Below are 120000 nucleotides of genomic sequence, written 5' to 3'. Positions count from 1 at the left end.
AGAAGCGACGCAAACACAAAAAGGAGAAGAAAAGAAAACTGATCTGTGATGTGTTAACGGGAATTCCTGCTTCCAAGGCCACCGAGGGTTCAGAGGGCAAACTGAGGACCGGGGGTTCATTACCACCCACCCACCCATACACACACACACACACACACACACACACACACACACACACACACACACACACACACACACACACACACACACACACACACACACACACACACACACACAAATCAGCTGATAGACTAATATAATCCAGGTGGAGTGTTTGGATTAATACCTTAATACGCATGTGTCGGACACAAGGCCTGCGGGCCAGATGTGGCCCGCGGAGCATTTTTATGTGGCCCGCGAGATAAATATCAAAAATATATTAAAACTGACCCGCTGGTCGATTTTACCGCAAAGACTACAACTCCCATGATGCTTTGCGGCGTTAGTAAGGAGCTGAAGCGCTCCCTCCTTTGTGTTTTTTTCATCGTCTGCTGCCGGTGTCTGCAGCTCCGCTGTCTCGGACAAACTAAACACTCCTCTCACTCAGCGCCGAGTTTACTCAGCTATTCGCCGACATTGAAGCCCAGAAATGGAGATTTTAACCACTCAGTAATGTGTTCACGACTGAAAAAGAAAGTTTTGCAACTAACTTCCAGACAGAGCTGATATAACTCCGGAGAGCTGTGACACGTTCAAACCAGCATGACTCTGTGGCTGCTGTAGTTTTTATTTTTCCTCCCCGACACACAACAACGTGGTCAAGCTGCTCAGACATGTTCAGCAGCACAAACCTATGTGAGCACCTGTTGTAATCTAATCTTGTCATTATTATGATGAAGATAAACAAAACAACAGGAGTCTCCTCCTCAGCTCAGATCAACCCCATGCAGGTATCTGGCTGGAACAGGTGAGCATCACAGTAAACCAGTGGAGCAAACTGAGCTTTAAATTTGTTGGTTTTATGCTCTTTTTCTGCTCCAAAACATGAAAGTTAACAGGTGAGATATTGCATTTTCATTTAAGATAAAATGATATTTTTATTTTGTTGTTGACCCGTGAGAAAAGATTTAACCTACAGTAAAACAGGAAGTGGAAAGGCTGCAGATAGATGAATAGAAAAGAAAATCCCTTTATTGTTCCTCAGTGGGGAAAGCTAGATGTCACAGCAGCGATGACACTTATTACAGGAGAAAAAAAGAAGAATAAAAAATAAGAAAAATGAATAAACATCAATCCTGAATAGATTTTAAAAATGCTGAATATACCACAATTAATGAATACCACTGATGCGTTGTATTTAAAACTGACTTGCTCGTGTGTAATTTGGTTATTCCACATTCAGTGTTAATGCAAAAATAAGTTTGTTTACAAATTAAAATGTTCTAAATTGCATATATGTTGATAAAGAAAATGTGCAAATTTGCAGTCACTTTTTCAAAAAATATTAAGTTTGGCCCGCAACTTCGTCCCAGATTTTCATTCGCATAAGGAGACGTGGATGTGAGACCATGAACAGCTAACACAGAGTTTGCACATTGGATCGCGCATGCGACTGCATCATCGGAGAGGGGAGAGCGGGCAGCAGAGGGCGACAACGTCCTCCGCTGCCCACGGATAAACGGAGTAGGAAGTGACGCCACCATCAGCGTCAGCTCTGAAGATGTTTGCAGACGCAAACGAAATGTCAGCAAGGTAAAGAAAAACCTTATCTATGTTTAAAAAAGAACCAAAAATGGAATTTGAAGACAAACACAGCAAGAACGTACAAAAGATGTTTAAAGAAAAATCAGTGATTATTTGCTCAAAATGAATGCTGCTTTTTATGTTTCTGAGGCCCTACTAATCCAGAAAAGCTACTAAATTAAGGCCTTGAGAGGTTAACATTACATTATTAAATTATTATTGTTTGAATGCTGTTAAGCAGCTTTTTCGAGTTATTAAGCTTTTTCTGCGAAAATTTTCCCATTGAAATGAATGGGATTCGTCAATTTTCAGCAAATTCCTATCACTTTTTTGACCTAAAATTGTATTGGGTTCCTTTTAACTTAGAGACTTCATTCAAAGTTTAACAAACTCACAAACTTTCCTGTTTAACATATTAACGAGGCTTTTTGATATCTTTTACGGTTTTTCTAAAATCGCAGGTAAAAGTTGAGGTACGACTTGAAATTTTCAGAAAAATTCACAAAAGTTATAATGGGGAAAGATAGGAGCAGTGACCCTCCCTTGCTCCATTTCTGGCATTGTACCGAGAGAATAGTAGGTCCGATTGAAATGAGACACACACTGGCTTACAGCTAACAAATATACCTTTGTCTTGAGATATAATCCATGACTGTACCCCAAACATTGTGGTCATATGGTTCATTTGTTTGAGAAATTTCAAATAAAAAAAAATGTCTCTCACCACTCTAAACTGAAAATTCCGCACTCTAATTTTTGAACTTCACATCTTCTGTGAACAACTCTTTACTACCCCCAGACTGTTTGGACTACCAAAACAAATTATAACTCAAAAAGTAGGAATTTTTGTCAGCTTTTCAGAATGGATTTCATTTTATCTGTAAGTGTTACCGTTCTTTCGCTACAAGCCTCAGAAAGAGGAGAGACCCAGATTTTCCCTCATTGAAACCCATGTTAAAGGAACAGAGATTTTCTCCTCTGATCGGCTTCAGACAGCTAAAAGTTTCTCGTTAAAGCTTCTAGACAATTCATGGTAGGCACATAAAAATGGGCACAGATGACCAACAAAGACTTCTGCCGCTCACGCTTTTTGAAATTTTCAATTCGGTGCAGTACTTTTCGAATGGTGATGAGAAGTTTGACAGGTCCAATTTCACTTCTGAAGGACAGATTTAAAGGCTTCTCTCATTAACAGGAGTACAGCTGCAGGCCTCCAACAGCCAGGGGAAAAGGCGGGAAAACAGTGCTGTTCTCTGATTGGTTGAGAGTGTTCAACCATTTTCTGTCCAATCAGGATCCAGCACCCACTCATATGACACATCAAATCGACCAGTTTGGTCTCAGGAATCTTGTATTCAATTTTAAATGCATTATCTGTTACCATGGCAACACAAGGAACTACATATCACTTTAACCAAGTCTCATAGGAATGATTATTAAAAAACTGAATATTGAGCCAATAACAGACTCCTGTTTTTGATCTTTTTGAACTATCTGTACTTAAAACTAGGAACAAGTTCAATTTGATTGACCGTAAGAAGGTGGGAAAGTGCTCCGCTCCCACCCAGCCCCCTGATTGGTTGAGAGAGGTCAATCATCTTCTGGCTAAATGAAATTACACACCCACACATGTGAGACATCAAATCGATCAGCTAGGCCTAAGGAATCCATCCATCCATCCACCCAACCAACCATCCATCCATCCATCCAACCAACCAACCAACCAACCAGCTCTATACACTTAAAACTAGCAGCATAGCTGTCATTTTAACACTAGTCAGAAGGCAGGAACCACCCCCTCCTCCTTCGCTGCTCTCTCATTGGCTGAGAGTTTTCAATCATCTTCTGCCTAAAAGGAAATGTGCACCCACACATATGGTACATCAATTCAACCTGCTTGGTCCCAGGAGTGTTGTATTAACTTGATATTGTGTTCTGCGTTACCATGGCAACGTGCTTAGCAACAACATTTTAGACACAACTGTGTCAACATACTTTAATATAGAAATGTTATTCAAAGTTTAAAAGAGTCATGTGACATTGTACATTGTTTTGTTAATGCAGACTCCTGTCATCTGTTACCATGGCAACACAAGGAACTACATATAAATCCATACATGCTTCTATCCATCCATCCATCCATCCATCCATCCATCCATCCAATAAACCATCTAACATCCATCCAACAATCCATCCATTATTTCATTCATCCAACCATTCATTCATCCCATATCAAATCTGAACATATGTTAATCTATCAGTTTCAGATATCAGCAAATATTTCTAAATTCACAGTTCAGCCAATTGTAAAAATGTACCCGTTAAACTATTCTCATTCAAATGCCAGCTGTTTAACATTTCAAATTTCGAGTTTTTAATAAATGTTCAAAGATTAAAATTTTTCTGCTGTTTAGCATTTTTTATCCATTCTTCACTTATATTCTGAGCTTTATTACACTTGTTGGTGATTTTTGCTTCTAAATCTTTAAATTCATCAAGCTCATTTTGACAGTTTAGCTTAGTTTCACCTTCACTTCAGCTATTCAGCAGCTTCAGCAATCTGTTTCTGAATTCTGCTTATGCTACTCATTTCAAAGTTCAAATAAATATCAAAATTAAACTGTTAAACTAGTCCTACTCAAACAACAAGTGTTAAGACATTTTTGCTGTCCAGATTTTTAAATAATGTTCAGATTTCAGTTTTCTGCTGTTTAGGATTGTTTTCTCCGTTCTTCACTTTTTGTGCATTATTTACATTTTGGTGCTTTTTGCTTCTAAATCTTTCAAAACATTCAGCTCATTTTAACAGTTTTGCTTAGTTTCAGCTTCAGCAATTAGTTTCTGAATTCAGCATATGATGCTAATTTCACGGTTCAGCTAAATGTAAAAATTAAACTGTGAAACTAGTCCTACTGAAATAACAGGTGTTTAGACATTTTAGCTGTCCAATCTTTTAAAACAGTGTTCACAGATTTGAGTTTTCTGCTATTTAGGATTAGTTTTCTTGATTCTTCACTTACTTTATGTGCTTTTTTTACTTCTTGGTGCTTTTTGCTTTCACATCTTTCACTACATTCAGCTCATTTGACAGTTTAGCTTAGTTTCAGCTTACTTCAGCTATTCAACAACTTCAGCAACCAGTTACCAAATTTAGCATATACTGCTAATTTCACAGTTCAGCTAAATGTAAAGATTAAACTGTTAAACTTGGCAAACTGAAATAAGTGTTTAGACATTTTAGCTGTCCAGATTTTAATTTAATGTTCACAGATTTAAGTTTTTTTTTTTTTTTTTTTTTTTTTTGCTATTTAGCATTATTTTTCTCTATTCTTCACTTACTTTTTGTGCTTTATTTGCTTGTTGGTGCTTTCTGCTTCTACATCTTTCAAGACATTCAGCTCATTTTGACAGTTTTGTTAAAGAGCAAGTCACCCCCAAATCACTTTTTTTTCTGATAAACTATATAAAGGAGTGAATCATGCTACAGACACGTGTAATCAATAATTTGGCAGTTCAGTGCATCTTGGTTAAAATTCAAATATTCTGCCTAAAACTGTCAGTGTTGCGCTGTCGTCAGGGAAAAATTCTGCACTGTATTTGAATTTAAATCTGCCACCGCTATTGGCTAAGAGTTATGCTATGATGTCATCTGGTACATTATGATGTCATAATGCCATTGTGAGCCTGTGTGTGTGTGGATTTGTTAGCAGCTCCGCCCTCTCGGTCTGCCAAGCAACAGCATTTGTTGCATTTTTCAAACATGAAGTGGGAGTGAAGTAAGTTTCTTGTAGGGGGTGACTTGCTCTTTAGTTCAGCTGTTCAGCAGCTTCAGCTTACAGTTTCAGCTATCCAGCATTCAAACAGCATTTTTGCCATAAATGCAATTTTTCTAGTTATTTTCTGTCACACACACACACACACACACACACACACACACACGCACGCACGCACGCACGCACGCACGCACGCACGCACGCACGCACACACGCACGCACACACACACACACACATAAAGCAGATCATTGGCTAATGTATTCTCATCACACCAATTTTGCCATAAACCAGATTGAGTTTTATCCACAAACTTGTACAAATTCAACATAGTTAATTAAGTAATTCATTTATTTCTATGTTTGTTTCAGTTCTGAGACTGACACTGGCTTCCAAGCATTACCTCTCCTATGATGTGGTAGGTCAGGGTGTGCTTGAACATACTGACTTGTATACAGATTAGTCTGATGCACAATGTGATCAAGCAGCTCATCAGTCAGGAAGAGCTCTAGGAACTTAGCTGGCACATCACAGTCTAGGTCTGCAGCAGCATCTCTGGGTCCAGAGGTTGCAGTGAAGGGGAAGTTGTTGGGTTGCCAGCCGGCCTCATCCCAGTCCAAATCCTGCCCTCGACTTCTGCTTGATGCACGGCCTGTAATAATCGCGCACACACACACACACACACACACACACACACACACACACACACACACACACACACACACACACACACACACACACACACACACACACACACACACACACACACACACACACACACACACACACACAGACACACACACACACACACACACACACACACACACACACACACAAACACACACCCTAACCTCTTTTCTTTGCAGTATCCAAAGATGTGGTAGGGGGGAGCTTTTCTGGGTGCACTGCACGATCTGTAAATTGAAAATATCTTCAAATAATAATCCAAAGTCCAATCATTGCCATTATAAGTCTGTAAATACAAGCTGGAAACAAGTGTTGGGGAGATTGTGACATTAATGAAAGTAGGGGAGACGGGTAAGCAGGAAGAAAATAATGATGTGATCACTGCAATCAAATAACACAGCCATTAGCTGTTAGCTAGCTGTTACGTTACCTTCTTCATTTTTTCTATTGTGTCTGGTGAAGCATCTCTGCTGCTCCCGGTTGGTCCAGACGGCAACCAGCCACCTGACGAATCAGGATCAGGTTCGCTAAAATGACCTGAGTCCGAACTGTCTGCTGAAATCAACGTCTCTGGCTGAGACGAAACATGCTGTGACCTACGCCTTTCGCCTCTGCTTGGCCCAGGTTGGTTGTCGTCTTTTCTCTCGATAGGAGCACGATGCAAAGATTTGCTACCGCGACACAGACTTTGTTGAAGTGTGAGCTGCATAAGATTATCTGCTTTGCATCTCACCTTAGGCAAAGTGGCTTCCCAAATCTAGCTCCTATTTCATAGATCTTCCTGATCACGTGATGCGTCACTGTCACTCACACAGGTGAAAATCATTTTTAGAGGATTGGTGTTTACTCTCAGGGTGCGCAAACTTGTTCCCTACCACCGCCAGTTTAAAAATGTAAATGGCAGTGCACGAGTTAAGAGCAAGTCACCCCCAATCATCCCCAATCATCTTTTTTTGACGATAAAACTACATAAATGACGGTCTATTTATGCTGTAAACGTGTACAGTCAATAATTTGGCACTTTAGTGCATTTGTGTTAAAATTCAAATATTCTATAATAACAACTGTCATTGTTGTGCACAGAAATTAAATCTGCCACCGCAATTGGCTAAGAGGTATCCTATGATGTTAGCTGGTACATTATGATGTCACAATGCTGTTGTGAGCCTGTTTGTGTGTATTTTTTAGCAGCTCCGCCCTCTCGGTCTGCCGGGCAACAGCATTTCTTGCATTTTTCAAACAAGAAGTGGGAGTGGAGTAAGTTTCTTGTACAGGGTGACTTGCTCTTTAAATTCAGTCTCTTCATTTTGTTTGCTTATTAAATCTGTTCATGAGCCTGTGATGCAATCCTGCAACTGCATCACAGTACCTAATGTACCAGCTACTTCATTTTGGTATGTATGAGCAACACATGTTTGGCATGCCACAGCAGGAATTTTATTGTTTTCTTGTTTTTGTTTGTTTTGTCTGTCTTGTTTTAAGTTTAGCTCTCCTTGTGCTTTATGTCCTTGACTTGCCTTGTTTTTAGTCGGTATAAGGTAGGAGGACCCACTTGAAAACGAGGTGGTTCAACTGGTTTTATTTTTCTAAAACATAAGTGAAAAATAATGAATGAATGAATGAATGAATGAATGAATGAATGAACGAATGAACGAATGAATGAATGAAGGTCCTGGGTTCGTTTCCCTGCCTGGGATTTTTCTGCATGGAGTTTGCATGTTCTCCCTGTGCATGCGTGGGTTCTCTCCGGGTACTCCGGCTCCCTCCCACAGTCCACAAACATGACTGTTAGGTTGATTGGTCTGTCTAAATTGTCCTTAGGTGTGAGTGTGTGTGTGCATGGTTGTCCTGTGTGTCTCTGTGTTGCCCCTGTCCAGGGTGAACGCCGCCTGTTTGCCCATTGAATGCTGGAGATAGGCACCAGCCCCCTGCGACCCTACATGGACAAGCGGGTTCAGATAATGGCTGGATAGATAAATAAATAAATAAATAAATAAATAAATAAATAAATAAATAAATAAATAAAATGTGTGTTTATGTTTGTGTGTGCCTGTGTGCTATAAATATTTTCACTGGATTAGTTGCACGTCAGTTTATACGATCCACGGTCTGGACCGAAGCCACAAGTTTTCAGCTGATTCTCAAAGGCTGCTTCACCTTTCTTTGCACACACACACACGCACGCCTACACACACACATGCATGCACACACGCACACACCATGCATGCACACACACACACACATGCACGCACGCACGCGCACACACACACACACACACACACACACACACACACACACACACACACACACACACACGCACACGCACACTCAAAGCTTATCTGACAGCTCAACTCACCCCCACCCCACCTTCTGAAGCCTACACAGCCGGTCCCTTTCTGCTGACCAGCAGAAACTCAGAACGCTTCAACCCAAGGACAGTGTGTGTGTGTGTGTGTGTGTGTGTGTGTGTGTGTGTGTGTGTGTGTGTGTGTGTGTGCATGTGTGTGTGTGCGCACGGGCGCGTTTGGGGTTTCTCGGGGCACGGCTCACTCCTCCTCTCCTCCAGCCTGCTGGAATGCCAAAACCAGCCGGCAGGGTCAACTCAGGAGTCAAAACACTTCAGAAGAACGAGGAGAAGCCAGGCGGTGTTGTGCATTTTTATCATACGTTACACGATTCTGAACCACTGAATAAATCACACAGACCCTAGTCTGAAACCAGAAAGGAGCTCTAATGCGATCTCATGAGTAAGATCTGTTCCTAAAGGCGTTAAGAGGCAGCAATCAGGTGAAACCCAGACATGAAAACAGCCAACCCCAATTTCCTGTCAGCTTGTCATGAAACTGGTCTTTTCACATTTGATGTGAATAAATGAAAGCCTCACATTCTTTGGTTAAATCCCTGTCTTTTATAGCAAATGATGTAAATAAACAATGGTGTCAAAGTTTTGGTCAAGTATTGAAAATTTGCTCCTTTCACTGACGTTTGGCTCAGTGTTTGGAAACTCAACAGAGGTATCTTTGTTTTTGTGTTTGCTAAAGTTGTTCATCTGCGGAGGTCCTGTTATCCTTCTGCCTCTTAAGGACATTTGTCAATATTTATCACATTCCTGCTCCTTTTAGTCAAGCACATTGCTTTTGGAATGTCCATCAAAGGAGTTAGCATCAGAAAAAAGTGTGAAGCTGGTCAGTCATTTTGGTTGGGACAAGAAAATAGAACCAGATACCAAACTGACTAACATAAATTATTTAAATAACATAAGATTCTCATTCAATCAGTTTTTTGAAAATCATAGATTTAGAAGAAGAGAAAAAACACCTGAGAAAGATGTTCTCAAAATGTTTGCAAAATGCATATGTGTGTTTGCGTTTCTGAATGTGTGAGATTTGGGTGGTGCATCCACCACCCTGAGTCCTCTGCTGGGAAGGGCACAGCCCATTCCTCCTGTGTGCAGGTGTCATGGCTGGACCTCTGCATTTGCATACATTTGCATGGTGTCAAACGGAGCTGCTGCTGACAGCTTCCAGAGCCGACTGTCTTCCTGGACCACGGCCCAATCCTGTCGGCATGGTTACGCGGCACGGTAAAATGTGGTACGGTGGGCTCACGGCCAGGCAGATCAGCCTCAAAGAAAGCTGCAGTGACGTGCTGTTTAGTGGACAGACATCAAGTCCAATGACCTCCAAACGTCAGAGAGAACGCAGGACAAACAGGGTGTTTGCAGCCAGAGATGCAAACCACCAGCCTGAACTTTGGGGCACTTTCATCCAGTGCAGCTGTACTAACGACAGCAGCACTACCTGCATTTATTTGGTTTGGGACAATTATTTAACTAAACTTTCATAAGAGGTCAAAAACAAATAACGGATGTCCAACATTATTGTCAGGCAATGATTCCATTAAGATATAATTTGGGAAATTATCTATATCAGTTTTTACTTCTAATGGCACCATTTACTTACGATGCACTTATTTCCACATCCAACTCAGCCGAGGTTTAGTTTTTGAGATATTTCAGAGGATACATGTATGTATCAGTTTAAATCTGTATCAAAAATGAAGAATTAGACTGTAGGCTAATAGTAAATGGGATATAAAAGGACGTTGAGCATCCCTAAGTGGCCAGCTGACAGCCTTGCCCAGGCCTAAGGTGACCAGATGTCGTGCTCCAGCAAAATGAGACGCTGTCTCACATTATTGACAGTCTTCCGTTTTGAGTTTAAATCTTGCATAAACTGTGTGTAGAAAGCTGCCCGTTGCTGTCAATCAAAACTGGAGGCGGGACTTGTCCACAGGTCCGGAGCACGCGGAGCGAGCACATGAGCTACCACATCAAAAGGAAATGACAGGGTGAGCACGGAGGACATATGAGCTGATGGAACAAATGCTTTTAGAAAAAAGACTAGTGGGTTAAAGTTGTTCAGGGAGACTTTGTGAGGAGATCGATAAGAAACGGAGCAGAAAATCCGAGTCACAAAAACATGTTGATCAAAAGCAGGTTTCACAGTAATTAGACAGGTTCATGCTAAAACCCAAAGAAGAGTCTAACACAGTCATGATGCTGCAGTTGTGCTGATTCAGATACAAGTTGAATTATTTTAAAGCACATTTAATAAATAATGAGAGTTAAATAGAAGCCTTGATTACTCATTCTCAAAAATTTGAAGAAAAAGTAACTCAGGGACTCAACGATTAGATCAGAATTAGTTCAGAGATTGAAATCAGTGATGATTATTTTCTCTTCCCTACATTTCTGAGAGACTTGATCCACAAATATTACTGGTACTTTTACTTTCAGTCTGTTGTGGAAATTCAGTGGAAATATTCAATGAAAACTCTGAAAACCTGCTTATACCTGCTATTTTGTGGGCCTGTTTATATAATCAAAATGAGTTGATGGTTTAAAATCATTGTAGCTAAAGTCAGAGCCACTGTAGAAGGTCCAGCTGAGTTAAGTTGAGAGGAAGTGTGAAAAATGAAAGCTTTTTCTGTATGCTTGTTCAAGTTGAATAAAGATTAAATATATAGTATGAAATAATAATAATACTAATACTACTACTACTACTACTACTACTACTACTACTACTACTACTACTACTACTACTACTACTAATAATAATAATAATAATAATAATAATAATAATAATAATAATAATGGTAAATGGCCTGTATTTGATATAGCACCTTCTAGAGTCCTGGAACCCCCCAAGGCACTTTACAACACAACCAGTCATTCACCCATTCACACACACATTCACACACTGGTGGGGATGAGCTACAATGTAGCCACAGCTGCCCTGGAGCGCACTGACAGAGGCGAGGCTGCTTGAGCACTGGCGCCACCGGTCCCTCCGACCACCACCAGCAGGCAACGTGGGTTAAGTGTCTTGCCCAAGGACACAACGACAGCGACAGACTGAGCGGGGCTCAAACCTGCAACCTTCCTATTACGGGGCGAGCACTTAACTCATGTGCCACCATCGCCCCTGCATACACATAATAATAACACAAATGTTATGTTTTTTTTTTTATATATTTAACTGTGATGTTAGAGCTAAAAGACAGAATAGATTTTCATTTTTACTATTTCTTTTTTCATTGGAACTTCACGTTGTCCCACACTGAGTAGTCTCTTTGCCACATTTGGCAAGTTGGGATCTGCTCACCCTACCCAGGCCCATCTGATATTATCTGATAATATCAGATGGGCCTCCAAAAACTCCCTTTCCCTTGCTCTTCTGGCTCCCCTTCACCTCCCCAAATTTTTAAAGTGATAAAACGCTGATAATTTAGAGGTCTTTAGCTGCTTTTTTGAAGAAATAAACTCAATCAACACATCAACAGAAAGAAGAATGTATTGTCAAAATTAAGAAGAAAACAATGACCAAAAAATAACTAACTAGGGCCTAAAGAGAGAAACCCCATGAGGCAGGCCAGAGGCCACTGACTTCATGTGATTTACAAAAAAAAAAACATTTAACATCCTGTCAAAACAACTGTAATTATAAAAACTCAAATCTCTAAATGAAGGCTTATTATTAGTTCTGAGTGTCTTATCACTCCATCACAAGAACACACAGAGTGACAGATAAATGAAAGGGTAATTCCAGAAAAAGGTGCCCTGAAAACACGAAGACGTCAGCTCCTTTACCTCTGCTGTGCACTGACCAACATCCAACAAGTTTTATTCTTCCTTATTTCTACTCTGGTCAATTATCTCTTCTGTCCTTCTACTCCTTTCCTCCCCCATTTCTGCAGTACAACAACAAAGTAAAGGTGAATCAACTGTCCAGTCTCGCTCCAAAACAAGCTGCCCTTTACCCCCTGTCCTCCCACGTCCTCCCACGTCCTGCTGTCCCCACACACGCTTTTGGCAGTCGTGTCTGGACCTTTCAGAAAGATTTGTTTGGTCCCAGATTTCTGGACATTAGGTGCCAAGAGACACAGAAGCCAAAGAGTCAAAACGGGCTCTCTCTTTAGTTCCTCCCGCCCTCTCATCTCTGCCTCCTCGGCAGGTGTTTGTCATCCCCCGCTGAGCCAAACAGACGTGTGTTTACCAGTTTACTGTAGCTGGCCGGGGAGGCTTGTCGGTGCGCAGGCCAGCGCTTTGTCTCTCACACTGTGAAACACAACAGCAGTTAGACTTCTCCCTGACAGCATGCTAATCGTCTGATTTAACTCTCCCATGTTTAATCATGAGGGGAAACGAAGGGAGTGAGAGATTATGATAATTGCTTCAAAGTCTTTTCATGTTGGATCCCATCTGTACACTTTTAGAGTAAGGTGTCACTCTGTTTCTCCTCGGTGAATCAGCCTTCTAATGAGACTTTCTAGGAAATATTTGTACAACTGCAGAGACTGATATGTAGTAAAACGTCAACACTCGAGTTTTGGAATCAAAGAAGTTAAACGAATTCATGCAATCTTAACCTCAGTGACTTGTGTTATAGAGCTCAGCTTATTACTTCTGTTCTTCAATAGTGTGGTGTCTGCTGCAACAAGAAATTATTTTGACAATAATGAAAATCATGGAGAAAATGTTTTTCTTCATCAGAGATTAGAACGTTTGTGCTAAAAGTTCTCTGGTTAGCCCAGAGATAAATCATCCCTCCAGCGTTTCCTGGATCACACCTCCTACCAGCATGCTCAAAATGCCTCCTCTGAGAGGTGTCCAGAAGGTATTCTAACCAAAAGTCTCAGCTACTGCAGCAGACTTCTCTAGGAGAGCAGCAACTCCAAACTCATAATAGGTGCCTGAGCTCCTCATCCTATCTGAAGTTTAGTCCAGCAAAACCCCCGTTTGGCAGCATGTTCACAACCTCGTTCTCTGGGTTGTTACCCAACCTCATGACCATAGGCAGGGACGAAATTTTGATTTCAGAAGTGGGGGGGACACAGCAGGCTTGTGCGGATTTGGGGTGGGGGTGTTATGTAAAGACCCTTTGACACGTCACATGCCCATCTCAATAATTTTTCCATCCTCAATATATATATATATATATATATCAAAGTTAAAAAATGTACAACTCTATTATCATTAATATTTATTATCATTATTGAAGTGCAGTTTTGGCTGTTGACAATGGATAGGCCATTGTATTTATTGTTTTGGGTCTTTTTTTATTGTTTTTGGTGCAACATTTTCTAACAGGGAGTGAGATTCTTTTTTTTATTTAATTTTTGTTTGTTATTTTTATTCATTTAGAAGTTCTGGTTCTGGACATTTCAATGTTAAATGAAGGTTTATTTGTTGCATTTTAAAGGGTGTACTTGCATTATTATGATATATTAACATTATATTAGTGGTTATTTTGGTCTAGATAATGTTGACAATGATATCGTTTATCATCAACAATTTGTTGGACAAAATATCATCCAGCAAAATTTGTTACTTTCCCAGGCCTAGTCAAAAGTATAAAAAGTATTTATACATAAACGGTCCCTCCTGAGATCTGGCCGTTATTTCATTTGCTGTGTTAGAGGACATGCTGAACTAATGTTTTACACATGATCATCACCCTAACATTTGTCACAATGATCAATTTTATGTCTATCGTATCTTCATTATTTCAACCTCACCTGTGAGCCTCCAGCCTCTGCTCCATCTCCTCCAGGCTCTCGTCCTCCATCTCCTACAGCCTCTCCTGCTGTACCTTCACCGGTCTCTCCTCCTGCATCTCTGTCAGTCACCTGAAAAAAAGATGCATGAACTATAAACAGTGGGAGATTTTGGAATGGAACAAACAGAAATATTTACAGGATGGTTCTAGTATGATTCACAATTATTATTAATATAATGTGTAAATTATTCATTACCAATTTGAGTGTATAAAAACATATTAAATATGTTTTTTCCCTTAAACGTGTTTAAACAGTTGTTGCATTTCAACACACAAAAAATAAATGGAAAAAATAAGATAAATCTAATGAAAAGAGTACATCTTTGACATTAAGCTTAAAAAAATCTGTTGACGATGATACTGTTCATTTTTCAGAGCTTTTTAATGTGAACATATACATTGCAATAGATAAGTTTACAATAAAGTTAAATGATAAAAGTTTTGAAGTTACACTTCTACTACTACTAGTAATAATAATCATGATAATAGTAATAATAATAATAAATAATAATAATTATAATAATACGAATAAATTGTGTCTGAGGAGTCAGTTATGTGGAGGAGATGAGTTTGTAAAAGTTAGTTTTGAGTATGTTTGTGAAGGAGGAGGTGAGTCTGAGCTTAATGCAGCGGTGTCACATGTTCCAACTTACGTTTTGACTTTGAAAGAAGTCTCTTATATCCACTTTCGTTTCTTGACATGCTGCCTCCTGGCTGTGCCTAACTACCAAAGACTCACAAATGAACACTTATTCAAATGTTATGTAATGGAAGCTGAGCTGAGCTCTGATAGTACACAGCGTCTAGTTGACGATGTGACTCAGTACCGGTGTTCCCTAGCGGCTCCAAACTAGCAAAACAACGTGAGCACGTTCTGACTGTTTACAACTTGAGTGACAGCAGCAACAGCCAATAATACGTTAGCAAGTATCAGCAGAGCCAATAGATTAGCTTTTGGGTGGGTCTAATAGGAAACCGGTTTCCGTTTCGGTCCTAGTGCTCAATCAAATCCATTTAATGGAGCGTAATATTGTTTTTGGACGGAAAAAAGTGAAGGGGACCGAAACTGCCTTTTGAAAAAGTGGGGGGGACATGTCCCACCCGTCCCCCCCCAAAATTACGTCCCAGACCATAGGTGCAAGCTGGAGCGGAGATTGACCTGTAAAAAGAGAGTTTTGCTTTCTGGCTCAGTTTCTTCTTCAACATAACACACTGATTCAGCGTCTGCATCAATCTACTAGTCCACTTGCCACTCCCTCCATCGCTCACTGGTAACAAGACCCTGAGTTTCTCCACTTAATATGACCTCTCCCCCAACCTGGAATTGGCAATCTACCCTTTTGTTGTTGAGAGCCATGGCGACAAACGTATGTGCATGTCTTTATCCTTGCTGCTTGTCAATCAGCTGTGAACATCCCTAGCAAGAATTGAAGGTAACAAATTGATTGAGCTAAGAAGACCAAGGGTGTTTCTCAATGTCAAGGTGCCTCGCCATGTGAGGCGATGTCTTGCGAGGCCAGGCACCTTGCTTAAGAGGACACTCCTTTCCTGGTCAAAGAAAACGGTTAAATGGAACAGACTTACATCAATTCAATTCAATTCAATTCAAGTTTATTTATGTAGCGCCGAATCACAACAAGAGTCGTCTCAAGGCACTTCACCTAATAAACATTCCAATTCAGGTCAGTTCATTAAGCCAATCAGAAATATTGTTTCCTATATAAGGAACCCAGCAAATTGCATCAAGTCACGGACTAGTGTCAGTAGCTATACAGCAATCCTCATACTAAGCAAGCATTTAGCAACAGTGGAGAGGAAAACTCCCTTTTAACAGGAAGAAACCTCCAGAGAATCCTGGCTCAGTATAAGCAGCCATCCACCATGACTCACTGGGGATCGAGAAGACAGAGCAGGCACACACACACACACACACACACACACACACACACACACACACACACACACACACACACACACACACACACACACACACACACACACACACACACACACACACACACACACACACACAAAGACACATAATGTGTCTATAGTTATATTGTGATGTCTTAGTAAATATTCTATTTGGTGAGAGATAAACTTTATTGTATTTATCTTAGTGGATCTGTAATTAAACGGGTAAACTAGTAGTAGCACATCCAACGTCAAGGAAAGCAAAAAGTCTTTATCAGGAGAGGGATAATGTTTTAGTGGTTAGCAGCAGTGTGCTAGTCGATGGCCCCCTCCATGAGGCCACCACAGCTCAGCAGAACATCATTGTAGCTTCTTCTGGGGAGAAAAACACTTAGAGAAAAAATAAAGTTAACAGCCGAAATTGCAGAAAATAGTACAGTTAAAGAGCAGACTGTAGAAGAAAGCAGTAGAGTGTGAAAAGTGATCAGTGTATCCTCCAGCAGTCTAAGCCTATAGCAGCATAACTACAGAGATAACTCAGGATAATCTATCCTATTTAGATGGAGGCATGTTGGAGTCAGGGCAAGGGAGAGCCGTCTTTACCGACTGTACACTCCACCTCCCTCTACTCCCCCACTTGTCCAGATTTAGGCTAACATCAGATTTTAACCATAGACCCTATCAAATAAAAATGTTTTAAGCCTATTCTTAAAAGTAGACAAAGTGTCTGCCTCACGGACTAAAGCTGGGAGCTGGTTCCACAGGAGAGGAGCCTGATAACTAAAAGATCGGCCTCCCATCCTAATTTTAGATATTCTGGGAAACACCAGTAGACCTGCAGTCTGAGAGCAAAGTGCTCGGTTAGGAACATATGGAACAATCAGATCACTGATGTATGATGGAGCTTGATTATTAAGAGCTTTATATGTGAGAAGAAGGATCTTAAAATCTATTCTGAATTTAACAGGTAGCCAATGTAGGGAAGCTAAGACAGGAGAGATATGATCTCTCTTTTTAATTCTCATCAGAACTCTAACTGCAGCATTTCGGACAAGCTGAAGACTTTTAACTACATTCTGTGGACTTCCTGAGAGTAATGAATTACAGTAATCCAGTCTTGATGTAATAAATGCATGAACTAGTTTTTCAGCATCACTCCTGGAAAGGATGCTTCTAATCTTAGCAATATTCCAAAGGTGGAAAAAGGAAATCCTACAAACCTGTTTAACCTGGGATTTGAATGACATGTCCTGGTCAAAGATAACACCAAGGTTCCTTACTTTGTTCTCGGAGATTAATGTAATGCCATTCAGGTCAGGTGATTGGCTAAGCAATTTCCTTTTCTGGATTTCTGGTCCAAAGATGAGAACTTCCGTCTTGTCTTGATTTAAAAGCAAAAAGTTTAGAGTCATTCAATTTTTTATGTCCTCAAGACAAGCCTGCAATCTACCCAACCGATTAGATTCATCAGGGTTAATGGATAAATATAACTGAGTATCGTCAGCATAACAGTGGAAGTTTATCCCATGCTGTCTAATGATTTTACCAATTGGGAGCATATATACAGTATAGTAAAAATAATTGGTCCAAGCACTGAACCCTGTGGTACGTCGCAAGTAACCCTGGAGTATGAAGAAGATTTGTCATGTACATTTACAAAATGAAATCTATCAGACAGGTAGGATTTAAACCAGCCTAACGCTGTTCCTTTGATCCCTACAACATGTTCAAGTCTTTCTAAAAGAACATTGTGATCAACTGTGTCAAAGGCAGCACTGACATCTAACAAGACTAGAACAGACACAAGATTCTTATCTGAGGCCATGAGAATATCATTTGTAACTCTCACTAATGCAGTTTCAGTGCTGTGATACTCTCTAAAACCAGACTGAAATTCCTCAAACAGAGCATTAGTGTTTAAATACTCAAATACTTGGATGGCCACTATTTTCTCCAGGACTTGGGATAAAAATGGAAGGTTAGATATTGGTCTATAATTCATTGGGTCATCTGGATCCAGAGAAGGCTTCTTAAGTGAAGGTTTGATTACAGCAACCTTAAAATCTTGTGGTACATACCCATTTACTAAGGATAGATTGATTATATTTAGAATGGGGGCAGTAACCAAAGGAAATGCTTCTTTAAATAGTTGTGTTGGGATTGGATCCAAAATGCAAGTTGAAGTTTTAGATGAAGCTAATATTTTTGATAACTCTGAAAGCTCAACTGGATCAAAACGGTTCAAGCACAGATGAGGTTCTACAGTCACCTCTGATGCTGCCTCACTTACTGAGGAAGAAGAAATTGCATTAGGGAGGATGCTAAAGATTTTGTTTCTAATAAAATTAATTTTACTTGTAAAAAATCCCATGAAGTCATTGCTGCTGAGGGCTAGGGGAATAGATGGCTCAGAGCTATGATTCTGTGTAAGTTTAGCAACTGTACTGAAAAGAAATTTAGGATTATGCTTATTCTCCTCAATTAGTGCTGAGAAATAAGCAGTTCTAGTTTGTCGAAGCTTATTTTTATAAAGCACAAGACTATTTTTCCAGGATAGGTAGGCCTCCTCATGGTGCGTAGAGTGCCATGTTCTCTCCAATTTCCTAGAGTTTTGTTTTAAGGCTCGTAAATGAGAATCAAACCAGGGAGCAAACTTCACGTGACACGGGAGATATCATTATATTTTGTACGTATTAGTTTCAATATAAATATTTAGCGATTCTTTTACTTTTTAAATTGTGTATATGTTTATTAAATAAAAAATATAAGCGAGTTACTACCGCTAGCCACCAAAGCTGCAAATACTAAGCAACTAACCAAACCATAGATAACTTCTTTGGATCTAAAATAAACATTTCAAGTTAGTTGACTTACTTTTAAATTTGAAATTTGCCCCGGAAGTAGCTGCCGGCTTCTGATCCGCCATCCTTTTGAAAATACCGTGGTGTATTCTGGGTAATTTTTGACCAAGGCTAGGCTACATTACACCTTTCGTGTATCCTTGCTCAGCTAGCTAAACGGCTAACAAACAGAGAACACATGCCTCGGTAGAACAATAACATTGGAAAACGTCTTGGCGGCTCCTGATTATGTATCTCCTAGGCAACCGGGGCGGGACCAAGACATCAAGGCGAGGTTTGTTGACATTGAGAAACACCCCAAATCTTCATCAAAGAGCAGAGATGAGAACCTCCAGCCACAAACCTCTACACCACCACTTCACGGCTGCACCAACAACTTCTGCCCATAGTGGCAATGAACAGAAACAATGAATAAAGTCAGCCATGGCGAGTTTAACGTGTGTGTGTGTGTGTGTGTGTGTGTGTGTGTGTGTGTGTGTGTGTGTGTGTGTGTGTGTGTGTGTGTGTGTGTGTGTGTGTGTGTGTGTGTGTGTGTGTGTGTGAGACACAACGCATAAAAAAAGAAATGAAAACCTGTTGCTTCAGCAGACATCTCCCCCGGTGTCTGAGGCATCAGAATGTGTCTTTGTCTCGTTTTTGTTCTCCTAACTTTGATGGAGCACTTTTATAATTATCTTTAAAGTCAAATATTATAATAACTTAGGAGCTTGTGGTTTTTTAGTGTGAACAAGTGGTTATTCATGTATTCCTTCTATTTCTAAGGTCATAGGCCAAGAGAGTGTTTGATCGTTGGTGCATTAAGAGCTTCTTGTTCCATAGCTGAAGTTTAGTTTTGTTACAGGCATTTTAGAACATCGCTAAATTGATTCAAAGAGGAAAAGGGGAAACTAAATGAGTGAATGCAATATTTAGAGCGAAGTACAGCAGCTCTGATTAAGAAGTCTGTAGCGAGGACCAAAACTGCAGACTTTGGAGGTGAAGTTTGACAATTTTAGTAGCAGAAGTTAAATGAATTCATCCCATAGATTCCTAACATCTACATGTGCTTTGAAGCTGTTGATCTTCTGTTGTATTTGTCTCAAATCTTTATTTAAATACATAATTGACTTTTTAACAAGTTAACATTGAAATATTAGTTAAATGAATCTTCTGTCTTCAGAGAACATTTAGTAGAGTCAAAGAGACGCTGACTGCTTGTTCCAACTCCAAACACAAGCTGGTGTGTGCATGCATGCGTGTGTGTGTGTGTGTGTGTGTGTGTGTGTGTGTTTTATCCTCCTTCCATTTATCATATCAATACAAACACAATGCAGTCAGAGACCAAACACACACCTGCATCCAAACAAACAGAGGAGACCCTCATGCGACAGCCTGAATGGTGTCACTTCTTTCTTTCTTTATGTCTTTTTATTTGCTTTCTTTATTTCTGTCTGTGTTTCTAAGACCCCCAGCAACAGGCCGACCTCTATCACCAGCGTACCATCAGTGTTGCATGCACAGAGACGCCCCTGTTCTCTGAGTGTGAGACAGTTGGCGGTAACAGTGTAATTCACAGTGAGTGCTGTCACAGTGAGGGGAGCAGACACATTCACAGATGGCTCATACACGCTGCAGACTCTGAAAACCTTCCATTCTCACACTCAGATGTTTCAAGGAGCAGCAACTGTTTCAATGCTTGTTTGTTTTGCTCTGAAATGACAGAAAACACATTTACCAGCTGGAAAGTTACAGCTCTAAATCTTCCTGTTTGGTGAAAAACAATACTCCAGGGAGACAGATTTCAGACTCAGATTCAATCATTTCTGACAAAAATAAATGACGTCTTTAAGACAGATTTATTAGGTGTTATTAAATCTGATAGTTTCAGTTTGTTTAACATCCGCTTGCAAAAATGACTGCAGACAGATCAGGTTGGGGTAAAAAATATTACTATTTGAAGTATCTGTCCTCCTGCACCCTAAAGGGGAATACGAGAGACTAAAGTTCACGGAGTGATGTGAGGAGCGGCGCTGGGCTCTGTGTGAGCTGTGATGCTGGTCAAGGAGAAAACCAGCACATTCAAGCTGTGGTTGATGAGATTAATATGCTCATACGGACACTTAGATCACCCCCTTTAGCTCATTCATGAAAACACTTTATTATACTGTAAAATAAATGACTATCAGAAATAAACCAGCAGCTCTCACATGTTCAACTGGACACGCATTTGTATAAATAGCAAATTTTCATGTTTTACTCAAAGTGTGTTTGTCTGACTGAAAAAAATCATATGAACTAGGAATGCACCGATGCCAGATACTTTTCTGAGTATGAATACTTAACATATGAGTACTGGAAGTGCAGGGTCCTGACGGGGGGGTGGGGGGCTACTGCTGGATTGTAGGATGGACACCGCTGCCGTTCCTACACTAGAGGTATGAATCTTCACTTGTCTCCCGATTTGATTACGATTATTGGGTCAACAATTTAATTTGATTTGATATCCCAATGCATCACGATTATTTCATATGGATTTGTTTTATCAATAAATTGATAAACAGATAATTGTTTTTTTTAACCCTCTGGAGGCAGGCGTTGCAGATTTGCAACAGTTAAAATCTACCTACCTACCAAAGGCTTACGTCTCGGCCCGGCCGCTCCGGTCATCACAGGATCGTCGGCTAGCAGTGCCTACACCACGCTCAGGACAATCCAGACTCTTCTCATGCATCGTTCCACAAATGTGGAATGACCTTCCAAGCACTACCAGAACAGGGGCTTCCTTTTCAATTTTCAAGAAACTCCTGAAGACCCAGAGAGCATCTTCTTAACTAGCACCCTCCCTGCACCCGTCCCCCCTCTCTACTGTCCACTCCTTGTTCCCTCCTCTCCATGATTGATGTCAAGTTGTTGTTGTTATTGTTGTTGTTAGCCTCAAGGGCAACATGCCGATTATCACTTGTAAGTCGCTTTGGACAAAAGCGTCTGCTAAATACATAAACATAAACATAAACCTACCTGGTTACTCCACATACGTATTTCATGAGCATTTTCTAACTCAGAAGTACCCCTGAAGGACTTAGTTGTTTGTCATTTTATCAAAACTTATTTTGAGCCTGAGAGAGTTAAATCAAAAACGAGTCTGACACAACCCGCCATCCCAAAAGATCTCCATTCACAGCAGTCCTTAAGACAAAACATTTTAAACATTTAAGAAGATTTAACAAAGTAAAAAAAAACATGTTTCCCCAGTTAACAGCCACACCTCAGGCTGAGAAATACATGCTTTGCAAATAAAATCTGAAAAACTACTGAAAACCTTTAGGATACGTCCAATTCTTGCCTTTAATTAAAGTTGTAAAATCCATAATGGGTTCACATATTAGCGTTTATTGTCTTTGAGCAGCTTTAGAGTCACAGTTGAAGGGTGTCAGAAATAACACCAAATGAAATGTTTGACTTAGTTTGTTATTTTATTTGAACCCAGTGGTTCATTTCTGAAATGTTGGAGAATGAATCAAGTTCTGTTTGATGCAAAAAATAATAAAACATTTAAAAAAATCCTAAACTTCCAATAATATTTAAGATGTGTGTTTTATTCTTGCTGATAACACCAGCAGGAGGCTGTGGGCTGGATTAGGATTAAATTACCCATGGATCTCCTTCACTAACCAGCTACAAACCTTTCCACTAACCTGTCCTGTGTGGCCCTCACCATGCAACCCTCATGTCCATGCTGTCTCTGGGGGAGCAGACAGGAAACAAGACCTCCTGTAACTAAAAACGAACCAAAGCTTCCTCCCAGTTTCTCTTTAAGCTGAATTTAACATCTGTTTATGATCATGAAACAAAAGAATAAAGTGGAACAAGAACTGTTATCTTCTATTTCTCTCTCCTTTTAACTTCTCCGTGTCCCTAAATAAAGGAGATGGATGATCACGCTGCAGCCGATGTCACTGACCCTGCCCCCTCCCCAAGACCGGATCTCCTGACATTACAACACTCGGTCTGACTGAGCGCTTTCAGGAGAAATAATAATTAAATTCTGAAAATAATAATGTGTGTTTGGAGGAGCGTCCTCCGGTCCTCTCTCTTAGCAGACAAGGTGCCCCTCTCTCTCTGCGTGCGGGTTTGGGGACTACAAAGTGGGGGCTCGCAGGCTGCCTATTGAGTACCGCTGCACTACAGTGTATCATTCATCCATTCACACACACATTCACACACTATTGGTAATGAGCTACAGTGTAGCCACAGCTGCCCTGGGGCACACTGACAGCGGCTGGATTTGGCAAAACTCACTTTATTGGAAGTGCAGCTTCAACAGTAACAACAATGTGTCTCCTGAAATTCTGACTTGAATTTACACACTATTCCCAGAAAAAATCTGGGCATTCCTTTGGGTAATCCTGGGATAATCTGAGTTAGTTTGTATCAAAAGCTGAGCTACGCATGAAAGGGATGTATTTCTGCCACATGATGTAAGGTGATGGGAAATAAAACTGCTGACTCACTCCCAAAAGAATTCAAAAGAAACGTAAACTGGGTGTGATGCGTGAACGTGGAATGAACCGTGTCAGACTGGAGTTTCATAACGAGCTCCAGAAACGTGAAGCAGTAACTTTTAAAATGTCAGATTAAATCAAATTAAATGAATGCAGTAAAGTTTACCTGATCGTTTAATTGACAAATCAGCCCTTCTATAAAAATCACCCATTTATGGATATTGTTTCCCAATTAGGCAGAATAGTGGTCATTTCTGCAGCGACAGCTAGCAACATCTGAAACAGCAGCCAGCGGATTCAGCAATTAGCTACAGTGTGTCCCGATGGGAGTGGGAGGGTCCTGGCAGAGAGAGCAAACATCAGGGACAAACCTGGAGACCGAGCGGGGTAGAGACAACTAATTTCCCTCAGGAGAATGCAGATCAACACACAAGCGCAAATGCATGAATACAAAACACACACACACACACACACACACACACACACACACACACACACACACACACACACACACACACACACACACACACACACACACACACACACACACACACACCAGGTCTATCCATCTTTGATAAAACCCCGTGGGAGTTCCAGGTTGTAGCCAATCGCTGCAAACTGATTGTTGAGCGGTGTGTTGTGTTTTCACCGCGCCGTGTATCTCTTGTCTAATGAGGCGTTGCCAGCATCACCAGTTCATTTAACACAAGACACTAACTCACTGACTCGCACTGACATTTACAGGCAATTAAGACCTGAGAAAAGTATTTGTCTGATTGCATCTGTGTGCATGTGTGTGTGTGTGTGTGTGTGCTAAGTGCAGCAGTTAGGTCAACATTTTCATCAGCTGCTAATTTTGCTTGCACACAGATAATGGGGAGATATAATTTTAATTGCAGTGTGACTTGCAGTTGTTCATTCTAAGTATTTTACAAGACTTGTAACTAGTGCAGGATCGTGGGAGTCCGGTCGCCTTCTCAGACCTTCTCTCACCTTTAGGATTTTACTAGGAGGTTAAACAGTCACAGTTTATCAATGAATAGAATAAAGTCGTAATAACTGCAAAGGCAAATTATGAGAATCTCTTCTTGTGCCACAGGAAGTCACCATCAGGTTATTAACCAAAGGGGGAATGATTTGCTGTTACAGGTGTGTTGATGAAGCTTCTTCCATACATAAAGCAGCAATCCTGGGTTTTCCCACTTCCAGGAATCTTGCAGGATTTTTTTAGAAACCATAAAAGTGACAGTCTTACTCTGCACTGTGATATAATGTAAGTAATACGTCAATTATTTTTTGCAAAACCCGCCACCCGTTTTCATTGAGTGCTGCTCGGCGTTAGCCATTCGCTTTAAACATGAGCTTTGTTTGCCGGCCAGAGGTGTGCATCCATGAACAAGAGGTGCTGCTTTGTCATCACAAAGGTAGAGAAAAGGGCTTAAGGTGCAATGCACTTTTCTGCCTTGGTAGGAAGGCGGGACGTTGCTGCAGCTGTGTCAGCTCGATCCTGAGACGGGGGAATCTCTGAGAGGGTGGGTTGTGGATGTGGGGTGCCAAAGCCGGCCGGGAGCACTCTGGACATTCTGGAATCCTCCAAAACTCACAGATAGCCAATCCGCCCTGGATGGTGCCCTCTGAGAAAATCCTTGAAGGAAGGATCTAGTTCAGCACGTTTTAGTTTTAACTCTATTTTAACCGCCAGATTTCAATCAACAGGTGATTAACAGGCTTCTGCAGAGCCTGGTGAGCTGCTGCACAGGTGACTCAGCCACTGAATCAAGTGTTCTGGAGCAGAGGAACAGCTAAAATGTGGCCCTCCAGGCCTGGTATTGAATACCCTGGATTTATTTGGACAGGAATGTTTTTTTTTATTTCAGACAAAATAACTGTAGAATGTGAATTTGATGGCAAATTCAGGTCAATAAAAGGACATTTGCCTGAACCACATTCACCATTTGAGATAGAAGCAATGGCATTTGATTTGGGCTGGTCTTAGCTAGCCGTTAGCTTATCAGTCCCGTGGATCATAATTAATTATCTCCTAAACTTCATTTCTCTGAGTAGAGCGTGTTTAGGAAGCTGTGTTTTGATCCACACCATTTCCCCCCAGATGGAAAATACCATTTTTTTGTTCTCCTTCTCGGCTCCTCTCTCAACCCTCATCGACTCAGTTAAACCAAAACTACTAAAATAGTAAACCACATGGCGTTTTCCAAACAAGTTGCTCCTTTAACCTGCAGATACACAAGCCATGCTTCATTGAATTTGTGTTTCTGTTGTATTGAACCTATTTTGTTTGCCATTAATGTCTTAAATCTTGGTTTGTTGGGATCTTCTGGAAAAGGAAGTCTCTAATTGGTAAAATTTTCAATAAAACTGGAATATTCATTCATGGTATTTTTCTGTCACAGAGTTCTTTATGAACATCAACAAATATGTCATCAATTTCAACTGTGTTCTCTGGGGAAGACGCAGGAATGAAATAAAAGCTCCCCAAGACCTCACATGAACCCTCACCATCTCCTTCAGCCCATCAAAGGTCTCCAAACAAATCAGGGCGGCGCGACAGCAGTCGCCTGCACGACTCTTTGTGATGTAATGCTGCTTGCATCACACTGTACCCCCTCCCCCAGCTGATGACAGCCAGTTCTGTTTCCCCTGCCAGCACATCCCAGCTGCTATGAGGCAATGTAGTCTGCCAGGCACAATACGGCGTGTCAGCCCCCAACAATGGAGGAGCTGTGCTCCCTGGATGGCATCATTGTCACGGTCCTTCTAGGGGGAGGGGCTTGTTTTTGTTTTGTTTTTCCTGTGATTGTCTTTGGGCAAGCCAGGCTGAGAGGTAATCGTCAAAACTTTTAACAAATCCTGTTTAAAGGGTCATCTATGAGTTTTAGATTCAGTTTCTGGACCTCTGGTAGTTTTCTCTGTTCAGAGAAATAGATTTTCTGACATTTCTATGAAGTTTAGATCTGTTTTATTATGGCAGCAATCACTTTGATCTAGTTTGTGGTCAGACTAGCTGTTAGCATATCAATCCTGTTGTAAACCTGTTTTTAAAACACTGAGACTCCAGCATGACCGGATAATCCCGTTGCATCTGATATTTCCTGTTAGTTTGAGCATAATAATAATAATCCAAAAGGGTTCAGATGAAGGCAACTGGACTTCTCTGGTCCAGCTGCCTTCATCTGAACCCTGTCGGTTTACCATGACCTGGATGACTGAGAACCTTCACCAGCACATAATAATATTATTATCACCCAGATTTATGTTCATGACGATCCTGATATCGTGGCGATTTTTCAGGCGGAGTTCGGTGTTTGGTTTTCTATTAAATCAAAGAAATAACAGTGAGACTCTCAGATCTATCATTATGGTTAGGAGACAGAAATCTGGGTCCACCGCTAAATAACTTGACTGTTTGTTATGAAACACGTTTGAAGACGGTTCCTGGTCTGAACCTGCGTTATCTGTCAGGTGTCTCGGTCGCACCTGTTTTTAAACCTCACATGTATGTTGTGACACAGTAACTTTGACACCACCCCCACCACGCTCCCTTGATGTGGAGTTAAAGTCATAATCCACCCCGCCCACCCGGTCTCACCGGTTCCCTCGAGTTTTTCCCGTCCTCATTAGCGAGTATTTTTCACATGTTTGTTAATTGTGTCCTGCTTTTTGCACCACCTGCCCCTCCTCCCCTCTTCTCCTCCAACCCCAGCAATCCATACTCCCCCCCCCCCCCCCCCCCACCCACCCCCCCACCCCCGCTCATCTGTGCTTTCTAACAGGCACTAATTGTCATCATAAGGATGTGTTCGCTGTCACAACTGGAGAACAGACTGCAGACCGACAGTGTGCAGCCTGGCTCCTCTGGCCCCTGGAGGCCTCTGCGCTGGTGTCTGGGGGCCCCGAGGACCTCAGCAGGCAGGGACTCTCCCTCTGCAAGTGTAGCTAATAAAGACGGGGTGAGAATTTCACCCAACTGGTAGGAAAGCAATGAGCTCAGTGAGGGCAAACTGGGAAAAAGATGTCTTTAAAATGATAAAATGCTGTTTGCTATTGATCCAATTTTTAGAAACTGGGATTTTTATTAGATTTCAGTGACTCTTTAGAGACATTCTTTATTATTTTTAAACATTTGACCATTAAACAAATATTACAGGCTTTAAGAAAAGTTTATTAGTTAAATAAAGTTCTGTTTGCTATTTAATTTGATGTTTCTGTTGAGAAATTAAAGCAAATTTAAGGTTAATGCAGCCAAAAACATCTTTTTGGGGAGATGTTCTTTACGTTTGCAGATTTGATCGCAGCAGTTCAGTAGCAACAATGTGTAGCAAGACAAAGAAAAATATATAGTTGAAATATGAGCAGATGAGTTTTATCTGTTACATCAGGAGAGCCGTAGTGGCCGGTTGGCACTGGTTTTATTTACTGCACGAAGGTCAGCAGGAGGTGGTTGGCTCATCTTTAAAGCCCTCAGCTCCAACAACCCGTGTTTGGGTTTTTATGGACACAGCAAGACTAACGTTGTTAAAATAAGGATCTTAGTTGGTGTTTACATTCAAGATTTAGTCTTTTTATTTAGTTTAGTTTAGGAAAAAGCAATTTAAAAAGAAAATGCCACACTAATGTGTGATTTAGCTGAAGGTAAATAAAAATCCCTAAAACTTTGAAAAAATGTGGATCCAGTCTGAATGCTTCCTGGATGTTTTTATTACAATGTGGCCATATAGAAACACAACAGCATGGTTGTGTCAGGCGAGCATGTGTCTCATACATGCACATGTTAGTTTATGTTTGTGTGCAAGTGGGAATATCTGCTTTGTGGCATGTGTGCTCTCAGCATGGTGCCACGGCGGACCCTGTGCCGGCCAGCTGGAGCCTCAATCTGTTGAGGGGGTCCGCCGCTCAGTGGTGGGAGGTCGGCCGGACCCACAAAGATGCCCCGACCATTTGCCCCGGCCTCCCCTCTGACCGGGATGTGCCGCTTGGCAGGCTCAGCCAGGGACTGACAGCTCCACACAGCCCAATACACAGGACACAAGAGGGGGTGGAAGGTTAGACATGCAGGAGTGGGGGAGACGGGAGGAGTGACGGGAGAGGATGTAGAGGTGGTGGAAAGTTTTGGGAAGGAGGAAGTTCAACGAGCACAGCAACAAGATCTCTCTGCCAACAGCAGACTGAGACAAACAGGAGCCAAGAAGATGTTTCATGAAGTTTCACATAAAACTTGAGTCAGGAATTCCCTGAAAGAATGTTTTTCATCCTCCCTTTTCAGGGGCACCTCCAGAAAATGTTGATAGGGGTGGCCAGATGGAGCCAAAGAAATTTTTGGGGTGGCACACCAAACTGGTCCTTGTGGTAACTCTGGTAGAGTCTAACCTGTGGCGATGTAAAGCATTGCTCCTTTATCCGTTTTTCATTAAAAAAAACAGCATGTATCCAAAACATTTCACTTAAATTTTACAAACACAAATGTTTCAGAAAAATGCATTTCAGTTATCTGAAATGCATTTTCTAATTCTATTTAAAAACGCTTCTTTTTTTGTTTAATTCACCTGTTGCTGTGTCCACAAAAACATGGAGATAAAAAAGTTTTTAAAATGGTTAGCAGCAGAATCATGTGCATTTTTTAAATTCTGATAATTTCTTCGTCGTCGTTGTCTTCCTCCGCTTATCCGGGTCCGGGTCGTGGGGGCAGCATCCCAACTAGGGAGCTCCAGACTGTCCTCTCCCTGGCCTTCTCCACCAGCTCCTCCGGCAGGACCCCAAGGCGTTCCCGGACCAGATTGGAGATGTAACCTCTCCAACGTGTCCTGGGTCGACCCGGGGGCCCCCTGCCGGCAGGACATGCCCGAAACACCTCCCCAGGGAGGCGTCCAGGAGGCATCCTGACCAGATGCGCAAACCACCTCAACTGACTCCTTTCGATCCGGAGGAGCAGCGGTTCTACTCCGAGTCCCTCCCGAATGTCCGAGCTCCTCACCCTATCTCTAAGGCTGAGCCCGGCCACCCTACGGAGGAAACTCATTTCGGTCGCTTGTATCCGCAATCTCGTTCTTTCGGTCATTACCCAAAGCTCATGACTATAGGTGAGGATTGGGACGTAGATCGACCGGTAAATCGAGAACCTGCAATTTTCTAGGGGTGGCCATGGCCACCCCTGGCCACCCCTTGGGGGCACCATTGAAACTTTTATCACAGTTTTAAACTAAAATCGTCATTTCTTAAGTTGTGGGTTGGCTAAATCTTTAGGCACAATTTCAGGACTTCATGCAGTCTGATGGTGTTATTGGGAGTAACTCTCAGCCCAAACCACAAGATGTTTTAGCTCAAAATCTATAAAATTCACTGACTTTTAGCCACGCTTTGGTTCAGCGAGGGCCAAAGATTTTGTGCAGCAGGTATTGAAAGTATGATTTGTGAATGGCTCTCAGCTACTCGTAACTACAAAATGTTAGTCCAAAATCTGTGAAGTGGCATTCTTTGTAGCTGATATGTGTCTTGAGCGGTTTAATTTGTGAGCATTTGTAGTTAAAATATTTGGAAGGATTATATCTAAAGCTGAATTAACTTGACTGAAATATGAGTGCAAACACCTTCCTGTAAACTGGACAAGCAACTAAAGTTACATTAAAACTTAGACTGGAAACAAAGAAATACATACACAGGCATTAAAGCTTCCAAAGCTCAAACCTTGAGTTGAACTAAAAGTAACTTTTGTTGTTGAAGCCAAAGTTTAACAACAATAAGTAATTTTACATTTTAATGTAAAAATGGTGCAGCTAGCATGGTTGAATTCATCATTAAAATCAGGTTACAGGTCAGAAATCTGATAAAAACAATCATGTTTGTTTTTACTAAAGCTAAAGTAAACTAGCATACATTTAGGTCATGTTTTTTTTGTAATGCACACTTTATTGTTAACAACATTAAGTAAAAAGTTAATAATTTAGAGCAATACAGTCCTGAAACATTTAATTTTTTCCAGATTACAGATTTGATTTCTTGTCATTTTAACTGTTATCTGCATAAAGAAAATGATACACTCATGAGAACGTGCAAGCATGTTGATCTTTAAGTTGGCTTGATAATGCTTAGATGTATTTTCAGAATGCAACAAAATCTCACCAACGCAACGTCTTTTATTTTACATTCAGGTCTTTTTACATATTTTAGTTACTGAAAGTTTAAGCAGCTGGGAGCATAACCAGCCGGAGACATCATGGAGGATTTCTGTCTCTCTGAGGAGTTGAGAAGGGGAAGGGAGCTGATGTCTTCATTGTGCACATATGTCACTTTTCATGGTGACACCTCTCATCTCTGAGGTACAGTGAATGCAGGGTGAGCTGAAGTAAAAGGTAGACAAACAGAAAGATCAAGAGGATCTAAAACTGAAAAAAGGTTAAAACATGAAAGTTCTGATTCTAAAATTCATTAAAAAGCTTTAAAATGTCATTCAATCTAATAATGGACCTGTTTTATTTCTCTCTCTGTATGTGTGTGTGTGTGTGTGTGTGTGTGTGTGTGTGTGTGTGTGTGTGTGTGTGTGTGTGTGTGTGTGTGTGTGTGTTTACCAGACTGGTTTGCTAGTCTCTCTGACAGTTTGATGCAGGGCATCGGGGTTACATCTGAGGAAGTGTTTTTAGCGGTCACCAGTCTACAGAGAGGACGCTAGCTGGCACCATCTGGTCCTGAGATCCAACGTTTATCTGGCACAGTCTTGGCCAAAGTCCATACCTGCTTGTTCCATGCACACGTGCGCGCACATGCGCGCACACACACATGCACACACATTTTGAGGGGGTCAAGCTACCCTAAATGGCAGGCTGAGAGCAGATGTCCATCATCCCTCCCAGTCCAGTTAATTAAGCCTCACATCCAGCAAGGAGATGCACACACACACACACACACACACACACACACACACACACACACACACACACACACACACACACACACACACACACATGCATGCATGCACAAACATACTGTACCGGCCCTGGATTAAACAGCCCATTGGCTGTTGTTCGTGCTACTTAAGCCTGTCTGTAAGTGTGTGTGTGTGTGTGTGTGTGTGTGTGTGTGTGTGTGTGTGCGCGCGCGCATGTGGGTGTGTGTGTGAGCATGTTTGTGAGTGATGATATTTAATGTGTCACTGAGATGAATCAAAGCGATTCTCCGATCATAAACAAGGGAAACCGCTGTTGTCTGCATCATTTTCATTTTGGCAGCAGGTAATAATCCCTGCAGCGATGCATCTAACATCCAAAAGTGCACAAACATAAACACATCATCTGGATCTGTGACACTTTGGCAGCAGAAGCAGAGCTAACACACAAATGAACATGAAGCTAAACTGGTTTTCAAATTCAGTTTTCTTGTCATTTCTAATCTTACCAAGTAGTGGTACTTTATTTATATAATTAAAAAATATATATTTTTCATAACTTAGCGTTTATGTTAGCGTGTTCTTAGCTTAACTGGCTGGTTGTAGCATCATGTCAAGAATAGTGAAGAAACACTCTGTCTCTTCTTCTGTTGTAATCCCATCAGCCATTGGAGTGAAGTAAGGGATGATGTGATCTCATGAAGTATCCCGTTTGTAGAGAGGCTTCAGTCCGCTTCATGAAGCTGACATCATCCAATTGTCTCATTCAGACACTCCAAACTTAACACTGCCTTTCCCTTATTTGTTTTATACATACATACATACATATATATATATATATATATATATATATATATATATATGTGTGTGTGTGTGTGTGTGTGTGTGTGTGTGTGTGTGTGTGTGTGTGTGTTTTAATCTTCAAATGATGTAGGTATATTATGTTAAATTATATGTGGCAGCAGTGTTGTGTTATGTTATATTAATTATATTATATTATTTTATATCATATTATATTATATTTTAGAAAGATTAAGCTTACAAAGAAATGTCCCTGCACTGTGAACAGCTCAGGTCCCATTCTCTGTTTCAGCCTCACAAAAATAGGATCTCACAAACACACAGCTGCCCTGTTTGATTCAGAAAAAGCTCAGCTGTAGAGAGAGTGAACTAGAAGTTTCTTCATTAGATTCCTGAAATGGAACTGTTTCACCCTCTGCTGGTAAAGTATAGTTATAGCATGCAACTTCTAGGTAAAAATTGTGATGGTATTTCAAAGGAAACACTGTGATGTTGGTTGCTGCAGCTTTTTATTGACGACACTGTACAAAATCCAACGTCCTTGGTAGCATAAAGGACCACAAAGTGTTGGCAAGAAAACAGCATCCCTTCTAGGAGAAATAGCAGATGTTCAGGTTTACTTTTGAGGTAAGGCACAGAAGGGAAACCAGTTTTAAGGCAGAAAGTGGCCTCTAGACAGATGTCATCAGTGCTGTAGTTTGATCGTGTTGTTTGTGATGCTTTGCAGTAGCCATTCAGTCCTTTCAAAGTAGCTGCTTAGTGATCACAGCCAAACAGGTCCCGAGACACTTTGTGAGGCTGGGGCATGGCCCTGGAAGCGACGAACAGCATGGGACTTGCAAACTTGTAAAAGTGGCTCCCAACAATCACTTTAACTCCATCAGGACCGCACATGGCACTGTCAACTTTCTTAAAGACGGCGATTGGACGCTTGTTGGTTGCAACACGAGGAGTGACACTCAAGTCCACATCATAGATGTCTCTGCCTGTGGTGAGCAGGAAAGTATGTAAGCTCAGGTGTGAAACTCAAGACAATGAAATACTTTTTAAATAAATAAAATAATTAAATAAAAAAAATAAGTCTCCCACCTTTGACGATGTGAGCAATGTGATCGTCTTGGCAGACAAATGCGGCATCAATGGGGCCTTCGATGCCCAGCTCCTCCTTCACAGTCTTGGGGTAGCCAGCCAGAAGGGTGTGGGGCTCACCAACTTTGTAAACATACAGTTGTTTGTCCTGAAGGAGAAAGAGAAAGTGAGCAGAGGGGTCACACTGACAGGTTGCTCCTCTGTCTTTATGAGTTTGTTTTACCTTGATCATGTAGAGATGATTGTTATAGGAGAAGACAGCATCCACGTCGCTGTGCAACTCTTTGAAAGCACTCTCAATGGTGCCAGACGTCAGCGTATCGTTTTCAAATTCACGAATATAATGGTGACCTGCAAAATGAGGAGATCCCTTACACACACACACACACATTCGCACACTGGCTACAAGTAACCACAGCTGCCCTGGGGCGCTCTGACAGAAGTGAGGCGGTTGAACAGAGGCACCACCGGTCCCTCCGTCCACCACCAGCAAAATCTAGTCCAATATGTCAGTAAGTGAGTGAGTATTTCTGTGTTTCTCACCTCTGAAGGCGTAAATGTTTCCGGCATCGTCTGATGTGATGGCATCCAGGTGAACACGGCTGCAGCGTTCTCTTTCCAGATGGTCACTGTCAGCACCTGAACAGCAATGAAGGATTTTGAATTTCCACTTTGACTTTGCTCATCATGGCCACAAAAGCAACTGATACAGAAGTTTGCTCAACAACATTAAATAAATAAAAGCATGTCTGGGATACTGAGATTATTTAAGTAAAATAAATGTATATTTTTCCCTTCACTTACCAAACTTAGAGCACTTCATGAAGTAGCCACGTGCCTCTTTGGGGTATTTCCCATTAACCTCACCAGTCCTTGGGTTAAACTTGGAGAACTTGTGTCCACGGAAGCAGTAGAAGTGCTCCATGAAGCGGAATGTAGAAGTGCAGTTTAGCGTGAAGTCTTCCTTGTGCACAGTCTTGTTTTGTGGTATGTAGTGGTAGACATCCTTTCCTAAAGCAAGAGAATGAGTAAACACAAACGTAACAATTAGACAGTAACTTGGCTTTCCCATAGCAGCATTTTTAATCAGCTTGTCCTTGAGCATGTTCAATTTAAAACCAAAGGACCGAGCTCTATGCTCTTACCAGGCCTATGAAAATTGTTTTTTCTTTTATTTGTTTAAGTGTTCCTACTTCAATACATCTTAGTTTCAGTCGTCCACCACCACTCTCGCCCATGGTGTCCCACAAGGTTCTGAGCAGGGGCCTCTACTGTTCCTCCTTCATCTGCTCCCTCTTCAGCACATCCTGAGCTCATTTCAAAGAAATCTCCTACCATCTTTATGCAGATGACATCCAACTGTACATCTTCTTTAACCCCATGAGATGTCTAAGCTGCAGCTGTTACACACCTGCTAAGACTGGATTGAAACAAGATGGCTGGGAGCTATCTACAGCTGAGTGAAGATAAGACTGAGATCCTTATCTGTGCCCTGGGAAAACACGTCTCCTAAAGTCAGAGACTCTCTAGGTCAGCTTGCTTCTCACACAAACTGTCTGGAATCTTGGTGTGACCTTTGACCCAGCTCTCACTCTGGATTCTCATGTTAATTCTCTTGTTCACTCTTCCTTCTTCCATCTCAGGAACATTGCTAAGCTGAGTCCCATTCTGTCACGTTCTGAACTCTATCCACACCTTCATCTCCTCACATTTGGATAATTGCAACAAAACCTGCTTGGATGAATTACTGGTAGTTCAGATTGCCTGTGCTCATCTTCTGACCAGGTCCTCTAAAAAAAGTACAGGTCTCCTCCCCCAGCTTCTCTGGGTGCCAATAAACCACAGAGTTCATTTCAAGATGCTTGTTCTGATTTTCAGCACCATCATACATTGGTGATCTTCTCAGTCGTTACACCCCCAGCAGGGTCTTGAGGTCCAGAGACCAAAGCCTCCTGGTTGTGCAGCTCACCAGGCTAAAGACCAAACGTGACAGATCATTTGCTGCTGAGGCCCCACAGACTCTGGAACTATCTCCATCTGATCCTGAGATCAGTTGACTCAGTGGTCTGCTTTAAAAAGCAGCTGAAGACTCACTTGTTCAAGCTGGTTTTGGTGTGAACTCCTGTTGATCCGTCGGCTTTCCTGGTGGTTATTTTTTGTGATTGTGTCTGATCTCTCTGTATATCTCTCTCACCTCCTTGTTTGTGATTGTTACGCACCATATCATTTTTATCTTCAAAGGTGCTATATAAATAAACTTTTACTTTCTTACATATTTATCAAAATCTAATTATTTCACATTTCTGAGACAAACACTTTTTTATAATGAATAAAATAGGAATCATATCTATATATATCTATATATCTATATATCTATATATCTCTATATATATATATATTTCAAACTGGTTTCCAATCAGACAGCAGTCTAACAACAACTTTACCCTTGAAGAAGAGGACAGAGTCGATTGCACACTGTGGACTGGGACACTCTACAGCAGCATCTAGGTGGTCTGGGACTCCAGGGAAGACTTCAGAGATATTCTTGGGGTAGCCGCTCTCCAGCTTGTGTTGGTAGTAGGCAAATACTTTGTTGTCCTACATAAAATGAGCAGGAAATACCATATCAGAATATAAGCAATCACCATTGAACTCTTTACTCCAAGGGAAACATTTTTGTTCAGTCCTTTTTGTTCTGATTATTTGAGCTGATTGAGTCATGCTTTTTGAACATCTGGTCAACTAACAAGTAGTCATTTTATTGTCATTCGACTGTACCAAGAATAAGAAGATGCGGTCATGGTGGGTGGGCTCGTCCTCGTAGTGCATGAGGAAAGCAGCATCTACATGGCCGAGGTGATGATATTCATCCAACTCAGGAAAAGTCTCATTGGCCACCTCAGGTTTGCCATGGAAGCCCTTGAATAAAAAGTGACCTGATAGAACATGCATTAAAGTGGGTAAACAGGAAACAAGCATGTTTCTAGCTTATTTTGTCATAAATCAGTCAGTCAATTCTATTATTTATTATACATGTTGGTCACCTGATTAGTCACCTTTACAATGAGGCACAACTTGTAAGAATTGTTCATCTGTGTGATGATGCACACAGCACAGCATATAGGTAGCGATTTACCTAAACCCCCTGAAATAGTGTTCTGTTGGTATTTTCTCTTGTTCTGACCATCAGGTGTTGCCAGGTGTGTTCTACTCACAATATGACTGATACCTGCTTGACAACTATAGGACTGCTTGGTCATAGTGTTTGTGCCAGAGTTATAACACACACGATGGTTGACCTTCAAGAAGGGCCACTGCCTTCAACTCCTGGTTGAAAAATGTGATGTCATTCAACAGCTACATTTGACTAGACTAGTAACCAGCATGAGAAGGAGGAGCCAAATTGTTGTGGTTGCGTAGAGATCTTCCACATGCTACTGAGGATCTTGGCTAATATATGTTGTTGTTTTCCTCATTACTGTGGGAAATGATGATCATCTGGTCTAACAAGCCTCTTGAACAAAGTTGAATATCAACAGAAGAACACTGGCCAGGAATTTGAATTGAATTTTTAGCTGTGTTAATCTTCTAGAAGCACCATCCTTACAAATTGGTCCTTGCCCAAAAGGTGACAAATAAAACTTTCTAAAACCACAAAAAAGCACTGGTAGTTCTATTCCAGGGTATAAATGATTGAGTGAAATAACACAAATGCCCTTTACCTTTGAAAAAGTAAGGTACACCCTCTTCATTCTCAGTTGCAGCGTCCATCTCAAGGCCTTGACAACGGTCAGGACGAACTACACAATATTAAACCAGAATTAAAGATGTAAGATTTAGATAAAATTAGATTTGTCACCTCTGCCAAAATATTCACCCAATCCATGGTGGTTATTATGATGATTGCCGTGTCTGTGGTTGTCATTGCCACTTCCATGATTGTTATTGCCGTGTCTGTGGTTGTCATTGCCGCTTCCGTGCTTGTCATTGCCACTTCTGTGGTTGTCATTGCCGCTTCTGTGCTTGTCATTGCCACTTCTGTGGTTGTCATTGCCACTTCTGTGGTTGTCATTGCCACTTCTGTGGTTGTCATTGCCACTTCTGTGGTTGTCATTGCCACTTCTGTGGTTGTCATTGCCACTTCCATGGTTGTCATTGCCATGTCCGTGGTTGTCATTGCCATGTCCGTGGTTGTCATTGCCACTTCCGAGCTTGTCATTGCCATGTCCGTGGTTGTCATTGCCGCTTCCGTGCTTGTCATTGCCACTTCTGTGGTTGTCATTGCCGCTTCCGTGCTTGTCATTGCCACTTCTGTGGTTGTCATTGCCGCTTCCGTGCTTGTCATTGCCACTTCTGTGGTTGTCATTGCCGCTTCCGTGATTGTCATTGCCACTTCTGTGGTTGTCATTGCCGCTTCCGTGCTTGTCATTGCCACTTCTGTGGTTGTCATTGCCGCTTCCGTGCTTGTCATTGCCACTTCTGTGGTTGTCATTGCCGCTTCCGTGCTTGTCATTGCCACTTCCGTGGTTGTCATTGCCGCTTCCGTGCTTGTCATTGCCACTTCCGTGGTTGTCATTGCCGCTTCCGTGGTTGTCATTGCCATGTCCGTGCTCATCGTTGCCTTGTTCGTGATGATTCCCCCTGTTTGAACAGAGTCAGATAAAGGAGACCCAACACATCATGTTGTGTTCATTTTGCATGCCACTTTGCTGCAACCTCTCAATAGAATCGAGAGGAGTCAGTTAAGGTGGTTTGGGGACCTTGTTAGGATGTCTCCTGGACACCTCCCCAAGGAGGTGTTCCAGGCATGTCCTGCCGGCAGGAGACCCCATGGTCAACCCAGGACACATTGGAGAAAGTACATCTCCGAACTGGCCCAGGACTGCCTTGGGGTCCTATACCGGAGGAGCTTGTGGAGGTAGCTGGGTAGAGGACAGTCTGGAACTCCCTAGTTGGGATGCTGCCCCCGTGAGACCCGAGAGACTTTGCTGCAACGCGTTTACGACTTTAGAAGCAGTTAATAATGATGGAGAATTTGAACTTGTAGTCTTTTATGGTTTCAGTATAAAACTGTCTCTGTATGCATGAGTGCAGTTGATACATCATTATCAAACTTTTAAAAAACTGAGAAGAATATTTCAAAGATACAGTTGTTTCCCTGTCACATCAGATGTAAAATAGATGCAAGTTTAAATTTACTGTTTATTTTCTCCTGATCACATCTGAATTTATAGTTGGCTCCAGATTATCTTTATAGATATGCACTTTTGAGTGCATAAGCAAGCTTCAGTGATTTAATACCAAGCCCACTTCAATACAACAAAACGTATTTTATCATTAGCTCGAGATCTAGAGCATAATAAAGTTTTCAAACATTCACTTACAGAACCAATGCCAGAGAAAGGGCCAAGCAGAAACATAGAAACAGCTTCATGGTGAGGTGTCCTCTTGTCCAGGAGACTGAAGAGCTGGGCAGTAGGTACCGTAGCTGTTTCTGCACAATCTCTTTATATCCAAGTCCAGTTCCCGGGTGGGGGAGGGGTTTGCTTCACGTTTGGCTTCAAAAGCGGAGGGTGCGATGTGCAGAAGCTATGAGTTCATCAAAACACCCACATACATAATGTTCGTCAGAGCTTTGCCCCTAAAGTTTCAGCCTGAATCATGTTTCATCTTGATGCAACTGATTTCATAGAAGACTGTCTGATGTTGTGAGGATTTCAACTGTTGATATGAAACTATAATGTGATACAAGCAAATTTAGTCTCAAATCTGTCTCTTTTCAGGACTTTTAAAGCCTTTGCTGAATATACAGCCCACGTTTCTGCAGCACCTCTTTCCACAATGCTATTGTCACGTTTTAACAGCAGATCCTTTTGTTGAAGACCTTTGCATAAGTTCTGTCAAGAAGACATTTATTTGAAACTCTCACTTTTAAGCTGGCACTGTTTTATGCATTTGCTTGAAATAATAGCTCTGGAACAGTCCAGAACTGGTTCAACTCCTGCAGGTAACTAATCTATTTGTCCGCACAGAAAACAAATTGAAAGGGCTGATTGCTGCACTTTACCCTCCTTGCAACAATCATTACGCAACATTTGCACAGTGAACTTTAACTGAGACATTAACATAAACTAACTTAATTTACTCCTAAGGTTATATACGATTTAAAATCTTTATATCAATCAATTAATTCCTTTGACTTGAGAGTTAGGAGTCTATTGTAACACAACTTAGATTTCTAATTTAAGGTTATGTGGACATAAGTTACCAAAATGCTGGTGAAGGTCCTCAGTCATCCAGGTTATGGTAATCCAAATGGGTTCAAATGAAGGCAATGGGACTTCTTTGGTTCCGTGAAGACGTTTCGCTTCTTATATGAGGAACTTTGTAAATTAAGCGTGACTCTCCCATATTCCAGTCAAATTGACAAAGCACCTCGGATGAGAAGTAAAATGTCTTCAAGAAACCAAAAGAAGTCCAGTTGCCTTCATTTGAACCCTTTTGAATTTACCAAAAGCCTTCAACTGTCACAATCTGCTCCTGCCTCCCTGTCTGTGACTCTCCCCTGCCTCCTGATTAGTCTTTATTGTTCTCACCTGTTCTCACCTACGTCCCCGGCTCTCTAGGAGAGATGAGGAGGGGAGTAATAAAAGTGGTGTGTGGATTTAATAATAAACAGTGCTGTGTCGCTATAAAACAAGGGATTTATTACAAAAGGAATGGAATATTTACAAATAAGTAAAAAGCAATACTATATACAAAACCAAAGGAGCAATATTTAATAAGGAGAAACCACAAACGCCAACCCAGAAGGGGATGGGGGTAAACAACCGAGAATATACTATTTACACAAAAGGGGAGATCCAAAGCCTAAATCCAAATGCCGGTCCGAAGTCAAATTGCCAAAAAGTCTTATCCTTAATCCAAATCCGTAATCCAAGTATCCAAGTGAGAATAAACCAAAGTCTAGTGAGCGAACAGAGTTATATCAAAAGCGAACCGAGGAGAAGAGAGCACAATAAACTGTTGCCAGTCTATTCTACCCTTGGACCTTCTCCAGGAACTAATGGCTGTGGAGCAGCTTTTAACAGCTGTCCAGTAATTACCTCGGATTAAAGACAACTGGGCACCGGGAGACAGGCGAGGCAAAGGCCTCTGGGGCCATCTTGTGGCCGAAAAGGGGCATGGCACGTAAAACCTGCCCCTAATTAATCTGCCCATGTGTTCCTGAATGTTTCCCTGAGTATTTATACCTCCCATCTTGTTTGAGTCTTTGTTGGATCATTGTTTGTTGTCAGCGTTGTTTTGTTCTGTCATTCCCGCTCTGCCATTAAATCCACTTTTATTTTATCCGTGCCTGCATTCCTGCCTCCTGATCTGCTCCACCACAAATGGTCCACCTCCAACTACTCCGCAACGTGATAGAATGATCCGACCAACCTGGACCTGTGGTGAGCTCTAGTCATCTGCCTGGAGGATTATTTTTTGCTTTGTCTCCTTTTCAGCGGAGGGAGATTTTGACTTGAGGGGTTTTCTGCGCATCCTACCTGTTCTCGGGGTGGTCGAACCCATTGAGGGGTTTTGAGGCATCCTACCTGTTCTCGGGGTGGTCAAAATCATTCTCCTCTCCTGCTGTTTCGCCCCGTCCTGTTTTCCCATGGAAGCTGCGGATCCTGGAGTTTTGGTGAGGTAAAAACCCCCAACGCACGCCAACATTCTTAGGGGTGGTAGGGCTGGTCTTCCCGCTCCATTTCTGCTTCCCTTCACCCGAGCCTCCGCCTATGGACCCAGCTTGATCCTGATGTGCACCTGCTCTGACCATTTGTCGAGTACCTGCCGCCGATCCTGGTTTCCTCGCGTCGCTCCGGCTGTTCATCAACTTCCTGGTCCACGCCTGTGGGGCCTACGCCTGCAGGTCCTCCATGTTGCAGCCTCTTCAGAGTCCCGTCGCTGCAGCCTCTACAGGGTCCCCTGCTGCTGCAGCCTCTTCAGGGTCCCGCATCTGCTGCTGCAGCCTCTTCAGGGTCCCGCGCCTGCTGCTGCAGTGTTCCAGTTCGAGTCCATGTGTTCCAGTTCCTGAGTCCCCGTGTTCCAGTGTCCCGAGTCTCCCGAGTTATGGGGGTTTTGTGGGCATCAGGTATTCACTCCTTAAAGGGGGGTACTGTCACAATCTGCTCCTGCCTCCCTGTCTGTGACTCTCCCCTGCCTCCTGATTAGTCTTTATTGTTCTCACCTGCCCCTTGTTAATCTGCCCATGTGTTCCTGATTGTTTCCCTGAGTATTTATACCTCCCGTCTTGTTTGAGTCTTTGTCGGATCATTGTTTGTTGTCAGCGTTGTTTTGTTCTGTTGTTCCCGCTCTGCCATTAAATCCACTTTTATTTTATCCGTGCCTGCATTTCTGCCTCCTGATCTGCTCCACCACACATGGTCCGCCTCCAACTACTCCGCAACGTGACATCAGCATCCAGGCTTCATTCTCTCTATGTTGTTTACAACATCTTGTGTCATTTTGTTAAGTGCTGTCCTTTCAGATCTCACCACTGCACTCTGTATGAAAGTTTGTCCTGGCTTCCATTAACTGCTTGGCGTAATTGTCAGTGGTTATTCTTTATTTCAAAATATATATTAATGACTTTCCAACTGATTTTAAATGTATTTACAGTAGTTCCTTTTAGGTGACAGCTGGGGAAAATTATGTGTAAATAGTTCACACTGAATGTAGGCACACACAATTAGGCATAACTGACACATTAATGATAAATATACATATTGTAGCTTTTTTAACTTTTGATTGTTTTTTCCCTTCATGTCAGGGAGGGTGGTGCTGTAGAGGTGTCCTAGTACCCCCTATGGATGACCCACCACTGGCATTGACACACACTCTTAAATTTATGTATCCCAATCAAGGCCTTCTTCTTCCTGGCACTCGCAGAGTAGACGCTTCTCTTTTCGCTCCCTTATCTTTTTCCCCCTAGGCTCTTTGTCCTGTCTGCCCACAGAGCGCTTCTCTGCATTTCTTCTGAAAAACCCTATTTTTAACCATGGATTTGAATAAACTGGTCATTCAACGCGATTGATAAGATTTTTTCAACAATGAGAACGGAGCAGGGGGCTCCCACATGTCCACAGGGGACACACCCGGTGGGGTATAAGCGGGATTCCTGTCCATTGAGGATATCGAAGACGTGTGGATATTTGGCCTGATGATCACTGGATTTCTCCTGATTGGAGTGGGAGGATATCTGGTTTTCTGTAAATTTGGGAAGACGGGAGCGATTGGAGGGCGACCCGCACCCAGGGAAATCACCGTCCGTTTGGAGACTTCTCAGATTGGGAAGTTACTCGAGGTGAATCGTAAGCTGGACAATGTTCTAGCTGCGATACCGGTTCTTCTTCCGGCACTCACAGGGAACAGTCGCTTCTGCCTTTTGCTCCCTTATCTGTATTTTCCCAAGGCTCTTTTTTGACCCGTCTGCCTACAGAGCGCTTCTCTGCATTTCCTCTGCAATTACTATTTTTCAGCATGGATTTAATTAATTGGTCATTCAACGCGATCGATAAGATTTTTTCTACAATGAGGACGGAGGAGGGGGCTCGCGCTTGCCCTCAAGGGACACACGCAGCGGGATATATGTTCGATTCCTGGAAGAAGTGGAATAACATCTGTCTCTCTCAGCTGTCCATTGAGGATGTCGAAGATATGTGGATATTTGGCCTGATGATCGCTGGATTTCTTCTGATTGGAGTGGGAGGATATCTGGCTTTCCGTAAAATTGGGATGATGGGAGCGATTGGAGGGCGACCCGCAACCATGGACGGCACCGTCCGTGTTGATACCTCACAGACTGGGACGTTGCTCGAGGTGAATCGCAAGCTGGACAATGTCTTAGCTGCGTTACCGGTGTTAGTGCGCAAGATTGATATCATCTCGGAAAGGGTCACCGGACGGTGTGGAGATGTTTAATCACCGAATTGGCTTCACTGGAGGACTTGAATGATCAATACAGACTTTAAGGCAGAGAGGAAAAATTATCTCTGCCTGACCCAAACAAAGTTCTGTTATCGAATCTGACGCCATAAGCAGCCTTGGAGTTGCGTGCAATAACCCCCACGATGGAAGGAATGCAGACAAATGCTGTGAAACTCTATCCACCCACCCCCCCGCCTTCAGATTGTGGTCTCTAGCAAGGTCATTACGTTGAAGGAACTCTCTGCTCTCTGTGCTTCCCCATGACCTCCCTCCCACCTGTGGATTCAGCTGGTTGAGCGCCACACAGGCAGCCCCCGCTGAGGAAACCAGGATCCCAGCCCCTCCCTCCTACCTACCGGGTCTCATGTTGTGAACTGTGACGTTCATGCTTACATGTCGGGTGTTTTTTTTTTTTTGCATTAGAGTGCTACACCCTGCTGATGTAACCCTGTTAATGCCTTTTTTTCTCCCTCCCCTGAACTTTCCTCATGTATTCCCTCATTCATCTACAAAAGGAGCGCCGTCATGGCTGCTCCCATGGTCTGCCTGTATCTGTCCTGTCTATATGTGTGTGTGTAACCTTGGTCAGGTTGTACCATGGAGTCAAGTTCCTATGCTCTGATCTGGAGCGCTGGCAATAAAATTCATTCTGATTCTGATTCTGATTAGTGCACAAAATGGATGTCATCTCGGAGAGGGTCATCGGATGGTATGGACAAGTTAAAAAACCCAAAATTCGCTTCACTGAAGGACTGGAATGATCAGTTTAAAGACTGAAGGCAGAGAGGAAAATTATCAGCCTGACCCAAACAAATTCTTGTTATCCAAATCTGACGCCCTGGCAGCCTTGAGCGGCTACAAACCCCCACGAAGGAATGCAGACAGATGCTGTGAAAACCCGACCTTTTCTTTCTTTTCTTTTATTTATTTATTTTTTTAACTGCAGAACGCTTCTCACAGATAATTAGAATGCTGAGCATTCTATCACGCTAAAACATTATGAAAGGTTAAAAAAAAGTCGGGCTCGGGCCCAGGTCGGGCCAGAGAATCCTGAAAACCTTTTCGGACCGGGTCGGGCTGGGGCTCCACCTCCTCGGGCTGGGCCGGACACGGGCTCAGATTTTTGGCCCGTGCAGTGCTCTACCCCCCTCTGCTTTCCTATTGGAGTCTCATGCTGTGTTGTCTGAAGTCTGTTGCATATCTGTTGAGGTGTTTTTTTGCAGAGCAATGCTGCCCTCCTGGTGGAGGGTAGCTGTAAAGTGCCTTTTTTCCCTCCTCCCGAATCAATTCCTCATGTTACCCTCTTATCTCTATTAAGGTAAGCACAACTCAGGTTGTGAATGACCACAGTCACCAATTCTTTTCATGTGTCTTGCCCATGTATGTCTGATGTCTGAATTGTGTGTACTGAAACTCTAATTTCCCTCTGGGATTAATAAAGCATTGATTAATTGATTAATTAATTGATTGATTGATTGTTTGATTAAGTCCAAGGTTAACAACCCCTCCACACCGTCATGAGAGTGGGACTGTGAGGGTAGGGGCAGATGACACCCAACAAATTCTGGGATAATGTAGGTACAAGCTTACTGATCTAATCTAGGGCAAGCAAGCTCTTGCACTGACGGCTCATTGGAGACCTATTAATTAAAAATATACAAGCCTAATCATTCATAATTTCAAGGTTTAATTACATCTAAACTGAGTTACAAAAAATCCACTCCTTTCAAAGCTGTCATGATGGTACACTTGAGCTGTTGAACCTAAAATATTTATTTGTACCAGACTGTAAACATTTCTGCTGTGAAGATGGCATTTTTAACATAGGAGTCAATTGGTTCTTTCACATCTGAGCCAGCATGAACCCCCCTGGTTAGGTATATTGTGTTCACATCTGATGAAACTTGACAGGCCTAAACGTATTGTGAGGGTCTGCTGGGAACGTCTGGCGGAGTCTCCTGTCAGAAGAAGTTTCAATTCCTACCCCCAACAGAACCTCCAAAATGTTCCTGGGAAGATGGGGGACATTGAGTTTGTGTGGGCCACGTTATGTGCTTCCATGATGAAGGTGGCTGACCGGAGCTGCGGCTGCAGGAATGTCGATGCCTGTTGTGGTGGCTGGTGAATTACTTTTATGGCAGGGCACATTTTAAAGATATTGGCCAGAGGCAAAATTCCTTTGAATGGCATGTGTAAAAAGGCATTAAAACCTCAGATGAAAAAGGTTTTTGGATTTTCACGTCTGGAAGTTAAAGAAAATCTGAGTTTTTTTACTGACACGGGAAAAACAGACACTAACTTCCGGTCTAAGCCCTGGGCAGCTAGTGACGTTTCACAAGGAGATCTGCTGAAACAGCGCTAGTAAACAACTCCTGACTCTGGTGTTTCTGTGTTAGCGTTATAGCAGAGAACAATGTGTCATCAGTCAGATGTAGCTTCTGAAGCCTCTGCTAGTCGGTCAGATTTGGGTTTTTTTTCTCTGGGATATGGCGACAAGATCGGATATTGGATTACCGGAGAAATTCAACTGAACTCCGTGCCCTGCAGCTGGATATCAGAACCGGAGATGCAGACATGCTTTGGACCGTTTCACTCAGAAAACCCGCGGCCCGATTAAGACACCGGGGAGGATTCTGTTCGTCTTCAGAACCAAAATCGGTACAGTTTGTTAAATATTTCATGTCTGTGCTCCACTGGTAGCTTTCAGTTAAGTTCTCAGCTGATTAGCTCCATCATATTGTCCCAATATAGTTCAGTAATATACAGATGAGTAAAATAACGTGTTGCCAGCTTTACCACTGTGTGTATTTATTGATATAACATCGGAAAATATTTAACTGATTGCTTACCAGAATAAATCTTCCTGATGATAACTCGTTAGCTCTGATCATTGTTTTCTAATCCAGGATGGCACATAGGTTCTACCGGTCCTATAGGAGGATCTATTGTTAAAAAATGGGGATCATCTTTTAGATTATCTCGTGTGTGTGTGTGTGTGTGTGTGTGTGTGTGTGTGTGTGTGTGTGTGTGTGTGTGTGTGTGTGTGTGTGTGTGTGTGTGTGTGTGTGTGTGTGTGTGTGTGTGTGTGTGTGTGTGTCGTAGCTTTCACAAATTATTTGTTTATTCTTTACCAGAGCTAACACGGTTAGTGCTGCGGCAGTCATGCTAACAGGACTCGCCGGCTGGAGTCCAGAAGTACCGGTGCGGTTCTAAATGGATTTATAGTTGTATGTTTTTTTTTAATCAAACCTCTGTTAGTGAAAAATACGTGTAGGACACGGACACATGGCTCAGACCTTTAGCTGCAGCTGTAAATGCAATTTTCTGTTTTAATTAGGAACACGATAATAAACAAAATACAGTGATTTACCATGCTGGCAACAGCAGCTACCTAGTATCTCTGATGGCGTTTCCTTGCCTTACCTTACTTGGCTCATCTGGACTCAGCCAAATATAATTATTACTTGTGTGTGTGTGTGTGTGTGTGTGTGTGTGTGTGTGTGTGTGTGTGTGTGTGTGTGTGCGTGCCTGCGTGTGCGTGCGTGTGTGTGTGTGTGTGTGTGTGTGTGTGTGTGTGTGTGCTTGCATATGTCTGTTAATGTTTTTAACCTGTTATGGGAATCTGGGGTCATTTTGTAAAGCACTTTGAGTAGCACTTTGTTCGAAAAGCGCTTTATAAACAAATCTGATTGATTGATTGATTGATTGATTGATATGACGTGTGTGAGTGATGTATGCAAAACACAGTTCTTCACTGCCTGGAGGAGAGAATTTTGATTTTCCGTAATAATTTATGACTAAATTCCTCAACAAACCTGGCCTGGCGTGGTTCCATCGGCCCAGCCCAGCGCACCGAGCCTGACGTGGTTCTACCGGCCCGGCCCAGCGGTACCGGGCCTGACGCGGTTCCATCGGCCCAGCCCAGTTCCGCCGACGGGGCCTAACAACACCGACTCCGGCGGGGTCCTGCTGAGCCAGGCCCAACAACATTCATCGCGTTGCGGTGAGCACGGAACCAGAGGACGACGGTTGCAGGTGAGAGGAAGAGATGCCAGGAGGAAGAGCCGGTGGACGAGGTAAAGAAATGGCCACAGAAGACCTGGAGGAGATCAAACGATCTCTGAACTTTATGTCAGGTGAACTGTCAAAAGTAACATCGCAGCAGGATCGATTATTGAGACTGATGGAGGAGGTGAAGGAGCTTAAAATACTGTTAACTGAAAAAGATAAGAAGATTTCAGCCTTGGAGCAAAGAGTTGATGAACTTGAACAATATACAAGACGAGAGGATTTGGTGATAATGGGACTAGAAACCCGACACAGAAGCTACGCAAAAGCAGTAGCAAATCATGACTCAGCAGAAGAGGCTTCAGACAAAGAACTTGAGACACTAGAGCAGCAAGTTGTTACTTTTCTGCACAGCAAGGACATAACTATTCAAAGAGATGCTATTTCAATATGTCATGCACTGCCAAAAAAATTTGAGAAAGCTAAACCAACTATTATTGTAAGGTTCACCAGCAGAAAACAAAGAAACAGCATTCTGTTACAAGCAAACAAGCTTAGAGGCACCAATGTGTACATAAATGAACATTTAACCAAAAAAAATGGGACAATAGCTAGAGAGGCACGGATGCTAAAAAAGCAGAAAAAAATTGTAGCTACATGGACAAGGAACGGGAGTGTATGGATCAGAGAACAAGAAGGGTCACAGGCTAGGATAATAAAGGAGCTGGGAGAACTGGAAAAATTTAATTAACAGTGAAAGTTGGAAGAGGGATGTAGAATCAAGTAAAATCTCATATAGCATCACATAAATAAGATACAAGTAAACCACAACACAAGCATATGGACATAACAACAAATACTTATGAGGAACTAGAATACAAGATATATGACCCTGGAAAGGAACTAGAAAATAATTTGTACACACATATTAATAATAAATGTGAATATTTTAGTGAACAAGAACTAAGGGATTCAGTTTTGACAGAAGGAACACTCTCGATCATTCACTTCAATAGTAGAAGTTTGTATTGCAATTACTCTAAAATATTGGATTATTTAACACAAAATAAAAAACCATTTCAAATCATTGCTATAACAGAAACATGGTTAAAAGAAGGAGATGAGGAGGAGGTACAAATACAGGTGCTGGCCAGTAAATTAGAATATCATCAAAAGGTTGAAAATATTTCAGTAATTCCATTCAAAACGTGAAACTTGTACATTATATTCATGCAATGCACACTGACCAATGTATTTCCGATGTTTATTACGTTTAATTTTGATATTTATAGGTGACAACCAATGAAAACATCAAATCTGGTATCTCAGAAAATTAGAATATTCTAAAGGCCAATGAAAAAATGTTTGTTTCTCTAATATTGGCCAACTGAAAAGAATGAACATGAAAAGAATGTGCATGTATAGCACTCAATACTTAGTCGGGGCTCCTTTTGCCTCAATAACTGCAGTAATGCGGCGTGGCATGGACTCGATCAGTCTGTGGCACTGCTCAGGTGTTATGAGAGCCCAGGTTGCTCTGATAGTCGTCTTCAGCTCCTCTGCATTGTTGGGTCTAGCGTATTGCATCCTCCGCTTCACAATACCCCATAGATTTTCTATGGGGTTAAGGTCAGGCAAGTTTGCTGGCCAATCAAGGACAGGGATACCATGGTCCTTGAACCAGGTGCTGGTGGTTTTGGCACTGTGTGCAGGTGCCAAGTCCTGTTGAAAGGTGAAGTCTGCATCCCCATAAAGTTGGTCAGCAGCAGGAAGCATGAAGTGCTCTAAAACTTCCTGGTAGACGGCTGCATTGACCCTGGACCTCAGGAAACAGAGTGGGCCAACACCGGCAGATGACATGGCACCCCACACCATCACTGACGGTGGAAACTTTACACTGGACCTCATGCAACGTGGATTCTGTGCTTCTCCGCTCTTCCTCCAGACTCTGGGTCCTTGATTTCCAAAGGAAATGCAGAACTTGCTTTCATCAGAAAACATAACTTTGGACCACTCAGCATCAGTCCAGTCCTTTTTGTCCTTGGCCCAGGCGAGACGCTTCTTGCGCTGTTTCTTGTTCAAGAGTGGCTTGACACACGGAATGCGACACCTGAATCCCATGTCTTTCATGAGTCTCCTCGTGGTGGTTCTTGAAGCGCTGACTCCAGCTGCAGTCCACTCTTTGTGGATCTCCCCCACATTTTTGAATGGGTTTGTCGTCACAATTCTCTGCAGGGTGCGGTTATCCCTAGAGCTTGTACACTTTTTTCTACCACATTTTATCCGTCCCTTCGCCTGTCTGTTAATGTGCTTGGACACAGAGCTCTGCGAACAGCCAGCTTCTTTAGCAATCACCTTTTGTGTCTTGCCCTCCTTGTGCAAGGTGTCAATGATTGTCTTTTGGACAGCTGTTAAGTCAGAAGTCTTCCCCATGATTGTGGTGCCTTCAAAACAAGACTGAGGGACCTTTTAAAGGCCTTTGCAGGTGTTTTGAGTAAATCAGCTGATTAGAGTGGCAGCAGGTGTCTTCTATATTCAGCCTTTTCAGAATATTCTAATTTTTTGAGATACCAAATTTGGAGTTTTCATTAGTTGTCACTTATGAATATCTAATTTAAATGTAATGAACATTGGAAATACATTGGTCTGTGTGCATTGCATGAATATAATGTACAAGTTTCACGTTTTGAATGGAATTACTGAAATATTTTCAACTTTTTGATGATATTCTAATTTACTGGCCAGCACCTGTAGAGGGGTATGAAATGTACTTTATGAATCGGAATAATAAAAGAGGAGGTGGTGTTGCACTGTATGTATGTCACAATTTAAAAAGTAAAGTCATTCATAACATGTCAACAGCCATCCAAGATGTCATGGAAATGATCACTATTGAAATAATCTCTGAAAAGACAAAAAACATAATAATAAGTTGTATCTATAGAGCACCTGGATCTTGTGTAGAAACATGTACAAATACAATTACTGAGATGTTGAGTGGAATCTGTAACAAGGATGTATTTCTCTGTGGGGACTTTAATGTTGACCTGGAAAATGTAAACAATTCAAAGACAGCAAACGACTTCATAAATTCAATGTATCTACTGGGTCTGTTTCCACTGATAACCAAACCAACAAGAATTGACGCGCATAGCTCAACAATTATAGATAATATATTTACTAATGCTTCAGAAGGGATAGAGAGAAGTGGAATAGTGATGACTGATATCAGTGATCATCTGCCAATTTTCACAGTCTATAAAAATCACCAGATCAAAAATCAACAAAAAATGGAAAAACTTATAAGGGACAGGTCACAAAACACTATAGACGCACTAAAAAGAGATCTGGAACAACAAAACTGGGAAGAAGTATATGTTGATGATGTAAACATGGCTTACAATTCTTTTATAACAATATTATGTAGTCAATATGACAAAAACTGTAAAACAAAAACTCAAACACCAAGAGGGAGGATGAACAAACCATGGATGACAAAAGGGCTGCTGAACGCCTGTAAGAAAAAAAATACATTATATAGATGTTTTTTAAAACTAAGAACAAGTGAAGCAGAAAGGAAATACAAAAAATATAAGAATAAATTAGTTTCTATAATCAAAAGACAAAAAAAGGAATATTATAGCAATTTATTAGAAGAAAACAAAAATAATATTAGAGCAACTTGGGGAATAATAAATAATGTCATAAAAAGAAATCAAATAGCTTCAACTGTTCCAAATTATTTTGAAAACGGACAGTCTGAAATTAGTGAAACCAGTAAAATAGTAAATGAATTTAACAATTTTTTTACTAATGTGGGACCTGACCTGGCAAAAAACATTCCAAAAAGAACAAATTATAGTATAGGTGAGAATATCAAAAGCAATGAAAACAGTATATATTTAAGTCCAGTAACTAGTGATGAAATAAGAAATATTATCAATAAATGCATCAATAAAAGAAGTACTGACTGTGACGGTTTAGACATAACATTAATAAAAAATATAATAGAAAGTATTATTCATCCATTGACTTACATATGTAATTTATCTTTTGCAACAGGGACATTTCCTAACAGGATGAAAATTGCAAAAGTCATACCACTTCATAAAAGTGGAGACAAACATATCTTTTCCAACTACAGACCAATATCTTTATTGTCACAATTCTCAAAAATATTAGAAAAATTATATATTGCCAGGTTGGACCGATTCCTGATCAATGAAGAGATATTAAATGACAGTCAGTATGGTTTTAGAACAAATCATTCAACATCCATGGCATTAATGGAATTAACAGAAGAAATATCGGAAGCCCTTGACAAAAAAAATCATCTCATAAGTATCTTTATTGATTTAAAAAAAGCATTCGATACAGTGGATCATACAATTCTTATTAAAAAACTTTGTAAATATGGCATCAAAGGGATGGCCCTAAAATGGATAACTAGTTATCTTACCGATAGGCAGCAATATGTTCAAATAAACAACACAAAATCACATATAAATAACATTACTTGTGGTGTACCACAAGGGTCGGTATTGGGCCCTAAACTATTTATCATTTATATAAATGACATTGTTGAGGCATCCAATATATTAAAATGCACCTTATTTGCAGATGATACAACTTTTTACTATTCAGGAGATAATGTTGAGCAGATGATAGAAGTGATACAAGCAGAGATGAAAAAAATTAAACTATGGTTTGATGGAAACAAACTATCATTAAACAGTGATAAATCCTGTTTTATGATATTTAGTAATACAAATTCAAATGATGAAATTTAATTAAATATAGATGAGATTAATATTAAAAGAGTTCAAGAAGTCAAGTATCTGGGAGTCATCATTGATGAAAAACTGTCATGGAAACTACATATAAACAGTGTCAAAACTAAAATATCTAAAACGATTGCACTGTTACATAGAGCAAAAGGGTTGCTTGATAATAATTCATTATATTTGTTATATAACTCACTGATCGTACCATACCTGAACTACTGCATTGAAATCTGGGGAACAACATATAAAACTTACACAAATTCCATTTACATCTTACAGAAAAATCAATAAGAATAATCACAAGGAGCAACTACAGAGATCCGTCCAATCCATTATTTATTAAATTAAAAACACTAAAATTCTATGATCTGGTGGACTACAATATTTTAAAATTTATGTATAATGCAAACAAAAGGAACGTACCTGCAGGATTAATTAAACGATTTTCAAAAAGACATAGCAAATATGATTTAAAGGGACATGAATTATTTAATATACCTAGACATCGGATACTCGTAAAGGAACATTGTGTCTCCATATATGGAGTTAAATTGTGGAATAAATTGAATACTGAACTCAAGAATGCAAAAACAATATTGACTTTCAAAAAAGAGATAAAAAATAAAACGATTAACTTATATAGATCCGTTACATAAATGTGTGAGGGGAGGAGGGTGGGGGGGATTAAAGGAACAAAATATTAACCTAGTATGTGCTTGTATGTGTATATATGTATGTATATAGATCTGTAACTTAATGCTTCTTTCTGTGTAACTTGTTTTCTTTTTCTATTTTTTTCTCAAATTCATGGGTTGAGATTTTGTCGACCAACAAGTCCAGGAACTATATTGTTCAATTTCCTTAAGAGTCATATGATTATTTCATTTATATTAATGCTATTTTAGTTAAAAGGGGCAGACAACATAAGTTTTTCTTCTTTCTGTCCCCTTTTTCATTTTGGCTTGCAGCAATTTAGTTCTGATTGTATTTTTATTTTAATGTCAATAAATGAAAATAAAAGATTAAAAAAAAAAACTGAACTCAGTTTATATTTATATAGATGGTAAAGTGTAGTTGTACTGTATCTCTACAATTTTAACGCTGAGTCTGGCCACTACCTTTAACAGATGTTGTGCTGAGAGATTTGCATGCCCTAGGTGCACATGAGTAACAAGCATGGCCAACTTTTGAATATTAGCGGCTGCCATGCCGACATGATAGGGAGAGCAAAATGCTAACAGCTACTACCCAACAAGAGCAGGGACACAGAAACTTGCGATCACAGTGAACTTTGAAACTGAACAGCAGAACGGCACCGTGGTCCCATTCCTTAAAATGGAACTGCTACTCATGGTGCTAAATTAACAACAAAACATTTCACCATCAGAACATTAAACAAGAGACTAACTACAACCAACACATCCCTAGTAATAGTTCCTGAAAACACACCAAAATAGAAAAAAACTATTGAAAACCGGCTACCCACAATGCACTTTTCCACTGCCTGGTCCACAGTGGACAGGATCACTACACAATGAGAAAAATGCCTTCTCCATGTCAGGGATGAGGTCCTGCCTCAATTGAAAGAGTTAAAAGTTTCTCGCTGTCCTGTTCACGAGTGACGGAAAAACAGAGAGTGAGCTTGATGGGCGGATTGGTGCTGCATCTACAGTACTGCGGGCGCTGTACCGGTCTGCCGTGGTGGAGTGCTGAGACTAAATTAATTTTCTTCGCAGGGCAGCTGGTCTCTCTCTTAGAGATAGGGTGAAAAGCTTGGTCATCAGGGAGGGGCTTGGAGTAGATCCACTGCTTCTCCACATCGAGAGGATACTTGAGGTGGCTCGGGCATCTGGTCAGGATGCTTCTTCACCACAACCAACTGAGGGACTATGTCTCTTGACTGTCCAGGGGATTCCACTGGAAGAGCTGGCCCAAGTAGCTGGGGAGAGGGACATCTGGGCCTCCCTGCTTAGGTTGCTGCCCCGTGACCCAACTCTGAATAAGTGGCTTGAAATGCATGGATGAATGGATCTGGGTAATCTGTGCATTTTTTGTGCTCAGCTGACCAGTTTTGGGGATCTGCTCTCTGGCGGTCCTCTTTGTGCGGAGCTGACCCAAAACACCCACTGACTGATTGCCTCGCTGAACTTCACGTCTACCTATAGAGGGAACCTCTGAATTGTGGGTAGAATTAGCTTTCCATATGCGCCCGCATTATCAGTCTGGACGCAGTGGAGTAAACATCTTCTCTGTCTGTTGCTCGGACCTGCTGCTCCAGCCTCGGCAGAGCGAGTACAAACTCCTGTGAGGAGCACACAGCAATTTTCAGTGAGAGCAGGAAGCTGTGCTTCATATCAGAGTCTCCAAAAACAACGCTGCTCACGGCCATTTTTGTGTACTAACCTAAGGAGGACAACACAAACGTCTCCCCGTGTCTTTTGTCCCACCCACATGCTCGGAGACATCCTTGTTCCTGAGAAGGATTTGTGAACATAATCTGGCCGATCAGGTCAACGCTTCCTAGATCTGACTGGGCCAGTGCAGATGTGAAAACGCCAAACGGGAACCTGCTTCTTTACGATGCCAACCCCTAGTGGATGAGAGGGGAACTGCAATTTTTGTCACTTCCATGTGGGTTTCACTTTGGGCAGTCGGAGATCGCCCCTTGAATCCAACCCACTTCAAAGTCTGCAGTATATAAATGTTGGTGCTGGCAATACTAACCGCAGAACAACACTGCCTTGTCAGAACAGATGAAAACATCAAAGACGAATGTCAGAAAACACATAAACTTCCAGAATTTACTGGGAATATCCAGATTTAGAAAAAGAGCTAGCTTATTGAGGTATCTGGACGTGGCGCACAGCTGTGTATAAAATTATTACCCATTATTGGCCAATCAGCATGCAGCTCGTTTAAGTGAGTGGTGAAAAGCAACCTTTCCATTGTAGGAATTTATCATGAGGTTGTGGTTGACCATTTATTAGAGCTCCTGGGCCATTTTGAGCTCCAACAAATTTTGCACATGAATAATTTATTTAATCTTCACAGGATAGTTTTCATGATTTCCTCACTCTGTTCCACAATTTTCCTTTCACCCATTTCCAAAATCACTCCAAACCCATGTGCAGAGAGACAAAACTATGCAAACAAGGTTGAAGTAGAACAATATTGCTCCATGGAGGTCTGTGCATACATTAGTGTTGGGGTTGGAGTCCCAACCTTGAATGAGGGAAACAAAGCTCAGAGTCTGTCACGTCGTTCATGTACCATTGGCAGCAGGGTTTGTCTGTGCTCTGTCCACGAGATCAAGACCTGTTTCTGTTATCATTCAGAATCGTAAAACTGTGTTATGGTGGGTGTCCTATTTTCACATATGTGTATAATTTCAAATGGATAAAAAAAGAAACTCTTATTCTTGTTTTAATTCTCTTTCAGAAAAATCATGACACACCATATCTTGAATGGAAGATTTTTGTCCTCAGAGGAAGGAAATAATCAATAACCAGAGATCCTGAGGACAGAGTTTACCAGCAAAGCAAGTATGGGTGTAATGAACAATCAAATATTTGCATCTCTAGGACACCAATGATCAAACTGAGCTCCTAGAAATTTTGATATCTTTATTTTGTATCTTGCAGAATCTGTGTGGGCTGATGTTGATCTTTCAGGCACAGAATAGTGCTTGCAAAGTTCAGAAGTTTTGAAGCCAAAGTCTTACAAACCCAATAAACCCAAGAAAATAAAACTGAAAGCATTGAAAACTTAGCCTGACAAACCATCCTATATATGTGAATATCTAGTCTAGCCATGGATGTCAGTCCTTGGGTGAAACCTACAGTTGTATTTTAAACTGTTTCTGCATGCTATTTGGACAGCAAGCAATGTGACATACTCACTGCTATGGACGTCAGTCAACGGGACAGTCCACCATACAAGAGCATTTCATTTTCATTTATTCGTTTATAGAGCACCTTCCGCAACCGTTAGCAGAAGCCCAAGGTGATGAACACAATAAAATTAATCATACTAACAAATACAATAAAAGATAAACACACAATAAAAACAGCATAAATACAGATAAAAGAAAAATCTAATTAAATCAAGGCAAAGTTGCACCCCAATGGTGAAAACACCTGAAGATGACAACGGGCCTTCAGACGGGACTTAAACATCTGGAGGGAAGGCACCTGCCTAACAGTCAAAGGGAGACCGTTCCACAGAGTTGGAGCCAATACTGCAAACGCGCAATCGCCGCTAGATCTGCACCTGGAGCAAGGGACCAATAAACCCTGGTCAGCTGAGCGAAGAGTGCGGGTGAGGACATGCTTTTGTAGCAGGGCACCAAATTATTACAAATTTGACACATTTATTTTCTAACATTTCTGCTTCTAGTGGGCAAAAAAAAAAATGCTGAAACAAAAGTTCCTCTAGAAAAATTATGTAATAAAAGTTCAGTTTTTACATGAATTTCATTCTTAGCTTCTGCCCTCAAAAATTTAATAAAATATTAGTGTGTTTCTGAGATATGCCAGGATTATGATCAAAACCAGAACTATGATAAAAATCAATACATTTTTTGTGTGTTATGTCCAGAGGACCTGTTTTGGGGGTGAATTGTAGCTGTGTCACAAATAAACATAAAAATATGTTTTGCTCACTTCGTAGTTTTGTAGTTAGTTTTGTGTAATGTCTTATTTTCATGAAAATTTTTTTAAAGTAATGATTTTTGTCTTAGTGCACAAAAAATGCTGAAACAATACTTCCTCATTTAAAAGTTTAAAAGTCCCAATTTGTTTTACATCAATTTCATCCTTGGCTTCAGTCCTCACAAAAATAATAAAATATTTGTATATTTCTGAGTTTTAACCACTTCATTTCCCCTTTATTCCCAGGTGTGTAATCAAAACCAGAATTGTAAACAAATTAAAAACGTAATCATTTTTGTGTGTTATGTAGAGATGATTTGTTTTAAGGGTGAATTTTCAACACATTGGAGTGTCATAAATGAGGTGGATTTGCTGGTGTGTTTTGGGTCATTGTCCTGCTGCAGCACCCAAGATCGCTTCAGCTTTAGTTGACGAACAGATGGCCGGACATTCTCCTTCAGGATGTTTTGGTACAGTAGAATTCATGGTCCCATCTATCACAGCAAACCTTCCAGGTCCTGAAGCAGCAAAATAATCCCAGACCACCACACTACCACCACCGTATTAAACTGTTAGTATGATGTTCTTTGTCTGAAATGCTGTGTTACTTCTACGCCATAAGTGCACACTATTAAGCATTAGTTAATCATCAGTAAAGCATTGGTTAATGGTTATTTAATAATTTGTAAAGCATCTACAAAAACATGATCATAATTACTTAACAGCTTACAAGCACCACTATTAAGGCTTTATTCATGATGAAGAAGCTACTGTGTCACACTTTATTCAGGATGTTTCATGATCTATAAGTCATTGATTAATCATTTATAAACTCTGCTCTCCATCATTTACAAACCAGTCCTTTCATGATGTAAAACAGCATACAACCCCATTGGTAAAGGGTAAGTAAATGGTTAACATACCCTATATAATACTATAAACTAAACATTTACTACATTTACTAGAGTCTCACTAGATGTTTTCTAAACACTGAATCTCATGACTACATCAGTCAGCTACTAAATGTTAACAGATGTCTTACAATACATTTACAATTGTCACTTAACGGCTTCCAAAGATGCAGCTCCCTACCGACCCACTTCTTTTTCAATAGATAATCTATCAATTATTATAAATATATTAATAAACTACTTTAGAACGTTACAAACCATTTACTATTTCTTAGTTAAGTATTTTGAGTGAGCTCATCTAAAGTGGAGACTATATATACCTTACAACCTATTAATAAAAGTGAAAGTTTTTCAAAATACATTGTAACAAAAATAAAGGACAACACAGATACAGAAAGCACTTTATTTTTAAGATGTCAATTATAAAACATCAAAACAATGCTTACAAATATTGACACACAACTGTCAAAACAAACATTGTGCTGAACCACTATTAGCCAGTATTTGAAGTAAAGAACAAGGCTTGATGCACTTTTATGACCTGTATGCTTTTACATGAAATGTATCACATGTGTGATCTTTAAAATAAACATAGAATCTAACAGTAAAAAAATAATAAAAGTCATGCAAACCAAAAATAGTGTCTTTTTTTTATCACACCAATCTGCCAATCAACTGGACTACATAACTAAATCTGGCCCTTTTTGCAGTTAACAATGGTGACCTACCACCACATTTCACAATGTAAATAAACCCACACAAATCTAGTCTTTTTTTTAAGAGGAAGCAACTTTCCAGAAGGCTAATAGGACTCACGTTTGTCCTCTAGTTCTGGATCTGCACTGATTGCTGCAGCACAATGTGTTGCAAACAATGACAGTTTATTTCCCTGTTTGTTTTTTCTAATTCTTTATACCTATCAGGTGCAACAATGAAAAGCTCAGCAATTGGAGCAGTTGCCACAATTGTGTTCCGGTCCACTCCCAGACGTTTAAAGGCAGCTGACACGGTCCCTCCTCTTTTGAACAGCCTCAAAATCCTCTCATACCGGGTGACCACTTGTTTGGGATTCTGGGCTGCAATTTAGAGAACAAATGTGTTATATTGAGATTATGAATTTTATGTAACAGTGTAGTAATGTAACACACATATTTCTAAATTTACTCATTAACTGCCAATGACAACTAAAGTCGTCATTTGCATTTTTATACTGTGTGGGCGTCGGAACGAGCCCCCGCACCGTGAGAACAGACATGCCAGCTCTACTTTATTACATTTGTGAGTTTTCAAGCTAAGGATGAAAGCAATCTAAAAACTGGAATTTATGAAAGATTATTTAATTTTAGTCACACATAAGTCTCTAGAGACACTAGAAGGGTTAAATAACATAATCAACTCAGAGGAACAGCTGTACAATACAGCATGTAGGATCAAATTATAGAAAGATTTAATCACTATACCTCTTGTTCTTGCAATTTGATCATGTTTCTTTGACTTCTTATTCTTTTTGGCTTTGCCTTTCTTCTTCCTCTTCTGACTGTCATTTTGAGTTGTGCTCGTGGAGGAGTCAGAACCCTTGTCAAATGACCCGTCAGAGGAAAGTGAAGACATGCTCAGTACGTCACTGGGATGCTGGACAGACCTTGTGGGTTCTTTTGTGAGACCTAGTAAAACAGTTAAACAAACAACACAGACAAAGTTACAGAACAGAATGCTTATGTAAATGCTAAAGCAAAGAAAGTATTTGTCATGCTATGTAATGTTTTTAATAGTGGACTTACATGCTGCTAATTGCTCCTTTAGATAGTCTCTTTCTTTGGTGAGCTCATCAATCTTTTCCTTTTGCCACTCTAGCTTCATCTTACAGATCTCCACCTCTTGTGATCGTCTTCTGTCTGTCAGCTGTGCAGTTGGAGCAATAGTCACACCTAGAGAAAATTAAAAACAAAAAGAAACTAGGCTATTAATTCAACTAACAATTGATTAAACAACAACTGCAGAAAATGCAATCATAATACTAAAGTACAGTTTGTAAAATATGAATAACAGTAATCACTGTTTGGAACATCCAAAAACAATGGTGATCTGCAAAAAATGGATACTGATGAGGTTAGCATGTTTACCTTTAACAAAAACATTTTCAGTTGAATGGATAACAAATTTTAATTTAATCTAACTCAAGGTTTTTGAGTAGAATTTATTGATAAATGTAATTTCTAAAGACGTAGAATATTTTGTTTTGCAACTCAAAATTTTTTAGGCATTTGATCGCCTCAAAAATTTGGGAGTTGTGGGAACTTTTTTGGTTTACAGTGTGGTAACTAACATATTTTGAGTTGATTGGATGAGTAATTTTAATTTAACAAACTTCAAATGTATGAGTAAAATTTATTAAGAAATTTTATTTATGAAAACTTAAAATTTTCAGTATCAAAACTCAAAAAAATTGAGGCAATTGATTGCCTCAAAATTTTTGAGTTCTGGGAACTTATTCGGGTTTACAGTGGACATACCCACAAGTTCATCAATTGCTATAAATAATGCCTTCTGTGCATCCTCCCATTACAACAGGTGCTGCACAACTGAGGGATGTTAAACTATGTGGGGAAGAATGGAGCGGGAGCATAATGGTCAGTTCAAGGATTCAATAGATTTTAGTGAAAACTAATATTTCAACACTCAACAGGTCTTCAGTTACAACACAGAAAACAAAGCTTAATGGCAAAGAGACACTTCAGTTGTTCAATTACAAATCACCTTAATGCTATTAACCAGGATAGAGTTGTGCACTAAAAGTACAAGATAAAAGCGTGATCTGGTCCTCAGCTGGCTGCAGCTCGGTCAGAACCGGACTGGCTTTAAGGTTGTTTCTTTCCCCATGTCTCAGAAACGTCTCCGCCAGTGGAGAGACGTGTGGGAGCTCTGAACTATTTATGGCAACTCATGATGTAGCGTCACACTTTATAGCGTAACAACTGCATATTTAATTATGACCAATAAGATGTGACAATTCCATATAAATATGAAATATCAACCTTATTGATCTATGAATGTTTAACCCAAAGAGTTTAGGATTCTTTGCTTTTTCAGGGACCATAAACATACTTCGTATTAATTCAGGCAGAGTCAAGTATATAGTTAAAAGGAATGATAATAAACGACAAGCTATGAATAACGATATGTGGTGGAGTGTAAATATGATGATGGATTGTGAGTTGTAGGTGGTGTGGTATAAAGTAGATGTGTATCAGAACTTTGTATCTGAAAGAGATTGTGAATTCTGGATGGAAAAGAATTTGTTGTCTGCTATAAACTGCCACGGTACCTGCCACAGCTGCCACGGCTTACAGTGGCACCTGCCACGGCTGCCACAGACTGTAGTAACACCTTCCAGAGAAATGATTGGCTCTACCAGCCTGGAGCGGCACCTCTGGCAGATTGGAGTGTCATCTCCTTGCCAGACAGAGCTGCTGCTACGGATAACACAATAATTGCAGCACTTATTGCATCATCGGCCTCATCATGCTGTAGCATTGTTAATCTACATAACTAGAATTTAACGCTGTTGCTATTCAGGTTTGCTAAATCCTGAGAAAGATCAAACGAATTGGCAATGAAACTTACATCATATATCCACGGATATTTATATAATCGATAGAAGTTCATGCAATTTTAAACAAGACTAACCCTAAATTCTAAGTGAATGGATGGATCTTGGTGTGAATGAGACGTGAAATGAATGGTGTATGTGTGAGTGATGTTGATATCAGAACTCTTCTATCCGGAGAAGCAAGTCTGAGTGATGAAGTGATGTTTTGCTCTTAAGCTATGGTCGGAGTTTCATAAACACATAAGATGCCATTTTGTCGCTCCACACATACCCTTCAGGATGAGACCTCCGTACAGATCCAGAATGCCAGGTCCTTGGACCCCACTTTCGGTACCGGAGCCAAAGAAACAGCGTCAGCAGTACGACAGACTAGTCTTTGGATTGTCTCCAGGTAAAAAGCGACAGTTGGTTGACAGCGTCAGATGGACCCGGAGGGTCAGTGACTTCAGCTTTTTTTCCTGAAAGGAACCGTTGGCTGGTTGGTAAAATGCAACAGATTTCATCCAGCTTGTTGGATTTTTTGCTTAAAAAGGAAGTACGGGTGGCCGGTCCGATACTTCTCTTAGAATACGGTGAACTGACTTAAGATGGTGTGGGACTGGTTTTATTAATCGGGATGTTTTGATTTACGGTTGAATCAAAGTTGGACTGATTTATAAACACCACAGAGAATATGCAATGCTTCAGAAAGGAAGGTTCCGTTTGGATGAGCAAAAGCAATGTGTCATGCGTTTACATTACGTATATCAAGATGTCTAGTGCAGCTAGATTAAAGTTGTTGTCGTCGTCGTCTTCCTCTGCTTATCCGGGTCCGGGTCGCGAGGGCAGCTTCCCAACTAGGGACCTCCAGACCGTCCTCTCCATCAGCTCCTCCGGCAGGACCACAAGGCGTTCCCAGCCCAGATTGGAGATGTAACCTCTCCAACGTGTCCTTGGTCGACCCGGTGGCCTCCTGCCGGCAGGACATGCCCGAAACACCTCCCCGGGGAGGCGTCCAGGAGGCATCCTGACCAGATGCCCAAACCACCTCAACTGGCTCCTTTCGATCAGGAGGAGCAGCGGTTCTACTCCGAGTCCCTCCCGAATGTCCGAGCTCCTCACCCTATCTCTAAGGCTGAGTCCGGCCACCCTACGGAGGAAACTCATTTCGGCCGCTTGTATCCGCAATCTCGTTTTTTCGGTCATTACCCAAAGCTCATGACCATAGGTGAGGATTGGGACGTAGATCGACCGGTAAATCGAGAGCCTGGCTTTCTGGCTCAGCTCCCTCTTCACCACAACAGATCGGCTCAGCGTCCGCATCACTGCAGATGCTGAACCAATCTGCCTGTCGATCTCCCGATCCCTCCTACCCTCACTCGTGAACAAGACCCCGAGATACTTAAACTCCTCCACTTGAGGTAGGACCTATCCCCCGACCCAGAGTTGGCAAGCCACCCTTTTCCGGTCGAGACCCATAGTCTCAGATTTGGAGGTGCTGATCCTCATCCCAGCCGCTTCACACTCGGCCGCGAACCTACCCAGCAAGAGCTGAAGGTCAGAGCTGGATGAAGCTAGGAGGACCACATCATCCGCAAAAAGCAGAGACGAGATTCTCCTGCCACCAAACTCGACACACTCCACTCCACGGCTGCGCCTAGAAATTCTATCCATAAAGGTAATGAACAGAACCGGTGACAAAGGGCAGCCCTGGCGGAGTCCAACCATCACTGGGAACAGGTCCGACTTACTACCGGCTATGCGGACCAAACTCACGCTCCTCTGGTACAGGGACTGAATGGCCCTTAACAGAAAGCCACCCACGCCATACTCCTGGAGCGTCCCCCACAGGGTGTCCCTGGGGAAATGGTCATAAGCCTTCTCCAAATCCACAAAACACATGTGGATTGGTTAGGAAAACTCCCATGTCCCCTCCATCAACCTTGCAAGGGTATAGAGCTGGTCTACAGTTCCATGGCCAGGATGGAAACCACATTGCTCCTCCTCAATCTGAGATTCAACTATCGATCGGACCCTCCTCTCCAGTACCTTGGAGTATACCTTTCCAGGGAGGCTGAGGAGTGTGATCCCCCTATAGTTAGAACACACCCTCAGGTCACCCTTCTTAAAGATGGGGACCACCACCCCGGTCTGCCACTCCACAGGAACTGCCCCCGATGACCACGCAATGTTGCAGAGACGTGTCAACCATGACAGCCCTACAACATCCATAGCCTTGAGATACCCAGGACGAACATCATCCGCCCCTGGGACTCCACCTCTATGTAGTTGTTTGACTACCTCAGCAACTTCTGCCCCCGAGATTGGACAGTCCATCCCCAGGTCTCCCGGCACTGGTTCCTCCTCGTACTGCACATAGGTGGGATTGAGGAGCTCCTCAAAGTATTCCTTCCACCGTCCGACTATAGCCCCAGTTGACGTCAGCAGCTCCCCATCCCCACTGTAAACAGTGTGAGCGAGTTGCTGCCTTCCTCTCCTGAGGCGCCGGACAATTTGCCAGAACCTCTTTGGAGCCGATCGATAGTCTTTCTCTGTGGCCTCACCAAACTCCTCCCACGCCTGAGATTTTGCCTCAACAACTGCCACTGCTGCACCCCGCTTGGCTATCCGGTACCTGTCTGCTGCCTCCGAAGACCCACAGACCAGCCACGCCCTGTAGGCCTCCTTCTTCAGCCTGACGGCTCCCCGAACCTCTGGCGTTCACTCGCGGGTACAGGGGTTGCCACCACGACTGGCACCAGCCACCTTGCGACCACAGCTAGCAACAGCTGCCTCAACAATCACAGAGTGGAACAAGGCCCACTCGGAGTCAATGTCCCCCACTGCTCTCGGGACGCGGTCAAAGCTCTGCCGGAGATGGGAGTTGATGACCGTCTTAACAGGTTCTTCTGCCAGGCATTCCCAGCAGACTCTCACTATGCGTTTCGGTCTGACAGGTCTACGCGGCATCTTCCCCTGCCATCTGATCCAACTCACCACCAGGTGGTGATCAGTTGACAGCTCCGCTCCTCTCTTCACCCGGGTGTCCAAAACATACGGCCGCAGGTCAGATGATACGACTACAAAGTCTATCATCGACCTGCGGCCTAGGCTGCCCTGGTACCAAGTGTACAGATGGGAATCCTTATGTTCGAACATGGTGTTCGTTATGGCCAAACTGCGGCTTGCACAGAAGTCCAGTAACGAAACACCACTTGAGTTCAGATCAGGCGGGCCGTTCCTCCCAATCACACCCCTCCAGGTCACACTGTCATTGCCCACATGTCCCCCAGCAGGAATTCCAAAAAGGGTGGGCACTCTGAACTGATAATTTGCCCATAAGCACAAACAACAGTCAGGACCCATTCCCCGACCCGAAGGCGCAGGGAAGCTACCCTCTCGTCCCGCGGGGTAAACCCCAACATGCAGGCAGAGAGTCTTGGGGCTAACAAAAAGCCAACCCCAGCCCTCCGCCTCTCACCTGGAGCAACTCCAACAAAGGAGAGTGTCCAACCCCTCTCAAGGACTTGGGTTCCAGAGCCAATGCTATGTGTCAAGGTGAGTCCGACTATATCTAGCCGGTACCACTCAACCTCTGCCACAAGCTCCTGCGGGTAACCTCCGGGCCGGGTACTCCGACTCTTTGAATTTACTTCCATGAAAGATCCTGTGAACCATTCTTTGTCTCACCCTTCACCTAAGATCAATTTGTCATGGGAGACCCTACCAGGGGCACAAAGTGCCCCAAACAACATAGCTCCTAGGATCATTAAGGCACTCAAACTCCTCCACCACAATACGGTGACGGTTCAAGGAAGATTAGATTAAAGTCATATTACTTATTAAAACTTACTAATCATAACATTGTCATTTTACAGACTGGTCAAAATCTTATTGACTAACACTTTGATTAGTTTTATTAAGAATAAGAGTTCTTTGATTTATTAAAAAGAAAGAGTCCTATGTCTTCATTCTTCTCTTGGGCTGGAAAGGAAGCAGATTAGAAGCAAATGCATGACCTTGGGTCAGTCTCATGCAGATTAGTTCTGTGTCAGAGACATCTGAGGAGAGGGGGGCAATGACTTTTAGGTGGAATAGCTCCATCATCACGTTACAGATGAGAACTTCAGTCTTGTCTTGATTTAAAAGCAAAAAGTTTTGAGTCATCCAATTTTTTATGTCTTCAATACAAGCCTGTAATCTAACTAACCGATTAGGTTCATCAGGGTTAATGGATAGATATAACTAAGTATCGTCAGCATAACAGTGGAATTTATCCCATGCTGTCTAATGATTTTACCAATTGGGGGCATATATATAGTAAAAAGAATTGGTCTAAGCACTGAACCCTGTGGTACTCCACAAGTAACCCTGGAGTATGAAGATTTGTCATGTACGTTTACAAAATGATATCTATCAGACAGGTAGGATTTAAACCAGCCTAGCGCTGTTCCTTTGATCCCTACATGTTCAAGCCTTTCTAAAAGAGCATTGTGATCAACTGTGTCAAAAGCAGCGCTGAGATCTAACAAGAGTAGAACAGACACAAGATTCTTATCTGAGGCCAGAATATCATTTGTAACTTTCACTAATGTAGTTTCAGTGCTGTGAAACTCTCTTAAAACCAGACTGAAATTCCTTAAACAGATCATTAGTGTTTAAATGCTCACATACTTGGATGGCCACTATTTTCTCAAGGACTTAAGATAAAAATCTAAGATTAGATATTGGTCTACAATTGATTGGGTCATCTGGATCCAGAGGCGGCTTCTTAAGTAAAGGTTTGATTACAGCAACCTTAAAATCCTGTGGTACATGTCCATTTACTAAGGATAGATTGATTATATCCAGAAGGGGGCAGTAACCAAAGGAAATGCATCTTTAAATAATTTGGTTGGGATTGGATCTAAAACGCAAGTTGAAGGTTTAGATCACACAGACACAAGGCCTGCGGGCCAGATCCCCTGCAACGTGGACCTCAAGGGATAAACCATCAATCCTGCTCAAATTTCCTCACAGGGTCACACCCATTAGGACAGAGGGAGGGTTAAGTAAATTTGGTGATTTCTGGAAAAAAATAAAAGCCCAAAACAAATGCAAAATGGGTCATTAGAACACCATAACGTGCAACTACATCAACCAAACTGACACCACCTACTCACAGTTCTCTGGACATAACGTACAAAAAGTGAGTTAAATTTCAGTTTTTTCTTTTTTGCTGTAGGTCTTTTTAACCAAACCTGGTGACTTAAATCTTAAAAACATACATATTTTATCATCTTGGTTAGGACTGAAGCGTAGGATGGAATCTGTGAAAAAATGAGACTTGACTAGTCAAGACAGCTTTATTTATGTAGCACATTTGCCAAACAAAGGCGACTCAATATGCTTTACAGTAATAAAGGACAAAACAAAAATTAACAATACAATTAGATATAAAACACTGAAGACTAAAACTAGAAAAAACACACAGTCCTGTAGGCTGCACAAGTAGACGAAGGACAGAAAAGATAAATTTTACAGGTTTCCAGCTAATTAAATAAACTAAAAGAAGTACCAGTTCTACTGGCTAAACCACCCACATAGTGTGACAGTCTTGAGACAGAATTAAAGTAAACATTCTGCCTCACATGTCCAGAAACAAACAAATTAGAGCCGCCATCTAAGGACTTTAATTAAATAATTATGCTCCTTACACTCCTTCGGTTCAGCTGTGAGAACGCCAGACAGCCAGTTCTGAGGACTGTCGTCTAGCTAGCTATTTCAAACTCATCCGGAAGCTTTGTGCTAAACATCATTAGCTTAGAGATGTTTATTTTTTGTTCAACTACACCAAGATGTGTTAGATAATCTAAAGTAGTCATATCTAAATCCCTAGGTTATATTTTGTTAGCATAAATCATGAAGATACAGCTCTGGGTAACGGCTGGAGATGGGGTTCTAGCCCTCCAGCTAGTGTGGACTTAAATGTTATTGTTTCCCTGGATGTAAACAATAACATGCAATGGGTCTATATTTTATTGTGTTTGGTGAAAACTGAAGCAAAGGATGGAAACCGTGTATATAAAAAAAGAGACATAAAATATTATATAATTTTAGATACACCTTTTGCTAAAAGACATTTTTGTGCTAAGGATCCCAAACATTGCTTTTACTAAAAGAAGAGAAGTTGTGCTTTTAGCTCCACTTTTAAGTCAACTAAATGTTATATTAAACCCCATTTTGTTGCTGGAAGCCTATTAAGAAGACACTATCTGTAACCCCCTCAACCCTGACCCTAACCCAACCACCATAACATAACTCATTAACTGCCAATTTTTTTTTTACTATGTGGGCGGAACGAGCCCCCGCACTGTGAGAAGAAACATCCCAGCTCTAAAGCCTATCTTCATCTGCATATGTCACACATCATGTGATCAGGAAGCAGAAAATCCATGTTTTAGCAGATCGTTTTGGGCCGTTACTGTAATAAAAGTGAGGATCAAACAGGAAAAGCTTTTGCCGATCACAATTCAACAACGGATTATGAAAAAACGAATAACACTTGAAATGCGCGGATTCTTCCTGATTTTAGAGGTGAGTCTACTCTTTATTTTGTTAGTTTTGGCGTTGGCATCACCCTAGCGTCCAACGTTCTGTGACTCTTAAAATACAGTGAAAACACTGAAAAATGCTGGCAACGAAGGGCTTTTCTGATCAGGAAACGGCTGGCAGTGAGTGAGTTAATAGCAGTGTAAAAACACAGAAGTCTAAAATACTTGACACAACTGAACATAGGTCAGTCGGGAGAACAAACACCCAACCCCCACCCCCGCAGCAGAGATCTGACAAAGTACATGTTTGAAAAGTGCAGAGCTTTTTTACCCTAATAGCCATACACTAGTGAAATCTTACTTGAACACAAAAATACTGCTTGTTTGCAATCATTTATGTTTGTACTGTCCCCTATTGCCAGGGAAAGTACACAGTCACTTTAAATTTGTCCACAGAGCTCACAAACAGAAGGTTTTTATCCTGTGAGGACACTCGTGTGCTTGAGTAAAATTTTCTTTTCTCCATATCTTTCTCCACAGAACTCAAGCATATGGTTTATGTCCATTGTGGACTCTCATGTGAACTTTTAAATCCGACTTTTGGGTAAATCTTTGTCCACAGAACTCACAGAGAAAAGGTTTCTGTCCAGTGTGGACTCTCATGTGAGTGTGTAAATTCGACTTTTGGGTAAACCTTTTTCCACAGAGCTCACAGGCAAAAGGTTTATGTCCTGAGTGGACTCTCATGTGACGGTTTAAACCATACTTTTCGGTAAATTTTTGTCCACAGAACTCGCAAGCAAACTGTTTCTCTCCTGTGTGGACTGTCATGTGGCTATTTAAACCTGACTTATGGTTAAATCTTTGTCCACAGAGCACGCAGACAAAAGGTTTATGTCCTGTGTGGATTCTCATGTGATCGTTTAATGTTGACTTACGGGAAAATTTTTGTCCACAGAGCTCACAGGCAAAAGGTTTATGTCCTATGTGGACTCTCATGTGAGTGTTTAAAGACGACTTTTGGGTAAATCTTTTTCCACAGAGCTCACAGGCAAAAGGTTTATGTCCTGTGTGGACTATCATGTGAATGCTTAAAGTCGACTTTTGGGTAAATCTTTTTCCACAGAGCTCACAGACAAAAGGTTTATGTCCTGTGTGGACTCTCATGTGATCGTTTAAAGTTGATTTTCTCCTAAATATATTTCCACAGTCACCACAACAAAATGATTTTAGTTCTTTCTGGACTTTCCTATGTGAGTCTACATGTTGCTTCAGTCTAACCGATTTCTTATTAACCAAAGACCTTATTGCTGAATGACTGGTTACTCTCACATGTTTCTGGAGAGACTGCTTGTCATGAAATTGTTCACCACACTCAGGACAGCTCAAGGATATGTTGACAGTATTAACATCTAACTCAGAAGACCTTTTCTCATTCCAGTCATGGTCTTCGTCTCCAGTTTCAGACCCAGAGTCTGACATCCCAGGGTCTAGATTCATATCATCATCTCCACTAACTTCAGTCTCTGAAGAATCAGATGTTTGTTCATGAGGGTTCAGATCTAGGTTCCTGCTAGTTCCTGATACTCCACATGTTTCTGCTGTCATCTGGTCAGATGAGCTGCTAGTTGGAACAACTCTGTCTTCTATTTGCTGCTGATGAAGCTGTGAAAACAGACGTTTCTCTTCATCATCCTCACTCTTTATAGAAACAGCACTGAATTGAAAGCTGGCAGAATCAGTCTCCTCCTTCAAATGGAGATGCTCTCCCTTAAGACTGGTCCAGAGTTCCTCCTTTTCCTCCTTTATGTGGAGGTGTTCTGGGTCCTGCTGGTCCACACCAGCACTCTGTTCTTCAGGATCTTCTTTAACCTGCACCATCTGTTGAACATCTGTAGGAAACAGAAACACAACGTGAATTACCGACTGCTGTAACTTTAAATTCACACATATGAGAGTTATGTTATTACAGGGGTCTCCAACATGTTGGTCGCGAGCTACCGGTAGCTCTTGAAAGTCGCTGGCCTGGAAGCAGCCAGTGAGCCACCCAGCCTGACTTGTACTTAACAAGGGACGGATTTCTAATTTGATGGCAAGCCTTCCCCGGTTCTCGTAATATCTAATGTAAAATTAGCATTTTGTGGAAGTAAAATAAATCTGATTATTGCACAAATCTATCGGCAAACGTGTTCTACTGGAAATTTGTGGAATGGATTAATTATTCAGGTTGCAGCGCGGGTCCCCATTTCTGATATCAGCGGCTGCAGCTGCAGGTGCTTCTAAAGACGAGGTGACGTCAGTCATACAGACCTGGTTTCAGAAAAACATCCTCAATAAAATATTGTGGGCGACTGTAAAGTCATATCTGCGTAAATATGTCATTAAAGCAAATTAAATGCCCTTCGCTTATTAACACGATTAACAGGCTTCCAAAGTCTGGACATCTCCTGTGATTTAGTTTCAATAAAACTTCCCTCAACAGTTTCAGCTGATTGTCCCATTTAGGAATAAAAAACGATTTTTAAATCTCTCTCTCTGCTCGGTGTTGCTCATCCGTCAGACCCGCTGATCCAGAGGCAGAGAAAAAGGTTAAACCTCCAACCCTGCTTTAATGTTGTCAACAATAAATGCAGCAAAATGTTTATTGTTGACAACAGGTTAATCACTCACAGAAAGTAGATTTGTTATTCATTATCTGAAAGTATCTGATTAGCTAACAAAGAAAATATTTTGTTTAGTTTGATTTTCAGAATCTCACTATCTTCCTTGTACTTTTTTTTTATAATATTGATGTATTGAAATACAGAGAAATCAACTAACATAAGCATATTCACACTTGAAAACATCGTATGGCGGTAGCTCTTCTGTAATTTCATTAAGTAGCTCACAAGCCAAAAAAGGTTGGAGATGCCTGGATTATGCTTTAAGCTGGCAAAATCAGAACTGAATCAAATTGCAGGAAATCTCTTTTGAATTGAAACTTTTTCTTGGGAGGTGTCGAAGGGTAAATATTGTTGCTTTTAAGCTTAATATATTACCTTTACTTATGACCAATGAGCTGTGATATTCTATATAAATATAGAGTGTCACTCTGATTGGTCTTTGAATGTTTAAATCAGAAGAATTAGGATTATTTGCTTTTTCAGTGACACTTTGTATTAATTCAGACAAAGTCAGGTTTATAAAAAGTAAGACATTTATTTTCTAAACAAATTAAAACATAACAACTGTAAACAAGATGAATGTGATGGATGAATCTAAGAGGATGAGATGTTATATATGATGATTGAATGGTGTGTGTTTATCAGAACCTTGTACCTAGAAGAAAGAGTTCTGGGTGTGAAAAGAATTTGGTCTGCATTAAACTAACAAAGTTGGTTCTCATCAAAACCACATCAGATGCAATTAGGGTTGTCACGGTATGAAAATTTAAAGAGCAAGTAACGTCTAAATTAACTTTTTTTTGCTGATGAACTGTATAAATGAGTGTCTAATAGTGTTTTAAATGTGTGCATTCTTTATTTTAGCATTTTGGTGCATTTTCTTTAAAAATTAAAAATTCTGTCTAAAAACCACAGTAATGCGCCACCTTCAGCTGAAAACATAGAATTTGAGTCATTTTGAATAAATTTTAGCCAATGGCTAAAGAGTAAAGTACTACGTAAACCAGTAGAGTACTACGTAGCAGCTCCGTGCCAAAGTTATAAAAGCAACGAGCGTCTCGGCCACGCCCTGTGGCGAGTGGGAGTTGGATTTGCAAGCGAGTGTAGGAGGTCAGCGGTAGTTCAGCATTAGCATATAGCATTAGCATATCCTAGTCTTTAGCATATCTTTTAGTGTTATAAATACTTATTTAGTGTTAGCTTGGCTGTTGTATATTATAGTTTAGTTAGTGTTTGGCTGTTAGTGTAATTGGGAAAGTATTTCGGGTTTAGTGCTCCATATCGTCTTAGTATTGGTGAGTAGGTGTAGTGTAGTATGGTTGCGGTGACTCTGTGGGCATTTTACCCGCGATTCTGCACGTCTCCGTTTGAAGAGGGAGGCTGTGCCCACCGTGGCTCTTCCGCGATTTAGATGCAGCCCACCGACTCTGCTTCCCCACCACGGCGGGCTCCAGTCTGAGGTGAGTCAGCTAAATAAACGTTTTAACATCTTCTAAAGACAATTCCCTACCTAAATGCAAAGTCTGAGAGACGTGGTTCACTTCCTTTAGCTAGTCAGTCGGCAATTCTGCAACAGTGACTAACTGACGCAGCACTTGACAGACAGCATTACAGCGTGAAATCCAGCTTGTGACCCGGTTCTGTGAGGAATTCTGTTCAGGAGGTCGCATTTCAGGCTCTCCACATCATATGTGACTGACTTTTACGTTATAACAACGATCACACACTAGGAATGTTATAAAGCGCCTATATAGGAGATTCTTTTGTATATTATCTGACTATAAACTCCAACAATGTGCTTCTATTTTTTTTTTCAGGCTAAATCTACCCAAGACACTGGCTGTCAGACTGATTTAGCTGCATGAATGTACTTGTCCAGGCTGATGTGAAACCTTCCCTGTAGCAAAGGTGAATTATTTTTAATAATCTTCTATGCAAACATTTTATTATCACCTTCTAGTTTTAATTTGTTTTACAGATTATTTTTACACGTGATTTTATGCTCTTTTAAACATTTATAAATGTGCTGCTTCTTTGTTTTTACATAGCCAGCCAGAATGGAGTTCACAGCCGCAGTGTGTCTGGTGACCCACGGGGACCATGATGAAAATTCATCTTCCAGAAGGTCCCAGAGCGTCCAGACCCCCTGAAAAGACCAAGGTGTGAGGTGTCTGCTGTTGATTCCAGCTTCCACCTCAGTGACAGTGCAAGCTCAGTGAACTGTTCAAGGTAAAAAAAAAATTAAAACATTTCAGAATTTTTAAGATATTAACAATTAAATAAGTATGTGATTACATCATGACAGAGGCTACTGATTCTGCCCGTGACACTTGGTGGTGACGTGTAAGCTGATTCTCCTGGAAAATAACTTTTACATTAAATATTTTGTTTTTGCTATCAAAAGTAAATTAACTAATAACCTGCATTATTGCAGGACATTCAGCAAAATATGGACTCTACACCATGAGGCATGCACACATTAATATTCTATAAGAGCACATAAGGTGAGCAACACCACATATTGTACACTGTCCTGAATTTGTTTTCTTTCTGCATCTCATTAGCCTGGCTGATCACCTGATAACTCCTGTCATCTGGTTATGACAGCATGAGGATGTCCTCACACACCTGTAACCTATCAGCTCATCTGGCAGAATAGAGAGATAAGAGACAACACCACATCTCCTGTTCCTGGAAAGCCTTCAGCCTTCCTTCGATGACTGAGAACCTCCATCAGCTCTGTCTCCTGTCTGCCTACAATTATTATAATAAATATTGTGTTTGACAAGTTTTTTGTGCTGCCAAATATCTCATTTAGATTCCAGTTTTGATATTTTAATGGATATTTATAAATTACATTGAATATCACATTTTTGTTGCATGTTTAACTAGCTATTGTGATTAATTAAACTAGCACCTCACTGTTAAAAGCTCGTTCTAATTTCAAGCATGTTTAAGTATTTATGGACATGAACAAAAACAGGAAATATATAAACTGAGATTTATTTAATTAATATAACAAATAAGGGGGAAAGAGTCATTGAAAGGCACATTCTTCTGGAAGTTCCTGATCCTGAGGACACCAGCAGAGGAGACCAGCTGCAGACACCAGAGACCAGCTGCAGACACCAGAGGACCTAGAACCGAGAGAGCAGCTGTTATTAGTAAATAAATAAAGAAATCAGGGCAGTTTTAGTGGGCTGAACACATTACAGAATAATTTTCTCATGGGGTATTTTCATAACTTTATATGCAGCAGACTGTACCTTGAGCCCAGGGCTACCGGAGAGCTATCCAGCATGTTTCAGTGGATTTTCCTGCTTTAACAGGTTAGATTAGCTGTTAAGCAGCTCAGCTATTTGTTGCTGATTAAAACCAGGTGTGCTGAAGCAGATAAACCTCTAAAACATGCTGAATACTAGCTTTTTGGGGCCGTGGAGACAAACCCTGCAGCTAATCCAATGCTATGGCTAACGGCTACTTACCTTTCAGAGGTGATTCTGTTGGGTCGGTTCTGGGAGTTTCAGGCAACTCACAAGCTCAAAACAATAAGACTCAGGTCCGCTTGTCCCCTCCAAATAGACTTGGTCCCTTTCTTCTCGAGTGTCTGTAAGGAGGGGGAGAAACGTCCTCCACTTCTATCAACTGCTCAGAGTGAAGGGAGCTAGCTTCGTCTAGTTAGCCATCGTCTTCGTCACTGCCGCGGCTCCGCCCTCTCGGTCCTCCAGGCAACGCCTACTAATGTTGCATTTTTTAAAATTGATACGTGGGTGGAGAAGGACTCCGAGGCTCAATTGACCCGCTCTTTAACCTCACGGTTATTGTGACCAAAATTATCACGGTTTTCGGTATTATCGCGGTATTTTTTAAACGGTGTTGCATATGTTCAGAAAGCATTGATAGTCCTGTTCTACACAAACTGAAATAGTTTTGAAAAGGCTTAACAGTGTTTATTAAACCTAAAATAACACAAAGCCTTAGCAAAAGTGCAACTTTTCACAAGTAAAGGAACAAATAGCTTCTTTTTCTGGAACATGTTACAGTAGTCAGTGCAGGTTTAAATTATACAAATCCAAACATTCAAAACATAAACAATATGTAAACAAATCAAAGAAACACCACTTGTTTTCTCATATACTTGTTTTCTTCATTATCAAAATGAAAATCTAAAACTCCAGTCCACACTTGACTTGAGCACTGTACAAGTCAACCTTAAAAAATATGTATTTAAAATAAATTGCCACTTTAAACAAATTACTAAAATAACTACTACACTATGTAATCAAATCCAAATGTTCAAGTATAAATGGCATTGAATAAGTAAACAAATCAATGACAAGGAACTAATTGTATATTTCTCTTCATCATCAACAAATAAGATGCTTCATCCAGCAACAGGGTGTCCGTGACACGGTTTAAATGCTGGCAGAGGACGCTGCGGCTGCAGTATATAGTGACTCGTTGCATTCTCCCTCAACCAAAAGTCCTCACGTCATGCATTTAAGCTAAAATGCTAATGTCAACTTACCTTGCACTGGCTGTAGAGACGTGGGTGATGGTCACGCAGATGTGCCATTAGATTCGAAGTGTTGCTGCCTTTTGCAGACACTTGTTTCCTGCACGTTCTGCAAACGGGATAGCAGTCTTCTATTAACTGTCCCTCAGCATTTTTCAGAAATCCAAAATATGCCCATACTTCCGAGTTAGTCTTCTTTGAGGGCTGATGGATGTCCTGGGCGCTGCCGTCTCCTCCTTCGGCCATTATTTCAGCTTCAAAGTTTTGGTAACGTTGCAAACTAAAAAGTGCGTGTGCGCGCCACGGGAACTTCAGCTGAAGCGACGGTGGCTGGTAAGGGTCACCGCGCTGAAACCGCGGCCACGGTAAACCCACCGAGATAATTTAGATTTTTAAAAACTGGACGGTTATTTTTATTGTCAAATTTTTTACCGGGGTTTACCGCTATACCGGTTACCGTGACAACCCTAGATGCAATCATGCTGTCTACCTCACCCTTTTGGAGATGCTCTTCGTGGATCCGGAGGTCAGGAAGGTCGGATGACCTCTGAGCACCGAGGTTCAGTAGAGCACAACATGTTGGAACTAGTTTGCGTCTAGAAGGACTCTTAAGTCTCAATTTTGGCACGCAGCCAGACCCATGCCAAGAGGACTATGGCGGTTTTGCGCATAGCGTACTTTAATGTCGAAGCTCTGAAGAGCAAGCAGTCATGACGCGATGTGTGCATTGGTCACCACACCATCTCTGATGCGTTGACTGTTAAGGAAGGTCATCAGCTGATGTTGAGTTTCAATGATGATTTTCTGTCCACCGATGTAGCTGGAAAAGTGTTTAACTGCCCACATGGTGGAAAGCAAAGCTTTTTCAAAGTCAGAGTATTTTAACTCAGGATGGGACAAGAGCTTACTAGCATAGGCTACGACACGCATCATATACTTGATAGAGACCGGCACTCAAGCAGTTAGATGAGAACCTGACCTCAAGGTGGAACTCTTTGTCACAATCAGGAAGCACCAGGCACAGAGCTGAGCATTACGTGGCCTTCAGATCATCCATGGCCTGTTGCTGCTGCTCAGTCCACTCGAAAGGCACATCCTTTTTCAGCAGGGCAGTCCGAAGTCTTGCCATCTCAGCGCAGTGTTCTACGAACTGGCGAGAGTAGTTGCACACACCTAGAAAACTCAGAAGTTCAGAGACATTCGTAGGAGGTTTGATGGTGGCAACTCCTTGAATTCTGCCCACGTTGAGGCTGCACTCCCTGTGGTCCCACAAGGAGGCCAACAAACGGAGCCTTTGACCTGCACCACTGACCTTTGGCGAGAGAAATCTTTGCACCAGCAGCCGCAAGCTGACCCATGACATGGTCCAGCTCGGACAGGTGGTCATCCAAGTTATGCTTATGAACAAGAATGTTGTCGACATAGATGATGGTACCTCTCTCTCGAGCATCAGGGCAGGCTTTGTCCAAGAAGATGTTGATCTCAGCTGGTGAGTTGGAATAGCCAAAAGGACATTGAGTGAAGGTGTACTGGCGGTTGGCGAAGGTGAAGGCCAATTTATATTGGTCAGATTTATGGACAGGGATTGTCCAGAATCCAGACGCAATGTCAAGAGTGAAGAAGTATTTAGCGTCTTTCACCTTTGGAAGTTCTTGTTCCAGGCACACCATCGGCCACCTAGACAAAGGAACTTGTTGGTTGATTTTCCTGTAGTCAATGGTCAGTCGCCACTTACCATTAGGTTTCTTTACCGGCCACAATACAGCAGAGTAGGTGCTGTTGCAGGGTTGAATGATACCCTTCACCAAGAGGCTGTCAATGATTTCCTGGACTGGTCCATTGGATGCCAGGGGAATCTTGTATTGACGCACGAAAGACGGCGCTGCATGTGGCGGTGTAGGAATTCTGACCTCATGGATAGTGGTTAGCCCACAGTCCAAGGAGTCAACTGAAAGAGAGTCCTTGTATTTTAACAGCAGTTGCCATAGTTTGTCTCGCTCAACTTCATTGGTAAGAGGATCGGCTTGGTCCACGACCCGTTCAATGTGAGAGAAAACATCAGAGGGTGGCTATGATGGAAGCTATGGTTGTGGTGGTGGAGGCTCTGAGCTCGGCGGGGAGCACGTTGTTTCCCCATGCTCAGGGTCACCAACCGCAAGGCAGTGAAGGTCAAGGTCAGGAGGCAAAACGATAGCGGGTCTTCAACACCTGCCCAAAGTTCCCCCCTTTCCAGATCGATAAAAGCTTCAAGGCACTTCAAAAGGTCAACGCCAAGGATCAAAGGCATGGCACCGTGCTCACAAACGTACACGGGGTGTTTCAACGTCATAGGACCTATCGTGAAGTGGAAAAAAGACCTGGATGACAAGATCATGTTAAGAGGAGAGAAAACACGAACAGTTACTGCTTATGAAGTTAGTTCTGGAGGTCGAACTCCTCCTCCTGCAGCAAGGAAAATTAATGATGCTTCGGTGTGTAAGTTTGCCAAAAAAATGTCGGACTTCGTAATTTTCTCTAGCCCCCTGCCTGATCGGACCAGTGACGACATGTTTAGCCGCATGCTGTCCTTCAACCGCTGGTTGTCTAGGTGGTGTCCTGAAAAAAATGTGGGCAACATTGATAATTGGAAAACTTTTTTGGGAAAACCTGGTCTGATGCAAAGAGACGGCATCCATCCCTCTTTGGATGGAGCAGCTCTTCTTTCTAGGAACATGGCCAATTTTATAAGTCCTCCATGACAACCCAGGGTCCAGACCAGGAAGCAGAGTCGTAGTTTAACACACCCCTCTGCAGCTTCTGTACTGTTACCCACCCACTATCCCATTGAGACAGTGTCCTGCCCATGACCAAAACCACAAAAATTAAATATCAGGCTTAACCCTTTAAGCGCCTAAGTCGCAGAATTGAGACAAGCAGCAATGTTGGATTTAATAAGCCACAGCAGCAGAAATGAGCCATCATGCAGTTAATACGTTACACTGCGGGGTGGTAGACACCTGTAACTTCAATCTAAGCAGCATTTGTGGGTGTGTTACTATTCAAATTTACGGAGAATTTAGAGCTTGAACCCCGTCCACCAGTTGCAGAGCCGCGGGGTTTGTCAGAGCGAGTGAGAGCGAGCGAGTGGTAGAGGGAAAAAACACAATGCCGAGAGGAATGTTCAGTGCTGACGAAGCTCTTCATGTAGTACTGGCAAATTCGGATTCGGAGGAAGAATATTTCCTTTTCGAGGATGATCTGCGGTCTTCCAGCGAGACGGAAAGCGTGGCTTCAGCACGCAGCAACAGGGAGACTGACGACGCGGTTACACAAGCAGCAACCATCCAGCCCTTACCTTGTCCGATGTTCCGCGCCACCATGTCTGTGGTCAGGGAAAGACAGGTGGCGGGGGGGCCTCAAGCAGGTCGTACCGGGTCCGTGACGGGGGGGGGGGGGGGGGGGGGGGGTATGTGGTGGCGGTGATGGGCCGGTGAAAACTCTGCTGGTGATCGATTCAGCCCCCTGGGTGTAAACCGCGGGAATTGCAGCAGGAGGGGGAGGATCCGTGGAAAAAAAATCACTGCTAGTAGGGGAGTGGCCCAACACAGCCTCAGTGACAATAATAATGATGATGGCTGGGTTGGTTTGGGAGAAGAGGAACAGTATTTCAAGTGGATCAGGCATTTTGATGAGCCAGTTGGATACTGTGGAGACAGGGATCTGTCAAATTCAGAACACATCGATTTTCTGTCAGTTTTTTTGGATGAGGAATTCTGGACCCTCATCACAACTGAAACTAACCGATATGCTCACCAGTATTTAGAGAGGGAGGAACTGAAATCTAGCTCCAGATGTAATGACTGGTACAATGTAACTGTCCCAGAAATGAAAGCGTTCATTGCCATTCAGTTCTGCATGGAGCTTGTGGAAAAGCCTGAGATTGAGGATTATTTAAACAAAATAAACCAAAGAAGGGATGAGTAAATGTGTTCATGACGCTGAAGCACCAAAAACAGTGTTCTCGACTGATACGCAGTAAACATGACAAAATACCAATAAAGGAATAAATATTATATATATATATATATATATATATATATATATATATATATATATATATATATATATATATATACATAAATAGTTATATATGTCTACATAGGAATGTGTATCATAAACAATAACAACACTAAGAAAATAAGTTAACAAAATTAAAACATAAAAAAAATAAAATCAGCAAATGTGATGCAATCCAATATGGCTGCCACCTGATGACATCACAAAATGCAAATTATGTGAGTGAATTTGTTCCTATCACAAAATTTGGCTCATACTGAAGATTTTTCTAATTTACAATATTCCTCTATCTCTAACCAGATTTAAGCTACAAGCTCTTTAAATAGTGATATAAAAATTTAATATTTTACTGAAAAAATTATGGCGCCTAATAAAGCAAATCATGGAAATCTCTTAAATATTAAAACAAATTCAATTGAGCAGAAAACTAGAAAAATTAAATGTGGGTTATTGAATATTAGGTCTATTTTTCTAAGACTTTGTTAGTTAATGACTTGATTTGTGATAATCAGATTTCTTTGCTCTCTCTCACAGAATCTTGGCTGCAGCAAGAGGACTATGTTAGTTTAAATGAGTCGACTCTTAATTATTTAAATCATAATATTGCTCGAAGTCAGTGATGGGAATAACGCCACTAACGGCGTTCTTTTTTAGGTAATGGAATAATCTAATTAATTACTTTTCCCACTGTTGCAACGCCGTTACCGTTACTGGGGACAGAAGGTTGTGCGATACTATGTGCTTGTCGAATGTTGAGCAACAGTGTGAGGCTTTCTGACCGCCACACTTAAGCTGCAGCCAGGGAGAGAGAGGTGTTGGTAACGCACTTGCAAACACGATGCTGATTGGCCGGGTGGGCGGAGACCCTCAGTGTTCTCGCTGTCTCAGTCACTGCATGCTGTAGACACAACAGAGCAGTGATGGGAGTAACGCCGTTTAAAATAACAGTTACTAAAAAAAATTTTTTTTTCAATAACGAACAATCTAATTACCGTCTTCTTTTATCAAAACGTCGTTTCTGTTACTGATATGAAAAAGCGTGCGTTAAGCAGCGCGGTGTGTTGAAGCTGTCATCAGCTGATCAGGAGCTAAAGAGGCAGATGTTTTCATCCAAACGCATCACGGCCCGTGAAGAAGGAGAAAGACGTAATGATTAGTCTACGGCTGCAGGTGTGGATCTGCAGCCGTGCCCTTTTTAGCGTGACAGCGGTACTTCCCGAAGGTCCGCTCACCTGTTCACTGCTCAGACATCACGATCTTCTACCTTCCTAGATCATCCAACTGTAACCTGTTTCTGATCATGTCTTTAGTCCCGCTGTAACACTGATGCATCAGTCTCAGACATCATGGAGCTCAGGTGTTATCAGAACTACCTGTGTGTGTTTACCACCCAGCTTCAGCTCTTCTGTGTTTGGGTCTGACCCAAGTTAGTAAATGTAAGTCCTCCATCAGGTTTGTGCCTCTTCTAGTGTCATTTTAAAGGATTTTATTTATTTATTTAACCATTACTAGATTACCAGCAACAGAAATGCTACTAAAAGCACACAATTATGTGAAGCTGGAAGAATTAAAATACTGTACTAGAACGAGGGACCATTTAAAGGCTCGAAAACCTTTAAAGGTGTTTATATTTGCAATTTTAAATTTTAGCTGATTGGGGTCTTGTTAAAAATCACACAGAGACCTTTTAATAGTCTAGATAAGTGTAATGTTCCTGTCAGTAGTTCCTCCTGTTAAGTGCTTATTTATTTAAATTATTCAGGTTTATAAAAAATCATTTGGACATGCATTTTATTATGTTCCAGTCAATAGTCATTTATATTTCACTATTGTAGTAATTTATAGTAAATTAATTAAGTTTAAGAGGGGAACCCATTTTTCTTGCATTCTTTAATGAAAAAAGTAACTAAGTAGTAATTTTTCTTGGTAATTAGTTACTTTTATAATATCGTAACTCTGTAAGTAACTGAGTTACTTTTTTGACAAAGTAATTAGTAACTATATCTAATTACTTTTTAAAAGTAACTTTCCCAACACTGCTCGAAGTACAGGGCGAGAAGGTGGAGTAGCAACCATCTCGCACTGCTCTGGGTGGCTGCATATTGGAGTAGCTCTGTTAACTACATGTATGTTTTGCCTTTTTTGGACATTTTTTCTTCTAGCGTCTTAAGAAAAACTGTATGTTTTTGTTTATGTTTATGTATCTAGCAGACGCTTTTGTCCAAAGCGACTTACAAGTGATAATCGGCACATTGCCCTTGAGGCTAACAACAATAACAACAACAACTTGACATCAGTCATGGAGAGTAGGAAACAAGGAGTGGACAGTAGAGGGGGGGGGGGGGGTGCAGGCAGGGTGCTAGTTTAGAAGATGCTCTCTGAAGAGCAGGGTCTTCAGGAGTTTCTTGAAAATTGAAAAGGAAGCTCCTGTTCTGGTAGTGCTTAGAAGGTCATTCCACATTTGTGGAACAATGCATGAGAAGATTCTGGATTGTCCTGAGCGTGGTGTAGTCACTGCTAGCCGACGATCCTGTGATGACCGGAGCGGCCGGGCCGAGACGTAAGCCTTTGCGAGAGGATTCAGGTAGGTGGGAGCAGTACCATCTCGGACTTTGTATGCTAATGTTAGCAATTTGAATTTGATGCGTGCTGCTAGCGGTAGCCAGTGGAGCTCAATGAACAGGGGGTGACATGTGCTCTTTTTGGCTGATTGAAGACCAGACGCGCCGCTGCGTTCTGGACCATTTGAAGAGGTCTCACAGTACAGACTGGAAGACCAGTTAGAAGGGCATTGCAGTAATCAAGGCGGGAGATGACAGTAGATTGCACCAGGAGCTGGGTGGCATGTTGTGTTAGGTATGGTCTGATCTTTCGTATGTTATACAGCGCAAAGCAGCATGAACGAGCAAACAGAGGCAACATGATCTTTAAAGCTCAGGTGTTCATCAATCACAACACCCAGCTTTCGAACGGCCTTTGAAGGAGCCAGAGATAGGAAGTTGTTTTGGATTGAGATATTGTGCTGTATGGATGGTTTTGCTGGGATGACAAGTAGTTCAGTTTTAGAGAGGTTGAGTTGGAGATGGTGGGATTTCATCCATTTTGATATGTCAGAGAGACAGTTTGATATTTGTGCAGAGACAGTTTGGTCGTCCGGTGGAAATGACAGAGAGCTGGGTGTCGTCTGGACCTTTTACTTTTCTGTTTCTGGTGCTGTGAAGCTTAGAGGATTTTTACTGCCATTTTTTTTTCACTTTTTGAGCATTTGTGATGATGCGTAACCATGTCAACAAGCTGGTTTACAATCGGGAGCAGCTGATTAACATTGGAAAGGCTGAAATAATACCTTAACTGAAGCCACAAATCCCAAATGAGCTAAAATGCAAGAAGCGAAGCATCTCTTTCATCGACCATGATGGGCAATGTGAGATCATTGGCCAACAAGATGGATGAACTCCAAGCCCTTTCAAGGACTCAGCCAGAGTATCGGCAGTGCAGTGTTATGTGTTTCACTGAGACATGGCTACAGGACCATATCCCCGATTCCAGTGTCTCTCTGCCAGGATTCCTGACTGTATGAGCAGACAGAGATCTGAAGAGGAGTAGAGAGCATTGGATATGGCATCCTCAGTGGACCTGTTTGCTTTATATGCAAACTGGTAGGGATCCATGCTGGTTGGGAGGAAGTCCTTGATATGTTTTTGCACCAGTTTTTCAAAGAACTTGGTCACCACCGGTGTGAGTGCTATGGGTCTGTAATCATTGAGACTGTTGACTGTAGTAGACTTGAGGAGTGGGACTATTGTTGTTGATTTCAGACAATATGGAACCATACCTTCAGACAAGGAGCGATTGAATAATTTGGTAAATACCATGGACAGCTGTTCTGCGCAGTTCTTCAGCACCTTGCCAGGAATACCATCTGGACCTGCTGCTTTCCTCTGATGAACAGCCCTGAACACGGTGCAAACCTGTTGTTCTTGAAGTGTGAGTATTTGTGTATCTGAACTGAACTCAGCAGGTGATGTTATAGGAGTGATGTTAGTTGTGGGGAAGCTGGTATTCTCAAAACGAGCAAAGAAATAGTTGAGTTCCTCAGCTAATGAAGGTCCTATTTCAGTGCTAGATCTGCTGTCCTTATATTTGGTAATATGTCTCAGTCCTTCCCAGACCCTCCTTGGGTTGCTGTCAGCCAGATGACAAATTTAGGCAGCACAGTTCTCAAGCACGCTTTATTGAAATCCCCTGCAATAATGTGTACTCCTTCAGGATATTTTTGCTGCTGTTCACCGATTTTATAATATAAATGATCAAGGGCTAAGCCCCCTTCAGACAGGCCATGAAAAACGGAAATGTTCCGGACTCTGTCCGTAAGACCTTTGTGTCTGAATACAAACATCCGGATAAAGTTTTCCGTAATTTAACCGGACGACGCCCCTAGTAACAGGTCCAGAATTGTTACGGACAAGGTGGCTGCTTCAGACTGGTGAGGTCGAGTTCCGGACAGGGAGGAGGGGGTGGAGGAGGGGACCGTGAGACGCTGTGCGCACCTAGATAGCTCGCTCCTGTAGCATGCGGCAAACCATAGCAGCTCGCCTCCTACGGTACCGTCTAGACGCGCGACGGAGCGCTTCACACCGCTTCAGTGATTCCTTTAACCATTGAGCTTCATCATCCAGGTCTCTTATGCATCTTCGTGTGCGCAGAATTATGCTTAACATAAGTCCGATTCTCTCTCCCCCCCTCCCTCAGACATCTGGAACTTTTCCCTGCTGTGTGAAGGCAGCCGAAAGGACAAGTTCCGGTACAAAAGTGGTGTGTCTGAAAACACAGTTCCGGTTAAAAATCGGATTCAATTGTCCACACATATTCCAGAATGTCTATCTGAAAAGAGCTCTAGACTAACATTGGCATCCGGTGGTATATAAACTGCTGTTTTCATCACAACAGTCAGTTCCCTGGGCAGATAAAATGGTCTACACGTGATAGATATCGTCTCCATATCTGGTGAGCAGAATGTAGCAGAGATCCTGCTGTTTGTACACCAGTTGTTGTGTGTGTAGATACACAATCCTCCTCCTCTATGTTTTCCAGCTGTAGCTTTGCTGTCGCTACGGTGTAGAGTGCGGCCCAGTAGTTGCACTGATAGATCAGGAATGTCCTCTCGTAACCAGGACTCCGTCACGACCAGAACACAGCAGTCTCGAGTGGGTGAATGAGCTGTGAGTAGTAAATCCAATTTGTCGATTTTATTGACAATAGATCGTGCGTTGGTCAGGAACATGCTTGGGAGCGGTGATTTAAATGGCTGCCTCTTTAGTTTGGCTTGCAGGCCAGACCGGCAGCCCCGCTTTTGTTTGCGTTCCTTCCATCTCCTACGGCACGTAACTGAGCCAACAACAATCCACGGTGCGTCCAGTGGCCTTGCTATATTCAGAGAGATGTTGTGGGAACTTTGATACTCCTTTATAATGGGCATCCGGCAATAGTATCCGATGCTGTATAGTTCCCCTCGGTTATACGTGAGTTTTTCTCCGCAATAGTCCATAATAAAACATAGAAAAACAACACAAAACATGGTAGAGCGCCTAAGTGAAGAGCTCAGAGTTGCTGCGTCTGTGCGCGCCGCCATCTTCATTTGACCAAATTACTTCAGGTCAGTGGACCCAAGAAAGGCGACAGGACAGGATGGAATACATGGAAGGTTCTAAGGGCCTGTGCTTATGAGCACCAGAAACTTCACCAGAAACTTCAACCACTCCCTGGAGCTAAACATCGTACCACCGTGCCTGAAAACCTTTACCATCATCCCAATAGCGAAGAAGAAAGTGGTGGACAGCCCGAACGACTACAGGCAAATTGCACTCACGCCTGTAGTGATGAAGTGCTTCGAGAGACTGATCTGCGAGCACACCAGAAGCTGTTTGCCTCCCACTCTGGACCCCCATCAGTTCGCATACAGGGCAAACCGCTCCACCGAGGACGCCACCACCATAGCACTCCACACTGCGCTGAGTCACCTGGAGCTCAATGGAAGCTACATGAGAATGCTCTTCCTGGACTTCAGCTCAGCATTCAACCACATCATCCCAGAAATCTTGGTCCAGAAACTGTCTCACTTGGGACTTTCTACCTCTATCTGTCTCTGGATCAAGGACTTCCTGACAAACAGACCACAGGCAGTGAGGCTCAGCCCCCACCTGTCCAAAACCATCACACTCAGCACCGGGTCGCCACAAGGATGTGTTCTGATCCCCCTACTGTTCACACTCTAAACATCCGACTGCTACCCGAGCCATCCCTCGAACACCATAATAATTTTCGCAGACGACACCACCATATTCAGACAAATCTCTAGGGGAGATGAGTTGAACTACAGGGATGAGGTAGACAGACTGATTGAATGGTGCTCAGAAAACAACCTCAAACTGAACATCACAAAAACCAAGGAACTTGTGCTAGACTTCAGGAGGGGCGGAGCGGAGCCGGGCCCACTCTACATCAACGGAAACCGTGTGGAGAGGGTACACTCCATGAGGTTCCTGGGCGTGCAGATATTTGAGGACCTCAAATGGACTGCAAACACCACAGCGGTGGTAAAAAGGCACAGCAGTGTCTCCACTACCTGAGGGTGCTCAGGAGCATCAACTTGGAGGAAAAGCTATTGGTGACATTCCACAGAGCCACCAAAGAGAGCATCCTAACGTATTGCATGACAACATGGTACGCAGGGTGCTCAGCAGCAGACAAGAAGGTGCTGCAGGGAGTCATCGAAACAGTGCAGGATATCATCGGCTGCTCTCTGCCGAGCATGGAGGACATTGCAAACTCCAGATACATCGGCAGAGCCAGAGACATCATCAAGGACTTCTCCCACCCCAGCAACCACCTATTTGAACTGTTGTGGTCCGGTAGAAGATACAGAGTATGCAAAACGGGGACTGAAAGATTCAAGGACAGCTTCTTCCCCAGGGCAATCATCACTATACAGCTCACAGAAGATTTTGGGAGGATCTTGTGCATAAGTCAGTGCAATATACAATATACATAAGTGCAATATACATAAGTCAGTGCAATAAACATACGTCAGTGTAATATATTATGCCTTGGATGAGATGTCACCTGTTTCTTTTGACGGTATCTCAACCCACGACTGTATTTCTTTTCTGCCATGACCATCTCTTCTTATTTATGTATATTACATTATTTTCTTTATTTTTCTTATGTTTATTGCATTATTGTATTTGGCACCAAGGGAGAAGCACTCCAATTTCATTGTACTCTGTACAATGACAATAAAGGCTATTCAATTCAATTCAATTCAATTCATAAAGGCTATTCAATTGAGGACGCTTAGGTAGGGCTGGGCGATATGACGATTTTAGACCGTTTTACGATCTACACATCTGACGGTCTGTCATTTTTGAGAGACCTTTTTATCACGATTCACAGCTCTGCTGTTGAAATTCTGCCTCTGAATGAAAAGGGAACTTACCTCCGGCGAATGACACGCCTTTGTTTGACCCTTAACCAATCAGAGTGAGTCATAGTAATATATTAGTGCCCCGGTTGTTTTCACCTGTGTGTGAACAAACATGGCTTCGGCCACGGCTGAGAGCGACAATGAGGTTTTCGTTCCGAAGAGGAGCGCCTCGTCCATTATATGGAGCTGGTTTGGTTTTTCACCAGATGACAAAGAGCAGCGAAACGTCATTTGCAAAGTTTGCAAGGAGAGCGTCAAGGCAAGTGATGGCAACACCACAAACTTGTTTAATCACTTGAAAAGAAGGCATCCCAAACAATACAATGAGAGCCAGCTGGCAGCTAAAGCTAAAAAGCCTGCGGCTACAGCGGCAAGCGCTTCTTCCAGGCAGCAAACGCTAACAGAAAAACTCACAAAACTCACTCCTTACGACAGAGACAGCAGACGATGGAACAGCGTGACAGATGCAGTGACATACCACTTGGTTAAAGATTTGTGTCCCGTGCGAACAGTAGGAGTGGGATTTAAGAAAATGATAAAAACATTGGATCCGCGCTACGAGTTTTCCAGCCGCAAGTATTTTTCGAACACAGCCATTCCACGCATGTACTAGTGATGTGTCGGTCGCGAGCGAACCGCCTCTAAGAGCCGGCTCTTTGAAGTGAACGACGGGAGCCGGCTCGTCATTGGGAGCCGTCCCCTCCCCTCCCCCCTCCTCCCCGCCTTGGTGAAAGGTACAGGCGATTGTCAACATGTGTAACTGTGTGTCCAGACTGTCCACACACAGAGCAGTAGGGGCGGGGAAGAGGGAGGATCATACTCAGATAGACACACAGCAGAGCACATGTGGGAGGAGGGAGACAAGAGGGAATGAGGAGGAGGAAAAAGGCGAGCGAGAGGGAGGAGAGCGTGACGAAGACGGTGAGAAAATGAGTGCCAGCAGTCGGAAAGTGGAGATTTCTTAAAGTGTTCAGTTATTAAATCCATAGAAATGATAAATATTTGATATATTGCTTTTTTTTACATTAGTAAATTATTTTACATATAGTTTAGCATTATTTTGGTTATAAATGTACTCTACGCAACAGAAAATCTGAGGAGCCACTTGGGAGCCGAAAGAGGCTTTTTGGTGAGCTGAGCCAAAAGAACCGGCTCTCTAAAAAGAGCCGGAATTCCCATCACTAGCATGTACGCTGAATGCAAAGTGAGCGTTGCAGAAAATATTCAGAATGCGCAGTTATTTGCTACCACAAGCGATCTCTGGTCCAGCCGCACATCAGAGCCGTATTTGAGCTTAACTATCCACTACATGAGCAACTGGGAGCTACATAGTATTTTGAACAAGTTAATGTTTGCACAATGCGTTTGCAATTGACATGTTTGCACTTTAAATATGTTTACGATTTTAATTTATGTTAAGTTATTTGAAAAACAAGAAAAACTGATTTTTGTAGTTGTTTCTCTCAGGGTTTTTATCATCTCTGGTGTGAGTTTAAAATATAAGTGTGTTAGCACTGTGTTGATTATCCCTAATATGAATAAATGTTTATTTATTCAATGTTTCTCTTCTTTAATACGCAATTGAAGTTATGCTATTCATGGATAAAAAATCGTGATAAAATAGAAATCGTGATAAAATATTGGAAAAATCGTGATATTCTATTTTTGCCATATTGCCCAGCCCTACGCTTAGGTCCTTCAATGTCTGTAGCAAGATGCTGCACATCCTCTACAAGTCTGTTGTTGAGAGTGTAATCTCTTCAGCCATCGTCTGTTGGGGTAGTAGCATCAGAAGCAGGGACCTGAAAAGGCTCAACAGCCTAATAACAAAGGCTGGTTCTGTTCTGGGGACGACTGTGGAACCACTTGTAGCATCACGAAGGTCCTCTAATTTGTGACAAAGGTCACATTTTCCCAGCTGGGTCAAGCTGGGAGCCATGATGTCTGCTGAATATAATCTTTATCTGCTACTGTTCAGTCCCAGAAGGACACTTCAAGTTTCACAATAATAATTTTAAATAATAATAGCAATAAACTCTTTGACTTTATTACTGTTTATTATAATCATCATAAATAATCTCTTGGTTCAGTATAAATGTATTTTAATTACTGAAATGAATTATTATGCTTTGGGAATAATAATGATTATTGTGATAATCGGTTATGTGTGTTCAGTAAACTAGAAGGTCATCCTCCATTTTATCCATCCAACGCAGAGGGTATCCAGGGTAAAAGTAAACTGCCATCACACGTCTTTGACTCATGACCAAAGCTTTCTTGCTGAGAGTGGGTGTGTTCTGAGGGGTTTGTTAAAACTAAATTTCCAGCAGCAAAATTTCAGTTCGTGAACCAACCACCATCCTGAGGATAAGGGAATGGCCACCCTGAACCTCCACCTGCTGTTCTGTCACGCCGATAGAATAGCTTTGAATAAACGCACCAGTAACCAGCTGACGCAAAACTCCTTCAGAGTTATTGATTTTAAGTAAGACGCAAAACTCCTTCAGTTAAGCCAAATGCTCGACACTGTGTACCCTGTGACATCTCTGAGCCAGAGGATTGATTCTACTACCGGACTGAGTACCCCGAGGTTGACAATATCCTCAACCTCCGGATCCACACAGAGGGTCGTCTGAATGGATGAGGTAGCACACAGATTGTGTTTGATGCTGTTCTCTCTAAGTAACAACTGAGTTAGCTGCAAAACAAGCATTCACCCAGAACGAGTTCCTCTCTCTGACAGAAACCTTCTGAGAATCCATTCACGCATCCAAGCTCTCATTTCATTTTAGCTTTCCATCCGGTCACAGGTAAAGCTTTTGATACCAAGTTTAATATCAAAGCTGGTAAATTGTCACCCATGAATTGTCATTTTTAATTGTCATCTAAATTGTCATTTCTGAATTGTCGATTCAAATTCTCAAGTTTAAAATTGTTAGTAATAAATTCTTAACTTTTAAACTCTGCTTCATCTTTGAAATGAAACACAGAATGGTGTGTATTTCTGGTTATTGAAAAAGCAAAGATTCCTAACTTCTGATTTAAATAAATAAACTTTTGCTATTAAATCTAATTATCTTAAATTAAATATTAATCTTTGGATTAAATATAGACCAAGGAGGTTGGTGTATGAACTTCTATCGATTATATAAGTATCCTGGATATTTATACATGATATAAGCTTCATATGCTAATGTGCTTGATCATTCTCAGAATCTAAGAACTGATGGCAAACGGTGTTTATTCTAGTATGTAGAAATACACTACATAATTGGCAAGCCAGCCAGTTTTATTCAATAACTGGGCGAGCCAGTTCCTTTTCATAATTAAACATGCTATTTCTGTGTTTTATTTTCAATATTTTACTAAGAACAGGAGTTGTGTCACCTTAATTTTCTTCCTCCGGAAACTTCCGGGAGGAAAGCTTTTTACGGTAACACAGACTCCGGCATAAACATCCGGCAGTTCGCTGACACAGCGTTTACACAGTGATTAATCCACGAGCCTGTGGGACTGTTTAAAGACATCCTAATTGCTAAAGTGAGTGAATGTGTTGTTTGGTTGTGTGTTTGAACGTTTATTCACCATCTAGGTTGACACGTAGTGTCTCCTGAGAGATCAAGGTGGCCGTCGTCCACACATCCCCGCTTAATCCTTTGGGTAAATATTCGGTCTTAAAACCACCGTGTTTTAGCCAAAAACAAGAGTTTAGCTTCAATAGCTTAGCTCGTCTAGGAATCTGGTTGAAGCAGAGCGAAGCATCGGGCCTCGCCTCCAATAACCACATTTCCTTAGCCGATCGATGCTGCCACCTTGTGGCGGTTTTAACACCCGGCTCAATAAAGTTCTTTTCTTTTCTGTGTTTTCACTAATAAGCTTATTTCTCAAAATAAGGTTTCTAGTGCATTATCAATGTCATTCAAAACAAAAATTTCTCCTGTAACAAAGCTCATTTACTAACTACAGATTCAGCTTCCATTATTTTTATAGCAAATTAAGGGACCTGCACATCGTTTTTTAAAATGAGCTCAGAGGAAATGAAACAATTAACATCCCTCATCCTAGAGATGAGAAACCAGTTTCAAATGCGAACTGCTGAGATGAGAGACATCTCTACTCAGCTCTCCAAAATGTGTCAGGAAGTGACAGACATCCAGGTTAAAACAAACGGTCTACAGAGGAAAAGGGTGGTGACTACATGCTCTGCGGGACCTCCCGCCAGATAAACAAGAATCGACATATTCTGATGTTTTACTTGGCTCTGACTTAAAGCAAACACTCTCATCCCGGACTAACAAGCCTGACATAATTTCACAGCACGGTGATGTTATACCAGATTTAAAGCTCTCTGATATTGATCTGCTTCCAGAACAAATCCGGCAAACAGAGGAGTCTCTCCTTCAGGAAACAGAACCACCTGTTCCTGCTACACTGGGGACCGTGTCATCCACTCTGGACGACATATCGGTCCACCCCGTCGTCAAGTCTCCCATAAAGTTCTTGGGACACCTAGTGCCCCAGGAGAAAGCTGGTAAATCTCTGGTGTCGGTCAAGCTGACCTAGAATCTATTCTGCGGCGCACTTCTTGACACAGGTTCGAACTTCACACTGCCCGAGCCATGTTCGATCGCATCTGCATTTCCTGTGGGGGGGTTGGGGGGGGGTTAAGGCCCCCAGACTTCCTCTCATGACTTAATCTTGTCTTCTAGGTTCGATCTCCAAATATCGGTCGGCCCCATGACTCTGACACACCCCGTGTACATCTCTGACCATCAATCAATCAAAACTTTATTAATCCCAGAGGGAAATTAGAGTTTCAGTACACACAATTCAGAGATCAGACATACATGAGCAAGACCCATGACAAGAATTGGTGACTGTGGTCCTTCGCAACACGAGTTGCGCTACCTTTCACCCTTGGCATGGACTTTCTGAGGCGCATTGATGCTTTCATTGATGTGAAGGAGGGAGAGCCCTGGTCAGGGGTTGGTGGACCTTTGCCCGCAGCCCTGCCTCCGGACCTCCACTGTCTCACGGTTGGTAACTCTGAGCAGGTGGGAACACCATGTTAGCCACCTGGTTCAGAACTTTTGCTACCACAGATTCAGCTTCCATCACAGTCACAATCTGTTGATTACTGGAGGAGATCATGCAAAGAAGGATTCTCCAGAGAATCCAGAAAATTATGGACAACCCTGAGCATTCTCTTCACAAGACTGTTCAACAACGGAAGAGTGTCTTCAGTCAGAGGCTTCTACAGTTTCGCTCCAACACTGACCGCTACTGGAGATCCTTCCTGCCAACAGCCATTGTAATATCCAACAACTCTTATTCTGAGCTACTACAGCAATCAATTTCCCTCTGGGATTAATTAAATATTTTTTAATTGAATTTTTCATTCAGACCTATTAATAAATCCCTTACCTACTTATCCTGGAAAAATAGTCTTGTGCTTTATAAAAATAAGCTTCAACAAGCTAGAACTGCTTATTTTTCATTGCTAATTGAAGAGAATAAGAATAATCCAAAATGTCTTTTAAGTACAGTTGCCAAACTTACACAGAATCATAGCTCTGAACCATCTCTTCCCTTAGTCCTCAGCAGCAATGACTTTATGGGATTTTACACAAGTAAAATTAATTCTATTAGAAACAAAATCATTAGCATCCTTCCTAATGCAATTTCTTCTTCCTCAGTAAGTGAGGCAGCATCTGAGGTAACTGTAGAACCTCATCTGTGTTTGAACCGTTTTGATCCAGTCGAGCTTTCAGAGTTATCAAAAATATTAGCTTCATCTAAACCTTCCACTTGCATTTTAGATCCAATCTCAGACGTTACAAAATCACACAATTGAATTCACATTCACTCACTTTTAGTTTAAATGAGTTGAAAGCAAATGCTTATGACTGATACAGATTTGGTAACCAAAGAGTCATTCACAGCAAGATAAACCTCCCTTTCGGAGAAGAAAGTACAAAGAGTCAATGCTCTTCAAGATAGACCTCCATTCGCCGTTGGATTGGGAGAGAAAAAAGACAAGAGGGAAACGGAAGCTCCGTCTTGTTCAGCGCAGTTAAACAACCGTTTAATAAGTCAGAAATAGCACGAAGTGTTTATTGATTTGAATAAAGGACTGGTTTAGCTCACCATAATGTAGAAGGGTAAATATTGTTGCTTTTAAGCTTAATATATAACCTTTACTTAAAACCAATAAGCTGTGATATTCTATATAAATATAGGATATCAACCTTATTGGTCTTTGAATGTTTAATCAGAAGATTCTAGGATTCTTTGGTTTTTCAGTGATCAAACACGCATCATCTTATTTAACTCGTCTTGTTTTCATTTGTTTAGAAAATGAATTTCTTACTTTTTATAAACCTGACTTGTTTGAATTAATAGGAAGTGTGTTTGATCCCTGAAAAAGCAAAGAATCCTAGAATCTTCTGATTAAAAATTCAAAGACCAATAATCCTACATCTGTATAGAATATCACATTTTACTGGGCATGAGTAAAGGTAATATATTAAAAGCAATAATATTTACACCTTCTACAGAGGTGAATAAAAAATGTAGGCTTTATAGTTCCAGACCAACAAAAGCCCATGTTACTCAGAGGTTCAGGTTATGTTATTGACAGAAATAGACAGACATAGACTTACAAATATATAGAAAAATAAAAAACACAGTTTGAAGATTGAAAGGAATTCTCAGCGTAGCACAACCACAAAGTGTAGATTTGAAATTTAACTCACAAAAATTCAACGAAAGCAAAATAGCACGTTCTGGTACCCATCACTGTGCACAACACATTCATGCTGTTATTTTCGCACTTTCATTTGTATTTGTTCCTTTAATTGACTATTATAAACACTCAATAGTTTACTTTGTGGATCGACCTGTTCAGGCTTGTGCTCCTGAGCCCAGGGTCCCTCATTAAAATATGGAATATCAATCCATCCATCCATTTTCGGCCACTTATCCGGGGTCGGGCCGCCGGGGCAGCAGCCTAAGCAGGGAAGCCCAGATGTCCCACACCCTACCTACTTGGGCCAGCTCCAACGGTGGGTATCCCAAGGCATTCTTTGGCCAGCCAAGAGACATAGTCCCTCCAGCGTGTCCTGAGTCTTCCTTTAGGTATCCTCCTGGGTGAACGTGCCTGGAAAACCTCACAAGGAGGCATCAAAATCAGATGCCTGAGCCACCTCAACGGCTCATCTCCATGTGGAGGAGCAGCGGATCTACTACAAGCCTCTCCTAGATGACGGACTTTCTCACCCTATTTCTAAGGGAGAGCCCAGACACCCTGTGGAGAACACTAATTTTGGACATTGTTTCCACGATCTAGTTCTATCAGACACTACCCAAGCTCATGACCATAGATGAGGGTGGGAACATAGATCCACCAATGAAGAGCTTCGCCTTCCGACTCAGCTCTCTTTTCACCACGTTGTGAGGAGAAACCTGCTGACATGTCAGCTACTGAGTCTGGTAGACAGCCCATTAAGTATAAGGGTCTGAAACCTCATTGAGGACGTCAAACTAGCAACCAGGGTGATTTCAACCACTCACAAACTAGATCCATCTTTCCTAAAGAAAAACTTAAAATTTGTTTTGCATTTTTCATTATTTTGTTATTTTATTTCGATTTCATGTTTTCAATTCTATTTAGTTTCAACTGAGCTGTCTTTTACCATTTATTTGATCATTTTAGTAAACAAAGATAAAATTCAATCACTGCCTCCTCGTCTTGAAGTCCTGCTGTGTTAAAAATTAAAGTTAGTTCAATAGTTCAAAAGCTCTGGAGCTTCTCTCCTCTGTGAAGAAAGAACCGAACCAGAGAGGTTCGGACCGAGCTGCTGCAGCAGACTAAAAACCAACATGAACATTATTTAATGATAACACCTCATGGAGAGGTACTGTAATGTCCCACCATGCAGTTATAATATATTCATTCACCCATCAGTACCTGTGTCCATGCTGTCCAGGTCCAGGGGGTGAAGAACACACGATGAATCAGTCCCAGCTGATGGATGATCCTAAAGTGGTAGCAGGTTTTCTTTAGCCGTGTTTAGCTAACAGCTGCAATAGAAACAATGCAGGAGAACGGATTAAGATGCTGCTTCAGAACACCGCAGGAGATTAAAGAGCCAACGCTTTGGTTCTGATTGCTGAGGACAGTTCCAGTCTGGAAACCAGAGTTCAAGGAGTAGAGCTAACCGCCTCAAATATTCTCCTCACACACCGGAACAACAACAAGCTAGCTGAGCTAGCAGCTTCCGGTTACTGCTTCTTCTGGTGGTCGGTGACCAGCGTAAAGGTGCACTACCGCCACCTGCTAGACTCTCTGTGCTCTGTTAAGCTAAAGAAAAAACGAATAATGCATTTTCTAATTTCTACATGTAATCAATTGAATATAATACTATAATTATTATATAGCTATGCTAAAAATATTCTACATACATAAGTAATACACTATTCTAACACAACAGTTGACCTTATTTTATTTAATCTTTATTAAACCAGGCGAGTCGATTGAGACTCATTCTCATTTGTGACGATCTGGCCAAGAGGCAGCAGCAGCAGACTCATAGTTAGCTTGACATCAAAGTCGTTTGTATTTTGGACAGAGAACACAAGTGGTCTGAGAGAAGCTTCTGGAAGCTTTAGAATAGAATGGAGTTCATTGATCCCACAGTGGGGAAATTAACTTGTTACAGCAGCATCAACACTTAAGAGAATAAGTTGAAGAAAAATAAATTAACAAAGGTATGTGTATTTATACACATAGGCAGTAGTCTAGAACTGTGACCTTCGACCACTAAAAACCACAAATAAAAAAGGAAAAAACTTGGGTTCCAACACTATGCAGCATAGTGCAAGAGACAGGTACATACAATGTAAATCTGGTATTGAATGAGTATTGAACACATACTGAATATTGCATTGGTGTTTTTGTGTACCAGGATAATGCCAGTACCAGTTAAACTGAGGAGTTCTACAGAGGGGATGAATGGCCTACGGTAGTGCTCTGTTTTACATCTGGGATGTCTCAGTCTGCCTCTGAAGGAGCTGACCATGGTCTCCTCAGTGGAATGCAGTGGGTGGGAGGGGTTTTGAAGGTCATCTTCCCTAGCATCCTCCTTTCACACGTTTCCTTAACTGAATCCGGTGGGGTGCTCAGAACCAAGCTAGCTTTTTTAACCAGCTTGTTCAGTCTCTTCCTGTCTTGACCAGAACTGCCTGCACCCCAACAGACCACAGTAGAGTGGACAACAGAGCCAACCACAGATTGATAAAATGATTTTAGCAGCTGGAAATTAACTCCAAAGGACCTCAGCCTCCTCAGGAGGTAAAGGTGGCTTTGGCCCTTCTTATAAGAAGCATCTGTGTTGTTGGACCAGTTCAGTTTGCTGTTGAGGCGAATAGCCTGGTACTTGAAGGTATCCACTACCTCAAGGTCTGCTCCCTGGATGTTTACTGGTGAGTGGAGAGGAGTGTTTTTCACATATAAAGCTCTTAACAGTCATGCTCCATCATACATCAGTGATCTGATTGTTCCAAATGTTCCTAACAGAGCACTTAGCTCTCAGACTGCAGGTTTACTGGTGGTTCCCAGAATATCTAAAAATAGGATGGGAGGAAGGTCCCAGCACAAGAAAAATGAAATTCCATATGTTCTGGACTAAAGCTCCGAACACTGAGGACATTCTCACAGGATCACTATCTACCGACTCAGGAAGATCAGCAGCAGGCGTACAACATAGGGCGCAAGCCAAGTACTGAAAACAAGTATGATTACACTATTTCACAGGTCTGACATGTCTTTATTTAAAATCTGTGTTTTATTGGGTTCATAATGGGTTTTCATGAGCTGTAAGCCATAATCATCACAATTATAACAAATAAAGGCTTGACACATCTGGCTTTGCATTTAATGGGTCATAATGGGTATATCTCATTCATCCTTTAAGTCAGCGATTCTTAATTGGGTCCCGACTATTCTCTAGTGTGGGGGTTTGCTTTTCCTCACTCCTGATGCTCCGTGCCTTGGAACTAACCTTTCCTTCCTCTGCTAAGTCCTTAGGGCCTCTGGGATTATTAAAGGACTTGTGGTTTCTGCCAGGACCCCATGTCATTGAAAAAGGGGTTATGTTTCCTCCAGAAATGGCCAGTTTTCCACCTACAGTCTGACCTCTTCAGTATCTGGCCAAATGGAGACATGAGTCTTAACTGGTGCCTTTAATCTGCAAGAAAGATACTGTTGCAAGCTCCCTCTTATCTAAGACTGCTTTGCTTCACAGAAAAAGAAGGATGAACTTTCATAATTAAATCATATAATGAAATGAACAATATGAGTAACTAATCATATAATGAAATGGACATTAGGGTTAAATTAAATGTTTTGATTAATCTGTGCTTAAATTATTGAAGTTGAAATGAATGTTATTATTACTACATTGAAAGATTGATAAGAATGAAATGAAATATATTTAATCAGCGCACTGGCTGGACAAGAAGAAGAAGAGAAAATATCATTTCTATAGCGCTTCTCAAGATAAAAATCACAAAAACAAAAAAAAAGTAAAAATATAAGGAATAATTTAGAAAATGATTAAAAATATATTTAAAAAGAGCAAAAAATAGACAATTGTGATTAAAAAATTTAAGAAAGAGAGAGAGTGAATAGGAAAGAGGGAAATCAGTGGATCCTGAGGAAGATGGAATAGGTGGGGAGAGCAGAACAAGGAGAGGGTGATGAAGGTCACACCAAAGCCAGCTTGAACAAGTGAGTTTTTAGCTGCTTTTTGAAGAGTCCACTGAGTCCACTGATCTCAGGCTCAAGGGGAGAGAGTTCCAGTCTGGGGGCCACAGCAGCAGATGATCTGTCACCTTTGGTCTTTAGCCTGGTGCTGCACAACCAGTAGGCTTTGATCACTGGACCTCAGAGACCTGCTGGGGGTCTAGGGACTAAGAAGTAGAGCCCTGCACTGAAGCCCTAGGCCCTCGGGTCGGCCTGGCCCGAAGGCCCTCGGGCCGGGCTTCGGACCAACGACTGTGTAATTACCTCGGACACGGGCCGGGCGCCTTTATTTTTAATCAAATTCATTTAAAAAATTTTAAACACTTAAACCAGGGGTTGGCAACCTGTTCCCATCAAAGAGCCATTATTACCCATTTCCCACAGTAAAGAAAACACTGGGAGCCACAGCAGCCGCGGCGCTGTGGGCGGGGCCTACCCCCAGACAGCAGAGCGCCGCTCACAACAGGTGACAGCAGCCAGTACAGTTTGCTCGTGTACGTCAAAGTTATCTTTCATAAGACGATAATCAATAAAACGATTTATATAAAATGGATCCAGAAGTTGTAGCCCGTCTCTGCCTACAATATTTTGATATTTTTCACCCTGTTGGTGGTTTTACTGAGCAGGTGCCACTTTTGTCATATGTTTCTTTTTAAAACATGTTCAGACTGTTCAGAATACAAATCCAGGCTCTGTCACGTTTGATTGTTGTAATTAAACTTTGTAGGTGGGGAAGGTCAGAAAAGAATCCGATCAATTTGTTTTTCCCTCATTTACAGTGACAGAGACAACGGCGCAGTGCGCCTGGCTCTGGTGTTAATCAAGTTTAATTTTATCTATTTTCACAAGAAAACAAAACAGTTAAAAGCAGGGCTTGTGTTGACCGGACAGTTCCCGTATTTGACCATTTATTTTGACGGAGAAAGAATAGAAAGAAGTACCCCGACGCATGCAGACGAACTGACATTTTATTCTACGCAAATCGCAGATGTAGCTAAATCGCTCAAGAAAAGATTCCCATCTGAACATCTGAGCTGGACACCGCTCAGTGCAGCTCGCTGTCAGCGCGTACTACATAAGGTACACAGCGAGCTGAAGATGTGGAGAGGGGCTTGGAGCACATCGCAGAACCAGAGCGCATGCGGGAAGGTTCCTCCGACTGAATTCAGGTGGGTTCCAATCATCTTTGATGACCAACAACTCGACCGGATCATGACATACCTGTCGCACCTGCTAGACAACTTCAAAAACAAATCGGTTGAAGTCCTGAGCATGGTCTCTTCTGACCGGATCAGTACATACTGACTGTAATGCTGTCAGAGGTAAGTTACGCACACCACTTTGTAATTAAACAAAAATGTCATTGTCCACAATATTTTAATATTTATGTAATTTACTTGTACATACACAAATATAACCAGGTTACTATTTTGGTACATTAATACAAACTAATAATGAGTGAGGTAGCTTTGAGGTAGATTGTGAGCACAGTTTGAGAGGAGTACATGCTATTCTAGGATAATTGATTTGCTTTATGTGATCCACTTTTATTTTAGACTATCTTTCATCCCTTTTACTAATGAATAAAGACCACTATAGTGGCAAGAAATATTGTAGATTCAAGAAATATTTTAAGAAGGTCCAGTTGTGATCACACAGATGCTAGATCTGGGTAGGAATAGGCAAGGTGAACCAGAGTCTGAAATTAGGACAAATGTCAGTGGAAAATTAGTGAATACGTTATTATAAAGCACGATAAATCTTGAAAAAACTTTTTTAATGAACCGTTTTATGTAACACAGGCATCAGCAAAAGCACTCAAAGGTCCAAGGGCTAACCAGGGCTGAGGCAGTGGAAATGACTGAGGATGGTGAGATGGATGAGAGGTAAGACAATCTGAGTCTCTGAAGATAACTGCAAGAAAAAGATTTTTTGTATGTCTTTGGGAATGGAGAAATATAATACCTGAAAAATTCTTTTTTTTTTTTTGCAGCGAAAAGGCAGAACTTTTCATGAAACTCAGGACAGAAATGGAGAGACATTCAATTACTTGAAGTTCTCTGGAATGTGGGAGAGTAAAGTTTGAGGCTGAATATTTCTGCTTGTTTTTAATTAAGACATGCAAACATCAAAGTAATGTTTGCATAGTTGTGGCTGTTCTATAACTGTGCTACATGTCACTGAGAAAATACAAGCTGTGTTGATGTTTCACAAATCATGGAAAGGTTTCACAAATCCCACACTGTTTCATCTGATCTGCTATTATAGTAGAATAATGTAGAACAGGTTTCAATATAGTGCAGGGGCTGTGCTTCTTGAGCTACAGCTGTTCCAGTGTTGGCCAGATGCTGAAAAACGCATAAATCAGGCTTTGTTGAAGTTTCACAAATCAGGAAAAGGCTTCACAAACCCCACAATGTTTTATTTGATCTGCTATTATTGTAGAATAATCTAGAACAGGTTTGAACAGTGTGGCTGTTGTAGTTTTTGAGCCAGAGCAGATTAAAGATGGACAGAGTAGAGAAATTGGGTGTAATCGCCCTTTAGCCGTTTCCCGAATCGGAATCTGGAATCGGAAGCTAACTTCAGCCTCGTGTGTGGGCGTCGGAACGAGCCACCGCACTGTGAGAACAAATATCCCAGCTCTAAAGCCGATCTTCATCTACGTACGTCACACATCATGTGATCAGGAGGCAGAAAATCCATGTGTTAGCAGATCGTTTTGGGCCGTTGCTGTAAAAACAGTGAGGCTCGAACCGGAAAAGCTTCTGCCGATCACAATTCAACAACGGATTATGAAAAAATGGATAACGCTTGAAACGCGCGGATTGTTCCTGATTTAAGAGGAGAGTCTACTCTTAGTATTGGCATTGGCATTATCCTATCGCGCTGGCATTATCCTATCGCGCAACATTCTGTGACTCTTAAAAATACGAGAGGCACCTGGCTGCAGACCTCCACTGTCATGCTGCTTCCGGTGGAGGCTCCACTGTCAGGACGACCGCCACTGTCAGGACCGGTCAGGACGGGAAATGCACGGGATACATTTCAAAATAAAATGGCAAACATACTTACGATAGTAATTTTTCAAAATGAATTAACGAATGGCAGGGATAGGTTTCAACCAACATCAAACAAAACAAGATTTACTAAATAAATGCCAACTGTATATGAACTATAGATAAATAATTGATAGATTTTACATAATATAAAAAAATGAATGTGTTAGTGAGGAGAGCGATTCAACCGAAACAGCATTCAGGATTTTATTTAGAAATATGACGACCGGTGTTCCGACTATCCCTGCTACTCGTCCATATGTGATGCTTTGGGGAAATCCGCATGTGCAGGCCGATTACTACGTCACAGGCTGTTTACCTGAAGAGACGCGCTAACTCTAGAAGTTGTTATATTACTGCTATGTTTACCTGAGTTAGCTTGTAAATGGCTTGTAAAATATCGTTATTATACTGTAAACAATAAATTTCTCCCATTGTTGACCAACATCCACAGAATTATGAGTCTTTTTCATAAACACAACAAACACTGTATATTTTTGCTAATAATTACACTACAGTTCTGTATTTTTGAGCGATATCACCTATTTAAAGAAAAATGTGCTTAATAAGTGTGTTACTGAACTGTAAACAAGAGCAAAACTATCATAACACGCTGCGGTAGGATGCACGGATAGTCAGAACACCGGAAGTATGTTAGCGTTTTATGTTGAAACCTATAGTGGCCATTCGTTCATTTTGAAAAAGTACAACCCTGTGTATGTTAAATGACAGCTATATACTAACTATAATTGATTGATAGATTTTACGTAACATTTTATATTGAAATGCATCAATTACAACCATAAGTATGTTTGCCGTTTTATTTTGAAATTATCCCGTGCATTTCCCGTTCTGACAGTGGACCCTCCAACGGAAGCAGCCTGACAGTGGAGGTCTGCAGGCAGGAGGTCTTGAAAGTGAAAACGCTGAAAAACATTGGCAGCGAATGGCTTTTCTGATCAGGAAACAGCTGGCAGTGAATGAGTTAAAAGCAGTGTAAAAACACAGAAGTCTAAAATACTTGACACAACTGAACATGGGTCAGTCGGGAGCACAAACACCCACCCCCGAAGCAGAGATCTGACGAAGTACATGTTTGAAAAGTGCAGAGCTTTTTGACCCTAATAGCCTTCACTTTACATTGGTAAAGGCTTACTCGAACACAAAAATACTGCTTGCTTGCAATCATTTAGGTTTTTACTACATGCTATTGCCAGGGAAAGTACACACCGTCACTTTAAATTTGTCCACAGAGCTCACAAACAGAAGGTTTCTATCCTGTGTGGACACTCATGTGCTTGAATAAAAATTTCTTTTGTCCATATCTTTCTCCACAGAACTCACAAGCAAATGGTTTATGTCCTGTGTGGACTCTTATGTGATCGTTTAAATTGGACTTTTGGGTAAATCTTTTTCCACAGAACTCACAGACAAAAGGTTTCTGTCCAGCGTGGACTCTCATGTGAGTGTTTAAATTCCACTTATGGGTAAATCTTTGTCCACAGAGCTCACAGACAAAAGGTTTCTGTCCAGTGTGGACTCCCATGTGAGTGTTTAAATGCGACTTTTGGGTAAATCTTTGTCCACAGAGCTCACAGACAAAAGGTTTCTGTCGTGTGTGGACTCTCATGTGATCATTTAAACCTGACTTACGGGTAAATCTTTTTTCACAGAGCTCGCAAGCAAACTGTTTCTGTCCTGTGTGGATTTTCATGTGAGTGTTTAAAGTTGACTTATGTTTTAATCTTTTTCCACAGAGCTCGCAAGCAAAAGGTTTATGTCCTGTGTGGATTCTCATGTGATCCTTTAAATTTGATTTTCTACTAAATATTTTTCCACAGTCACCACAACTAAATGATTTTAGTTCTTTCTGGACTTTCCTATGTGAGTCTACATGTTGCTTCAGTCTAACCGATTTCTTGTTAACCAAAGGGCTGGAAGACCTTATTGCTGAATGACTGGTTACTCTCACATGTTTCTGGAGAGACTGCTTGTCATGAAATTGTTCACCACACTCAGGACAGCTCAAGGATATGTTGACAGTATTAACATCTAACTCAGAAGACCTTTTCTCATTCCAGTCATGGTCTTCGTCTCCAGTTTCAGACCCAGAGTCTGACATCCCAGGGTCTAGATTCATATCATCATCTCCACTAACTTCAGTCTCTGAAGAATCAGATGTTTGTTCATGAGGGTTCAGATCTAGGTTCCTGCTAGTTCCTGATACTCCACATGTTTCTGCTGTCATCTGGTCAGATGAGCTGCTAGTTGGAACATCTCTGTCTTCTATTTGCTGCTGATGAAGCTGTGAAAACAGACGTTTCTCTTCATCATCCTCACTCTTTATAGAAACAGCACTGAATTGAAAGCTGGCAGAATCAGTCTCCTCCTTCAAATGGAGATGCTCTCCCTTAAGACTGGTCCAGAGTTCCTCCTTTTCCTCCTTTATGTGGAGGTGTTCTGGGTCCTGCTGGTACACACCAGCACTCTGTTCTTCAGGATCTTCTTTAACCTGCACCATCTGTTGAACATCTGTAGGAAACAGAAACACAACGTGAATTACCGACTGCTGTAACTTTAAATTCACACATATGAGAGTTATGTTATTACAGGGGTCTCCAACATGTTGGTCGCGAGCTACCGGTAGCTCTTGAAAGTCGCTGGCCTGGAAGCAGCCAGTGAGCCACCCAGCCTGACTTGTACTTAACAAGGGACGGATTTCTAATTTGATGGCAAGCCTTCCCCGGTTCTCGTAATATCTAATGTAAAATTAGCATTTTGTGGAAGTAAAATAAATCTGATTATTGCACAAATCTATCGGCAAACGTGTTCTACTGGAAATTTGTGGAATGGATTAATTATTCAGGTTGCAGCGCGGGTCCCCATTTCTGATATCAGCGGCTGCAGCTGCAGGTGCTTCTAAAGACGAGGTGACGTCGGTCATACAGACCTGGTTTCAGAAAAACATCCCAATAAAATATTGTGGGCGACTGTAAAGTCATATCTGCGTAAATATGTCATTAAAGCAAATTAAATGCCCTTCGCTTATTAACACGATTAACAGGCTTCCAAAGTCTGGACATCTCCTGTGATTTAGTTTCAACAAACTGCCCTCAACAGTTTCAGCTGATTGTCCCATTTAGGAATAAAACTGCTTTAATGCTTTAATGTTGTCAACAATAAATGCAGCAAAATGTTTATCGTTGACAACAGGTTAATCACTCACAGAAAGTAGATTTGTTATTCATTATCTGAAAGTATCTGATTAGCTAACAAAGAAAATATTTTGTTTAGTTTGATTTTCAGAATCTCACTATCTTCCTTGTATTTTTTTATAATATTTATGTATTGAAATACAGAGAAATCAACTAACATAAGCATATTCACACTTGAAAACATCGTATGGCGGTAGCTCTTCTGTACTTTCATTAAGTAGCTCACGAGCCCAAAAAGGTTGGAGATGCCTGGATTGTGCTTTAAATTGGTGAAATCAGAACTGACTCAAATTACAGGAAATCTCTTTTGAATTGAGAGACTTTTTCTTGGGAGGTGAATAAAAAATGTAGGCTTACTATTTCCAGACCAACAAAAGCCCATGTTACTCTGAGGTTCAGGTTGTTATTGACAAAATAGACAGACGGTTCGCAGCCGAGTGTGAAGCAGCTGGGATGAGAATCAGCTCCTCTAAATATGAGGCCAATCTGTTTTATTTCGATTTCATGTTTTCAATTCTATTTCGTTTCAACTGAGTTGTCTTTTACCATTTCTTTGATCATTTTAGTAAACAAATATAAAATTCAATCACTGCCTCCTCATCTTGAAGTCCTGCTGTGTTAAAAATTAAAGTTAGTTCAATAGCTCAAAAGCTCTGGAGCTTCTCTCCTCTGTGAAGAAAGAACCGAACCAGAGAGGTTTGGACCGAGCTGCTGCAGCAGACTAAAAACCAACATGGACATTATTTAATGATAACACCTCACGGAGAGGTACTGTAATGTCCCACCATGCAGTTATAATATATTCATTCACCCATCAGTACCTGTGTCCATGCTGTCCAGGTCCAGGGGGTGAAGAACACACGATGAATCAGTCCCAGCTGATGGATGATCCTAAAGTGGTAGCAGGTTTTCTTTAGCCGTGTTTAGCTAACAGCTGCAATAGAAACAATGCAGGAGAACGGATTAAGATGCTGCTTCAGAACACCGCAGGAGATTAAAGATCCAACGCTTTGGTTCTGATCAGCTGAGGACAGTTCCAGTCTGGAAAAGAGGACCTTTGGTCACCAGAGTTAACGGAGTAGAGCTAACCGCCTCAAATATTCTCCTCAAATATTCTCCTCACACACCAGAACAACAACAAGCTAACTGAGCTAGCAGCTTCCGGTTACTGCTTCTTCTGGTGGTCGGTGACCAGCGTAGAGGTGCACTACCGCCACCTGCTGGACTGTCTGAGCTCTGATAAGCTAAAGAAAAGACGAACCCCCAACAGACGATGGCTGAAGAGATTACACTCTCAACAACAGACTTGTAGAAGATCTGCAGCATCTTGCTACAGACATTGAAGGACCTAAGTGTCCTCAAGAAGTGCAGTCTGCTTTGTCCCTTCTTGTAAATGGCTTTGCTGTTCTTTCTCCAGTCCAGTCTGTTGTCCAGGTGAACTCCAAGGTATTTGTATTCCTCAACCACCTCCACTTCTTCTCCCATGATGGAAACAGTGGTTGACTCCACCCTGTTTCTTCTGAAGTCTAAAATCATCTCCTTTGTTTAGTTCACGTTCAAGGTCAGACGATTGTTTCCACACCATGCCACAAAGCGCTCCACCAGCTCACTGTACTCAGCTTCCTGTCCATCTCTGATACACCCGACGACTGCAGAGTCATCTGAGTATTTCTGTAGATGACAGGTCTCTGATTTGTACTGGAAGTCTGAGGTGTAGAGGGTGAAAAGGAATGGTGAGAGTACAGTCCCCTGTGGTGCTCCAATGTTACTGATCGCCTGGTTTGATGTGCAGTTCTTCAGCCTCACAATCTGTGGTCTGTTTGTCAGGTAGTCTTTATTCCAGGCGATAGTTGAGGCCCCCACCTGTGTCGTCTGGAGTTTCTGGCAAAATACATCAGGCTGGATTGTGTTAAATGCACTGGAGAAATCAAAGAATATGACCCTGACAGTGCTGCCTGCTTTGTCCAGATGACAGTGGATTGGCTGAAGCAGCTGGATGATGGCATCTTCAACTCCAACTCCATAGCGATAAGCAAACTGCAGCGGGTCCTGATATGTTCTAGTTTGCTTATTCAGGTGGACCAACAGGAATCTCTCCAGGACCTTCATGATGTGGGATGTCAGGGAAACCGGTCTGTAGTCATCACTGACTGATGGGCGAGTTTTCTTTGGAACTGGAACAAGGCAGGATGTCTTCCACATGACTGGAACCTTCTCCTGGGCCAGGCTGAGGTTGAAGAGGTGCTGCAGAATCCCACAGAGCTGCTATGCACAGGCCTTCAGTACTCTGGGGCTGACACCATCTGGACCTGCAGCCTTGTTCCTGTTCAGTTTCTCCAGCTGCCTCTTCACCTGACTTCTAGAGACAAATAGATGGGAGGGGGAGGTAAATGGGGCAGCAGCATCTCCTGACTTGGTTGAAGACAGATTTATAGAACCAGAAGAGTCCATTACTGCATTAGAGGACAAAAGAGCTGGTGTGTGACAGGAAAATGTTGGATCAGAGGAGGATGGGATGTCTGATTGGCTGGGGACAGGCGAGGAGGATGCTGGGTTTGTTCCTGAACTGAACCTATTGAAGAACTTGTTCAGTTCATTGGCTGTGTCCAGGCTGCCATCTGTGCAAAATAATTAATGGGTCGTAATGGGTATATCTCATTCATCCTTTAAGTCAGTGATTCTTAATTGGGTCCAGGCCCAACCATGGGCCCTGTGCAACACCTTGTGGGCCACAAAATAATTTAATTAATTTTGGAGTTCAGTCAGCCACTCTAGGCCGTTATAGTGTGGGCATTATGGAGACACTTTTGAAAAAAAAAATTCAGGTGACTGGTGGTAGAGCTCCACAGAAGTCAAAATATGTGTGCAAGTACAACCCTGTCTTAATTTTCTACACATTTATGATGAATGAAGGGAGTGAGGCAGAGCTGAGAGCCCAGTGGGTGGAGTGTGGACTAAAACTGTCAAATGAAACGCTGAAGCCATCCAAACTAAAACAGCACCTTGAAACCAAACATCCAGCGCTAGTGGAGAAACCGCTCAAAAATTTCAAACGAAAAGAATATGGACTACAGATTCCTGCTTCCTGCCTACAGATTCCGCTAAGTGGAATTATCATTGCCTGTTTGGAATTATTACTTTGAATTTGGGATTACCATTGACTATTCTCTGGTGTGGGGGTTTGCTTTTCCTCACTGCTGATGCTCCGTGCCTTGTAACTAACCTTTCCTTCTTCTGCTAAGTCCTTAGGGCCTCTGGGATTATTCAACGACTCGTGGTTTCTGCCAGGACCCCGTGTCCTTGAAAAGATGGGTTATATTTCCTCCAGAAATGGTCAGTTTTCCACCTACAGTCTGACCTCTTCAGTATCTGGCCATATGGAGACATGAGTCTTAACTGGTGAATTTAATCTGCAAGAAAGATACTGTTGCAAGCTCCCTCTTATCTAAGACTGCTTTGCTTCACAGAAAAAGAAGGATGAACTTTCATAATTAAATCACATAATGAAATGAACAATATGAGTAACTAATCACATAATGAGGGTTAAATGAAATGGAAAGTTTTGATTAATCTGTGCTTAAATGATTGAAGTTGAAATGAATATTATTATTACTACATTGAAAGATTGATAAGGATGAAATGAAATATATGACCCATATATTTAATCAGCGCACTGACTGGACAAGAAGAAGAAGAAAATATCATTTCTATAGCGCCTCTCAAGATAAAAATCACGAGGCGCTTCACAAAAACAAAAAATGTAAAAATATAAAAAATAATTTAGAAAATGATAAAAAAAAATATATTTAAAATGAGCAAAAAATAAACAGTTGTGATTAAAAAATGTAAAGAAAGAGAGAGAGTGAATAGGAAAGAGGGAAATCAGTGGATCCTGAGGAAGGGGGAATAGGTGGGGAGAGCAGAACAAGGAGAGAGTGGTGATGAAGGTCATACAAAAGCCAGCCTGAACAAGTGAGTTTTTAGCTGCTTTTTGAAGAGTCCACTGACTCCACTGATCTCAGGCTCAGGGGGAGAGAGTTCCAGAGTCTGGGGGCCACAGCAGCAGATGATCTGTCACCTTTGTTCTTTAGCCTGGTGCTGCACAACCAGTAGGCTTTGATCACTGGACTTCAGGGACCTGCTGGGGGTGTAGGGACTAAGAAGATCACCAATGTAAGATGGTGCTTGTCCATGTAAGGCCCTATAGACCAGAACCAGGATCTTGAAATGAACCCTGAAGTTGTCTGGCAACCAATGAAGCTGGAGGAGAAGCGGGGTGATGTGGGTGTGTTTGGAGGACTTGGTCAGAAGCCGAGCACAGGCATTCTGAACCACCTGTAGACGGTTCAGGGAGGTTCTGCTCAGACACGTGAAAAGACAGTTGCAGTAGTCTACGCGTGAGGAGATGAAGGTGTGGATAACTGTCTCAAGTTCAGAGCGGGACAGAATGGGACTCAGCTTAGCAATGTTCCTGAGATGGAAGAAGGAAGAGCGAACAAGAGAACTGACATGAGAATCCAGGGTGAGAGCTGGGTCAAAGGTCACACCAAGATTCCTGACAGAAGGTTTGGTGTGAGTAGCAAGCTGACCAAGAGAGTCTCTGACTTTGGGAACCAGCTTGTCTGGGGCACAGATGAGGATCTCAGTCTTATCTTCATTCAGCTGTAGAAAGCTCCCAGCCACCCAGGTTTTGATAGTCTAAGCAGGAGTGTAGCAGCTGCAGCTTAGACATCTCATGGGGCTTAAAGGAGATGTACAGTTGGATGTCATCTGCGTAAAGATGGTAGGAGATTCCTTTGAAGGAGCTCAGGATGTGCTGAAGAGGAAGCAGATAGAGGAGGAAGAGCAGAGGTCCCAGCGCAGAACCTTGTGGGACACCATGGGTAAGAGAGGTGGTGGAGGACCTAAACTTGGAGACGGCCACAGAAAAGGAGCGCTCAGAAAGATAAGAGGAGAACCACTCCAGAACAGTTCCTGATAGGTCTACCCAGTCTCTCAGCCTCTCCAGTAGCAGTTGATGGTTAACAGTGTCAACGGCTGCAGTCAGGTCCAGCAGGACCAGAACAGAACAGTCCCCTGCATCACTGTGAGTGAGAAGGTCATTAGAGACCCTAAGAAGAGCTGTTTCAGTAGAATGAGCTCTACGAAAACCTGACTGGAAGCTACCATAGATGTTATGTTCATCAAGAGCAGCTGTGAGTTGTTTAGCCACAACCTTTTCCAAGATCTTGGAGATGAATGGAAGTTTAGAGATGGGTCTGAAGCTGCTATGGAGAGAGGGGTCAAGACTCGGTTTTTAAAGAAGCAGGTGTATTACAGTGTTCTTAAAGTAAGCAGGGAACTGACCAGAAACCAGAGAAGCATTAATTATAGAGATCACGCTGAGACCGATGGACTGAAAAGCACTTTTAAACAAAGATGAGGGTAAGATGTCGAGGGGGCATGCAGAGGTCTTCATAGAGTTAACTAGTTTGGTTAACTCAGGCAAAGAAACAGGAGCAAAGCTATCTAGGATGATGGGCCTAGTTGGAGTCGGGAGAAGCAGCGATAAGGCTGAAGGAGAGATGCTAGATCTAATCTTATTGACTTTGTCCACAAAGAAAGACAAAAGGTTCTCATAGGCTGTAACAGAGTGGATGGAGGCTGTAGGAGAGGCAGGAGAGACGATGCTGCTGATGGTGTTAAACAGCACCTTGGGGTTCCCTTTGCTCTGGGACACCAGGTTGGAAAAATAGGAAACCCTGACATCTCTGTCTGCAGAGTTAAAGGATGTCAGAAGATCCTTTAGGTGCAGCAGATGGACGTGGAGATGGGTTTTCTTCCACAAGCGCTCAATTTTTCTGCATTGGCGCTTCAAGCTGCGAAGGCTTAGCCTGGCAAGCCAGACTAAGTAAATGGATTATTTAGTCTGGCCATGCTCCATTGACGGCTCTCGGTTGTGGGGCGGGTTCTACCGTTGTCTTTCAAATGATCTCCGCATTGCACTGGACAATGAATGTGACATACTCTTGTTTCACTCTGTTGCATCATCCCACCCACCAGGCATATAGAGTGCCCTGATTGGCCCACAAAGCGGATAAAGCTCTGTGATTTGTTCACTAAGCAGATAGAGCACTAAGATTGGCCCACCATTATGGACCAATCACAGCTCTTTATGTGTTTGAAACCCCTCTAGAGAGCTGTGATTGGCTAGCCAGAGTCCTGGTAGGAGCTGCTGAGGTTCCAATGGAGCGTGCCTAGACCATTCTTTGCAAAGCAAGAATTTGGTCTAGTTCACTAGGCTAGCGAAGGCTGTCATTAACCAGGGAGTAGGGTTCACTGCAGGCAGGGGCGTAGCACCAAATTCTGGGCCCTAGGTACAAGTCTTCTAGGTGGGCCCCCATGCTCAATTACTTAATATCTCTCTTACACATTTTTTGTCATGCTATAAGACAAGATAATAAATATGATCTTAGTTTAACCTCTATATTGAGCAAACACAAATGCAAGCATAATAAAAGTGAAATGCCCAGACTTCACATATAATTATTTTTATTTGCCAACAATGTGTTCAAACAAAAATCCTGGAATTTATTTTCCAGTAAATGCCCACTGACGGGTCTTCATGTTAGCAAAATCACCTATGAGATCTTTAAAGTCCAATCCTTTGGCTAATTGGCTTTCAATAGAAAGAAGAGCCAGGCTGTTCAGTCTATCCTGGGACATTGTTGATCTCAAATAATTTTTCACCAGTTTCAGTTTGCTAAAAACCCGTTCACCCCCAGCAACAGTCACAGGTAGTGTGCAAAATGTCCTCAGTCCAATACAAACTTCTCCAAAAATGCTCTGTAATTGCATCCTGTAGATGGCATTAAGCAGCTCAAGAGGAGACCGAATGTGTGGAAATGTGGCACCATATATTGTTCTCAGGTGTAGCATCTCATTCTCAAATTCAGCTGTGAGATCCTTGTAATGTTTTCTCATCAGTGCCTGGCACGATATCTTCATCTGCTCTTCAGTCATGTCTGATGGTTCATGATGTTAAGCTTTGCTAATACTGATATGTATATATTGATATATTAAATACATATGACATGAAATAAACCAGGTTCTCTCTGTGAATGTAATGTACTCTAAATTTTATAATCCCTGCATTATCAGCCAGATTATAAGATTGTCCGTTTTCAAGATCAAATGTAAAGAAATTTAAAATAGGCTTAAAATATCTAACCAAGTCAATAACAATCCTCTAACACCAGTGTCATCATGCTATATGAAAAACAGTGGCAGCTTCACATTCCTGAGATTACCACGAATCCATCGATACCAAGTTTGTCCTGGTCCATGACTGGGAAGGAGCTGAAATATCCACACAGACTAAACCTGTTTTTACTGCGAGGTCCGCGAATTAATTGGCGGCGTCCGCCCGCGATAATAATTCAGATTAATATATATATATTAATTAGTGTTTTCACTGATAACACTAATTAATTTACATTTGATCTTGATGGTGAAACTAAAGGCGTTTAACACTGAACACCTAACATGAATGCAGCTTCTGAGAGTTAGTTAATATCAGCTAAAACTGTGTTCTGCTGCTGCTGGCTGCTGCTCAACTTCCTTCTTGAAAAACCTAGTCAATACTTGCATCTGTTCAATTAACTTTTTCTCCTTCTCCTTCTTTTCTGGAAGCCAGATTTCCCTTTCTTGGGAAAAGACATGACTGACTCTCCTGCCTCCAGCTCTGGCTGTCGGCATCTGCGATGTCTCATTAGCTGTACATGCGGCTGTGCAGCCCCTGGCCGCTGGTGTGGACTAAACCACTTTGCACATTTTTAAGGGGTGATAGATGCCTCAGAGATTATTCAGTTATTATTTTTAAGGCGAAATTCTGTTTCTTAACCTCTTTATCCAGGTAAAGGGAAGTTTATTAAGACATTAAGTAAGTTGGGGGGAAAAAACAACAACAATAAAACATTTTTATTCAAAGCTGTCTCAGGGCCCCTCCCTGCAGTGGGCCCTGGGTAAACGTACCCTTCCCCCCCCAGTCCGACGCCCCTGACTGCAGGAACTGATCTGGTTCTGACAGGACAGATGTTGTACAGAATGGAGAGGCAGTGCTCATTAAACTGAGAAGTTAAGGAATCTGGATCGTTATCAGAAGAACTGGGTGGATCAAAAGCAGCAGAAAAATTGCTAGCTGTGCTCTCATTAAGAAAAAGAGAACTAACCATACGGCGAGCAGGAGGTGGGAACACAGAAACTGACAAGTTAAAGAAAATGCAATGGTGGTCTGAAATATAAACGTCCTCAGGACAAACACTGTCAGCATTTAGACCCAGGGTAAAAACAAGGTCTAGAGTGTGCCCCCTGGTGTGTGTGGGGCCAGAAACATGCTGGGTAAAGCTGAAGGAGTCCATAAGGCTGGAGAAATTCATGGCAAAGTGATCGGAGGGATCATCAACGTGGACGTTAAATTCACCAACAATCACCAGTCTGGACAGCTTCACAGTGGAGGATAGAAAGTCACTGAACTCCTGAAGGAAAGAACTGTTTGGACCAGGTGGACGATAAACCACAGCACAGTAGAACGGGTCCTTACGCCCGACTTTAATCAGCTGCAGTTCAAAGGAAGCAAAGTGACCAGAGGTTGTAGAGCTACATGGAAGATGGTCTCTGAAAACAACAGCTAGGCCTCCACCACGACCAGAACCCCGAGGCTGGCTAAGAAAAGAATAACCACTCGGGCAGAGTTCAATCAGAGCAGAATAATCAGATGTTTGCTGCCAAACTTCAGTCAGAAACAGAAAATCCAGGTTTTTAGAGAGAATTAAATCATTGAGCAGGAAGGACTTGTTAACAGAGCGGGAATTTAATAGAGCCATGCTGAGTGAGGTGGGGGAATCAGAAACTACAGAAACAGCTGGAGTTAGTGGACATAAATTAGTAGGGTTAGATCCACGGTGTTTATAAAAACCACTTATGGAGGGAACAGGAGGAGAAACCACTGAGGAATGAGGATAAACCGACCTTAAAAAACTTGGACGGATGAACCGCGTCCCAACACGGCCTGGCGGGAATGCTGAAGTGGCGCTCAAGTCGCCAGACAAAGGAAGAGAAGCTAGAAGATCACGCCGATGTTTACTAGATAAACCACGCTTTAAGGGAAGTCTTATTCTCACCTGGATTTCTGCTCGTTTACCTCTTTTCCTCCGATGTTTTCCCGGGACTGGATAAGCATAGCTGGAGGCGCCCTGATTGGAATCGTTGTTTGGCTCTGGGCCAGTGCGCCACTCAGATAAATAAACAGGGAGGTACGCCCTCGGTGCATCTTGGGCGATCGTGAACGAACGGAAGGACAAAAGAGTCTGGCGATCATAGGAGATGGTAGCAGGGACACTACTGAAGAGGATCGCAGACAGGAGCAAGGTGGAAAAGAGGAGGTTAGTGGAGAAAAGTTTGAAAAAGTGGCCGGTGGCTGCGGCTAAGCCAAGCACAGGCGCCATCTTGTTACCGACCAGAAGCGGAACTCGAGAAAGAGTCCTGGAATGAAAGAGATGACCATCTGACCTTTGAGCTTTGCTTGAGCTCTCATGTTTTCCAAACAGACTGCTTTTAGAGGGAGGGACTCCTTCATCTCTGTCCTCACACTGATACATGCTGCTGAAGTCACATCAGCTCAAAAATTGGACATCATCATCTGCAGAGGAAACACAACTCATCCATCTGCACACCACAGAGCCCAGTCCGTCACAGATTGCTATGGATTTTATCAATATGTTCATCAATAAACCCATTTCCTGTAGTGAAGAGAGAATGAGACAATGAGCAGACAAGTCAACCAGTTATAACTGTGGCACATGCATGAGGCAAAATGCCCCGAACATCTGATCACAGAGTTTATTTAAACAAAGAGATAAAGATGGGAGTGAGGTCACTGCAAGAGGAGAGAGAGAGTCAGTGTGTGTATGAGTGTAGGGGAAGAACAGTGTGTGGGTGTCTGAGTGTGAGAATGCTTCAGGACATTTTTTAACAGGATTAAAGCAATGAAATTTAAAATTTCCATAACACTAAATCACAGTAAACATCGTAATAAGACAAATCTAAAGTAAACGTAAATTAAATGTAAACAGAGTTTCTTTACCGATTAATAAAAGTTCTCATTAATTGTTCTGATATCCCATTGAAAGATAAAAACTGATGTTTGGAGTAAACAAGATTCTTTGAAGAAGCGAGTGCACAAAGGTTGTGTGAAGGTGACCCACCTCATTATTTCCGCAACAACACATTGTTGACACTAAAGTCAAGTCAGCAACCTCCATTCTCTCTGGCTCTGCACGGCTGTTCAGAGGTTCTGGTAAAAAATAACAACATCCCACTACCGCCACCTCTCTGCCTGCTAGAGGACACTTAAATCATCAATGAAGAGATGGATGGAAACACCAATGACGCACTTCTCACAGGTGTGGTAAAATAACTGTCGTGGAGTGGAGATCACCTCATGAATCAGTGTTTTGCACTGGAAGTCATCTTGTACAACACAGCTCCCTGGAAAATGAAAATTAAACGTCAACGGTTTTCAGTCCAGATTAATAATGATTATAAAATCTTCTATTTGACTTGATTAAGTCTCATTCCCTTCTTTAGTTTTCCAGTCCACAGACACAGCTGACTCGGGTAAAAGAAGATTGCTGGACTAAACTCACCTTGTTTTCCTCCTGCTGTTCTGTCGACAGTAAAATTAAATCTGAATGTGTTCAGTTTCATTTTCCCATCACTTGATCACCTGCAGAGCTCCGCCCCCTCTTTATTTACAGCACAACACAACACTAATATACAACAACTAATACTGAGACCTGCTTCACTTGGCAAGGTTTGAAAATTGTCAGATCACTTAAAAAAATTCTATAAAATTTTCAACAACAGTTCATAGATGTTTTGATTTTATCACCCAAATTCACACACAGCCATTACCAGATGAGACGAGTAATCTCTCAGATCTTCTCCAGAACAACATGGTAGAGAAGGATTCTGTCACCTCACTTTGTGATTGGATCCTTGTCACATTTACCTGGCAGCACACATCGGAACATCACTGATGCTCTTCCAAGCAGCCCTCTTAACACACCACAAATGAAAGGAAGATTGTTTTATTTTTAGAGGAATTACGGTAATCAGGCTTGTCCTTGACCAGAAAGGGAGGATCAGGTCAAAAATCAGCATAATTATCATGTGAACCAGGCCTTACCTTCTGAGGTAGAGGAGACAGGAGACAAACTTACAAATGTCCAGAGTCTGAGAGTCTGACCCTTCACCTGTAACACCCTGACACTCAGTACAGGGTTAAAAGGTCATTTCACTGTGAACCCTGCTGTCATCGTCGTGACTCAAACCTGTGAGCTACAAACAAAAATCTGGTAAATCAGAAGAATTCCACTATCTTGTTTCTCCTTCAGGTTTTAATGGTTAGGTCTTCTCATCGTCTTCGTTTGTGTTTGATGTTTATTTGACTCTGGTGAGCTGTTAAATCTTTAGGATTATCTGCATCAGCTCATTTTCTTGGTTTGTTTTCATTATTTGGTTTTTGCCTGGACCTGCCTGCCCCTGACCTCCTACATCTGTGTGTGGGTCCTTCACCTACATGAATGCTGACACTTCATCACCATAAAATAAACCCGTGCTATTCTTCAAAATCTACTAAGCAGTTAAGGTGAATAAACATTATTAACAGACCAGACGATCTTCATATTATCAGTTTTATAAGCCCAACAACAAAAGGGTTGTGTTTCAACATCAAGGTTTTTGACAGTTACCACTGTTGCCCTCAAGGAGGCGCTGCAGGACCTTAAAATCCAACTCATGTCCACATTCAGTTTAAAAGATTTAGATGTCAAATCATTTCCTCTTTGTTACCACCACGGACCATGGTGCACAATCCTAGCCTAGTGAACTAGACCAAATTCTTGCATTGCAAAGAATGGTCTAGGCATGCTCCATTGGAACCTCAGCAGCTCCTACCAGGACTCTGGCTGGCCAATCACAGCTCTCTTGAGGGGTTTCAAACACATAAAGAGCTGTGATTGGTCCATAATGGTGGGCCAATCATAGTGCTCTATCTGCTTAGTGAACAAATCACAGAGCTTTATCCGCTTTGTGGGCCAATCAGGGCACTCTATATGCCTGGTGGGTGGGATGATGCAACAGAGTGAAACAAGAGTATGTCACATTCATTGTCCAGTAGCATGCGGAGATCATTTGAAAGACAACGGTAGAACCCTCCCCACCACCGAGAGCTGTCAATGGAGCATGGCCAGACTAAATAATACATTTATTTAGTCTGGCTTGCCAGGCTAGCACAATCCCAGATTTTATTAGTATGTATTAAATTTATTTTTTATTGCACACGACCCATTATGGCGTGCGTTTGAATATATTAATCATGCAGGGCAAAAAACTGGTTTTCATAAACTCCAAAACTGTAATTAGCCTAGCTGATCTTTTTCATATCTTTACGTTTCATCTAAAATGGAGCAATAAGTTGTTTTTGAATATTTCCCTCTAACTATAAACCTGTATGTAATAATAATAATAATAATAATAATAATAATAATAATAATAATAATGTTATTGCCATTGTTATTATTATTATTATTATTATTATTATTATTATTAAACAAACACAAAACATCAGTCCAACCCCTTTTCGTTTACTTTATTTATTTATTTATTTATTTATTTATTTATTTATTTATTTATTCCAAGACGCACTTGTGAGATAATAAACTAGAAATGCTGTCTAAACGCAGCATCGGTACCGTTTTCTGTGACGGTAGCGTGAAGGAGGACACATCCGGTGAAGTGCAGTGGGCTGTGCTGTGTCGGTACCAGAAGAGGGAGATGGGGATGGGGAGCATGTACCCGCGGTGAGCTTGTCTGTCAGGTAAGGCTGCGCTTTCTGCTCAAACACTGAGACGATTAACAGTTCTGCTCATAAGAATTAGGATTGTTTACACCAGCTCTGACAGGGCAGTTTGGGCTTGTTTATTATTTACATCAGCGTAGACGGCATCACCTGATGAATCAGTTCACACGTCTTTACCGAGATTGTTCCGTGGTCACTTGAGTGTGAGGAGAAAGTGTCAGCTTGTGCATCTGGAGTGGAGCAGCGGGAACCTGTAGATCCTCTCAGATGGTTTAAGGTCCATCATTGGGATGGATGGAGGCAAGAACTCCTGCACAGATCGGTAATATGTAAACAACAACAAAAGGAAGATGTTATTTAAAAAGTCCATTCAGCCTGCAGTATAACTCATCAGAGTTGATCTTAAAGCTTTCAGCACGTTTCAGTCTTTTTAAAAATCTAGATTTTACATCCTTCAGGATTGATTGACATGCTAACAGCTAGTCAGGGTGCAGCCAAGACCAGATTTCACTCCAACCCTGGTTTTCCACTGGATGACCAGGCAGCACGTAACTATCAGTTTTACCCGCGAGCTGGCTCTATGTTGTTCCTGTGAAAAAGACCAAACAATTGCAAGATCACATTCACAGTGTTCCGCCGGTGCGTGTTGACTATTACTGTGACTATTAGCAATTGCTAATACATTAATGTATCATGCAGCTGCCTTGTGGTCAGATTTATTTATGTCACAAAATTAGCATATTGTGTACTATTGTGAACGTTATGATATGACCCACTCCTAGTATTAACCATTAGCCTAGAAGTCTAGAGAAACCGTAGCAGTAGCAAAAGATTTTGCTCTGCAGGTTGGTATAGCCATGCTCCATTGTAGCCTCACCAAGTCTACCATTGGCTCAAACAACTTTAGTTCAGGCCAATCACAGCAGTCGGTGTTTGTAGAGAACTGGGTGGGCTTAGCACCAGAGCTGCGACAAGAAAAGCTACAATGATGGCGTTGGCTCAGGAACGGCGTTCGTTTGAAACCTCTTTGGTATTAACTTTGGACGATTTAGACTTGGGCTTTTCTTTGAGACTCAAACAGATAAAGGTTCTTTTGTATGTTCTTTTTTTTTTTAATGGATGTGTTCGTGTCTTCTTCTTCGATGGTGTGTCACGGACTGCCCCGTTGATGGGTTTCCGTAGTAATGAATATGCCATGTTGTTTGTTGCTCTGATTGGTCCTGGCGTTGTCCAGTTCCAAGTCAGTTTGAAAGACAACCATAGATTCTGCCCCACGACCAAGCTCTATGGTTTACAGGCAGACTATGCATTTACAGATATCGGATGGATAACCTAGCTAACCCTTTACACCACCTCCAGTTTTTACATTGCGTTGTTATTTTTATAGAAGCGTTTATCATCTCCTGTCAGAGTTGACATCAGATACATCACTTTGTCCCTGCTGCTCACATTTACTCTCATAATTAGATAGTTCTTTAAAACAAACAAGTGGTCACCAAGCTGTCCCAGGTACCTTGCACCATGATGCTGCATAACCATGACAACCATATCAATACAGTGTTGCTAAAGGTGCAGACATTCTATGTTCCACATATGTGAACCACAGCTATGTCACCAGCCAACATATATCTATATTAAATCACAACATAGTCTAATGTGCACAATGATTACTTAGGCAGGAGTCTTTATAAATCCACACTGTTATCACTATTAATTTAAATGGTGTTTGAGCAAATTTATGGCTCAAATAAAAAGAAAAATTCATAGTTTAAGTGGGAGTATGGTCGTGTAGGCTTAGTATTTCTCAATTAGATGGTGCATTGTCTACTCGGGTTGCTTAGCAACCTCATTTATTTATGTTTGTCTTTAAAGCGGATTCTTAACATGTCATTTTGTGTAGAAAACACGATTTTCTCCAGTTGCTTCAGACTTGAACTCGGCGGCTTTGGTTGTTTTAGATCAGAAATAAATGCTACGTTTATAATCTGAAGGTGCAGCAGAGTTTGACTAGAGAACATCTGTATTCGGGCTGAAACAAGCTTCTGGTTGATTCTAATCTGAAGACTTGAGTTCCCTTTCATGTGTTATTATTCCTTCATAATTTATGCTGTAAAAATTTCTACTGTCCATCCTTGCAGACGGTACAGAGATATTAAACCTGCAGCAGCAGAAATGGGACTAATTTTAACTTGTGCATTGACAGCATGTCAGTGAAGACCAGCGCTGGGTGGCCTGTGTGCAGCTTTGTAAATGCTGCATGTAATGACAAGAATGTAGACAACTTCACACCTTGGTGCCAGTTCTCCTCAAGGCTGTCATCAGTTTCCTGCTAAAACACGTCCCCTTTTTCTCAGGGTTTGTCGTGATTTTGCACTTCCCAGCTGCTGACAGATGTGTACAACACACGTGTGTGTAGCTGCTGGTTTGAACTTTGAGTCATGCTGATATGTACAGTTTTTTTTTTCCTGTTTGGTTCTGTCAAGTGTGAAGTTCTGGTTCTAACCTGCTAGATTCAGCTTATTACCGCTGATGTTTGATCAGTCACCGACTTGAAACGAGGGGCTGTGTGTGCTCTCTCATCTCTGTGTTACCGAGCCTCAGGAGCATTTGACATTCTTCTACTGCATTCTTAAAACACTTTCCACCAGAAGCTGTATTTTCTGGATTTTAGGCTGTAATTTAGTTCTAGATTTAGTTATTTGTCTGAAATTCTTTACAGTTTAAAGGGATCAGATTGGTTTATGTGTGCAGGCTTTTATAGGTTTGTACGAGGTGAAACACGTAGACAGGTGCTTGCTGAATTTATCGGGATGAGATAAAAAGTTAGACAAATACGAAGGACCCCTCACCATCTGGTAAGCCATGAAAAATGTTGATGACAGTCATAAAATATACTGATTTTCTAAAAAATAGGTGATGCATTTTTCCGGATCTGTCTGGGATTTTAGTTTGTTTTTTAAGTTTGTGGATTTTATTGTCTGCTGCTTTAAGACGAAACACGGATGAAAATGAAAAATGCGCTGATTCTAGTTTTGAGAGCCGAAACCAATGTTGGCTGGTTTTGATAAACTTCTGTGATGAATTATTATCAGAATATGTTTTTGCCAGTTTGGGATTGAATAGAAATGAATGATTCTGGAAGTGAAGACTTCCACACAGAACATCTGCTATCACCATCATCATTTAGTGCTCATTGATGGTGAGTTAATAGAGTTTTATTATTGCCTAGCGGTGAAACATTTACAGACCAAAAACATGTTTTGGCGCTTCATTTTGGCAGATCCTTTCTTTGCACCAAACGCATAAGCAGGGAACCGCATATTAAACGTGTTTCGCCACCACCTCAGAGGTGCATCCCTTTCTACTGAGAACATTTCTGACTTACATCAGCAGCAAATGTGTTCCTCACAGCTGGTCCTGCAAGATCACAAAATCATTGGAGAAGTGCAAGTTCACATGTGATTTCTCCAGTTTACGTTATAATAAGAAGGCGTTTGTGTGTTTTATTTCCTATTCTCTTTACAACAGAGGTGTCACGGTAGGGATGTAAGAAAAT

The 120000-nt window shown here is 41.8% G+C and overlaps 4 protein-coding genes and 1 long non-coding RNA gene across 6 annotated transcripts in view; 2 read left to right on the top strand and 3 right to left on the bottom strand.

Moving 5' to 3' along the window:
• Window positions 1-32704: 32704 nt before the first annotated feature.
• On the bottom strand, window positions 32705-38845 carry hpxa (hemopexin a). The gene is made up of 10 exons (XM_015965928.2): window positions 38686-38845; window positions 37179-37942; window positions 37024-37101; window positions 36080-36237; window positions 35746-35899; window positions 34106-34312; window positions 33845-33940; window positions 33525-33652; window positions 33302-33449; window positions 32705-33198 (listed from the first exon to the last, which is right to left on the bottom strand). Exons 1-10 carry the CDS (start codon window positions 38733-38735, stop codon window positions 32969-32971), a joined length of 2013 nt encoding a protein of 670 aa, XP_015821414.2. The 5' UTR covers window positions 38736-38845; the 3' UTR covers window positions 32705-32968.
• A 19169-nt stretch (window positions 38846-58014) lies between these two features.
• On the bottom strand, window positions 58015-94776 carry LOC107389677 (gastrula zinc finger protein XlCGF57.1). Of its 2 annotated transcripts, XM_054746680.2 has the most exons (4): window positions 94435-94776; window positions 59407-59553; window positions 59086-59289; window positions 58015-58701 (listed from the first exon to the last, which is right to left on the bottom strand). In XM_054746680.2, the coding sequence occupies exons 1-4, from the start codon at window positions 94442-94444 to the stop codon at window positions 58451-58453; spliced, it is 612 nt and encodes a 203-aa protein (XP_054602655.1). In that variant the 5' UTR covers window positions 94445-94776; the 3' UTR covers window positions 58015-58450. The 2 variants fall into 2 exon arrangements, with proteins under 2 accessions (XP_054602655.1, XP_015821415.1); XM_015965929.3 differs by lacking the exons at window positions 58015-58701; window positions 59086-59289; window positions 59407-59553 and adding an exon at window positions 66546-69639.
• Window positions 71163-73074, top strand: LOC129164925 (uncharacterized). The gene is made up of 3 exons (XR_008564386.2): window positions 71163-72318; window positions 72459-72639; window positions 72975-73074. It is a non-coding gene; the product is annotated as an uncharacterized lncRNA (long non-coding RNA).
• Window positions 94777-98629: 3853 nt separating the features above from the next.
• On the bottom strand, window positions 98630-104803 carry LOC129164924 (zinc finger protein OZF-like). Its single transcript, XM_054746682.2, has 2 exons — window positions 104365-104803; window positions 98630-102860 (listed from the first exon to the last, which is right to left on the bottom strand). The coding sequence occupies exons 1-2, from the start codon at window positions 104372-104374 to the stop codon at window positions 101602-101604; spliced, it is 1269 nt and encodes a 422-aa protein (XP_054602657.1). The 5' UTR covers window positions 104375-104803; the 3' UTR covers window positions 98630-101601.
• Window positions 104804-116395: 11592 nt separating this feature from the next.
• Window positions 116396-120000, top strand: part of ankrd50l (ankyrin repeat domain 50-like) — a 21964-nt gene continuing 18359 nt past the window's right edge. The window contains exon 1 of the mRNA XM_070544059.1: window positions 116396-116462. The gene's annotated coding sequence lies outside the window, so the exon portion shown is untranslated. The remainder of the gene's footprint in view (window positions 116463-120000) is intronic.

Source organism: Nothobranchius furzeri, chromosome 14, assembly GCF_043380555.1.
Source record: "Nothobranchius furzeri strain GRZ-AD chromosome 14, NfurGRZ-RIMD1, whole genome shotgun sequence".
NCBI lineage: Eukaryota > Metazoa > Chordata > Actinopteri > Cyprinodontiformes > Nothobranchiidae > Nothobranchius > Nothobranchius furzeri.
This window is presented reverse-complemented; position numbering and strand designations above follow the sequence as displayed.

What these genes read in the sequence shown, in the direction of transcription:
- hpxa (XM_015965928.2), bottom strand. Translation starts at nt 38,735, where the DNA reads ATGAAGCTGTTTCTATGTTTCTGCTTGGCCCTTTCTCTGGCATTGGTT. An exon ending in AAACATTTACGCCTTCAGAG is followed by an intron (nt 33,653 to 33,844) that starts GTGAGAAACACA and finishes CTCATTTTGCAG; the next exon opens with GTCACCATTATATTCGTGAA. An exon ending in ATCATCTCTACATGATCAAG is followed by an intron (nt 33,450 to 33,524) that starts GTAAAACAAACT and finishes TTTCTCCTTCAG; the next exon opens with GACAAACAACTGTATGTTTA.